The sequence below is a fragment of the Nomascus leucogenys genome, chromosome 22a (genome assembly GCF_006542625.1).
Source record: "Nomascus leucogenys isolate Asia chromosome 22a, Asia_NLE_v1, whole genome shotgun sequence".
NCBI lineage: Eukaryota > Metazoa > Chordata > Mammalia > Primates > Hylobatidae > Nomascus > Nomascus leucogenys.
In genome coordinates this window covers 80,795,656-80,939,834 of record NC_044402.1, presented here as the reverse complement: position 1 = coordinate 80,939,834, position 144,179 = coordinate 80,795,656, and positions in this window count along the sequence as shown.

The following is a 144,179-nucleotide window of genomic DNA, read 5'->3' as shown; positions in this document are numbered from 1 at the left end:
AGTCCAAGGTAGATGTAACTGTTGGGCATCTCACCTCCGCTCAGTAATTCAGGCAATGATCTAGGTTTCTTTCCTTTTGAGGCTCTAGACTTTGCTATCATTTAGATCTAGCTCTCTAAAGAGAAAAGGTAAGCCTGCTTCTCTTAGCACAAAACAGCACGCTTCTCTTCCACACACAGTCCACTATGAGTTAGTCACATCTACCTGCATGGTATGTCAAAGGCATTCTCTATGAAAGGGAAAACATCTTTCAGTGGGCATAGAATTATCTCCACACATAGAAAAAACAATTCTGTATTTTATCAGAGTCAAATAAGCAAAATGTGTTAACTTTTCATTCAACCTCAGAGCTGGTTTACTGAAAATTAAAACCCACTAGTGAGTGATCAGGCAAAACTAAATTTTTTAAAGGATAACTTTAATCAGTATATTTATTCCTCCTGCCACATTCTCTACAAGGAATTGTAATTTAAATAAAAGAAAATATTTGCTGACAACAATTATTAAGTCCTCATTCCAGAAATCAAATCAATATAATTTCACCTTGATTCTAGAAGAAGTAAAGAAGTAAAATGGGGGAACCGAACACCCTCCCACACCAATTTTTTTTAACCTTTTCCATTATTCAACCAAGGACTCACATTAAATCTCTGGCAAGTTTGAGAAGGTGGTAAATATCCTGACTTCATGGTACTCATTAGCAATATTTTGAAAGACTACTTTAAACTTTAATAAGCTAATTCAATTCATGCTCAGGGAGTTGCTGGATTTCAATGTGCTAAACAAATACCCCTGACTCAGGCAGCATCTTTTTCTACATTACTAATGCATGACACATAAGCTTTCCTAATATTGGTGCCACTGTGCAAACAGTACTGTCGCTTAGAGCCACGTTCACCTTTTGTAAACAAATGATTCAATTAATAAACCTCACCAGGGAATAGTACTTTTGACTTAAAGGTTGCCTTTCTAAGATAGCTTTATAAAACAGTCTTCACGTTCCTGGAGCTTATGACCTACGTGCATTTCAGGGTTTGCTAATGAACTGCTCAGCTGCTGAGTTGAGTAAATATAAAAGGCCATTTCTCTTTGCTCTTTTCACACCTTTTAATTGGAACAAGTATGTTTTTGGTCTGATTCATACCACTTTCATGTGCTAGAAACTCGTGTGCATAAAAATTTGGTTGAAATTCTACAGGCAGTAGGGGTCACATTTTTTAAACGTGGTTGCTTTAATTCTACAGGACAAGGATTAATAGATCATGAGTGACATGATGGATTTGTTTGAAAATTACATTCCAACCTAAGTGAGTTTTAGCTCCCATAACGTGTCTGTTCATGTTTCTAAAACGATTATTTCCCAAGTAGAATGCACAAGGCGGCCCAAGGGGGTTAAGAGAGATTGTATTAGTCAAGACTCTTTCTGGTTGCAAGTGATAGAAACACTTCACAAAATGGATTAAACAAAAAATGGAATGTATATGCTCATGTATATGAAATGTCTAAGGTTGAGCCGATTTCAGGCAAGGCTGGTGTATTATTGGGCGTCTCAACAGGAAACAGCTGGCACGCTTATATTAAAATAACCAGAACAGTTTACATACACAAGGAACGTTGTGAAGATATGAGAGTCGTGAATGAAAATGAGCTAGAACAGTAACCCAGGGTTAGCAGAAGAGCTGTTACCACCTATAAGCCCAGTGATATGAGAGAAGTTACCAGAACCTGAAAAGAGCCTGACAGAGCCAGCCTGAGACAACCCTATAGAGAGACCCAGAGGATTAAATCCCTCACCTCACCTCTGCTGTGGCTTCCCAGTATCCAACCCCATCTGAAAACCAGAGAGGCACTCTATGTGGTCTCCACAGGTTAGCCTCCTGGATTGAGCTTATGGGGAGAAAGGTGCAGAGCGGTTCTGTTCCACACAGCTAGATATGATGCCCTCAGGACTGGGCTGCCATCTCCTGGATCTTTTCTGTTCTCTCATGGCATTACTAGTAGACATGCTTTCTTCCCCCTCATGGTGACAAAAAGATCACCAGCAGCTCCATGACTAACTCCTAACAGCCTAGCTACCCTGAGAGGGTTTCTTTGTCCTAAAAGTTGAATGTAAGTCACAAGTCCCCAGATTAGCTCAAAGATCCTTCCCTGAACCAATCACAATAGGCATGAAGTAGAATACACTCACAAGCCAGCTTTCGATTATGTGCCAAACTCTGGAGCTGGGATGGATTCAGCCATAACTGAACCAAATGAATCGGGTTAGAGAAGACTGGGGCCTCAAAAGGAAAGATAGGGTATTATCATCAGAAGAAAGAGAAGCTGATGCTGGACAGGTGGATCCACTGAATACACACCACTTCAGAGATAAAAGCTGGAAGTAGTGTGTGACCAAATCCACTCTTGGCACCAATTAAGCATAATAGTCTCTTTTGTCAAGATCCATCCTGAGAAATGTGACTGTTTTTCCTTGGGATACATCCACTAGAGAATCTGAATACTTAGTTTAAAAAAAAAAAAATCTCTAGTTCTAGATCCCTGAGGAATAGCCACATTGACTTCCACAATGGTTGAACTAGTTTACAGTCCCACCAACAGTGTAAAAGTATTCCTATTTCTCCACATCTTCTCCAGCACCTGTTGTTTCCTGACTTTTTAATGATGGCCATTCTAACTGGTGTGAGATGGTATCTCATTGTGGTTTTGATTTGCATTTCTCTGATGGCCAGTGATGATGAGCATTTTTTCATCTGTTTTTTGGCTGCATAAATGTCTCCTTTTGAGAAGTGTCTGTTCATGTCCTTTGCCCACTTTTTGATGGGGTTGTTTTTTTCTTGTAAATTTGTTTGAGTTCATTGTAGATTCTGGATATTAGCCCTTTGTCAGATGAGTAGGTTGCAAAACTTTTCTCCCATTCTGTAGGTTGCCTGTTCACTCTGATGGTAGTTTCTTTTGCTGTGCAGAAGCTCTTTAGTTTAATTAGATCCCATTTGTCAATTTTGGCTTTTGTTGCCATTGCTTTTGGTGTTTTAGACATGAAGTCCTTGCCCATGCCTATGTCCTGAATGGTAATGCCTAGGTTTTCTTCTAGGGTTTTTATGGTTTTAGGTCTAACATGTAAGTCTTTAATCCATCTTGAATTAATTTTTGTATAAGGTGTAAGGAAGGGATCCAGTTTCAGCTTTCTACATATGGCTAGCCAGTTTTCCCAGCACCATTTATTAAATAGGGAATCCTTTCCCCATTGCTTGTTTTTGTCAGGTTTGTCAAAGATCAGATAGTTGTAGATATGCGGCATTATTTCTGAGGGCTCTGTTCTGTTCCATTGATCTATAGTGAGAACTCATGGACACAGGAAGGGGAACATCACACTCCGGGGACTGTTGTGGGGTGGGGGGAGGGGGGACGGACAGCATTAGGAGATATACCTAATGCTAAATGAGGAGCTAATGGGTGCAGCAAACCAACATGGCACATGGATACATATGTAATAAACCTGCACATTGTGCACATGTACCCTAAAACCTAAAGTATAATAATAATAAAAAAATAAATAAAAAATCTTTCCTGAGATGCTGATTCTATCAGTTCAGTTCTTTGTTACCTGTTCTTTTCATGGATGGAAAACAGCCCTCTTCTCCCCTGAGAAGCATATGAATGAGGATGGATGATATTGTTTTGGAATTATTAACATGGAGCCCTTAGAATTCTAGGGAATTTAGTTTAAAACTTTATGTTTCTTGTGAACACTTGCAATTATATAGAAAATAAACAATTTTCATTTTTAAGGGGGAAGAGTCCGTAGCTTTTCTTAGATTTTCAGAAAGGTGATCCCAAAATAGTTAATACCCTTTGCTGATTCATGCCCTTTCATGAACAAATATTCTTTGTGATGACTCAGTTCCTACGGAGAACAGCTAGGAGAATGATTCCTCAACGTCTGAGTTCAAGAGAATCCAAATCATTGTTGTAAGCAGACAAAACTACTGTGTGAAAAGATAATCATGGTCTATAAACAGGGAATAAAATATTTAATTTTAAAAGTCCATATAAATAAATCATTAAAATGATGCCCCTAAAAGTTACAGTGTTTTTATTAATTAACTTCATAATGAAGTGATCATAAGTGTCTAGGGTTAATGCTGTTTTAAATAGCAAAATATATTTCTCTTCCATATTAATTTCTGTGCCTGTAAATAATAGCTACCATGTACTGCTGCCTACAGCCACAGAAATATTTACTTCTTATCGTAGCCTTATTGTCCTATGTGTTTGTAATATGTTAAACTAGATAATCTGGTCAACTAACAACCCAGAGGCTAAGTGACACAATTATGTGCATGTGGCCAGCTCCATGTTCACTGTTGTAATGCAGGAATAGAACTAAGATTTAAGACCCAAACCGATATAGGAGCACAGCAAATAAACCTTGCCTCTCCGACTTCGTTGAACTTTTGGCAGAAGTAAGAGACAGAAACCCAGGAGAAGGAGGCCAACCAGGATGGTACCAGGGGTAGGACTGGGGTAAGAGAAGTTCATAAGCCAGATAAGTGATGTTATTTCCTCCCAGAAATGTTAGGAGCACGTATTAGCTTGCTAGAGCTGCTGTAACAAAGTACCAAAACTGAGTGGCTTAAACAACAGAAGTGTATTTTCCCAAGGTTCTAGAGGCTAGAGGTCTGAGATCAGGGTGTTAGCAGGGTTGGTTCCTTCTGAGGCTGTGAGGGAGGATCTGCTTCATGCCATTCTCTGAGCTTCTGGTGGCTTGCTGGCAATCTTTGATGTTTCTTGGCTTGTAGAAGCCATCACCTTCATCTCTGTCTTTGTCTGCACATGCATGTTCTCCTTATTCTCATGTCTTCCTCTGTGCTCAAATTTCCCCCTTTTTTAAAGACACCACTAATATTAGACAATGGGGACCATCATACTCTAGTAAAACCTCATCTTAACTGAACTAATTGCTTCTACAATGACTGTATTTCCAAATAAGTGCACATTATGAAGTGTTAGGAGTTAGGACTTCAACAGATGAATTCAACCCATAGCAAGGCATTACCCTTCAAACACCGAAATTCAGATATATAACACTAACTACTAAAATTGTTAATATCATATCAGATTAAATGTGTTTGGGAGAGTGAAGGTAGCCAGGTAGCTGCAGAAATTAGGAAGGATTAAATATAACTGACTTAAAGGGACAGGAAGTTTTATGGATAGTTTGTGGATTGATTAAAACACAGAATCTTCCTCTGCTCATGTTTGCTGCATGCCACCTGTGTTGCTTTTCTCATTTTTTTCTGTCCTTTTGCTTTTGGGGGTTATGATTTTGAAGCACAGTGAAATAAAAATGGATTTGGATTAGATCAGCATTTTACCTGAGAGGTAATCCCCTCTCAGATTTCAAGTGTAAAGAAAAACAAGTAATATGAGGACTATTTACTTTATCCCTTCTCCTTTTAAGAATATTAGCATATTAGAAGTGCTAACAAGTCCTACAACCAAAAAAAAAAAAAAAAAGCCTTTTCAACCTTGCTTGAACAGAGTTTTTTTCAAACTTATTTGATTATGTAAACCACTTTTTTTTCACCAATCCTATGTATCATCCTGTAGAGCTAGTGTTGCTGACACACATTTTGGGGAACAACAAGGAAAATATTTACCAAGATGTGTTATAGATTAAAATTACTGTAACTTACAGAAAGAGGGGAACAGACAGGTTGGAGGTGGGAAATGGTAACTAAGTAATTAAGTTTCTTCTCTAATATGTTTTCCTCTCAGACTCTGAGCCCAGCTTTGTGTTCCTAGGAGGTAAATCACAAATGGAAGAGTTGTGGCTTAGGTAAATTTTAGATGAGAGAATTTGCAAAAAATATTGCATTATTCATGGCTGGGAAGATAAGGGTGTGAGAGACAGAGTACCTGGCACCAGGATGCTAAAAAAATACCCAATGACTCTGATGGAACATGAGACAAGGTCTCACTAGAAAAGTACAACATGAATTGGTTTAGGAGTACAGAGTAAAGACAGAATACATCCAGGCCTCAATTTTATTTGTGCTTAATTCTTAGCATAACTATCTGAAGTCAGTGTTACTGTCTCAGCTTAACACGTGCTGTTCAAAGTCTGCACAATAGTTAGCCATAGAGCTGGGATAGAAATCCAGATCTCTATGCGCATAATTTTTATGTCCTCACCATCACACGCTATTCTGAAGAGATGTTGGAGGATGTCTTGGGGTCTGAGACAGCTCTTAAGAAGGGTGAGGAATGGGGGGCTTGGTCAAAGGGGTCCTGTTCTAGAGTGTTTCATGTGGGAATTTGTTGTCATCATTGTCGATACTGTTATTTCTAAACCTGAAAAAATAGAAACTACAAAAATAACTTCCTCATTCCCAAGATGATCATGAACAGTAGAGAGTCCAAAACTACCACTGAACCTGCAGTCTGCAAGCAGAGTTGTAGAGCTGTGCCAATTTACAGGAAAAAAAAAAGATATTAATTAAAAAAAATCATGTCCTTAGGGACAGAACCAAATGTGGATCTGTACAATGGTGTGTCTGATCTTCAAGGTGCCTGCTAGATCTTTGACATACCCTTGATGCTCTAGTGGGATCCCTAAAGCTCATTAATGTCACCAGCCAGCCATAATTAGCATAAAATGAGGCAGTCTGAGATGGCCAAGAATAATCTGAAGCATTCAGTCTGAAACAGCAGCCAGTTGTGGTTGTATAACTCTGCTCCATGGGAGATACATAATCAACATGCAAAATCAGAAACCCAAATGGCAGCTGAATTGCAGGTTGAACTAAGAAGCTTTCTAGCGACACTGCAACCCATTTCAAGTGGCATGGCAGAGCTGGGAACAAATTGGAAGCATCACTGGTAGACAGAACAATATGGCATGAAGCATCACAGATGGGGTGGCTTTTTGAGTAAAGGTGTCAAACAGACTGCGAGGAAATGAAACAGATTCTTAGATGGTGGCTGCAGAAGAAAATGAAAGGGCAATCTTTGTGTGTCTGCCACGTGGAGAACACTGCTTTGCATTTTCCAGCATCAGCAACACCCATACATCCAGATTGTGAGCACTAACGGGGTAGACTTTTAAAGTTTTCTAAAAATTTGACTCACAAGAAAAATCCTTAAAGAACAGTGAACATTCTATCCTCATAATTTACTATGGCATTTTGTGCTCAGTGCAGTTCAACCTCCAATAATAGTTATTCTGTATCACGCTATTGCACTAATCATTTTCATCTCCAAACCACATGGGCTTTTTCTCCCAACCAGAATAAGACAAATGGAATAAGATGAGGGGAGGGGCAGAAGAATCTCAAAATGTCATTATATTGAGATATTTTAAAAATGAAACTAAAGAGGTTTAGCTGGAAGAGAAGATAAAGGCATTTGTTGAAGTGAATTGTCCAAAATAGGGACAGAAGGGTCTTCAGATACTTAAAAGATTATCCTGAAAAAGAGGGAGTAGATGGTTCTTGATTTAAAAGACCAGAACATAAAATCAATGGAAAGAAATCATTAAGAAACAAATTTTAGTTCAGTGCAATGAAGAATTTTCCAACTACATTTCAATCTTACAGAATAGATTGCACTTAGATAGTAACAGAGCTGGCAGTGGTCAGTGACCAGAGAGCCATTTGCTTGGGATGATATAGAATAATCTTATTACAGAGTCTGAGGTTAAACTAAATATACTGTATTCGCTTGTCTCTTATTCTTCCTACAGAGCTTTAAACTCCTTGAAAATAGGGGTGGGCTGTTCTAAATATTTCTCATCTTCACAGAGACCAATAGGGAAGCTTGGATAGAGCAGGCTGTCAAAAACCTATAATTAAATTAATTTCATAGCTAATTTCATCTTCAGACTTCTATGAAACAGAGAATTCAAAAGTATCCACTCAATTCAATTCAGATAATTTAGTCCGTAAGTAACTAACGTAATAGATTTACTCAAACAACAAAATTTTCAGAGCCAACCATATATACAGCACTCCTCTCAGACAATAAGCTCTTTTGTCAAACTTAAAATATATTCATTGTGAGGGCCAGCATCAGTTGACTGACTATATTTCCCACTCTCAAACCTTAAATAACTATTTACATGAGAAAGTAATTTTGGTAATTGCAAGAGATTCACGACAGTCAAATAAAGTAAAATCAGATCATCTCTATAGTTTCTAAACTTTAGCTGTTTCTGCATATCCTGTTTAAAAATAAAAAATCTATCAAATTATCAAGAGATTTCACTTACATTCTTTCAAAACTTAATATGTGTTTGAATGACCCACTTCCAAATATCAGGTTGACCTTTGGAACTTCTGCACTTGAAACTGTCTTTTAAAATATGGCACTGACATTTTTGTCTTAATACATGCCTTATTAAGGTCAGTGTTACATTTATTATAATAAATAGGGGGAGAATTAAGAGCTCATAGTACAACACTGAATAGATTGAATTATGTGCTTAAGAAGATGAATTGATGACAACTGGCAAACTGGGCTTAAAAAGCTGCTGCCTTGAAAAATATCTCAGAGAAAAAGTGTTTTCATGAATGTATTTCCCTCCTTCAGCATATTTTATTTTGATAAAATACACCCATAAATTGGGGTCCTCTTTTAAAGATTCATATTTCAACTTTATCATTTTTAACAACCATCTAATGAGTTCACAGGGATCCCTGCCATAGCTGTGAGTTTTGAAGTACGGTCTGTGAAAACTCGTTGTTTAGAGTGCTCATTGAAAATATGAGTTGTTCTTCGAACCCAAAGGAGTAATCAAGTTGCTGTCTGTCTTTTTTTAACTGAAGAAATATTGAAATAATGAGGACGTATGCTTCGTGAGTAGTATGGAGGTACACTCAGAGCTACTTAAAATATCCTTTGTGTAAAATGAAACATCAATCTAATTCCAAGATTGGAGAGCCAGCATGGCAAATCCAATGTAGCTGCAAGGCAGTTTACATTGTATCTTACCACTGTTCAATTTAAGAAAAGATTGAAGAACATCAGGCTGCTATAAAAACAATTTACGTAGAATAAATTTGGTACTCGTCAACTGTTTTTCAAAGGAAGCAGCTCTCCAACAGAGCCAGGGTGTCATGCAACATGGCTTACTGGTACTTGAATGGAATGATTATTAGGCATAAAATGAGTTCAAAAATAGATTTACAAAAGTATTAAATGATTGAAACGAGAGCACTAGCTGCCATCTAAATGGTATTTAAATTGTGTTAATTGAGACTAGGTAGTAGGAAAAGTATTGAAACTTCCAGGAATTTACAGACCTTTTTCTGTCAGATTTCTATTACAGCAGCCTACAAAATAATAGGTTAAGGAAAATCAGTCAAAATCTATGAGTTATGCTTGTCTATCCTCTTTGCGATGCATTGCATGATTTTCAGGGCAGTTGTAGTGTCAGGAAGAACAGGGAAGTCTGGGATGGGGGTAGGGGTACAAAAAAGTAAATGAAATTATCCCTAAAGCTAGAATGTATTTTAAGAATTCAAATGGAGTGGAAATTCAAAGATAAATTGATTATGGATAATTAAAAGAGTGGCTTTGTGGAGAATGTGGAACTGAAGATAGGTCTTTGAAGTAGTATAGAGTTCAGTAAAAGTAGTAAACCTAAAGCAGACTTCACTGACAGCAAAACTTAATAGTTTAGAGCAAGCGCTATGGGATTAGCATACCTGGCTACGGTTCTGTCACTTCCTAAATTTATCTCCTTGAGCAAGTTACTTAACCTTCTTGAGCCTCAGTTTTCACATCTGTAAAATGGGATCAGTTTCATTTGATTGAAATGCCTCTTTGAGCTGATTCAAGAATTAAATGAGAGGATACAAGTATATTAGTTCATTTTGCTTTGCTATAAAGGAATACCTGAGGCTGGGTAATTTATCAACAAAACAGGTTTATTTGGCTCAAAGTTCTGTACGTTGTACAAGCGTGGCACCAACATCTGCTCAGCTTCTGGTGAGGTCTCAGGAAACTTCTACTCATGTCAGAAGGCAAAGGCAGAGCTGGTGTATTACATGGCGAGAGAGGGAGCAAGAGAGAGAGAGAGGGGAGGAGGTACCAGACTCTTTCTAAAAATCAGATCTTGCAGTAGCAGACAACTCACTTACTACCACAGGGAGGGCACCAACTCATTCATGAGGGATCTGCCCCTATGACCCAAACACCTCCCACCAGGCCCTATCTCCATCACGGGGGATCACATTTCAACATGAGATTTAGAGGGGACAAATATTCAAGCCATAACAACAGGTACAGCTTTTAGAGCACTGCTTGACATATAATAAATAATAAAGTTAGCTATTGCTATTAATATAATCATCTTTTTCATCAGCATTATCTGGTTTGAAATTCCTATCATTAATTTTCCTTAACTTCATTTTTTACCTCCGTGACTTCATTTTTTTACCTCCAGTATAAAGAAATGTGACTTCATGTGTATTTCTTTTCACAAAAAAAAGTAAAAGAAAGGATCTTGATTTGTTGAGAAATAAAATATAGACTTTAAAAAATGTAGTTGCTTTAAATAAATGATTATATCAAATTCACTCTTTTCTTTTTCTGGACGTGTGAACAGAAGCCAAACATTTCCTGCTCTTTTTAATTAGTAAAAAGTCTAATCCGTTTAAAAATCAAATCTCTCATATACCTCAAAGCTCTCCTCTTCCCCCATCATTGATTAGACTCTTGACTGGAGGGGATTGGAATGGAGAATTGAATGTGGTTGTTCTTACTATGTCTCTCTATGTTTCCTTTCTAGCTTCCCTAGTTTTTGGGGAGATTTGAGGGACAAACATCTCTTTTCTTAACTGAATAAATCCACAGCTACTGCTTATCGGTTGTTGCTACTTTTTTGACTAACACTGACGGAGCATCAATGTTTTGTGTGTGGCTGGTACCAAAATGTTGATTCTCTTGTGGGATGCATGTGTAGGTTCTTTGGAGGGGCCTTGCTATTGCATGATTTACTGTCATGGGAGATCTTGTTCTGGCTAAACCTCTTCTAGTCCCTCCCTTGCCTTAATTCTTGACATCCATGGTTGTTCCCACAGCCTCTTACTGCCTGAATTCTCATGCATGTTGAACAGCCTTATTGGGTAAGCCTTCCATCTGCCCTGGTAGTTTCTTGCTGAAGGGGAAATTTCCACGGCCAAACATGAAAGAGTAGGCTGTTTCTCATGTTTTTTCTAAACCCTGCCATCTCTTTCCAGTTCTCTTTAAGACTACATGGACAGAGGAGCAGATCTGGAAATGTTGTGCCTACACATACATCTAACAGGGAGATAAGAAGCCAATTGTCCCTTCTTGCATATATTCTCAACTCTGAGTGATTTTTCTGTGAAGCTATTTTTTTTACATATCTTGGAGGGAGAACACCCTTCACTTCCTACCCAACACCCTCCCTTTACCTTTGCAGTCCTCTCCCTGTATGTGGCTGTGAAAAGGAAGAAGAGTGGCACAGGATGGTGATCAAGGTAGATGACTGGCTCTGCTGCCTTAGTAAGCTTTTCAGGGAGTGTCTGGTTGGTGGGCTTCTTCAGAATGTCCAGTTCTTTTTCTTACTTTGGGACTTACCTGCAATTCCAGGATAACATGAAAAGACCTCCTGAGCATCCTGTAACACATAGGTAGTACTCACTAATCATCTGAATTGGTAGATACTTTATGTCTGTGTTGCTAAATTCTACTCACTTTTCAAATTTCAGTTCAAATGGCATCTGTTCAAAGAACCCTAACTCCCTGTAGTTGAAAATATAATTTCTGATATCTAAATTGTCATGGTCCTTTATTCATAACACTACAGTAATATTATATATTCCTGTTTTATAATTATAACTTACCTTTATATAATTTATTATTTTAGGTGATAATATTATTAAAAATATTATTTAAGAATAGAATGGGAAAAAAACTTAAAAATAAAGTTTACACAGGAATCATCTTCCTTATTTCTCGTAGTATCACCAAAGCTCTTACAATGAAATTATTATTTTTTAAAAATTTACTTTTTAAATTGACAAATAATAATTATACACATTATGGGGTCCATAGGGATGTTTTGATATATTCGATATATAGTGATAAGACCAAGGTAATTAACATATCCATCATCTCAAACACTTATTCCTTTGTGTTGGGAACATTCAATATCCTTGCTTCTAGCTATCTGAAAATACATGATATGTTGATATTAACTATAGTCATCCTACAATCCTTGAGAACACTAGAATGTATTCTTCCTATTTAGCTGTAAAGTTGTATCCTTCAACAAATATATCCCTATTTCCTATTTTCTGCTTACCATTCCCAGTCTCTAGTAACCTGTTTTACTCTTTACTTCTGTGAGATCAACTTTTTTAGCTATTGCATGTGAATGAGAACGTATGGTCTTTAACTTTCTGTTTCTGACTTATTTCACTTAACATAATGTCCTTCAGGCTCATCCATATTGCCATGAATGACAGGATATCATTTTTATGGCTGAAGAATATTTTGTTGTGTATATACACAACACTTTCTTTATCCATTAATCTCATGTTGGACACTTTGGTTGATTCTATATCTTGGCTTTGGTAAATAGTACTGCAATAAACACGGTGGTTCAGATATCTCTTTGGTATATTGGTTTCTTTGGAATACTGATATCCTTTCCTTTGGATAATATCCAGTGGCATAATTGCTGGATCATATGATAATTCTATTTGAAGTTTTTTGAGGAAACTTCATAATGGCTACACTAGTTTACATTCCCATCAACAGTATATGAGAGTTCCCTTCTCACTGTAATCTTGCCAGCATTTGTTAATTTTTGACTTTTTATAGTAGCCATTCTATCTGGGTGAGATAATATCCCATTTGTGCTAATTCATTTGTGGATTAGCATTTCTCTGATGATTATTGATGTTGAGCACTTTTTAAACATATTTGCTGGCCATTTGTCTGTCTTCTTTTGAGAAATGTTTGTTTTGATCATTTGCTCAATTTTTAATTGATTTTTTTCTGTTGAAATGTTTGAGTTTCTAATATATTCTGGATATTTACCCCTGATGTATAAATAGTTTGGAAATATTTTCTCTTATTCTGTAGATTGTCTTTTCACTTTGTTGACAGTCTCTTCAATAAATGGTACTGGAAAAACTGGATATCTATACGCAGAAGAATGAAATTAGACCCTGATCTCTCATCATATACAAAAATAAAATTAAAACAAATTAAAGACAAATTTAAGACCCCAAACTATGAAGCTACTACAAGAAAACCCTGGGAAAACTCTCCAGGACATCAATCTGGGCAAAGGTTTCTTGAGTAATATCCCACAAGTGCAGGCAATCAAAGCAAAAAGGGACAAATGGGATTACATTAAGTTAAAAAGCTTCTGCAGAGTATTCCATGGTGTATATGTACCACATTTTCTTTACCTAGTCTATCATTGATGGGCATTTAGGTAGATTTCATATCTTTGCTATTGTGAATAGCATTGCAGTGAACATATGTGTACACATGTCTTTATAATAGAATTATTTATATTCCTTTGGGTGTATACCTAGTAATGGAATTGCTGTGTCAAATGCCATTTCTGTCTTTAGGTCTTTGAGGAATCACCACACTGTCTTGTGCAATGATTGAATCAATTTACACTCCCATCAACAGCATATAAGTGTTCCTTTTTCTCTACAACCTCATCAGCATCTGTTTTTTTTTTGACTTTTTAATAATAACCATTCTGACTGGTGTGAGATGGTATCTCACTGTGGTTTTGATTGGCATTTCTCTAATGCTCAGTGATGTTGACCTTTCTTTTCATGATGGTTGGCTGTATGTATGTCTTCTTTTGAAAAGTGTCTGTTCACGTCCTTTGCCCACTTTTTATAAGATTTTTGTGTGTTTTTTTTGTAAATTTAAGTTCCTTATAGATGCCATATATTAGACCTTTGTTGGATAAATAGTTGGCAAGAATTTTCTCCCATTCTGTAGGTTATCTGTATACACCATGGAATACTATGCCCCCATAAAAAAAGGTCATGTCCTTTGCAGGGACATGGATGGAAATGGAGGCCATTATCCTTAGCAAACTAACAAAGTAACAGAAAACCAAACACTGCATGGTTTAGCTTATAAGTGGGAGCTAAATGATGAGAACACACGGACACGTAGAGGGAAACAACACACACTGGGGCCTATCAGATGGTGAAGGGTGAGAGGAGGGAGAGGATCAGGAAAAATGGCTACTAGGCTAAATACAGGGGTGATGAAATAATCTGTACAACAAACCCCTATGACATAAGTTTACCTTTGTAACAAACCTGCACCTGTACCCCTGAACTTAAAAGTTAAATAAATAAATAAATAAATAAGCAAAAAAAAAAAAAAAAAAAAAACCTTCTTCACAGCAAAGGAAACAATCAACACAGTGAAGAAATAACCTACATTTTCCAACTACCATCTGACAAGTCATAAAAAACCAGAATATATAAGAAACTTTAAAAACTCTACAGGAAAAAAAAATCTAATAATCCAATTTTAAAATAGACAAAAGATCTGAATAGACATTTCTCAAAAGAAGTCATGCAAATGGCAAACAGACATATGAAAAGGTGCTCAACATCACTGATCATCAGAGAAATGCAAATCAAAGCTACAATGATACTATTTCACCCCAGTTAAAATGGCTTTTACCCGAAGGTTAGGCAATACCAAATGCTGGCAAGGATGTGGAGTAAAGGAAACGCTCATACACTGTTGGTGGGAATGTAAATTAGTACTGCCACTAAGGAGTGGCAGTTTTTTGCAGATTCCTCAAAAAACTGAAAATAGAGCTACCATAAGATTCTGCAGTCCCACTATTAGGTATATACTCAAATGAAAGGAGGCCAATATATTGAAGAAATAAATGCACTTTCATGTTTATTGAAGCACTTTCATAATAGCCAAGATTTGGAAGCAACCTAAGTGTTCATCAATAGATGAATGAGAAGGAAAACGTGGTACATATACACAACCGGAGTACTATTCAGCCATAAACAGAATGAGATCCTGTCGTTTGCAGAAACATGGATTAACCTGGAGGTCATTTTGTTACATGAAATTAGCCCGGCACAGAAAGACAAACTTCACATGTTCTCACTTATTTGTGGAAGCTAAAAATTAAAATAATTGAACTCAAGGAGATAGAGTAGAAGGATGGTTACCAAAACCTGGGAAATAAAGTGGGATGGGGAGGGGAGAAGAAGGGATAGTTAATATGTACAAGAAAATAGAAAGAATGAATAAGATCTAGTATATGCAAGCACATCAGGCTGACTATAGTAAAAAAAAAAAATTAATTGTACATTTTCTAATAACATAAGAGTATAATTGGATTGTTTGTAACACAAAGGATAAATATTTGAGGTTATGGAGACCCCATTTACCCTGATGTGATTATTACACATTCCATGCCTGTATCAAAATATCTCATGTAACCCATAAATATATATAACTACTATGTATCCACAAAAATAAAAAATAAAATAGAAAAACAGAGATGGAAAATATTTTTGAAATAATAAAGAATAAAAACTCTAATAAATATGATTGAAATTGGTAGTAAGCATAAGCACTTCAACAAAAATTGGAAGGAAAAATGAATTCAATAAGAGCTGTGTTATTTCTGTGCTATTGTAGTTTACTTTCAAACTTAAATGCAGTCATGTGCTGCATAGCGACATTCCGGTCAACAACAGAATGCGGAGACAGCAGTGGCCTCACAAAATTATAAGGGAGCTGAAAAATTCCTGTTGGTTAGTGATATCTTGATGATTCTGACCCTGTATAGGCTTAGGATAATGTGTGTATTTGTGTCTTCATTTTTAACAAAAATATTCAAAAAGTAAAAAAAATTAAAAAACAGGAAAAAAAGCTTCAGAATAAGGATATAAAGAAAAGCAATTTTGTGTAACTGTACAATATGCTTTTGTTTAAAGTATTGTTATGAAAGATTTAAAAAGTTTAAAAATTTAAGTAAAAAGGTTACAGTAAGCCAAGTTTATTACTGAAGAAAGGATTTGTAAATGCATTTAGTGTAGCCTAAGTGCACAGTGTTTATAAAGTCTACAGTAACAGCATTGTCCTCGGCCTTCACATTTACTCATAACTCACTCACTGAGTCACCCAGAGCAACATCCAGTTCTGCAAGCTCCATCCGTGGTAAGTGCTCTATATAGGTGTACCATTTTAAAATTTTTATACCATATTTTTACTGTACCTTTTCCATGTTTAGATATGTTTTGGTACAGAAATGCTAACCATTGTATTGCAATTGCCTACAGCATTCGGCACAATAACGTGCTGTACAGGTTTGTAGCCTAGGAGCGATAGGCTACACTTTATAGCTTATGTATGTAGTAGGCTGTAGCATCCACGTTTATGTAAATACAGTCTATGATGTTTCCACAACAACAAAATCACCTAATGACACATTTCTCAGAATGTATCCCCACCATTAAGTGACACATGACCCTATATTTAAGACACATATTAATGAATAAAATAATCTTTTGCATAACACCAGAGGAGAAAGAAGTTTCTTTCTGTGTGTTAATAATCAGATTATGCCCAGCTTTGTCAGTAGCTAAAAGGTCTCCATATCTTTTCCTCCTGAATTATTGTAATCCCCAGCTCTGTACCTTCTCTTTTAAAGAAGTGTCACTTTTATTTGAATCATATTGGCATTTTTACTTAGATCTCTATTTACCTGTCTACCTAAGCAGAAGTGTCAAGTGACCTTGAGAAGTAATCAATGAGAACTTGTCTAACAGAGAACACTCTAATTCTGTCAATCCATATTAGACACTAACGGCTGTCATAGTATCCATTTGAATTTATTTCTTATGTTTTATCCTCAAGTTTTTTTCCACTTGTCTAAAACTGTGAGTTCTCCCAGAAGATCAGAATTAATAAATTTAAGAGTTGGACTGATGAATCCCTTACCAACTGTTGAATAAATTAAAGCTGCAAAACAAATTAAAAACAAATTGCTGTGTCTAGTCACTTCCACTGCTATCCAGTTTAGTATTTTTTTAACGTACACCTTTGTTTCATTTTCTCTAAAATACTAAAGTCACAATTGTGGAAATGGGGTACATATGTAAACCTTCCCCATAGAACTCATTTTAGTATGCTGACCTGTGGAAAACACAATCCTGCAGTATTTCCAAACCCTCACTGAAACCTCATGCTTTTAGTGATTTGTACAGCTAAGATCAGAATTAAACCTTCTTCTAGACCACTTTGTGATCAAGAGCCTATGTTTCTAAGAATACTCATTTGCAGCTTGATGACAATATGTTGTCATAAATCAGTAATCAATTAAGATGTCTGCCTAAGAATCAAATCTGCATACTTGTCCTTAACTTAGACCAAACTAACTAGCCACAATCACCAAATTTCAATGTCTTTTGTCTTAAATATATCATCAGGTACAGAATCATTTTGAAAAATTACCAATTCTAATTGGAGAAGAATCATCTCAATTGTATTCCTCTTAACTGAAATACTTTACACCACACTAAACCCTTGAGGTCTCATATTACTGTTTTCGGGGGCAGTTTATTATGACAGTGAATTTACTTTTGTAAAACAAATCCCACATTAGAATATTATGTTTTTACAATGCTACCTTCAATTAACCTTCTCCCCAATGGCAAACTAACAAATTAGATAGGATGATATTCCAAGTTAGATGGGCTTACTGTTGAAACTAGTGGTCATCTCATAAAAGCAGTGCCTCTGTTAGGAAAAAGAAAATAATTTTGAATCCATAAATGCACATAAATTTCATTTATCTCTTGGTCCTTATTATATAGTGATATTCATGGAAATCAGTAACTACATAATGTCAGTTTATTCTGCTTCTTTCCCTCTCATAAACTGAAATGCTCTAACATAGCCAAAACAGCATTAGGTCTTCTACTTTACATGCATTAGTCATGTAAGAAGTTAATCATCTGACTATAAATGAAAGCTTGCACCATTTTCAGTAAGGCAATATTTACTTTCTTTTTATCCTAAGAGATAGAAAGTCTAATTGGTGGTGGAAGTTAACATTGACATGCCTTGAGATGGTCTATTTTTAAGCAAAATATTTTCTGTTGTAACTTCTCAGAGCAGAAATGTCCACCTTTTAATGATAAGGTAGTAAATGCACCCCTTACTTAAGACCTGCTGAGCAGGGAGGAGGTTATGATTCATGAGCCAAAGGAGAAGAAATTCACACTTCTCTTTCACACTCACAGTCAGTACCGTAATCTTCTCCCCATATTTCATTGTAATTTAGAAAGTGGTGGAGGGTGGGCCTGACAGTTTCCAGTTTTGATTCCCTTCCTTTCTTGGACCACCAATTTGAAATTCTGGAAAGCCCTGGGCAAAGAAGATTGTCAACCACTCTTAACATGAAAATGACTATCTAGCTTGCTTATTACCTATAGACTGAACCCATGGGGAATACCTATATCCATACTGAAGTTTTACTTGTAAGTCACTGAATAGCAAGAAGTTGATCAAGAGATTCAAACTCTATTAGCAATAAGTTGGAAAACTGCTAGTTATTATGTCTTAAAATTTTTCTTATAGATGTAAGAAATCACTAGAATTTAAGATCATACTTTTCTAGTAGAAAATACTAAAAATGATTCATGACAATAGTAGTGAATAGACTATTTGAAAGATTTTCCATTCTAAAATGTCTAAGCATAAACCATTACCTTTCTTCTTTAGACAAAATCCATTAAAATGACAGAAGCATAAATCTGTGGTAATACAGAAATGCTGCTGTCAAGAAACCTAAAATGGAAAAAGTCCTGGAAAGTAGAAAACAAGTGGTAACAGATCAACCGTGAAACCCAACATAGTTGAAGAGAAAGACAGGCTCTCTGCAAAACTGAATTTTCCAGCAGAACCAAAGAGTACCCTCAAGATCAAGAATCATGGATCTTGAAGTAGCAGTGAGCCATCTACCAGTAGATCATAATTAATTTAAAGACTGCAGAATTTTTTTTAGTCTTCCCAATCTTAGTTTCTGGTTCCAATGTTTGCTGCCAAAAGTAAACCATGACTAGAGCTCTCTAAATAGTAACATTGGCTGAAATACACTCTCAGAATTAAAAGTGAGAATCAGAAGAAAAGCAGGCAATCACCAGGATGAGCAAGGCACCAGCAAGAGGGCAAACTCTCTGGGCATCAAAAAACCAGCAACATTTTTGGTACCCACAAACTGGAGACAGCACTTTCTGTGACATTCCTTATCAGGGGAGTAGAGGTTTTCATTTACGTTAGAAAGATTGTATGCAGTTAAAAGCATTATAAATATGACTATACTAAAGATCACCAAGAATTTGAGGGAAATCAACACCACTCTGAACAAACCAACTACTCACTAGTGAAAATGTTGATGCCATTAGTATAAGAAAACTTTAAAATGAGTAATGTTAATAACCTCAGAAAAATTCAAAGGAATAAAATACCCATAAAATAAAAACATGCAGCTATGAAAAAGGAAATAATTAAGTCCTTGAAATTAAAAGTATGAAGATGAAAAGTTTTTAAAAACTCAGTAGCAGGGCTGAATTACAGGATGTTTCTCGCTATTTTTCTATTGTCTTTCATGTTGAATAAAGTTTCATCTTAAGACTATAAATGGTGGTTCTTCAACCAGTTCCAGGCTCTTTCCTCATAGTCAAAAGACAAGTGCAGGTGTCACAGGTCTCAGATTCTTTCCACAAATATCAAGCAACAATCAGGGATCTCTTCAGGTAGCTGCTGCATAACCACAAGAGTTCATTCTTTCATAAGCCTGAGCCATTCAGGACCCATGTCTTACCATGGTGATAGGAGTAGCATCAAGCTCACCCAAAAAATCTTAAAGGAGAATGGTAGCAAGGTGAATTCCCCCATGGAAAATCAGTTGGTAGGAAAATGGTGAACGGATACAGTAAGCCAATAAACTACACAAATCAGTTAAAAAAATCAGAATATAGATGATCTGAAAATTAACTTAACATGGTTAATTTTAACAGTCATATTTATTTTTTTAAAACAATGTATTTTCAAGTCAAATTATGTTCAAGACCCTGGGTCTTGTGAACTTTATCGAGTTGAGAAACTGACAATAATATTTTGTCACTAATTTATAGTATCAAAAATTATATTTGGTTATAAATTTTTGAAGTATATAATGGGGAATAATGTTGGTATCAGCCCCATGGAAACACAATGTTTTCAAAACCTCAAATCTGTCTGCTAGATACGCCAATAGCCAGTGATTTTTTTTCTTTTTTCAAGATTTAAAAATTTGTGTTAGCCATGTTGCACTAAAATTGGGAATATTACAATGTTAGTGCATAAATCTGGCGAAGGATAATTTCCTCTTATAAGCGAGAATTCTCAGTATGAACCAAAAGTGCTTCATGGCCAGTAATCATATCCATACAAGGAAAAGAAAATGATATAATATTTAACAGATGATTTTAGCCGCGTGTGGTTCCTTCATAATGAGGTTAAGACCATTTCATAGATGGATGAACATAGTTTTGGAGGTCGCTGATCAGAGATGAACAATTCAATGCATCTCTAAATCATAAAACAGAGAGTTGCTTGACCAATATTACATTGCTTCCTCTAATTACTGTCCCTTCCATCCCCTGCTACAGCCACATTTCAGCTTATTCACCGTGAAGAATGTTGATGTAGCTTCAACCTTAGTGAAGAGCTCCAGGTGTTTAAAACACAGAGTATTTTTTTTTCTCTATGATAGTTTTAGGAACAAATTGGCATAAGTAAAAGTTAAGCATAAGTTTCTTTTATGATGACCAGTAGGACATGAGGACAAAAATTTGATCTTTGGAAAACTGAGAATTTAATATTCTCAGTTAAGCTTCTGTTAAGCTTTGACTCTGTATTTGGGTAAGGAAATATTCTTTTTTTTTTTTTTTTTGAGACGGAGTCTCGCTCTGTTGCCCAGGCTGGAGTGCAGTGGCGCGATCTCGGCTCACTGCAAGCTCCGCCTCCCGGGTTCACGCCATTCTCCTGCCTCAGCCTCTCCGAGTAGCTGGGACTACAGGTGCCCACCACCACGCCCGGCTAATTTTTTGTATTTTTAGTAGAGACGGGGTTTCACCATGGTCTCGATCTCCTGACCTCATGATCCACCCGCCTCGGCCTCCCAAAGTGCTGGGATTACAAGCGTGAGCCACCGCGCCCAGCCGGGTAAGGAAATATTCTAAAATATCATTTTAATTTCCTCTCCAAGTAGTATTTTGGCAAAGTACTCAGAATGCAAGGTTTTGTAAGAATTTCTTAAATGGTGTGATTTCTGTCTAACGATTAAGAGAACTATATTAAACAAACTTTGATGGGCTTTAGAGATTGCTGGTATGTCTTATCACCATTTACTCTTACATACTACAATGAATTACACTTAAGGAAAAAATTGTGGTCAGTAAAATAATCAAAAATAAGCTTTGTGATTTTTATTCAAATAATAATGTAACATTCACTTCTCAATGTTTATAAACATAAACATATTGAGAAATTTTGATTCTATCTTTTGTAATATACAGTACAGAAATCTAGATTTGAATTGATCATCTTTTTTTGGCAAACATCTTCAAGAAGCTGTCACTTTCTCACTTGCAGATCAATAAATGTGTATGTTAACTAGTGGATGTGGAAAGTTCTAGACACTTAGGTATGTCTGCAAATCAATACCTGTAATTTGATTTCAACTATACCCATCACTGTATCATAATACCCTATATCAACTTATGGCACTAGAGAATGGCTTCAAATAACCCAGCTTTGACAGTGTCCTCATTTCTATCATGCTGAGGCATGATGTTTGTTAATTCAAGTTACAGATGAAAAATGAGATATAAAAGAGTGCATGTTTTGAGATTCAATATTAATTGTTAGAAAAACCAAAGCTTAATTTTTATATTAAAGGGTGATTTAGATTCAGTGAAAAGCAGGTGTAATTACACAGCTAGATCAGTTTTGACAGATGTATATAAAGGAGCAACCCAAACCTTTATCAAGACATAAAACATTTCCACAATGCCAGAAATTTTCCACAGGTCCTTTCCCAGTCTATTTCATCACTCCCTATCCTGCTTCAAAGATCTATTTATCTACCATTAGCCAATGCCTCACAGTCTAAATTATTTAGATTTATATTGTCTTGGAGTTAGGTGGTGTACCTTCTCCAAATTAGTTCTTACCTTTCAATACTTTCAGGCAATGTTAGGCCATTTGCATTTTCCTTTAAATATTATAATAACCTTGCAAAATGCCATTAAAAAAACTTTCTGAGAATTTGATTGTGATTGTACTGACTCTGCAGCTCAGTTTGGGGAGAATTGACTTTTTAGCAATATTGAATGTTCCAAGCAGAAACATGGCATATCTTTCCATTTATTTAGGCCTTATAAAGTTGCTTTCAGCAATGTCCTATATTTTTCAGCAAAGAGAACTTACACATCTCTTAAATGCATTATTAAATATTTTATATTTTTGTTATTATAAATGCTATTTTAAGAAATTTCAAGTTGTTCAGTAAGAATGTGTAGAAATACAGTTGATTTTTGTGCATCATTTTTGTTTTGTAATATTGTTAAGCCTACTTGTTTAATTATTTATTATTCATTTTATGACAAAATTCTTGGGATTTTCTACATCTACATTCTGTCATCCACCAGAACCTTATGTTTCTTCTTGACTTTCTTTATGTCTTTTAGCTCTTTTTCTTGACTTACATATCCAGTATGATCTCGAATAAAGGTTGTAATGGCAGATATTCTTGTCTTGTTTCTATCTCAGGGGTAAGTTCACTATTCCATACAAGGTTAATTGTAAGTTGTTCTTAAATGTCCTTTATGAGATTTAGAAAGCTTTATTTTATTCCTAGTTGTTGAGAGAGTTTGTCATTTATGGAATAAATTCCTTAATATACTATGTTTTTATATCTTGCTAGATTGTCCTTGCTAATATCTTATTTTTCATGTCTTTAATCATGAGGGACATTAGTCTGTAATTTTCTTTTCTTCCAGTTTCTCTACTTGATTTTGGATTTGGTTATACCAGTGTAATAAAAGGAGTTAATAAGTATTATCTCCTCAGAAATAATTTATATAGGATTGGTATTATTTCTCCCTTAAAATTGATAGAATTCCGTAATAAAGCTATTGGGGTCTAGGGTTTTCTTTTGGAAAAGTTTTAAATTAAGAATTTAATCTATTTAAAGAATATCAGATTTTTTGTTTTTGAGGAATTGCTACACTCTCTTCCACAATAGTTGAAATAATTTATACTCCCACCAACAGCGTATAAGCATTCCTTTCTCTCCACAACCTTGCCAATATCTATTATTTTTTGACATTTTAATAATAGCCATTCTGACTGGTGTGAGATCTGCCCAGCAAATCCATTACTGGGTATATTTCCAAGGGAATATAAATTATTGCATTGTAAAGACACATGCACCCGTATGTTCATTGCAACACTATTCACAATAACAAAGACACAGAATCAACCTAAATGTCCATCAATAAGAGACTGGATAAACAAAATGTGGTACATATACACCATGGAATACTATGCAGCCATAAAAAAGAATGCAATCATGTCCTTTGCAGGGTCATGGATTGAGCTGGAGGCCATTATCCTTAGAAAATTGATACAGGAACACAAAACCAAATACCACAGGTTCTCATTTGTAAGTGGGAGCCAAATGATGAGAACACATGGACACATAGAGCGGAATAACATACACTGGAGACTATTAGAGGTTGGAGGGTGGAAAGAGGGAGAGGATCAGGAAAAATAACTGATGGGCACTAGGCTTAATACTTGGGTGATGAAATAATCCATAACACAAACCCCCAAGACACAAGTTTACCTATGTAACAAATCTGCACATGTCCCCCTGAACTTAAAAGTTAAAACAATCATATTTTTAATTTCTTATTGTATCAATTATGTTAAGATGTGTTTTTAAAGGAATTTGTCAATTTCTTCTAAGTGATCAAATTTATTAAAATAAATTTGTACACAATTAAAACTTATTGTCATTTAAATGTCTGTAGTATCTGTAGTGAAGTCTGCTTTTTTCTTTTTTACATAAGTGATATGTGTTACTCATTTCCTTCACTGTTCTTGCTAGGAATTTATCAAATTTCCCAATTATTTTAAATTTAAATTAACTTTTTCTAATGTATTTCTGGTTTCCATTATATAGATTCCTGTTCTTACTTTTGCTTGTTTGTCATACTTCTTTGGATTTAATTTGTTCTTTTTGTCTCCCTAGCTCCTTAAGGAATAAATACAGTCTTAATTTTGCCCCTCCCCTTTTAACTAATATAATAATGCTATACATTTTCCTCTAAGAGCTACTTTACCTGCATTGCTGAATTTTGATATATTGTGTTTACAACATATTCAGTTCAAGGTGTTTTTTAATTTTTTTATTTCTTTTTAATTTAGTATAATTAAATAATGTTTACCTTTCAAGTATATGAGTATTTTCTATATATCTTATTCACATTGATATATAATTTAATATTGTTTTGATAAGAAAATATACACTTTATAATTAAGATCTTTTGAAATTTGTTGAGACTTGTTTTATGTGCCAGCATATGGTCTATTTTGGTGGATATCTCATATTCATTTCTACTATTGTTTTATGTAATGTTTTCCATATCAATTAGGTGGTATTGCTCAAATATTCTGTATTTTGGTGATTTTTTTTTTTTTTTTTTAGATGGAGTCTTACTATTTCACCCAAGCTGGAGTGCAGTGGTGCGATCTCAGCTCAATGCAACCTCTGCCTCCCGGGTTCAAGCGATTCTCCGGCCTCAGCCTCCCAAGTAACTGGGGTTACAGGCACCCACCACCACACCCAGGTAATTTTTTTTTTTGTATTTTCAGTAGAGATGGGGTTTTACCATGTTGGTCAGGCTGGTCTTGAACTCCTGACCTCAAATGATCTGCCCACCTCGGCCTCCCAAAGTGCTGGGATTACAGGGATGAGCCACCATGCCCGGCTGGTGATTTTTTAATATATAACCTTATTATATACTGAGAAGAAGGTTTAATGTCTCTAGCTATGATTGCAGATTTCCTTCTTTCTTTCTTCATTTCTGTCAGTTTCTGTTTTAGGTATTTGAGTGCTTTGTTATTAGGTACATAGATATTTACTGTTCTTAATGAGTTAATCCCTTTATTACTATAAAATGTCCCTTGCTATTTCTTGTAATACTATTGTTTTGGATATTTACTTCTTTTTATACTAATATACACCTACCAGCTTTTTTAATACTTTCTTATGCTTAGTGTTTGCATGGCGTATCATTTATTCAGCCTTTGCTTTCAACCTATATTTTTCACTAGAATTTTTCATATACTTATCACAGTTATTTTTAAAACACTGCTTAATAATTTCAACATCAGTGTTATCCCTTAGTTTGATTCTAATGACTATTGACTATTTGATATTTTGATAATGGGACACATTTTCTTGCTTCAACATGTTTCTCATAAATTTTAATTGAATATAATACATAGTGGTTTAAATAACAGTGTTGACTGACATAAATTATATTTATGCCCCAAAAGGGTGCATGTCTCCTGTCTGACCACTAGAGTCAATCTAGTCTGTTGAACATCATGTGTCTAGATTCTTGTTGTTGATTTATAGATTCATTTCACTCAGTCTTCAAATGACATGATGGCAGAAACAAATCTGTCCTTTATCAGAGCTTGGAGTCTGAGTGCCTGGAGCATTTGTCTCAGGTTTTCTGCCCTCTTCTTAGCCATTAGCAGGCCCTATGCACCTGCATCTCAGAAGAGTTTTCTTTTCTGCTCTCATGCAAGGTGCAAATAGTCACTACCTGGTGCTCATCATATGGCCTGGAGTGCATGCTGGGTTTCTCTCAGTTCTCCTTCAGACTTAAGCAAGCCTGATGTCACTATAGCTTAGAACGTGTTTTTCTCAATTCTCTACTCTCATGAGCAGTAAGTGAAGGTCCTTGGAAAAGAGTTATGCATATTTTTATTTTCTCCAAGACTTCTGGGTCTTTTAAGTGACTAAACCTGTCCACATTCAGCCTTTAAAAACTCATCTCAAGGTCAATTCTTCTCTTTTCACACCTGTGGCAGCTGCCTTCCCCTCCCATTGCTCTAACAAGGATGGGTGCAATCATGAATCTCTTCTTTCCTAGGAGGAGCTCATTACTTTCTGAATTTCAATCTATTAGTTTCCATCACAACCTCATATCTCTTATAAAAGATAAACTTTAAAAAATACATAATTTTGTAGATTATCCAGTGTATTCTCACTTTTAATTTGGGAATGATGCTTTCTTGAGATTTTCTATATCTGAAGCAGAAGTTTAAGTGGTTTCAATTGTTTTTAAGAAAAACTGTGATCAACCTAAAATATAAGTAATTTATTATATTTATTGCATACAGTGTGAAAAGCAGCTTAAATTTATTTTATATGCTCAATACACATTATAAATATTTAACAAATACATGTTAGACCCTCAACTAAATATAAGTATGAAGCCTGTAATCCCAGCACTTTGAAAGGCCAAGGTGGGCAGATTGCCTGAGGTCAGAAGTTGGAGACCAGCCTGGATAACATGATGAAAACGCTTCTCTACTAAAAATACAAACTATTAGCCAGGTGCGGTGGTGCACAGTTGTAGTCCCAGCTACCCAGGAGGCTGAGGCAGGAGAATTGCTTCAACCCAGGAGGCAGAGGTTGCAGTGAGCCGAGATTGCGCCACTGCACTCCAGTCTGCATGACAGAGTGATACTTTGTCAAAAAAAAAAAAAAAAAAAGCATATAATTTCTTAACTAGATCACTTGAATATTTCTACTTGCCAAGAAGAATTAACAGCCTTTACTCTCCTCTCTCTATTCCATTATGGCAATAATGCAGATGTTTTATTTTCACATAAAAATTACATTATAATATTGACTACAATTTTGAATTATATCAACTCCACCTTCAACCTACCTGAAGATTCTCATATGGCCCACTGAACGTCAAGAGCTCAATGTGCTTTTAAAACCCCATTTGGGAATTAATGAGATACACAAAATATCTCATTATTGTCGGATTTCTTTATTTCTATTGTTTTCTTAATTAAAATTGTTATCTTTAGCTTTTTTAACCCCCAATGTCACCAGCTTTGGTCTTAAATAATTTTTGTATGTGTGTAAAACCAAAACTGTTCTCTACACATTGGAGACAAAGGTACTTCTAGATCAGAAATAGTAGGATTAGTCTTGTGAATGTAGTGTTGCTTTAGCACTGCCTTACCCTAATTCAGTATTATAGAGTTTCAGTCCTTCTGTACCTTATTAAAATGCTAGCTTTTAAACATTCTACTATCTATTAAAAATGGTTGGTGTCACTACTTATTGAAATAACTAAAAAAATACACTACCAGAAAAAAATAGTTTTGAAGAGAGTTTCAAATTTTGAATTTCAAAATTGAGCAATGGAAATCATTCTAGTTAAGTAGTGTGACATAAGGATCCTTCATTAGGTTAAGTGATTTAATAACAAAAAAAAATCAGAAGATGACTGATTAAACACAGGTAGTATATGCCTCTTCCACAGAAAGGAACCATAATAGTAAGTAGATACATTTCAAATAGATTGGCTAGGAGAGAATGCCATGATTCACCAGAGAGGGGACAGGAAACACCAGAAGTAAGGAGAGGGTTCAAGGCAGATCGCCCAGCCGAGGACTGACTGAGAGCCAGGAACACCTCCTGGACACAAGAAAACAGTAAGACAGAAACCCCGAGGGTGTGGCTTTTATGATCTTGGCTACAGGAGAAACCCTTGACCCACTAGGGCCTTGGGTCTTCCAAAAGATTGCACAGAGATGTTGCTCCAGAAAGGGAACCTACATGGAATCTCACAGGCATCCAAGATTAGAGCAGCCTCAGCCAGTCGCCATTTCAAGTCTAGATACTGGGGATCTATAGACCTGGCTGCTGTTGCTGCATTGCTCCAAGGAGAGAGAGGAGAGAGGGGATACTGAGCATTCCTATGCACCCTTGGAAGAGTCCCTACCACGCTGCTGTGAGCTGCTGTTGGGACTGAGACATGAGTGGACTGTACTCTCTGTAGCTTTTTATACTGCTTGCCTAGGACCCCACCCTCTCTGGCTTCAGCCTCAAGGTTCTGTTTTGAGAATTTAAGAGTGGGCTGTGCCCCATCCTCAGGTTGAGTTGGGCTGATATAGCTGCAGCTGCCACCCAGCCAGAGAGGGTCAAGGAAACCAGGCCCCGCTATGGATATTTAGGATGATACCCACAGCAATGGGCTGCTGTGAGACTGAGATGTGAGGACACTGCACATTCCACAGCTTTTTGCTCATGCTGCTTACCTGGGAAGGGCCCTGCTCTCCCTGTTTGGAGGCCCAAGGAGCCATTTTGAGAGTTTAATGCTGAAGCAGCCATCACCTGGTCAAAGAGAGTCAGGAAAACCATGTTCTCTTACACACACATAGGACAATACCCATTACCCACTTTGGGCTGCTGTGAAACCAAGACTAGAGCAGACCACACTCTCTAAAACTTCTCGCCTATGCTGCTCCCTTGAAAGAGATCTTGCACTCTTTGGTCACAAGCCCAAAGCTTGCACCATTTTGTAAGTTTAATGCTGGGCTGTGCCCTGCCCTTGGACCAAGTTTGAGTTGGCGTGTCTGTAGCCACTACCTGGCTAAGGAGGGACAAGGAAACTAAGCTCCTCTATATTTACCTAGGACAGTACCCACCACCCTGCTGTAGGCTGCTGTGATACTGAGACTTGAGTGGGCCACACATTTGACAGCTTCATGTCCATGCTGCTTATCTGACTGTGGGTGTGGGGGTTGCTGGAGGGGTGGGGCATCCTCTAGACACAAGCCCACAGCTGGCACCATTTTGTCAGTTTAACACTGGGCTGTAGTCTGCTCTTGGGCTGAGTTTGACATGTCACAACTGCAGCCACCACCCAGCTGGGGAAGGGAAGGGACGACCAAGCTCTCCTAAACACACTTAGTACAATACCCACCACCCTGCTATAGGTGGCAGTAGGAATGAAGACTAGCCAGCCAGCCCAACTCATTGCAGCTACCGGGAACACCAACACAGAAGGCTTGGGCCCCAGTGGGTTGCTCGATCACTGCTACTGCCATCACCCACATAAGACTAGCTGCTGAGGGGCCTCAGAGCCTGCCCACACCTCGTTCCCTACTCCCTCTATAGCTTCTAAGCAAGCTACCAGCAGGCCCAAGAATCAACCCTCCACAATACACAGAAACCAGAACTAGTGTAAGCTGCTCTGGGGCCTAAAATAAGGCATGTTTGCCCCACTGATGCCACAACTGGAACCCAAAGACTAGCTCAGTTGTTGTCCATAGGCCCCAGCAAAACTTTGACACAACTTCAACTAATAACTGTACTCTAAACCACCAAGAAAATAATAAAGACCACTGACATTGTGTACTGCCAAAGAAACATACAAAGATCACACTATCACGGGCACCCAAAATCAAAAACAAAATATCCTACTTAACCAACAGCACAAATACATTTTTAGGAAAAAATTCTCCCCTACAAAAGTAATTTTGAAACATTGGAACAACCAATTGCTACACCAGATGCACAGATAACAACAGGAAGACATAGGAAACATGAAAAAGCAGGGAAATATGACACTACCAAAGGACTAGAAGAGTTGCCCAGCAACAGATTCCAATGAAAAAGAATCCCTTGAAATGCCAGAAAACTATTCAAAATATTAATTTTAAAGAAGCTCAATGAGATACAAGAGAAATCTGAAAAGCAATGCAAGGAAATCAGAAAAACAATTCAGGATATGAATAAAATTTTTTCCAAGCAGATACATATTTTTTTTTTAAAAAGTAAGCAGAAATTCTGGAACAAAAAATCATTGAAGGAAATACAAAATATGTTCAAAGCTTTAATAATAGACTAGACCAACAGAAGAAAGAATCTCAAAACTTGAAGACAGGTCTTTTAAAATAATTGATTCAGACAAAAATAAGGGAAAAAAAAGAACAAAGGTGAAGGCATCACACTACATGACTTCAAACTATACTACAGGGCTACATTAACAAAAACAGCATGGTACTGGTACCAAAACAGATATATAGACCAATGGAACAGAACAGAGGCCTCAGAGATAATGCCACATATCTACCACCATCTGATCTTTGACAAACCTGACACAAACAAGCAACGGGGAAAGGATTCCCTATTTAATAAATGATGTTGGGAAAACTGGCTGGACATATGCAGAAAGCTGAAACTGGATCCCTTCCTTACATCTTACATAAAAATTAACTCAGGATGGATTAAAGACTTAAATGTAAGACCTAAAACCATAAAAACCCTAGAAGAAAACCTAGGCAATACCATTCAGGACATAGGCATGGGCAAAGACTTCATGACTAAAACACCAAAAGCAATGGCAACAAAAGCCAAAATTGACAAATGGGATCTAATTAAACTAAAGAACTTCTGCACAGCAAAAGAAATTGTCATAAGAGTGAACAGACAATATACAGAATAGGAGAAAATTTTTGCAATCTATCCATCTGACAAAGGGCTAATATCCAAAATCTACAAAGAACTTAAACAAATTTACAAAAACAAAAACCATCAAAAAGTGGGCAAAGGATATGAACAGACACTTCCAAAAAGTTATGCAGCCAACAAACATATGAAAAAAGCTCAACGTCACTGGTCATTAGAAAAATGCAAATTAAAACCACAATGAGATACCATCTCATGCCAGTTAGTATGGTGATCATTAAAACAACAGATGCTGAAGAGGATGTGGAGAAATAAAAACGTTTTTGCACTGTTGGTGGGAGTGTAAACTAGTTCAACAATTGTGGAAGACAGTATGGCAATTCCTCAAGGATCTAGAACCAGAAATACCATTGACCCAGCATTCCCATTACTGGATATATACCCAAAAGATTATAAATCCTGCTACTATAAAGACACATGCACATGTATGTTTATTGCAGCACTATTCACAATAGCAAAGACTTGGAACCAACCCAAATGCCCATCAATTATAGACTGGATAAAGAAAATGTGGCAGGGGTGGAGCCAAGATGGCCGAATAGGAACAGCTCCAGTCTACAGCTCCCAGCCTGAGCGACACAAAAGACAGGTGATTTCTGCATCTCCATTTAAGGTACCGGGTTCATCTCACTAGGGAGTGCCAAACAGTGGGTGCAGGACAGCCGGTGCAGGGCACTGTGCGCAAGCCGAAGCAGGGCGAGGCATTGCCTCACTCGGGAAGCACAAGGGGTCAGGGAGTTCCCTTTCCTAGTCAAAGAAAGGGGTAACAGACGGCACCTGGAAAATCGGGTCAGTCCCACCCTAATACTGTGCTTTTCCAACGGGCCTGGAAAACGGCACACCAGGAGATTGTGTCCCGCACCTGGCTCAGAGGGTCCTATGCCCACGGAGTCTTGCTGATTGCTAGCACAGCAGTCTGACATCAAACTGCAAGGTGGCAGCGAGGCTGGGGGAGGGGTGCCCACCATTGCCCAGGCTTGCTTAGGTAAACAAAGCAGCCAGGAAGCTGGAACTAACTGGGTGGAGCCCACCACAGCTCAAGGAGGCCTGCCTGCCTCTGTAGGCTCCAACTCTAGGGGCAGGGCACAGACAAACAAAAATTCAGCAGGAACCTCTGCAGACTTAAATGTCTCTGTCTGACTGACAGCTTTGAAGAGAGTAGTGGTTCTCCCAGCACGCAGCTGGAGATCTGAGAACGGACAGACTGCCTCCTAAAGTGGGTCCCTGACCCCAGAGCAGCCTAACTGGGAGGCACCCCCCAGTAGGGACAGACTAAAACCTCACTCGGCCGGGTACTCCTCTGAGACAAAATTTCCAGAGGAACTATCAGACAGCTGAATTTGTGGTCTCATGAAAATCCACTGTTCTGCAGCCACCGCTGCTGACACCCAGCCAAACAGGGTCTGGAGTGGACCTCTAGCAAACTCCAACAGACCTGCAGCTGAGGGTCCTGTCTGGTAGAAGGAAAACTAACAAACAGAAAGGACATCCACACCAAAAACCCATCTGTACATCACCATCATCAAAGACCAAAAGTAGATAAAACCACAAAGATGGGGAAAAAACAGAGCAGAAAAACTGGAAACTCTAAAAAGCAGAGCACCTCTCCTCCTCCAGAGGAACACAGTTCCTCACCAGCAACGAAACAAAGCTGGACGGAGAATGACTTTGACGAGTTGAGAGAAGAAGGCTTCAGACGATCAAACTGCTCTGAGCTACGGGAGGAAATTCAAAACAATAGCAAAGAAGTTAAAAACTTTGAAAAAAAATTAGATGAATGGATAACTAGAATAACCAATGGAGAGAAGGGCTTAAAGGAGCTGATGGAGCTGAAAGCCAAGTATTGAGAACTACGCGAAGATTGCAGAAGCCTCGGTAGCCGATGTGATCAACTGGAAGAAAGGGTATCAGCGATGGAAGATGAAATGAATGAAATGAAGTGAGAAGGGAAGTTTAGAGAAAAAAGAATAAAAACGAACGAACAAAGCCTTCAAGAAATTTGGGACTATGTGAAAAGACCAAACCTACGTCCGATTGGTGTACCTGAAAGTGACAGGGAGAATGGAACCAAGTTGGAAAACACTCTGCAAGATATTATCCAGGAGAACTTCCCCAATCTAGCAAGGCAGGCCAACATTCAGATTGAGGAAATACAGAGAAAGCCACAAAGATACTCCTCAAGGAGAGCAAATCCAAGACACATAATTGTCAGATATACCAAAGTTGAAATGAAGGAAAAATGTTAAGGGCAGCCAGAGAGAAAGGTCGGGTTACCCAAAAAGGGAAGCCCATCAGACTAACAGCTCATCTCTCGGCAGAAACTCTACAAGCCAGAAGACAGTGGAGGCCGATATTCAACATTCTTAAAGAAAAGAATTTTCAACCCAGAATTTCATATCCAGCCAAACTAAGCTTCATAAGTGAAGGAGAAATAAAATACTTTACAGACAAGCAAACGCTGAGTGATTTTGTCACCACCAGGCCTGCCCTAAAAGAGCTCCTGAAGGAAGCACTAAACATGGAAAGGAACAACCGGTACCAGCCCCTGCAAAAACATGCCAAATTGCAAAGACCATCGAGGCTAGGAAGAAACTGCATCAACTAACGAGCAAAATAACCAACTAACATCATAATGACAGGATCAGATTCACACATAACAATATTAACTTTAAATGTAAATGGGCTAAATGCTCCAATTAAAAGACACAGACTGGCAAACTGGAAAAGGAGTCAGGACCCATCAGTGTGCTGTATTCAGGAAACCCATCTCACATGCAGAGACACACATAGACTCAAAATAAAGGGATGGAGGAAGATCTATCAAGCAAATGGAAAACAAAAAAAGGCAGGGGTTGCAATCCTTGTCTCTGATAAAATAGACTTTAAACCAACAAAGATCAAAAGAGACAAAGAAGGCCATTACATAATGGTAAAGGGATCAATTCAACAAGAAGAGCTAACTATCCTAAATATATATGCACCCAACACAGGAGCACCCAGATTCATAAAGCAAGTCCTGAGTGACCTACAAAGGGACTTAAACTCCCACACAATAATAATGGGAGATTTTAACACCCCACTGTCAACATTAGACAGATCAACGAGAGAAAGTTAACAAGGATATCCAGGAATTGAACTCAGCTCTGCACAAAGTGGACCTAATAGACATCTACAGAACTCTTCACCCCAAATCAACAGAATATACATTTTTTTCAGCACCACACCACACCTATTCCAAAATTGGCCACATAGTTGGAAGTAAAGCTCTCCTCAGCAAATGTAAAAGAACAGAAATTATAACAAACTGTCTCTCAGACCACAGTGCAATCAAACTAGAACTCAGGATTAAGAAACTCACTCAAAACCGCTCAACTACATGGAAACTGAACAACCTGCTCCTGAATGACTATTGGGTACATAATGAAATGAAGGCAGAAATAAAGATGTTCTTTGAAACCAACGAGAACAAAGACACAACATACCAGAATCTCTGGGACACATTCAAAGCAGTGTGTAGAGGGAAATTTATAGCACTAAATGCCCACAAGAGAAAGCAGGAAAGATCCAAAATTGACACCCTAACATCACAATTAAAAGAACTAGAAAAGCAAGAGCGAACACATTCAAAAGCTAGCAGAAGGCTAGAAATAACTAAAATCAGAGCAGAACTGAAGGAAATAGACACACAAAAAACCCTTCAAAAAATTAATGAATCCAGGAGCTGGTTTTTTGAAAAGATCAACAAAATTGATAGACCACTAGCAAGAATAATAAAGAGGAAAAGAGAGAAGAATCAAATAGATGCAATAGAAAATGAAAAAGGGGATATCACCACCGATCCCACAGAAATACAATCTACCATCAGAGAATACCACAAACGCCTCTATGCAAATAAACTAGAAAATCCAGAAGAAATGGATAAATTCCTCGGCAAATACGCCCTCCCAAGACTAAACCAGGAAGAAGTTGAATCTCTGAATAGACCAATAACAGGTTCTGAAATTGTGGCAATAATCAATAGCTTACCAACCAAAAAGAGTCCAGGACCTGATGGATTCACAGCCGAATTCTACCAGAGGTACAAGGAGGAACTGGTACCATTCCTTCTGAAATTATTCCAATCGATAGAAAAAGAGGGAATCCTCCCTAACACATTTTATGAACACAGCATCATCCTGATACCAAAGCCTGGCAGAGACACAACCAAAAAAGAGAATTTCTGACCAATATCCTTGATGAACATTGATGCAAAAATCCTCAATAAAATACTGGCAAACCGAATCCAGCAGCACATCAAAAAGCTTATACACGATGATCAAGTGGGCTTCATCACTGGGATGCACGGCTGGTTCAACATACGCAAATCAATAAATGTAATCCAGCATATAAACAGAACCGAAGACAAAAACCACATGATTATCTCAATAGATGCAGAAAAGGCCTTTGACAAAATTCAACAACCCTTCATGCTAAAAACTCTCAATAAATTAGGTATTGATGGGACGTATCTTAAAATAATAAGAGCTATCTATGACAAGCCCACAGCCAATATCATACTGAATGGGCAAAAACTGGAAGCATTCCCTTTGAAAACTGGCACAAGACAGGGATGCCCTCTCTCACCACTCCTATTCAACATAGTGCTGGAAGTTCTGGCCAGGGCAATCAGGCAGGAGAAGGAAATAAAGGGTATTCAATTAGGAAAAGAGGAAGTCAAATTGTCCCTGTTTGCAGATGACATGATTGTATATCTAGAAAACCCCATTGTCTCAGCCCAAAATCTCCTTAAGCTGATTAGCAACTTCAGCAAAGTCTCAGGATACAAAATCAATGTACAAAAATCACAAGCATTCTTGTACACCAATCACAGACAAACAGAGAGCCAAATCATGAGTGAACTCCCATTCACAATTGCTTCAAAGAGAATAAAATACCTAGGAATCCAACTTACAAGGGATGTGAAGGACCTCTTCAAGGAGAACTACAAACCACTGCTCAATGAAATAAAAGAGGATACAAACAAATGGAAGAACATTCCATGCTCATGGGTTGGAAGAATCAATATCATGAAAATGGCCATACTGCCCAAGGTAATTTATAGATTCAATGCCATCCCCATCAAGCTACCAATGACTTTCTTCACAGAATTGGAAAAAACTACTTTAAAGTTCATATGGAACCAAAAGAGAGCCTGCATCGCCAAGTCAATCCTAAGCCAAAAGAACAAAGCTGGAGGCATCACGCTACCTGACTTCAAACTATACTACAAGGCTACAGTAACCAAAACAGCATGGTACTGGTACCACAACAGAGACATAGATGAATGGAATAGAACAGAGCCCTCAGAAATGATGCCGCATATCTACAACTATCTGATCTTTGACAAACCTGACAAAAACAACAAATGGGGAAAGGATTCCCTATTTAATAAATGGTGCTGGGAAAACTGGCTAGCCATATGTAGAAAGCTGAAACTGGATCCCTTCCTTACAGCTTATACAAAAATTAATTCAAGATGGATTAAAGATTTAAATGTTAGACCTAAAACCATTAAAATCCTACAAGAAAACCTAGGCAATATCATTCAGGACATAGGCATGGGCAAGGACTTCATGTCTAAAACACCAAAAGCAATGGCAACAAAAGCCAAAACTGACAAATGGGATTTAATTAAACTAAAGAGCTTCTGCACAGCAAAAGAAACTACCATCAGAGTGAACAGACAACCTACAGAATGGGAGAAAATTTTTGCAACCTACTCATCTGACAAAGGGCTAATATCCAGAATCTACAAAGAACTCAAACAAATTTACAAGAAAAAAACAAACAACCCCATCGAAAAGTGGGCGAAGGACATGAACAGACACTTCTCAAAAGAAGACATTTATGCAGCCAAAAAACAGATGAAACAATGCTCATCATCACTGGCCATCAGAGAAATGCAAATCAAAACCACAGTGAGATACCATCTCACACCACTTAGAATGGCCATCATTAAAAAGTCAGGAAACAACAGGTGCTGGAGAGGATGTGGAGAAATAGGAACACTTTTACACTGTTGGTGGGACTGTAAACTAGTTCAACCATTGTGGAAGTCAGTGTGGCGATTCCTCAGGGATCTCGAACTAGAAATACCATTTGACCCAGCCATCCCATTACAGGGTATATACCCAAAGGACTATAAATCATGCTGCTATAAAGACACATGCACACGTATGTTTATTGTGGCACTATTCACAATAGCAAAGATTGGAACCAACCCAAATGTCCAACAACGATAGACTGGATTAAGAAAATGTGGCACATATACACCATGGAATACTATGCAGCCATAAAAAATGATGAGTTCATGTCCTTTGTAGGGACATGGATGAAGCTGGAAACCATCATTCTCAGTAAACTATCGCAAGGACAAAAAACCAAACACGACATGTTCTCACTGATAGGTGGGAACTGAACAATGAGAACTCATGGACACAGGAAGGGGAACATCACACTCCAGGGACTGTTGTGGGGTGGGGGGAGGGGGGAGGGACAGCATTAGGATATATACCTAATGCTAAATGATGAGTTAATGGGTGCAGCAAAACAACATGGCACATGGATACATATGTAACAAACCTTCACATTGTACACATGTATCCTAAAACCTAAAGTATAATAATAATAAAAAAAAAAGAAAATGTAGCACATATACCCCACAGAATACTATGCAGCCATAAAAAGGGATGAGTTCATATCTGTTGCAGGGACATGGATGAAGCTGGAAACCATCATTCTCAGTAAACTAACACTGGAACAGAAAACCAAATGTCACATGTTCTCACTCACAAGTGGGAGTTTACCAATGAGAACACATGGACACAGGGAGGGGAACATCATGCACCAGGGCCTGTTGGCAGGTGGGGGGCTAGGGGATGGATAGCATGAGGAGAAATAGGTAATGTAGATGATGGGTTGATGGGTGCAGCAAACCACCATGGCACGTGTATACCTATGTAACAAACCTGCATGTTTTGCACATGTACCCCAGGACTTAAAGTAAAAAATAAATAAATAAATAAAATTTTAAAAAACCATGATCCAGCTCCACCTATATGCTGTCTGCAAGAAACTCACCTTACCCATAGAGACACATACAGACTGAAAGTAAAAACATCATAAAAGTTATTCCACAAAAACAAATACGAAGCAGATTTTAAATCAAAATGATAATAAAAGGCAAAGAAGGTCATTATGTAATGATAAAGGTATCAATTCAGCAAAGGAACAATCCTAAATATATATGCTGCCAGCATCATAACACACAAATGCATAAAATAAATATTCCTAGTCCTAAAGAAAGAGATAGACAGCAGTACAATAATTCTGAAGAACTTCCACACCTCATTAACAGCAATAGACAGATCATCAAGGCAGAAAATTAACACAGAAACATTGGACTTAAATCAGACTTTATACCAAACGGACTTAATGGACATTTATGGAACAGTCTACCCAAGAACTATAGAATATACATTCTTTCCATCAGCAGATGGAACATTTCCCAAGATAGACCATGTATTAGGTAACAAAACAAGTCTTAACAAATTTTTTAATAATTGAAATCAAGTATCTTCTCAGACAATAGCGGAATAAAGCTAGAGATCAATACCAAAAGAAACTTCAGAAACTATACAAATACATGGAAGTTAAACAGAATGCTTCTGACTGACCACTGGGACGATGAAGAAATTAAGATGAAAATTAAAACTTTTGAAATGAATGAAAATGAAAACACAGTACAATATACCAAAACCTGTGACATACAGCAAAGACAGTGCTAAGAGGGAAGTTTATGGCATTTAATATCTACATTAAAAAAATAGAAAGATCACAAATAAACAACCTAACATCATACCTCAAGAAACTACAAAAACAAGAACAAACCATACCCCAAATTAGCTGAGCAAAGGCAATAACAAAGATCAGAGCAGAACAAAATGAATACGGACCATTAAAAATGATAAACGAAATGAAAAGTTGATTCTTTGAAAAAAGATAAATAAAATTAATAAATCACTAACTAGCCAAAAACATGAGAGAAGATCCTAATAAATACAACCATAAGTGAAAAAGGAGACGGTACAACTAATACTACAGAAATGCAACAGATCATCAGAAACTATTATGAACAACTGTAAGCTCACAAACTAGAAAATCGAGAGGAAAATGATAAATTCCTGGAAACAGAAAACTTCCTGAGATTGAGCCAGAAAAAAATAAAATTCCTGAGTATACCAATCATGAAGAATGAGAGTGAATCTTAAATAAAAATTCTCTCTCTCTCTCTCTCTCAAAAAATAAAAAAAAAAGCCCAGGACCAGGTGGACTTTCTGGCCCAGAACAGTCAAATTCTACCAAACATACAAAGAAGAACTAATACCAATCGTCCTGAAACAATTCCAAAAAATTGAGGAAGGCATTCTCCCTAACACATTTTCTGAGAACAGTATCACCCTAATATCAAAATCAGAAAGGACACAGCAAAGGAACAAAACTACAGAACAATATCCCTGATGAAATTACATGCAAAAAATCCTAAACAAAATACTAGGAAATCAAATCCAGCAGCTCATCAAAAAGATAATACCCCATGATCAGGTGCAATTTATCCCAGGTATGCAAAGATGGTTTAACATATGCAAATCAATAAATGTGATACATCATATAAGCAGAATCAAGGACAAAGTCCATACAATCAAATCAATAGTCACAAAGAAAGCATTTGATAAAATCCAGCATCCTTTCATTATAAAAATTCTCAACAAACAAGCATAGAAGGAACATTCCTCAGCATGATAAAAGCAATATTCAGCAAACCCATAGCCATCATTATACTGGAAACATTCCCTTTAAGAACTGCAGCAAGACAAAGATGCTCACTTTCTTCACTTTTATTCAAACTATTACTGGAAATTCTTGTCAGGGCAATCATACAAGAGAAAAAATAAAAAGCATACAAAATGGAAAAAAGGAAATCAGATTATCCCTGTTTACTGATGATATAATCTTATATCTAGAAAACCCTAAAGACTTCACACACATAAAAACCTCTTAGATTCAATAAATTAATTGAGCAAAAGTTTCAAGATACAAAATTAATGTACAGAAATCAATACCATTTCTACACACCAATCATCAGCTTGCTGAGGATGAAATCAATAAGGCAATACCATTTACAATAGCTACAAAAATATCTGGAAATATATTTAACCAAGAAGATGAAAGTTCTGTCTATAAGGATAACTACAAACACTAATGAAAGAAATCATAGATCACATAAACAAATGGAAATACATTCTATGCTCATGAACTGGAAGAATCAATATTGTTTAAATGACCATACTGCCCAAAACTATCTACAGGTTTAATACAATGCTTATCATATTACCAGCATCATTTTTCACAGAATTAGAAAAAACAATTCTAAAATGTATATGGAACTAAAAGAAGAACTGAAATATCCAAAGCAATCTAAGCAAGAAGAACAAAGTTGGAGGCATCACATGCCCCAACTTCAAATTATACTACAAGGTTAGAGTAACCAAAACCGTATGGTACTGGTATAGAAATAGGCAATAGGTGAATGGAACAGAATAGAGAACCCAGAAATAAAGTCATATATCTACAACCAAATGATCTTTGACAAAGTCAACAAAAATACAAACTGGAGAAAAGATACCCTATTCAATAAATGGTGCTGAGAAAATTAGCCATATGCAGAAGAATGAAACAACTGGACCCATACCTCTCACTATACACAAAAATTAACTCAAAATGGATTAAAGATCTAAACATAACACCTGAAACTGTAAAATTCTTGGAAGAAAACCTAGGGAAAACTCTTCTGGATATTGGCCTGGGCAAAGAATTTATGACCAAGTCTTCAACAGCAAATGTAACAAAAACAAAAATAAGCAAGTGGGACTTAATTAAACCAAAAAGCTTCCACACAGCAAAGGACACTAACAACATAGTAAACAGTAAACCTACAAAATGGGAAAAAATATTTGCAAACTATACATCAGACAAATGACCAATATCCAGAATCTACAAGAAACTCAAGCAGCTCAGCAAGAAAAAAAAAAAATACCCCCATTTAAAAAAAATTGGCAAAGGACATGAACAGACATTTTTCAAAAGAAGACATGCAAGTGTCCAACAAACATGAATAAAAATGTTCAACATCACTAATAATCAGAGAAATGCTAATTAAAACAACAATGAGATAACACTTTATACCACTCAGAATGGCTTTTATTAAAAGGCCAAAAATAACAGATGTTGGCAAGGATGTGGAAAAAAGGGAATACTTATTTGCTGTTGGTGGGAATGTAAATTAGTTCAACCTTTATGGAAAACAGTATGGAAATTTCTCACATAGCTAAAAATAGAACTACCATTCAATCCACCTTTGCCACTACTGGGTATATACCCAAAAGGAAATAAATCATTATATCAAAAAGACACTTGCACTCATATTTTATCACAGTTCTATTCACGATACCAAATATATGGAATAAACCTAAATGTCCACTAACAGAGAACTGTATAAAGAAAATGTTGCATGTGTTTGTGTGTGTGTGTGTGTGTGTGTGTGTGTGTATATATACACACACACCTTGGAATACTACTCAGCCATAACAAAGAACGAAATCATATCCTTTGCAGCAACATGGTTGGAAGTGGAGGTCATTATCTTAATTGAAATAACTTAGGAACAGAAAGTCAAATACCACATTTTCTGGCTTACAAGTGGCAACTAAATAATAGGTACACATGGACATACAGAGTGGTACAATAGGCATTAGACACAATACGTGGGAGTCTGGGAAGGGGATGAGAGTTGAAAAACTATCTGTTGTGTACAGTGTTCACTGTTTGGGTGATAGGTGTGCTAAAAGCCTCAACTTCACCACTACACAATATATGCATGTAAGAAGCCTGTATTTATACTCGTTATATATATAGCATGTTTTTTAAAGGTGAAAAAAAAATCAGCCACATTTCTTTATGGCCACAATTCAGGTACTTCAGTGGTCTCTGTCAGTGAAAAGAGCTTAATATTTTCTAAATAATATAATAGCATCAGGTACTCTATTATTTCATTTATATTTTATCAATAAGTTGTTACATAAAACAATAAAAGAGAAGACAAAACAGTAAGTTACTTATGGGATCGTGTTATGTGCAATCTGATACTCCACATTCACCTTTTTAACAGGAAATTGTCCATCTAAATTGGATATTTCCTTTTTTAGTCAACAAAGTAATCAGAATTCATGTCAGCACACCTGTACAAGACGCACTTTAAATTGAAACAACAAATAAGATAATCTTGAGAAGCTGAAATCCTTTAATTTTTCAGAATTTTTTTCTGTTAACATATTTCACTGTATTATGGTGTATCAATTAGAATCAAAACACCAACCTGTCATATTGCTTTTCTTTTTTATATTTATAATATAATGCATCATCTAATTTTGAATATAATCTTGAATATACTCCAAATGTGAGAAAAAACACTTAGAGATAGCAATAATCATGATTAAAATTTGGCTATGCAAATTCAGAGAACTTATTCTGAAATGATGCAAACATGTATACATTAAGCCACATTGTTTTTACCTCTGAAAAACCTCCTGATAAACACCACTGGCCAAGGGTAGCAATTCATAGCTTCATTTCTATTTGCAAGTCATGATGTATAACACATTAAGCAGACTGTATGCATATATACATATATATATATATATATATATCAAGCAGACTAAGTTAAAAATAATAATCAACATGTCCATTGTTGCTCTTAAGACGTGTTCTCAGATGTAATTTTGACTAAAAAGAATTCTATTCATATTCTATATGCACCCATAGCAAAAAGTGTTGAAGTATATGAGACACACACACAGACACACACACACACACAGAGATATCCTTATTACATACACCTAATTTAAAATGTATATATAATTATTGATGGACTAATAAACAAATATTTCTCTATGCTACAGCTTATAGAATTGGTTATGCCAAAAGTATTTAAGGAAGTAAGAAAACTAAGGTGCAGTGGGGTACAATTTCTTGGTACTTTTTTGGGAAGGAAGGCTGTGGTAGAAGTCTCCTGACTGTCGCATTATATGCCCAGAGAGCTTTGCTATATTCCTGAAGTGTTTAAATTAAGAATGCATTCCTAAAAACTGCATTTTTTCCCTAAAGTCCTTAAAAATTACTAACCATGTGTGAACAACTTTAAGTTACATCTTGAGTTTATATGATAAGCTATCACGTCTTGCTTCTGTGAGTCTTACATTGCCCAAGAATTGTTAGTCCAGTTCACATGGAAAAAGACATATTTTTATTTACTTGGATTCAAAAGATTCTTTAATGTTATAAACAAATAACACACTCAAAAATAAAGCTTAATATTCAGATTTTACAGTCCTAGCCATTTTTCCCTTTAACTTTAATATTAATTGCTTTCTGAATGTATCATTACTTTTAAGATAGAAACATATAATTTCAAATATTTAGACACAGGAGACACATTCATCTCATGTGCTTCCACAGATATAAATTGGATATATGCTTATCATAACAGGTTGTAATTACCATTTTATTTGTCTAACAGCTCAAAAGACTACAAGTTCTATGGAGACAAAGATCATAACTCTTTTAATCACTATTGTAGCTACAGTGCTGGTGTTATATAGCTGGTATATAAGTGATGATCAATACATTTTTGTTGAATTTTTATTCATTCATTAAATACTTATCAGACACCTTCTATGAGCAGTATGATTGGCAGTAAAGATTCTGACATGAACATAACTGAGAAGCTTAAACTCACAGGAAAAATAAAATAAAGTGTAGCAAGTGCAATGATAAAAAGCACATTATTTATCAAAGTAATAAAGAAGAAAGAGGACTTAATTCTTTTTGGCATAATTTGTGAAAGACTCCTGAAAGAGCCAGATTTCAAAGAAGAATGGGATTTTGCCAGGAAGATCAGTGGGGAGATTTGACAAAATTCTAAATAAATGGTGCAGTATTTGAAAAGGCACACTGGATATGATGATAAAAATTGACAAAACCCATATCCCTAAAACATAAAATAAATTAGTTGTTAAAATATGCGGCAGTTCTTACTCCACAAAGAGTGAATTACCACTCCAAAATTTTTATCAACATCGCCTTAATACTGCTGTTGCTTGAAACTGTGTTCCCATAGAATTTTATATTATCACTATTAGACCTCCATTCTAATTTAATCAGTATGTCCCACTTATCAGCATAAGATAAAGAATTAAGTCACTTTCCTTTTATTCAAATTAAATTATTTTGAGGTTCTATTCTCTCTTCAGAACCTTCTCCCTATTGATCGCTTTAAGCCCCTCAGGGACAGTTTGCTTTTCTTTTGTTTAATTTTCTTTCTCTCTCTCTCTCTCTCTCTCTCTCTATATATATATATATATGCATATATCTTATATATGCAAATATACATACATAAATATAAATATATATATATAGAGAGAGAGAGAGAGGTCTCTATCTGTCACCAAAGCTGGAGTGCAGTGGCGTGATCATGGCTCACTGCAGCCTTAAACTCCTGGACTCAAGGATCCTTCCATCTCCGGCTCGCTAGTAGCTGAGACTATAGACATGCATCTCCATGCATGGCTAATTTTAATTCGCTTTTTGTAGTGACAGGGTCTTGCTATGTTGCCCAGGTTGGTCTTGAACTCCTGGCCTCAAGTGATCCTCCCAACTCAGCTTCCCAAAGTGTTGGGATTAGAGGGGTGAGTGACTGTGCCTGGCCCAGAGATAGTTTCTTAGTTCAAAAGGTCTCAGGAAAGCAGCCTGTGTCAGACAAGAATCTTCCACCCTGGCTGTAATACTGTGGTTGCTTCCGTAGGACTGGTGTTGTAACCTGGGCAGTCTTCCCAAGAAAATATAGTGCAGGAAGGTCAGGTGTTTCCTAGGGGACCATGTATAGTAACTTGATACACACTGAGCCCAGTGTGTGGTAAGCCAGCTTCCAGGTACAATTTATGTCCTAGTATAGATGGTGTTTCTTGCCTCCCCACCTGGTCCTGGGTGAAGGAATAAAAAAGATGATTTCATGCTTAATTCTCATGATTCCATGCCACCTTCTTCTTGAGAGCCTAACATGAAAGTTGTTTAATAATACACATCTTTCTATTTATATCCACAAATATCTACATAGCCTTTAAAAAAAAAAAAAACTAAATCAAGCCCAGATCTAGAAGGGTTGCCTGTTTCAGCCACATTAACATGAATTACGTCTTTGTATAGTTTCCAAGAGTGTTAAAGGTTCTCACCTTTTCTAGCCACACCAGTGATTACCGTTTCCTATCCTTGGGTGAGTGATATTTCTATCTATAAAAATCCTAAATTCAATTTGTCCTATACAATGCTTCCCAATTAAATTTCTTTCTTAAAGTGTAACTCTTCTTGTGCCAATTAAAAATTTGTTTTGGTCCTCTACTGCATGTCAAATTGTGGCCATATGTTCTAGTTTTGAGTCTTCCTACTCATATTACAGCATAACACTTCACGTAACCATAGTCTCACATATTCCTATAGTGATAAGGAATTAGATATCTCCTATTGCCAATCCAATCCAATCTAATGATTTTATTTCATTGATGAGGAATCAGACTAGAATTTTAAAGTTCTATTAGCATAGGTACTTTTCACATTCACTACCATATATTTAATGCTGAAATGAGTACCTGGCCTATCAAAAGTGCTTGCTAAATATTTGTTGCATGAGTTAAAAGTTTAGATTCATTTTTCTGTTTATTTCCAAGCTACAAATCAAAGTATGTATACAGGATCTGATTATCTCACCACAGCCAAAGTGAATATTGAAGCAAATTAAAATAAAAATCATACATCTACACTCATTCACCTAATATCAAGGTGCACAATATTATTACTATTTCAAAAATAATAATAAATATTTATTAAACATTTAGCATGTGCTGTATTTTGAATGATTGTCCCTTCCAAACTCGTGTTAAAATTTAAAAATTGCCATGGATAGTATCTGGAGATGGCACCTTTAAGAGGTGGTTAGGTCATAAAGGCTCCACTCTCATGAAGTGACTAACACCATTATCAGGGGAGGAGGATCTCCCACTCTTGCTCTCTCTCTCACCTCTCTTGGCCATTCTTCCATATGATGATGCCTTCAGCCATGTTAAGACGCGGCAAAAAGGCCCTCACCAGATTCTAGCACGTGGATATTGTACTTGCCAGCCTCCAGAAATGTGAGAAATACATTTCTGTTTAATTTATCCAGTTTCAGATATTCTGTTATAGCGGCACAAAATGGTTAGGTGTTGTTCTGATATTTTAAATATATTAATTAATATAATCTACAAAACAATCCCATAGTAGATATTAGTTTATGTCAATTTTACAAACAAGAAAACTGATCACAAAGAAACTAAATAACAAGTACACTGAGAGAAGAATGTAAGAAAATTTTGTCTATAACATGTGTAGGAGCAGAGAGTATTACAGGTAACTAACTACCAGTTATCCAGGCTTAGTATCTGATTTCATGGAAATGCCAGCATGAAGATAGCAAATTTGAAAGAACATTTAGGTTTGGGGGTGTGCATGTGTACTTTATTGTATTTGGTTTGGGTTTTTATGTAGAGAGACCTTTAAGATATCCAAAGAAAAATATTAGGATGGCAGTTGGCTTAGAGGTCAGAAGAGAAGCCTTGAATGAGGATATAAATCTGGGAGTCAACGACTTACAATTTATATAGTATCTAGCTATGACATGCACATGCATATTCCCACATCCTCATACGTACGTACATACATACATACACACACTCAGATACTAATAGATAGAACTATGTCATGCTGAACTATAATTTAGCCCAGCTTCTTAATTCAGAAAATACTGCCTTTTAATATTAAAGCTTGGGGATCTATATTCATTAAGTTTAGCTACTTGTAGCAGAAACCAGAATACAACTATTTCTCAGGTAACAAGTCAGGAAGAAGGTATTTTAGAGCTAGCGCTGGTAAGGGCCTCAAGTTTCTTATAGTTTCCTACTCTCCCATCGTAACTGTGACATTTGTATTTATTCATTGTGGTGTTACAATATTCTGGGCAGGAATAAAGAAGTGCAAAGTAGTGTGTACATCAGGAAAGCAAAGTATTTCATTTTTTCATGGCCACCCCTAGAAACAAAAGTTCCTGGGAAACCAGGTTTTTTATCTGAGCATAATGTAACCCCAAATAAAATTGAGTTTATGTTTTTTTAAGAAAGGGAGCGTGAATATCAGACATTTGACATGTGCTGTGATTTGAATGTGCTCCTTGCAAAATTCAAGCATTAAAGCTTAATGGCCAATATGTTAGTAGTAAGAAGTGGAGGCTTTAAGAGGGGATTAAGTCACGAGGGCTCCAGCCTTCATGAATGGTATTAGGTGGCCTTACAAAAGTACCTGATGGAGAAAGTTTGTCTCTTTTGCCCTCCACCTTCCACCATGCGAGAGCACAGTGTTCCTCCCCTCTGGAGGATGCAGCATCAAGGCACCATCTTGAAAGCAGAGAGCTGCCCTCACCAGACAGTGAACCTGCTGGTACCTTGATAGTGGACTTATGAGCCTCCAGAACTGTGAGAAAATAAATTTCTCTTCTTTACAAATTACAAATTAGTCTGTGGTATTTTGTAATAGCAGCACAAATGGACTAAGATAGCATGTCTGCCAGAGAGTTGTTGGGCTTTAGAGCTTTAACAGAATTTGAAACTGCCTTACCACAATTTTCCAGATAAGATTAAAGTGATTTACTCCAGGCTACATTTTGAGCAGGTAGTACTGGCAAAAAATAAAACTGGTAAAAGCAGAACCTAGGTGTGCTGGCTGGTAGTACATTTATCATATCATACTGCAATATCAATTGCCTAAAATTTTATAATGCTAGTCCACAACCTATCCCAGAGCCCTCTATGTTCCACTTAACTCCCATAGTTCTCTGCATGAATGATCATTATCATATTTATCACACTCTTCTGTAATTATTTGTTAGTGAGTCTACTTGCTCTCTAAATTAAAAACACCCTCTGGAGCAGGAATCATGAGTTATTCATCTTTCTATCCCTTTCCTATCCTCCTCCCACTCTTATTCTCAGAGAACACTCAGCATATTGTAGATGGTTAATAAGTTTTTGTTAAATGAATTAACTTCACATAGAAGAATATAACCTCATGATTATATTTTAGTGTTGCTGATGGAAGGATATTAAACATTTTTACAGTGTTGATTTTTACCCCAACAGCCCCCAAGCCATTGACTAGAATCATCAATACATTATCATCATCATAGTCTCAGGGCTAGTGAAAGTCATCTGATTCAGTTCCTACATTCATGTAGTCATTTTTATCATCAGAGTCAACTAAGGGCCAGAGAAGTTACATTGCCCAAGTTTACAAGATCAGTAGGTGAAAAAGACAAGGCACAGGTTTCCTTCTTCTTGGGGCTATTTAGTGTCATTATTGTTGTTTTCAGTACATCACATTGCCAAAACTTTAATGTAATGATATATTTCACTTTTATATTTTATATGTTCAAAGTCTAAAATGTGCTATGCTATTTTAAAATATTGACCCTTTGATATATCTTTGGGTGAAAATGCAAAGGTTTTCACACGTATGATATTGTATTTGAGCAACAGCAAGTGTGCCAAAATTTATTATCAAGATTGAACTTGAGTTTTTCTATTTCTAGGGATTGATACTCATAATACATCTTTAGTGTCCCTCCAGGGCAACTTAGATAGTCTACTTTTGGTTTATAATGGAAAAAAATAGAGGTTAAAATAAAGGCCAGAGCAACTGTCAGAAAGCATTAGTTTTGCTGCTATATAAACATATCCATTTACTTAAATTATGCTGGCTCTTAGCATCCACACTTTTGCTATATGCAACACAGTTAACACTATTTTCTCAGCACTTTACTCACTTGAAAATGAGAACATGTATTTTATATGATTAAATAAATTAGACAAGGCTAGGCTATGACATATAGTTCTTGTCTCCAAGACCTAAATGAAATCAGAGAAGTCTATTAAGAGGTAGACAGTAAGCATAAAGACCATTAGGTGCAGAGCTAAACATAATCTCATGTACTTCACATAGATATTTCATATCATATATATCAAGTCTGTCTTATATATTTATAGTAATCTTCATCTTTTTGTTACTAGTAGTCATGTAAGCCCTATTTCCCCTGGATATAAGTTCACTCAATATAAATTTGTTGAATAAGAATGATTTTATATTTCTTTTTCTATTCAATGCAACCTACCGTGCGAGTGAAAAATTTGGAAGTTGTCTGAACAATGAGAAATAGTTGGGTAAGTCAAACAGAATCAACTGGAGTTTGCATGTGAGGGTTATGCCCCTAATCTGTTTAAAGAGTTAGAGCCTGGGATTCTGTTTAAAATATATATTCTTACTTCCATACTTGACCCTATTTGATCCTCTCCAAAACCTCGTAAGTTAAAAAAACAAGAGCAGGTTTTCTTATTTCTAGATGATGAAAATTAGGCTCAGGAAAGTTCTACAGCCTATCTAAATTCTCATAACTACCAAGTTACAAAATTGGAAAGTCAGAGGGAATAAAATCCAGAGAATTCTGCTTTGAAATTCTGGGCTCCTTTTACTTCACTACATTTTCCTGTCGTTAGAAGTGAATCAGCCTGGGTTGGGGGGACAGAAACAACATACATCATAAGAGTTAAGCTGATGTTTTATAGATTTGTTTTAAAAATTATTTTTTAAACCAAGTTTGGTTACTAAACAACTATACTCAAGACAGGTAATCACTTAAAACCTCAATCATTTCATAAACGTATGAAATATCTGAATAGTAATTAGTTCTGTTACAGAATTGCTTTGATGTGCTACATTTAATGATTATTATATTTTTAAATTTATAATTGTCTAATAGCTACTTACCTGTTGCTATGGGAAAAAGAGACCTTTTTTGTTACATGTATGCCTTCTAATCCTGCCTTTATATTGCTCTGTGAAAAGCTGATTAGGAGCAAAGTCCATTAAGATATATATTAAAGGAACTGTGGGAAAATCAGTCAGAAAACCAATATAGGAAATTAAATGGGAAATAAATGTTTTAACATCTGTTGATTCTTTTTAAATTGTATACATTTCCTTTGCAAAAAGATTTTACAAGTCAGTTATAAACATGTACCAAGAAGACTTATTGTGAATAATTCAATACCTTCTTGCATACACCACTGCTCTCTCATAACCAACCTGCCCTCCAAATAATATTATGTAGACTACCACTATATTTGTATTTGTTTAGTGCTTTAACAATTTTTTCCCATACATTATCTTTTTTTTTTTTTTTTTTTTTTTTTTTTGAGATGGAGTTTCGCTCTTGTCACCCAGGCTGGAGTCGAATGGCACAATCTCAGCTCACTGCAACCTCCACATCCCGGGCTCAAGTGATTCTTCTGCCTCAGCCTCCCGAATAGCTGAGTTTACAGGTGCCTGCCACCACGCCAGCTAATTTTGGTATTTTCAGTAGAGACTGGGTTTCGCCATGTTGGCCAGGTTGGTCTTGAATTCCTGATCTCAGATGATCCACTCGCCTCGGCCTCCCCAAAGTGCTGGGATTACAGGCATGAGCTACAGCACCTGGCCATCTTTTTGACCTCTTTATATTAGTTGTGTGTCCTTTTATGTCTACATACCTACTACATTTCACAGATCATCTCTGTCTAAAATGTAAGCTCAGGAGTTATTCTTATATCGTAGAACCATGTTCCGTTTTGAGAATATAAAGAGTATAACATCTTAGCTAAGCAAGAAGATAAATGTCCTGAGCATCATGCAATTAATTTCATGACAAATATATCATAAATCATCCAGAATCTCCTCATTTTCTTATACCACAGAGACTTAAGAATTTCAGAAATGTAGTGATGTTATCATCATCCTTTGGTATTCAAAGCTGATTTTTGTTACCAATATCCTTATCTCTATCTCACGTTGCACCTGAAAAATGTTTGAAACTCTTGGCCCCACACAGACCAAGTCCTGTAACTGTTAATGGCTGTCATTTAAGGGTCTGTGCACCTCTATTTTTCATGCCAAGAGCTTTAATTAAACTTTTGAACTCTAAATGCCAGGTTAGTTGATCTGCTGCTATTCTTCCTCCTTTGTAGAGCTCAATTTCTCTGCTCGAAATTATGTAACTTTGTAATGTTTCTTCCATTCATCTTCATCCATCCACACATTCCAGTATTAGTGACTCCCCTGACCACTACTCTAACCAAAATCTGCTTTATGGAATTAGTATATAAATATTACTTAAATTATTTTGTAAATTTAAGGTACCTTACCCCAAGTGTTTTAATAGCATGGTAACTCTAATTCTGGAATGAAAGACTCTTGAAGATATTGAAGGCATCAAATGAAAAGGAAAAATTTATAAGATGGTAGTGATGAAAAAAGTAAAGAGCTGAGAGCTTGGTTCTGGAGTACAAATTTGGCTGATTCCTTATCCAGATTAGAATCTGATCCTAAGAGCATTTTTCTCTATTCTTATCCTCTGACAGACATTCTAGAAAGATTAAGGGTGAGATCTTTGACACTTTAATTTAAAGCCAAAAAGCAATATTTGCGTTAAGAAGAATAATGTCAAACTCAGTAGCAAATGCAAAACATTTCAGCTATTTTATATCACTTAATGCTAGAAATATTCTGAAGAAGGAAATATATTCTTGGAAAAGAAAATATTGGAAATAGAGACATCCCTGGAAAAAAAGGTAATATAATTTTTAAAGTGCCTAATTCAAAGTGATTCAAAAGACACAGAACCTTTTCTCCTTTATCATTTTGCCTACATTCTAAAATGAAATCTTGCCATTTTTATTGTACTTAGAACGAGTATTAGATATGTTATTAAAATGTCAACCTAGAGATAAAAATGGGTCAAAGGCACCACCTTGATTTTTATCATTTTATGCCTTGAAAATTACAACTTAAAATATACAGTTAATAATCTTCCTAATGGACTACAGAAATACCAGTTATGTATATATCCCTTCTGATATACACTCTGTGGCACAGTGTATCTTCCAGATATATACTATCCTACATATGCTTTTTACAATGTAACATCAACACTTCAGTCAAGAGGTGAAGTCTATTAAATATATCTCATTTCTTTCTCTTTCCTTTTCCTCATTCTCTGACTTCTCTCTTTTATCTTCAGCCACTCTTGGAACCCAGCCAGCCACTCTGCTGTCAGCAAGTCCACACTAGCCATGTAGAAAAATAATACGGAAAGTTCCACATGGAGAGAAACTAACTCCCCCATTCAATAGCTAGTCAAAACAACCAAGGATAAGCAATCCTTCAGATGATTCCAGCTTCTAGCTATTGGGTCTTCCAACTGAGGCCCCAGATACTGTGGAAGAGAGGTAGGCTATCCCCTTTGTTCCCTATCCAAACTCTTAACCCACATGATCCATCAGGATAATAAATGGTTGTTTTCCTCAAATACATTTTACATAATTTGTTATAGAGTCAAAGTTAACAGAAACATTATCAAATTAGAACTAAGTACTTGGTGTTTTTGTTTTCTACTCTTGGCTTTTGTCATGAGTGCAATTTTTGATTATTATTTTTTTTTAAATAATGAAGCAGAGTATTATGTCATCTACTTCATTCCTTCCTTGCTTCTGAATCTCCTAGCCAGGTTCAATACACTTCCAGAGGCAGCACATGGCACAACCATATTTCAAGACTAAATGAGCAATTTAGAAACAACATGGGAACATATTTTGCAACCCTATCTGTGTTAGTACCCAGATGTAGAGACATTCAACTTATATCAACATACATTCAGGCCGGGTGTGGTGGCTCATAACTGTAATCCCAGCACTTTGGGAGGCCAAGGCCAGAGGATCACTTGAGGTCAGGGGTTCAAGACCAGCCTGGCCAACATGATGAAACCCCATCTCTACTAAAAATACAAAAATTAGCCATGCATGGTGGTGTGTGCCTGTAATCCCAACTACTCCAGAGGCTGAGGTGAGAGAATTGCTTAAACCTGGGAGGTGGAGGTTGCAGTGAGCCCAGATCATGCCACTGCACTCCAGCTTGGGCAACAGAGTGAGAATCCATCTCAACAACAACAAAAATACATTCATTGAGTATCTGTATGTGCAAAAGAAAAAAAAAATGAGGCGATTTATGTTATTTGTACAAGGCATGCACTATTAGTTTCTTAAAAATGTACAACAATCTTATTACATAGGGCATCACCACAGATGTGACTCCGAGAAGTTAAATAACTTTTAAGATCTAACTACCAGTTGTTGGTAGAGTCAAGATTCAAACTCATATCTGCATTATGACAAATATATGACTTTTGCACCTTACCTTGTTTCTGTAATGGGATAATAATAGTAACAATGTCAGTGTTTGTCACATAAATTCAATGAAATTCATGGAAGTTCTCTAGAACATAGTAAACAATAAATATTAAAAATTAATGGTATTTTTATTATGTCATTTTTTTCTTTTCTACTTGGTGCTAGATATTGTAAAAAACAAAACTTAGTAACACGTAGTCTTTACCTTCACTATATTTGCAATATAGTGTTGGGAGTGTTAAGTTGGATCTATAGTGGGTTAGGCATTGTATAAATACACAAATAACTGTAATGTAAAATAAATTGTAATAAATGACTTAAGACAGGTATAAGAAAATGACTATATTCAGTTGAGATATCAAGAAATATTTTATGAATACTATGGTGCCGAAGATGAATCTTGATGGTTAAGATTTTATTTTAACAGAGAGGAAGAGATACTAATTTCATGTAGAAGGAACTGCATAATGAATGGATATGCAAACATTGGGAAATTTCTCTAAAAATTCTACAAAGTTTAGTATTCCTGGAGAAAAGAGCTCATTAAATTTTTAAGATGGAAAGATTGGATATGTTTATAAGCTAGGGGAAGGAGTCAGTAAAAATTTTAAGAATAGAGACAGAAAAATGGCTATTCTAAAAACAGTAAGAATGGAATGGGTCAAGGAAGGTGGGAATGCAATTGTCCCTGAAAAGCAAGTGAAGCACCTCATTCTCAGAGACTGTAGAAAACTGGGATTATAGATTAGGTGACTGTGTATGAAACAGTAGGGAGTGGAGGAAGAATGTATATGACGACTTCAAATCCTCAGTTTGATAGGAAAGGAGATTGTCTGAGTGGTGGAAGAGAAGAGGGCTTGAAGAGGATGCAGAAGGCTTAGAATGGTTTTGAAACTGAATAAAATAAGCAATTGAATAAGGATACATGCAAGGATTGAAAGTATTGTTCCCATGGTAAGTACTTATTGTTTATCTCCCATGTGTTAGATTTTGAAAGCACAATAATAAACAAGGTAGACACTGACTACACCTTCAAAACAGAGATTAGGTAAGTAAATGAAAAAATTACCATTCAATGTGATTACTGTTCAGGAACTTTGAATGGAAAGGTGTCATCTGAATATCAATAGGCATTAACCAAGCAATGAGAGAAAGAGGAGTAAAGAGTGCTGCAACACACGGCCTACTATATGCAAAGACCCACAATTACAGGAAGTCTGGTATATTCTATTTCACTGAGTATAGTGCCCTCTGGAAGTTCAGAGAGATACAGTTGAGGTGAGGAGAGGAGAGGCTAAAGAATAAGAAGGGAGGACCTGACTATGTTGGTCTTTATATAGTACAGCAAGGAGTTTGGACTAAGCTCCCAAGACATTAGAGAAACGCTGTATGGTTTTATACAGGAAAAAAATCAGCTCAAATCTGCATTTTGAAAGATATCTTGGTTAAAGCTCTCCATGGCAAAAAAAAAAAAAAAAAGGAACAGAATACTGCTAGAGCTGACTTAAGCAAAAAGAAGAAATTTATTAACTATATATTATACTGTTTTTCAACCTTTTCCATATCCTGGCACAGATGGAAAATGATAATATTTATACAGCACCCTGGGGAAAACAGACAAGGCTGCTTGTGGCAGGAGGCAAGCAGCCTGGGGACTCCAGCTGCCCTGAGGCTAGGGGGTCAATATCGCAGCATACATCTGCAACAGACCAGCTGGAGAGCTCAGAGCCACTACATGAAATTATAGACTCAGGGATAAATCATGCAAGCAGAGACTGGCTGAGCCTCATGAGGCTAGCAACTTTAAAGCCATCAGAAGTCAGGTCTCTTTTCTCAGCCTCTCTCTCTGTCTAGGGCAATGTGGTTCTATCTCTGCTCCTTTTGGTATATAGATGCTTCCTTGTGCACATGGCTGAATCTGCCTCATATCTCCCACATATGCAAGTTCTTCCAGTTAAAGTATCCAATAAAAAAAATCTAACAGTCCTTAATGTTAACTCCACATTCCCAAGAAAAAGAATCTGATTGAACCAGTTGTCTATTCTGTCTGCATCTTTTGTTATCAGTAAGAAAGATGTCATATAATAAACATAGAGCCATGGAGGCCCATTGCCATGTGACTGGAGGTAATTGCTGAGAAGAGCTGCAGAAGTGGGCAGACTCTTGAGACCTCAGAAGAGTACTCTGGCTACAATAGGAAGCATGTCTAAAGAAAAGACTATATGGGATTCATGGAGATGCATCGAGAAGCTGTTCCAGCAAGCCAGGAAAAGTTCAGAATGGCCAAGGCAAGAGTAAGAGTATTAGTAATACAAGTACAGAGATTTGAGCAATAGTTTCAAGGCATAATTAATAAGATCTGGGGTTTGGTTATTCGAAGGTATGAAAAAAAAAAGAGCCAGATTTCTGGCTTGAACAACCAGGTGAAGGGGATGGCATCTTTCACTGATCAGGGACATGTGGGAGGAATAACAAGATTGAGAGACAGAAGAGTTTCACCATTGGATTGATATGTCCAATAGGCAGCTGGTTAGGAGATATTGGGGCTCAGAAGGGCCATCTAAGAGGAATATAAATGTGGGAGTTTTTAAAATAATGACTAAAGTTTTGGAGTGAAATTGTGCAGGTACAGAGTTTAGGATGAGAATAAAAGCTGAGAAACAGTGGAAAGGACCCCAGGAAAAAAACATGGTTTGAGAAGTGGTCAGAGTAGGAGAGGCCTCCAAAGGAGATTGGGAAAGAGTACCAAGAGGGGAGAAGAAAGCACAAGAAAGAAAGAGGAAACTGAAAGAAAAAAGGAAGGATTTTTTTCCACAAATAGGAAGAAAACAGTAGTGCCAAATGTTGCTAAGAAGTAAAATAGAGTATAGAATAAAAAGAGCTCCATGGATTTAGCAATAAGTGCCTTGGCAGGGAAGCCATCTAAATAGAGGAGTGAGTACAAAAGCCAAAATAGAAAGTATTTAAGAGTAAATGGGAGATAAAAAAAGTAAAGCTTTAGCAAGAGTCATGGGAAATTTGGCTGTGAAAAGGCAGAGAGATATGCCAATAATCAGAGAGGGTTATAAATTGAGGGAGTGTTTTGTTTTGTTCTTAAATATGTCATATTAATTCCATACAATGGTGTATCTGGCAGGAATCTCCAAGCTAAAGAGTGGAGATGAAATGGTGGCAGTAACAAAAAGCGTGCCAAATCTTTTCTACCTGTGCCTAAAAATGCAGAGGATAATGCTGAACTGCAGGATTTAGAAGTTCATTCTCTGGTCACTGAATGTGTCAGGTCAATGAAGCCTTCAAGGTGCCAACAGAGATCATGGTCAGGTGGACCCATATATGAACTCCACCAACACATTGAGAGGATCCTTGCTGGAAAGGAACAGGCTGTTCCTAAACCAAAATCTGGTGTTTCTCAGAAGAAAAAGATAACCCAAAAGGAACTAAAGAAGAAAAATTTAGGACAGGAAATACAAAGCACACAATTAATGCAAATAAAAACAAAATAAGAGGGAAGGATAGGTGACAATTGATAGGAAGTATGAGATAGAGATGTGTGTGTGTGTGTGTATGTGTCTGTGTGTGTGTCTGTGAGTGTGTGTGCATGTTGTATTGCTTTTATAGAATAGGAGAGAACTAAGAATTTAGGAGAACTAAGAATGGGAGAAAACTAAGAATTTAGGATTATGCCCAGGACATAGTAGATACTCAATACATATAGTAATGAAAAAAAGAAAAAGAAAGGAAGGTAAGGAGGGAGGGAGGGAGGCAAGGAGAACGGGAGGAAGGGAAAGAAGGAGGCAGGGAAGGTGGGAGGAAGAAAAGGAGGAAGGAAGAGAGGAAGGAAGAAAAGGGAGGGAGGGAGGGAGAAAGGAAGGAAGAAAAGGGAGGGAGAGAGGGAGAAAGGAAGGAAGGAAGGAAGGAAGGAAAGAAAGAAGGAAGGAAGGAAGGAAGGAAGGAAGGAAGGAAGGAAGGAAGGAAGGAAGGATGGAAGGAAGGATGGAAGGAAGGAAGGAAGGAAGGAAGGAAGGAAGGAAGGAAGGAAGGATGGAAGGAAGGAAAACTGTCTGCAGGCTCAATACGGGGACTCCCTGAAAGTTGATGTCATTGAAGGTATACCAAAAAGAATAAATACATAATGGACCAAAATCCCAGTGTAGATTGAAAAGTATGATATATAGAACCTATACATTTATTTTTAAAATAACTGAAATGTGGCTTTAATAGGCAAAAGATTTCTAAAGAGAAAAATATACATAAAAACAAGGATGATAATTTCTGAAATAGTAAGACAAGCCCCAGAAAACTAAGGCTGATAACACCAAAGATAATTGTAGTGTCTTTAGAATGGTGCTGCTGGGGTGAGCTGAGCTACTCCTCCTTGGCTTTCATAAACAATAAAGTAAAAGTAAAACATAGTTCCCAGAATCTCTTGGCTATTTAGACAAGAAGCTAAACTATAATCTCTAATGAAATCCAGATGTGACAGAATGTTGAATTGGACTGTTTCACTCCATTTTGGGGCTGAAGCCTCAAAATAATAAAAATCACATTCGAATTTAGGTACAGCTAAAAATGCATGACTTCAAAGGAGTAGTCAAAAACCAGTTTTGTGATTGTTAATCTCTTATCCTCATTTAGTGCATAAAAGATTTGGAAGTTTGAGAGAAAAGTTGGATAAAAAACGATTTGTGTAGCGAGTTAATGTTCTCTGGGATTCCCTCCCCAAGAGGGAGAAGTCAGAGAAGAGGTGTCTCTTTCTCACTTCATTCCTGGGAAATAGGGTTTCTTGAACACCATGAGGAGAGTTTGATGTTTCCCTGGTGCTTCAGGTGACACAGCAAGTGGCTGTCTAAGAAATCAAGGTTCATAACAGTGTAGTGAACTAAGTGCCCTGGGAATGGAGAAAGGGGGACAAGACTGCACTGAGTCTGGCCTGCACTCCATGTTATTATGGCAAAGGGGATGAATATTTCCTATGGACCAAATGTGGGTCTCTTTCAACAGAGAAAACACAAGCATTTTTAAGACTATCCCTTAAGGTATAAAATAACTTAACCAGAAAGAATTTGGAGGTACTCTTCTGGAAGCAGAGGGGACTCTAGGGACAATATAAGAAATCAGTTCAAGAAAAATGTTACTTCTGTCAAGGCTACTACTCATGAGAAATCCTCAAAGACTGTGCTCCTCTGTGGAACTCACCAAAGTGATACATGATGAAAACAATTGCAGTGCTCAGAAAGTGGTGACACCAAACAGCTTAAATTCAAGAATACATCTTGAATGTTTTCTCTGAGTGAAATTTTTATGCCCTTCTTAATTTTACCTCCTTTGATCTCATCCATATGCCAATCGTGCAAGGGTCAGAAACTGTTAGAAAGATAGAAAAGGGGATGGAGTTTCTAGATTGGGAGAGAGAATCCTGCCAAGCTTTTTTCTTCATTTCTCACTTCAGGAGACCAACCTGGGTAGTTCCAAGGAGAAACAAAACTAATCTAATACTAAATTTGAAGTGTTAATTATTATACCTGAAAGAATATATTAATTATGGGAATGAAACTGTGATCTCTGCCTTGAAGTGGCTGGGAGACTTTTCATTATTCTGTGTGTGACTGGGATGTGATGATTTTGGTTTGCCCAAGATTTCGTCAAGGGGCAGGCTAAGTACCAACCCCATGCAATAGGTCTGAACAGTGAACAAAGGGAAAAATCAAGTGGTTTCTCATTGTCCCACAAGAGCCTCTTCTTCATCAAGATGTCTACACGGTATTCATAATCCACCCACTACTTGTTCTCTTTTCCAAGGCAATAGAAAAACAGACATGTCTAGTATCTTAAAAGTTTTACCTGTCTTTAAACTTGAATTTAAAAAAGCAATAAAGGGATGAAAAAAATCAGGTGAAACCTGAAGTAATTTTATTTTATACAATATTGAAACAGGTTGTTTTCATTTATTTTCTAGAAGAAGAGAGTTAGAGAAAGTTTGTAGGAGAACTATATGAAATGATAGTTCTATATGATATAATCTTCTGTGATATAATCTTCTGTGCAGAATATAACCATACATACATGAATCACTTTCCTCCTTTAATGCTATTTTAATGCTTATTCTAAAAACATATTTTATTAATTAAATCAGCTCAGTGAAACACATTTGTTAGGAGAATAGTTATTATGTAAAATATTAATGTTAAGCGCTATCTCTGCTCTGGCTAACTGCGGTTTCACAGACTAAATTATTTGTTCTAGGTAAAGTCCCATGTCGTTCACTTTCTCCTAATACAAGCCTAAATTATAGAATGCTGATATCCATGAGAAATACTTGAGGAAATGAAAGCAAATATCTGGAGGTGAACTAAATTCTCTCCCTATGCAAGGCAACCAACAAAATACTAAAGTTGAATATTAGAATTTGAGGAGTCTTCCCTATCAAAATCAAGCACTGACATTCATGCAGTGACTGCTGTGGGCATTTGAAAATCAAGCAGGTTGGCATTGACTGAGCCATTCTTGCAGTAGAATGTTTCTGCCATGTATTTTTCACCAACATTTTTTGTAGAGGTCATTTAAGGCTTTAAATCTTAGAGAAGTAAAAAGTAAGTTTAATTTTTTTTCCTGTGACAGATACACTAGTTCAATTTTTCACCTGAGGCACAATGCTCTCTTTTATTTCTCTTTTCTTATTGTGGTAAAAACATTTAACATGAAATCTACCCTCTTAACAAAACTTTTTTAGTGTACAATGCAGTAGTGTTAATTTTAGGCATTAAGTTGTACCTCAGATCATTGGAACTTATTCATCTTGCATAACTGGAACTTTGTATCTTTTAAATAGCAACTTCTCATTTCTCCCTACCCCTAGCCCCTGAAAATCATCATTCTACTCTCTGCTTCTATGAGTTTGACTACACAAGATACCTCATATAAGGGGAATCATGTGGTATTTGTCCTTCTTTTACTGGCTTATTTCACTTAGCACAGTGTCAAGGTTCAACCTTGTCATCTCATATGGCAGGATTTCCTTCTAAGGTTGAATAATATTTTATTGTATGCTATATTTTCCTTATTGATTCATCTGGTCAGCGGGCTTTTAGGTTATTTTTGCATCTTGCCTATTTTGAATAATACTGCAATGAACATGGCAGTGCAGGTATCTCTTTAAGATAATGGTTTAAATTCTTTTGGATATACACCCAAAACTGGGATTGCTATATCTTATGGTAGTTCTATTTTAAATTTTTTGAGAAATCTCCACACTGCTTTCCATAATGGCTGTATCCTTCTGTATTACCACCAATGGTGTATAAAGGTTTGAATTTCCCCACATCCTCACCAATGCTTGTATTTGTTTTTGAATTGCTATCCTGACAGTGTGAGGTGAAATGTCATTGTGGTTTTGATTTGCATTTCCTTGATTATTAGTGATGCTGAGCATTTTTTCATATGCCTGTTGGCCATTTGTATGTCTCCTTTGGAGAAATGTCTATTCAAATCCTTAGCCCATTTTTCAAATGGGTTATTATTTTTTTATTATGTGTTTTGTTTTTTTTTTTTTTTTGCTACTGGGTTGTAGGAATTCCTTGTATATTTTGGATGTTAATTCCTTATAAGATATATGGTTTGAATATTTTCTCCCATTCTATATGTTCTCTTTTCACTTTATTGTTTCCTTTGCTGTGCAGATGCTTTTTAGTTTGATGTAGTTCCCCTTGTCTAATTTTGCTTTTTTGCCTGTGCTTTTAATGTCATATCTAATTAATCATTTCCAAGGCTAATGTCATGAGGCTTTTCCCCCGTGTTTTCTTCTGGGAGTTTTATAGTTTCAGGCCTTACATTTGAGTCTTTAATGTATTGTGAGTGGAGTTTTATTAATGAGTAAGATTAAAGTATATTTTCATTTTTTCTTCTTGTGGATATCCAGTTTTCCCAACACCATTTTTTTTTAAGAGACTAGTCTTTTCCCATCATGTATTCTTGGAACCCTTGTCAAAGATCAATTGCCTGTATATGCATGGATTTATTTCTGGGCTTTCTATTTTATTCCATTGTTTTAAATGTCTGTCTTTATGCTAGTACCATACTTTTTAAATTACTGTAGCTTTGTAATATATTTTGAAATCAGAACATGTGGTACCTACAGCTTTGTTCTTTCTTGAGATTGTGTTGGCTACTTAAGGTCCTTAATGGCTCTAAATGAATTTTAGGATAGATTTTTCTCTTTCTGTAAATAATGCCATTGGTATTTAAATAGTGATTGCATTAAATCTGGAGATTATTCTGTGTAGTATGGCCATTTTAATAATATTAAGGCTTTGAATTTTAATAATATTAAGGCTTTCAGTCCAAGAACACAGGATTTTTTTCTATTTATTTGTGTCTTCTTTAACTTCTTTTATCAATATTTTATAGCTTTTAGTGTAAAAGTCTTTCACTGTCTCTGCTAAGTCTATTTCTGTTTTAGGGTTTACTACATGTAAGATTATGTCATCTGAAAACAGAGATAATTTTCTTCTTTTCTAATTTGGATGCCTTTTATTTATCCTTCTTGCATCATTGCTCTGGCTAGGACTTCTATGACTATGTTGAATAGAAGCAAGAGTGGATAGTTTATCTTGTTCCTGATCTTAGAGGAAAAGCTTTCAGTTTTTCACCATTGAGTATGATGCTAGCAGTGAGCTTTTGATGTATGGCCTTTATACTTTCCCTTTGCTGAGCCTGTGGGGGATGGGTTATGGTGACTGTGTGCTAGTCCAAACATCATTTTTATTCTCATTCTCCCCCCAGGCATTTAGAATAGGCTATATCCTATAAGTGCTTTGACATGAGAGAGATAAGAGCAAGTACCTTCGGAAACCCCTGAAAATTTTGAGGCATTGCATATGCAGTCCAATTATTTCCCTCCCCAGGGAGAAGCTGGGAACTAGGGGTTTTCTTCTGATCTTCTGGTCTTCTGCCAATAGTAGAGGTAATGGTGAGATGGTATCTTGAACTTTCCTACTGGTTTCAATGTGGCGGATTTTGCCCTGTACAAAAGGGCAGTGGAAGAGTGCAAGAGCCTCTCAACTAGTCTATGGACTTCTCACAAAGGAAATTTGTACATGTATTGTTGAATTGGTGTATTCTTTGGGTGAACGAGAGTCCAACTTCATTTTCTGCTATCTTACTGATGTCATTCCTTCCATAATGCTTTCTTAATTCATTCCATAATATTTGTGTTTCTATGATGCTGAATTTTTTCCTGAGTTTGAATAACAGAGTAAAAGGGAAAGCTACAGTAATAATGTTTCTTATAATAATTTTCTTACTTGAAAAATTAACTACAAATATTATATATTATGCCTACTTAAACAAAGTCTTACCTGTCTTATTAGAAATTTCTTTTAATATGTTTTCTTTCAATTTTAGTTGTTCTTTAATGCTATAAAGTAGAAAGGACAAATATTATGGTCAAGGGACCAACTGGGAACAGAATTTAAACTGACCTGAATTCAAAAGCCTGATCTAAACTCCAAACAAGTATTCTTTTTTATGTTCTACTAAATGGAAACACTTCTTATTCATCATAAATCTAGAAGTCACATGTTCAGTCTCTACTTCTAAAATCCATTCCTTAACTTGACATGGGGTAGGAAAAGTACAGAGGCAGTGTTTCTTATTACCACTTAGCAGTGTCTATGGGAAGAAGTTAATAGCTGCTTAGCTTGGAGTTTTTATCTTCTTCCAGAGAATGCCTTTGCATGGAAGCAATAAAGTAACTTCCCTCTGTAATCATAAGAAATAAAATATACACACAGCACTGGAACTAGGAGCCCATTTATTTCCTCTTTCTTGTTTTCTCAATTCATACTCCCCAGAAAAGGAATATATAACATCCACAACCACAGAATGCATCTCTTATTCAAAATAGAACCAAGGTCCTCCTTTAAGTACCAATGTCCTTGCAATGGCAGTTACCTCCCTACTCAGTAAGTCATTTTATTGCTAGGATGTTGAGAAAAAAATTCACCTTAAAAGCTCTGCTCCACACCAAAAACATTAGAAATTTCATGCCAGAAACTTGAGTACTTTGTGGCCCATGAAGTTGGAACTCTATGTTTCCAAAATTGTATTGTAATTTATGCCCTCAAAGACTTAGTTTTTAAAACAAAAATTTGATATGGTTCTACAGGAATTCCTTTGGGCCTCTTCCCTTTATTCTTAGCTTTCCTACTGCATAATGCATGTCAGATTGTTCACAGAAACTCTTGGACGAGCTGTGCTATTTACCGTGTTGCCTTATTTTTCATGCCTACCACCTGTTAAAGCCCTGTGATTTCAGATTGTTCATTCATTTCATATGTTACCTCTGTTAATTATAAGCAACAAAAATAAAGGCAAGCATCATTTCTGAAGGCGTTGATTATAGTATGAAGTGGGAATTTAGTAGTTAACACAAGAGACATGGGCCTTGTCATTTATGTCCGAGTAGAAGAAAAAGATGTTAAACCACCATTGATATTAATTATTTGAGTACAATTGAGGGAAGTGCTATGAATGGTGATATGCGGGACTGTGAAAAGGGCATAATGGTGAATCTGTGCTAATTTGGAGTGCTGGGTGTCAGGGAGTCAATGGGACAGGGGCATTCCAAGAAGAAGAGATGACAATGTGAGGAGCATGAATGGAAAGTACTGATGCACTTCAGGAAATGAAATAAATCATGGTAACTAAAGTGGGTGTGAAGCTCTAGGATTCCACAAGATGTTACTAGACTGGGGAAAAAACAAACAGGAGGGGGCATTTGTTTTAAACTTTACATACCCAACAATGTTTGCACTTGCAGTGATGGATTATTACTGAATGGCCCCAGCAGCAGTTTCATCAACAGTCTTGTAGCTTTGTGTGACTGTGCTCATTTAGACAAGTGCATTCTCAGTTTTTCTGTGAGATAGGGGAGGTCAATGATAAAAGGTGAACAGTGTATCACACAAAAGGGAGGACAGTAGACTGATGACATAAACATCTCCCTCTCAAACTGCCTACCGCAACCTCTTCTTATTGTCAATGATTGGCCATTAAAGGTGACTAAGCTCTATTTGTGCAATACAAAATTGTGGGGAAATTTTTATTCTAAAGAAGGTATTTTTGTGTGTCATGACTCGGTTTCTTTCATGCTGATTTGCTGTTGCTATAAATGTTGCTGAATAAGGATTATGTAGATTAGAATTGAATTACATTGTGAATTTTTCATATTTTTGTGATTTTTTCCTTCATGTGTTATTACTATGAATTGTATGCTTGTATTCTCCCAAAAATGTATATATTGAAACCTTAATCCCCAGTGGGATGGTATTAAAAAGTGAGGCCTTTGGGAAATAATTAGGTCGTGATAGTGAAAGAGTCCTGATGGGATTAGTGCCCTTATAACAAGAGAAATGAGAGAGCTTTCTTCTTCTGCTCTCTGCCATGTGAGAGTGGATACAAGAAGATAGTCTTCTGCAAACCAGGAAGCAGGCCTTCAACAGACACTTGCTATGCCAGTACCTTGATGTTGGATTTCCCAGTCTCTATAACTGTGAGTAATAAATGTTTCTTGTTTAAGCCACCCAGTCTATGATAATTTGTCATAACAGCCCAAATGGACTAAGAGGGTTATTTATTATGTCATTTGTTTTAAGCTTCATCAATGTTTACATTGTCCAAAATGTCAGATATTCCAGTAAGGTAATTTTTGAAGACAAAGTTGAGATGGTAGAGGAGGATTTTAGGCCTAGGCTTATGGATAATAAGAATTATAAACTTCTAAGTCATTTCACTGTACTAGTGCAAAAAGGAACACAAAACAATTTCATTACAAGAAAAACTAGTTATCAATGGGTTTTACATGGATTGTTTATCCGAGTTGTATTCTATGGTGCAGGTGCATCATTTGCACATCATTTCCTGCATCATTTGCTGCAGGAAAATTAAAAAGACATGAGTACAAATCATAGCCATTTTATAGGTAAAGTTGTTGATTATTTCAAATTGCTATTGGAATCTCAGAATAAAAGTGAAATTTTGTTTAAAAAAGTCACATTTAGTGAAAAGGCTCAGGAAGCAAGTTATTTAGTAATTAAATATGTTGCCTAAAAATATGAAAAAATTGATGTACTTGATGAGAACCTAATAATACTAGCATAGACATTTATAGTGAGGAAAATGATAGGAAGAGTTGCAATATGAGAATTTGAAAAGGTTCTATATTACATGGTATGCTAAGTTATCATATTGTTGACATGCCACAGGATGCTAAAGAACTTTGGGGTAATAAACAGCACATCTTCCCAATGCAGGTTGACGACTCAACAGATTTCATCAATAAGTGTCTTGTTGTAGCATTTGTATCATTTCTAAACGGTGGTGAAATCCAAGAAAACTTTTTTCTACTGTACCTAGCTTACCCAAACAGCAAATGCCAAGATCTATTTAATGTTGTGCCATCATATATGGAAACAAAAGGCCTGTCCAAGAGGACCATGTTGGCATCTATGCTGATAGCACCATGCACCTATTGTGAAAAAAATGAAAATCCTAATGTTGTCATATTCATTGCCTTCTTTACTGAAAGATGCTTCCTCAAAAACTCAACATGAAATAAAAAAGTCCTGTGTGATGCTATTAAAATGGTTAACTTTATTAAACAAGACCAGTTCACTCAATAATTTTTAGAAACCTGATCAAAGACATCATAAGTCTGCTCCCTACGGAAATCCATATACTTAATAGAGAAGGAGTTCTCTGTAGGGAGTTTGAACTGAAAGCTAAATTGCAGGAACACTTGCAGAAAGAACACAGAGGCCAGATTTTATTAAGGGCTTGTATGATGAAGAATAGCTGCAGACACTAACCTGCTTAGCAAACATTTTTCATCTCATGAATCAGTTGGACAAGTCTCTGCAAGGTCCTGAAGAAAATGTTTTGATGTCAAGTGACAAGATGTTTGGCTTTAAAAGAAACAGAATCATTAGAAACAATCATGTTGAAACAGGAAACCTTGAAATGTTTCCCATGCTGCTTGGATTTGAGAGTGAGAAAGGTTATCAGTCAGTCTCTAGTCTTACTGAAATCCACCTGGAATAAACACAGAAAAAAATTGCCCTTTTTTTCCATCCCATTCAACACAAGAACCTGGCCAGGTGAGGGCCCTTTCTCTGCCACTCGTGCTCAGTCTCAGACCTTCATTTTTTAATATTTCTGAAATGAAAAGCAAGCACGTGTTTTCCATTATTTTAGTCTATGCATGTGTAGGCCTATAACAGAGATCAAGAAACTAATGTACATATATAAAAGTTTTATTAACTGTCTAGGCCTACATTTGTGCCTGATATGTGGCTCAGTAAGAAAATGTTTTCAAAGTCTTATATAAAATGATGCGTAAGCTATATTTTTATTCCTAGTTCTTTCTCTTACGGTTTTGATAGCCTTACTATTCAACATTGCCAGTAAATTTTCATGTTGAAGTAACATTAATTAAAATCAGTTTATAATATTTAATTAAGTGAAATTTACAAGGCCAATTCTCAGAAAAATTAAATCTCATTTTGGCCCAAACCAATTATTTAAAAGAAACTTATTATGGTTTGTCTTATAATTTTTTTTTTAATTTATGAAAATGAGTGAATGATAATTTCAAACAGTAAGATAAACTTAACTGTTTTTTTTTTTAAGGAAAATTTGGATAAAAGGTCACTTTTATCTTTTAATAAAGAAAAATGTACAATTATTCTTGTATGTTCACTATAGCACATAATAAATCTCATTAGCATTTTAAATAGGAAAAATTATAGTACAGCATTTAGGCATACTTGGATATATTTTTTTAAATCAACCATAAAATTATTAAATAAAGAAAAAGCTAGTTTCCTTTACCTACAGGCTGGCTTGCATTAGAGTTAGAGCACTTGTAGAGAGGTAGAACAACATGACAGTAGGAGAATATACTGGCCAAAATAAGCAGATCCACAAAAAAAAATCATTCTTCACTCAAAAAGCACTGACAATTTTAATGCATTATTTTATGTACAATTTATGTCCACACTAACATGCTATGAGCTGTAGATATAATATCTTTATATAGGATTTTCTGAAATATAAGAAGTATTTCAAGGCATCTCAGAGATAAAAACATTAAGAAAGGCTGGGCTAGTACAGAGCAAGTAGAAGGTTGACATATACTAGATGAGGCTCGGGCTATAGGTAATGACAAGGTGTGATGTGGAGCTAAAGAAAAGTACATATATTAGAAACTCATTAAAACCAAGAGAACTTGGCCTTATATTGTACATAGAGGAGAGGTTAGGGTTAAAAGGTGTAAAAAATGAGTTCTATGTTTGTGGTTTACAAGACTGAATGGATAATTGTACAATATGAGGTTCTAGTGAATGTTAGAAAAAGTCCAAGCTTGGGAGATAAGATCAATTGTTCAGTTTAGGCATATTCATTGTGAGGCACCTATAAGACATGAGAAGGAAATGTGATAAAGGTGTTTGGATAGATAGACCTAGAGCTCAGAGTAAAGGTTTGAACTAGAGAGATCATGTTGGGATTCTTTTTGATACAAGGGTCAGTCAGTTACAGCTCTGATGAAATGACATGGAGAGAAGGCATTGAATTAGAAAAGATGGGAGCCTCAGAATGACCACTGAGGATTGAATAAGGGACAGACAGAAGGAATGGCCAGAGAAGTATTGGGGGAAGTAAGATGACCATGGTGCCCTAGAAACCAAGAACGAAGAAGGTTTCAAGCAAGAGAAAGTGGTTAGCAATGTTGCACACTGCTAAGGGAACAAGACTAGTCAGGACTGAGCATCTTGCCCACTAGACTTTTCTAACAAGGAAGTAAAAGTCAGCATAAATATGTAGAGGTGTGTTGAAGTTGTAGGTGCCCAAGCAAAATCAGGTGAGGAACGAAGTAGGGAATGAGAAATGGGATGCAGCAACATAAGAAAACCACGAGAAGTCAGGTCGTGGAGAGTAGAGAGATAGAGGCTAGCTGGTAAGCCTTTCCTTAACACTGGAAGGCCTGAAATGAGGGTGCGAATGGAGGCCTATATGCTGTATTTCTAAATATTTAAATGTTATAAATCAAGTGAACACAGTGTTAAATAAAAGGTCTATCATCCTACCTTTTAAAATGTGTCTTTATAGGAATCTGGAAGGCCAGGTAGCACCAAACAGCCATTCACACTTAGAAATTTTTGGTCTCTTCAGATCTGTGCAGTAGAATGTCCAGCATGAGGAGTGATAGCCCCAAGCCTCTATCGCTGGCCAGTGATTGGTTCTTTCTCTCTGGTCCCATGAGGTACCTCACAGTCCTGCATGAGGACACACTGCTGCCTGAATGTCCAAGCTGTCTCCAAGCTCTCCTGAAAATTGCCTCCACTTGACCACATCTCACACCCAGGCATAGTATGGCCTATGCTTGGGAAGGGGAGACAGAAGCCTGTGCAGGTCTTAAAGGTGGAGTTGGGGTCTCAAGTACTTGAAGCATGGCCTAGAAAGAGGGAAGATGAGCTCTGGGTGGACATATCTGCTTGAGCCTGTGGACACCTGACTCTGTAAAGAGCTGCCCCAGTAGCTCAAGTCAGGTCTAGATCCTCTAAACCACAGGGTTTATGTCAGAGATCTCTCTTCCTTAGTTCTGAGGGCAGTATTGCTAGCTAGAGAGAGGGGTATGTTAAAACCATGGTCACATTTTTCCCCTTTTGAAAACAGACTGTCCTTCTTGGCAGGTAAGTAGAATGGCCTGCTTTTACTCCAACATTTTCTGTTCAACGTAATCCAGAGGAGGAAATTGACAAGCTGTAGCACGGCTTCAAATGAAATGGGCTGGTTAAGAAATTCTTGTAAGACATCAGTTTATGAGCTATTTATTCAAGTTCACTGAATAAGCAATTTACAAATCACTTTTCATTGAGCTTGATGCAGCACTCTGAAGTAAATGAATATGGAATCTCTACCAGGCTTTCAGTGCAATATCAGCCCGGCCTAAACAGAGGATGCTGAATTTATGCTATAAATCTAACTCTATTTTGCTATATTTTGACTCTGCTTTGTTGTTGTTGTTCCTGAGATTTCTATAAAGGCTAGATCTACATTAGCAGAATAAATGTAAACAAAACCAAAAACCACTGCAACAATTACTTGCCACAACAATATATTTCAAGCAAGATGATTTAGGCTTAATTATCCACACAATTAGCTTATTTTTCTGCTTCATTTTAGTTGCATAAAACTGTCCAAACATAGAGATTTTTTTCGGTCTTGTTCTTTTTAAAATTTGACAGTAATAGTAGATAAAAATGTAAATGTCTTATACTGTCCCGCTAAATGTGAAATTGATAGATTTTCACCCAAAAAGATTGTCAATATGACTTATATTTTTCTTTATATAAATATAATTAATTTACTACATACAATGTTTTGATATAATATTATATCTCATACAGATTTGGGAAATATCTCATTTATCACATTAAAAGAGATAATACTTATGTCCTACTACTCTTTATTTACTTAAAGATACAAAGAGGGAGATAAATCATGTAGGCAATCTGTATATTCAAGTGTTGTTCTACTGTTAGAGAACAAGACAACTGGAAGAAATTATCTGGCATTTATCAAATAATTAGCTATTTTGAAAATTAATAAACTGGAAGAATCAGGGGTTAAAGATATGAAACAAAGCTGTGGCCGGTTATTTAACAATAATGAATTGACCTAAAGGTTAATCAATGAAAATTATTCCCAGAAAGTCTCCTGTTACAGAGAGGGGTATTTTAAAATATGGTTTTATATAACTAGATTATATGGTATATACATGCCTTAGGAATTATTCCCAAGTTTCTATTTTTCTCACATTTAAAGTAGAGTAAAATAAGAGGCCCCAAAATACCATTTAGAACTCTCATAAGCTATTTGATAATTTAAATGATTTCAACAATTTTGATCACATTAGTAATTGCTTTTCATAGTTGGGATAAATCCAGCTTTTGAAAAGTATTGACAATAAGGCCACAGACAAAGGCAGACTCATTTAGTAACGATTAAAAGTAAAGGGAGCAGAGATCTGCAGCCAAGAATCAGGTTTTACTGAGGTTTTCTCCAGGTTCATGGGTACAAATATGTCCATCTTCTTTTCGACATGAAGTTAAAAAACAGAAAGTAAGTAAATAGAAAGGTGGCAGGAGAATGTTAAATTTTATTAACCCAGTAGTGTCTTTATGCTAAATAATGGGGAATATATATGTGTGTGTGTATATATATATTTTATCTTGGGCCATACACATAAAATGGCTCTTGCCCACAAAAGACATTTAAAATATCCTTGCCATTCCCCTCATTGCAGAGCACTGATAGTGCATTCAGAATGCCGAGCAGGCAGCAGGCACACATTGGTCTATAAGAAGAAAAAGACGCTCAAATTCAAGGGGCAGAGTGGTAGCACCAGGCAGCCATTCACATTGAGAATGCACACAAAGCATTTTGGGGAAAGTAAAGTCTTTTGCAAAAATCTATCAAGAATAGTTCTGTGCTTAAAGTCATCCTTTGTGTGATTGTGTAAACCAACGGGGGTACGTAAGGGGGAAAGGCACAGGCATAAGAGCCTTGAAACAAAATGCAGACATCGTGGCACAAGAGAAACATGGAACTCAAGGGGATTCTCTCTGAATCAGAATTTTTGTGAGAAGATCTGAGGTTATTATCTATTTTTAATCCGAAGAGGAAGTGGAAAGTAGACACTGATAACCAAACTAATACATAGATTTTGCGTATAAATATACAAACTAGACCCAACAGAGTTATTATTGTAGTGTATTGACTCAATAATATCAAAAAATCTTTTTTGTCATTTTTGTAAAATACTGAGCTGAAAAATCCTGATAATTAGAGAACTGAACCGCAGTATACCAGGCCATTGATTTAGGCTTCTAGTGAAGAGAATGGGGGTTCTGTACCTCATTCAGATGTGGAACAGATGGGGTACATAAACACTGCCTTTAACAAAGTCAAAAGTAGAAAAAAAATTATAAAAGTTTTATAGTAGTGTCTAACTCTTTTCTAGAATAAATGAAAATATAAATAGTGTAGTCAATATAAATCTCAGCACACATGCTTGAGTGAACTACAAATATAATTTAATTATTCAACAACCTGAATCAATTGCAAATATCTCAAGATAAATGTACTTAGTGAATTTAGTTTTCTATTATTCCTTCTCAAGGTTGTATCAAAATTCCAGGCTGCTTTCATGTGACCAAGCAATCAAGGATAAGAGAGAGGAGCATGGGTTCTTGGGATCTTTAATCATCTAGGTACACGATAAGGGCTAATGCTGAAATAACCCTCAGCTCAGTTAACCTGGAGGTGTGGGCATCTCTGCAAAGGTTTCTATGACTCCCAGTTACCCGCAGGAAGCTCATAGTCATTTTTTCTTTGAGGCCATGTACCATTTCTGGGCTTTGCCCAAGATATGGACACAGGAATGCTCCTGCTAAAGCCCAGTAACACATCCCTATCTCATTTTTTTCTTCTCCATCTCTTCCTTATGGAACCTAAGGGAATTATTTTCTAAACTGGAAAATGAGCAGAGGAGACTCTACACTCTTTCCTGTGTTTATCCCGAATTTATGGCCTAATCTTTGAAAACTCTTTCATTTTCTAAAGGTTTAGATTTTTGGAAACCAAAGTTAGGATGACTCATGGGATTTCTTTTCTCTCTGGATTGTCACACCTATCCCCTGAGGGATTGCACATAGAATTAACTAGCTACTCCAATGAGGAAATTGGAGAAACTGAAGAGAAATAATATTGGTTAATAAAAAAGGTGTTTTTTTTCCCCACAATAGCTTTACGATGAGATAACCAAAAGATGGCCATTTACTTTAAATCCTAACACAGACATACACATACGTCTCATAAAATATTATCATGTGTATACTACTACAGCATGGCTTTTGGCTTCATATAGCCGACTTTCATGGCCCATACAAGTAATGAATAAATAGTACCTGGAAGAATACCCTAGACTTGAAAAATTGGTATTTAAGATCTTCTCCACCTTACTCTACTCCATCACAAGAAAGAGCACTTAAAAAAAATTAAACTAGACCTCAAGAATCAAAATATTATGGTTTCCACTTTTTAAATGTCATGTTGTTCTGAGACTTTTGCTTTTAATGATGAACAGAAATTTCTGAAGATGTACAGCAGTCGTCATGACATCGGACAGGAAGAGAGAGCCTTCTGTATAACACACACCCAGGAGAGATGTCCTGCAGAGGAAATGTCACGAACAATGTTCTGTTGGGGATTTCTCTAAACCCATCATTGCCAGGCACCTGTGCTCCAGGGCATCCATCCAATTAACTGGAGAGCAGGCACCTTGCCATTTCAGCAGATGGGTATTAATGTTGAAGGCAAAGGAACCATGTACAATATATATTTCAATTATGAGTGTGGAGACTTGGAGTCCCAGTAGGAATCATGTCCATTCCTTTCTGAGCCTGTAACAAACTAGAGATTGTATGATCCAGAATGTAGCTTTACACAGAATTAGCTTTCAGGAAAAATACATATTTACAAGGGAAAAAACATATTTTGTATGACAAGTCAAGAGTTGAAGGAAAAAAAGCTGAATATTTTAAATAAATTTCCCAGGCTTTGTATTTCTACTGAAGCAGCATTGAAAAGGCAGAGAGGAGGGAATATTTCTGCCTCACAGGTATATAATGTCAGGATTGACAGAATTGTGAAAGCCTGTGGATTCTTAAATGTCAGTGTGTATTTCAGTTTTTCAAAGTGTTCTAGTCAAACAAACCTGAGAGGTGAAGTGACTTCTGGGATAGGATCTTTTTCCATCTTGGGACTGCATATCTAAGACATAGCTATCCTTTCTGGTCATACTGACTTCAACATTGTTACATTTTAAAAAGGTTGTAAGTAAAAATATCTAAGTTTTACATTGATTAATATTATTCACTGGCCAATTATTATTTCAGGATGTGATAACTTAGCATACTATGTCACTCTGCCTTGGACTACCTAATTTCATTGTTGTTATTATCATCAAAAAATATTGAGATGCTTATTTTATGTTTTACACATTATCCTGGCCAGTCAGCATTACAAGCAAGTGGCAATACCTGCATGAGTTACAATTATCTAAAGAAATGTCAATTAATTTGTTTACTTCTTTTCATATAATCCTTAAAGAAGGGGTTTAACCTATTCTTTCATCTAGCTGGGGTATATATAGATTTTTTTTAGGATGACCTAAAACATATCTATTATTGCACATGATACATCATCAGTTCCTATGAAATTATTTTATAGTACCTAGGATTAGCACATGGGATAAATGCCAGCATATTTTGAGATGCCATCTATTCCATGGAATCTTTCTAAATTTTTGTTTAGGGAGTCAATTATTTATTTTATTGACTATAGCACTACTGATATCCCAGTCATGAGAAGCAGTCACAACTCAGGAGCAGAGTGGAAATTAAAAATAGTGGTAGAATTCTTACTGAACCACTCCAGTGTGATACACTCATGTATTGGTTATGATGGTATAGACTTCAGGCTGCCATAGTCACCTCAAAACCTGAAACTCAGCTTGTAGTCTAAAAAGTGACTTGAGGCTCTCTACTTTAATAATTCATTCTGGTAATATAGGGACCTTAAAAGTAACACCTGCAACACTCCAGGGAATTTTACAGGCAACCAGATGGCCAAACCAGTGGCCAGAGAACAAGACTAATAGAGGCAACAAAGCCCTTCTGCGTACTGTCTGTTCAATGAGGATGGGGAAGCTATGTGTTGAATGTAATTCCCATCATTTCCAGCTCAGATTGAATCCTGTCTCCCCCTTCTCTTGGAGTCCTAGGGTTGAGTTTGAAACTCCCAGAATGCTGTCACCGTCACCCTGAAAAAGAGGTTGCCGTGGACACATGACAGGCCTCAGGCTGGCCAGGACCTGCATTTTCAGGCAAGAAACAGACTTCCTGGCCTGTGAGTAACCACTCACATGGATTTACACTGGCATCCAGTGTCACCAGTGCCACTGCCTCCTAGTTGTGATAATATTAAAACCATGCAACAATACCTATGCTTAGGTAAAACACAGATTCTAGGCTTAGGTAGTTATAAAGAGGATTTTCACCCAGGGAATGTCTTGGAGTCATTGGAAAGGAGGGCAGGGAAGAGTAATGCAGGGCATAGTTCTTCATGGTGGTGTGCCGAGCACCCCTGCTCCCTGCCCACTAAAGTGCCACGGGCTCATCCAATCCTGTTTACCAAAAACTCCCTCTAAGGGAAGTTATGCTCCATCCCCATCTTTGGGAACCACCACCCTAAAATGTAAGCATCATTAGCCGTATTTTACAGATTACAAACCTGATTCTTAAGTAATTGGCCTAAATATCAAATATCTAGTTAAGTGAGATTTAAACCCAGACCTGTTTTATTTCTAAAGCATAGGTTCTTCTCACTGCACTACATGGTGTCTTTGGGTCAATTAATTGCTCCATATAAAAGGCACAAATAATTTAATTGGGTAGGGCTGAAATTAGGACTAAACAGCACCTAGACTCCAGACCATGTTTAAGGAATTTCTATTTGATTCAGTTTCGAGGAAGGAAAAAGTGTCTACAAATTTTTTTAGCACTTCCACCATCCATTCATTTCCTCATCCGGTTTTCCTCACTACCGTGCTCATTTTCATTCTGATTTCAAAACACTTTAAAGTGAACACAATCCTGTAAATGTTAAATCAAAGAAAATGCAGAACGGGAGCTATAAAACCAACTACTTTAATTCCATTTTATGTACCGTGAGTGTTGCCTTAACTACTCGGACATAATTCCAGCGGTAGCCTACAACAGCAAGGATTCTTCAATCACAGAGCCCTGCTTTTTGTTGTAATCATTACCTTACTTTCTCCTAACCTATCTCTAGGTTCTCCACTTTATCTTGCTCCATAGCCAAATACTCCCTTGCTGAATTTGTCCTCTGAACCTGGGATTATAAAGTAGGAATTATCTTCACCAGTTAAAAGGATCTTTTCTCATCTCATTCCTACATAATAACCATTAGTATTTTCAGCTTCCTGCTGCAGGGAACACTAAAGTAGTGGTTCCCGGCCAGGCCGGTGGCTCACGCCTATAATCCCAGCACTTTGGGAGGCTGAGGCAGGCAGATCACCTGAGGTCAGGAGTTGGAGACCAGCCTGGCCAACATGGCAAATCCCCATCTCTACAAATAATACAAAAATGAGCTGGGTGTGGTGGCGGGCACCTGTAATCCCAGCTACTTGGGAGGCTGAGACAGGAGAATCACTTGAACTCGGGAGGTGGTGGTTGCAGTGAGCTGAGATTGTGCCATTGCACTCCAGCCTGGGCCACAAGAGCGATACTCCATCTCAAAAATATATAAATAAAAATTTTAAAACAATAAAGTAGTGGTTCCCAAACTTTAGTGAGCATCAGAATCATCAGAAGGGCTTGTCCAAACACAGTTTGCTGAGTCCCACCCCAGAGCTTCTGATTCAAGAGGTCTGGGGTGGGGGCCAAGTTCTAATAGATTCCTAGGCATTGTTGATGCTACTGATCTGGAAACCACATTGAAAATCGTTGAAGAAACTTCTCCACTGCTTCCGATGGAGGAAATACTGAATAGAGTTCGTGTAATGACTAAGCTATATATATATATATATATATATTCTTATGTATGTTCCAACAAAATATCAAACAAGATGATGGTGCTTCGGCATGAAGCATGGCAATGAAAGTTGAAACTTTCATTGCAGTTAATTTTATTTCTTTTTAAAATTTTGTTTTTTTAATTGACAATAATTGTGTACATTCATAAAGTACAAAGTGATGTTTTGATACATATAATGTATAATGATCAGATCCAAGTTCTTAGCATTTTTTTTTTTTTTAATCCTTGAACTTCCTGTGAGTTGATAAGAGAGTATAAGTATCTAAACCTAACTTCCATACCTGGAACATGGCCATTTTAACTCAGCTTTGTATTACCCAGGGAAAATCATGCTATAATAAAGGTAGTAACACCTAAAACTACAACAATACAATATTAGTAATAATAGCAGGTAATATATATATTGAATATTTATTATAGGCAAGGCATTGTATTAAGCACTTTCCTTGAACTGTCTCATTTAAGTTAGCCTTGTGAGGTGCAGTTATTATTACATTTCTATTTTACAGTTGAGCAACCCAAGATGCAAGGAGGTTACATAACATGCTCAAGGTCTCAGAGCCAGAGAGCGTGTTCTCTCCGCTCTAAACCTACCCTGCTAAAGAGTCCACCTCAACAGCTCCCCCTCCTTTGCCTCCCTTCATTATGCAGTGACGTTGACAAGATCCCTTCAGCCACGAGATACAGGTGTTCATAAACATGACAAATATGTATAATATATAGACAACTTTGTAGTGCCCAATGATCCCATTGCCAAATAGTTAGTTGCCAGATTGGTGTGATTTTAGGATCCAGAAGTTTGAAAGATCATGGATTCTTTAATCAGCCTCCTTCGCTTTTATCATATGCAAATCTGACCTTTCAGGCATAATGCTATAGGAAAAAATACGTTAATGATTGGTGAGCATGTCTCACATTTTTATGAATTGTGACAGGTTTAAAACAACATTAGGATACTTTATATTAATTTTTGCCATGATTACACAAGCTTGGCTTAACTTAAAACTTTCAATGACCTCATACAAAATATGGTTTGAACATGTAGTAACAGGCAGTTGAGGTGGGAGTTTTCAAAGAATCTGAAAATTACATTAAGGGAACCTGGCTTTATCTGGCTTCCTCAGCCAAACCATTACCTGAAGTGAGAGAATCCAAGTGAAAAAAAATAATGTCAAAATGAATCTTTTTTTATAGTTGAAAAAGAAATGCAACAAACAAAACCTGTTTTTTTAATAAATGATTGTAAATGTTTAATAAAATGTCAGTAGGGTAAGTGATAAACTGTTGTGACTTTAAGAGTAAGAATTAAGTAATACATATTCTAAAAGGTTAGCCCTCACTGGAGTATCATTTCACTTCATTCACAGTATGGTCTATAAATACTATTTATAAACACAGTCTATAAACACACCATAATAAATAAAACTATCAGTCCTTGAAGCAAAATATTTTTCAAACAAAACCATCACCTTTTATAGAAAAAGAAACCTATAGTGTGACTTCTTAACATTTTTATGGCAACATTGATAATTTGTTTCGTAATTAACTGTACCTTCTTTGATTTGTAATATCACTTACAGCTTATCTCTGCATATCGAGGTTTCTAAATAACTCTCATAATAACTTTGGAAAGTGATCTCTTACTATCACCTTTTGAGGAATTTACCTTTAAGTAACGGGGAAAAAAATGGAATTGCTTCTCTATGTCTTTCTCATGAGAAAGAAGGTTTCTACCTGAGGTAGAGTTAAAAATACTTTTTTCAATTCATTCGTAATAGAGCACTACACTAATACATTGTAAGAAATCAAAAAAAAAAATATTTGCAGTTAATGGCCTGTCCACAATATGAGGATCACAAAATGCTCACTTCTAAAAAAGAAAAGTAATCTTAAGATTATGCTATCATTTCAACAGAAACTCACCTAACTTGAATTTACAAATTTAACAAGTGCAAAATTTGAAATAGTGTTTTCTGCTTCCTTTTCTAAAAGCAGTGCTAATTTTCTGCTGCATATGAACAAGGTTCATAAAAGATTTTGTGGAACAAGTTTCCATAAAAATGGAAAAAATGGCATGTACATTGGCAAAAACAAATGCTTTTAAAAATTTTCCCCAAGTTAAGCTGGTTTGATTTTAAAGGCAGGCTGTAGTAGATGCGCTGAACCCTATTTCCTCAGCATTTCTGATGCCTATTTAATTGGAAAAATATTTGAACAGGGCTGAGGCCGGGAAGGGTAGAAGGCATAGAAGAGCAAACATTGGGAATAGAGTAGGGGTCAAGGTAGAGGCCAAAGGGAAAGGAAAAGAAAACAGTGGTAGGGAGAGAAATGAAAACAAATTGGGGCAGAAGCCAGAGAGAGACAGAAGACTTTGTCTAATGGAATAAGCTGAAGGCGAATTAAAAGTGGAAACAGAAAAATGATACCATGAATTATCTTAAGGATTCCAGGGCATTCAATACCTTGATTACTCTTCTTCCAAGATCATCCAGATAACAGAGGTTCCATCACGTTATTTTTAAAGCTAATATTTTAAAGTTCTAGCCAGCTATATACAAATAACAAAAGAAGTTCATAACGTTTTCTAATGATTAATTGGAATGGAAAACACTGGAATACATTTGGTAGTCCTTATTAATATTCTTTCCAATAAACCAGAAAGGCATGTAAAGTATATTTATCTGACAACTTCCCATGTATCTACTTACTAAATATTTAGTAGACATGATCATTTAAAAGTTATGAAAGTTAAGTGTAAATTTTCATCCTTCAACTTTTTCAAATGTTATTTTCTCTCAAAATAATATTTATAATATTATAGTTTTTAAACAAGTTGCCTATCCCAGGAAAAGTATAGCAGTTTTTCTCAAAGGAAAATTATCTGCAAAAATGTTAAGGCACTTTCACATTCAGTAAATCATTTTTACCCCAAACAGGCAAACCAGGTAATCAGATGAAGAGGCAAAAAGTCATACTTAAGAACTATGTATCTTGTAATTAATGAAAATGTTGATTCTTAGGTAAACCTCAAAGTAGCAGAAAAGATGATTTCATAAAGTGTGTCTCCAATATGTTGTGATTATATTTTGAATTGTATATGCTCCAATACCCATCATTAACTCCTATCTGAAAATAATAATCACAACAAAAATACAGTTACTGTTGTAGGATTTTTGTGAATTCAAATAAGGGCGAGATGTAATTCCAGTTCTGCCCACCGACTTTAGGCAGCAGACCAACCAGACTATTTCCCAAATCTTCAAACAGAACATAATATTTTTCCTTTAAAAACTTTGATAACTATGATAATTAACATTAATTTCTGAAGTGATGTATGTGGTTGTTAACCAAAGTTTTCTTCTATCTAAACTATGTGCCCATTAAACTTTTATAATAAATAATAACTTTTGGCCACATATCCTAGCTTTGACCTATTGGTATGCCCAAGAAAACCCTGGCATATCATTCTCGGTATGCTGAACCCCCAAGTAGAAATAGCCTTCGGGGTGGGGGGGGGTCAGACTGGTGTGCAGCAGCCCATACACAACAAGCAACCTGATTACAGTGCTTTACTAAGGTGCATTATTTATGGCCCTTGGCAGCTACAAGCTACATTACACTGTATTATGCAAATATTGCATCTGTGGTTCAGAAATGCAGGAGAAATAGATTTTATTAAATATAGGTCATATTTGATAAGAAAAAAATAATATATGCAATCCAACAAGATGAGTATTTTAACAATCTATCTAAAAAGCTATTAATAATTATTACTTTAGTGTTGAAGCAGTTGATGCTATTTTTATGCAAAGTTTTAGATCACAAATCATATTGGAATGGGAATTAGGTATTTCTGGTGCTGGCAGATCTGAGTCATTTTCCACAATCCTTAATAAGAAAATCTTCCACTGTGGGCACTGACCATCTGCTGCTATGTCGACCTAGATATGTGGGATACAAGAGCAGCGCTATACAAGGGTGTGAGTGGTCAGTGTGCTGTACATAGGATAGAGGCCTCACTTTTCCTGAAACCCTCACGTGGCTCATATCCTGTGTTCTCATGCATCACATATTTGAACTCCTCTGCCTCTATTAGGAACAGGTGTTTCCTAGAATAAAAATTACAGTAGGTTTATGCATTTTCTTCCCATTCTGACACGTTTAATCCTCAATACCTCCAGACACATTGCTCAGACGCTAAATCAGATTTTCCCCCAGAACCCTTACAACTAATTCCCCACTAAATGTATTGAGATCTCATTAGGTGTCAGGTTCTTGCTGAAGCTTCTGTCACACATATTCTCCTAAAGATCACAATAATCCAATTAGTTAATTAGAAGCAGTTCCCAGCATAAGATCCCAGTCTCTCCTTTGGTTACTGGGTCTGGTGTTTCCATGATAATGTATACCTAGGTCAGTATATTTTTCTATAAGCAGGTTTTGTGATTCTTAAGTAGACCTAGAAGAGCCCAGAAGGCAACTGGAAGGGAAAAGTGAGAGAAAGGAAAAGAAGAGGTAATTGCTGTCATGAAACCATTCGAGTTTTATAAGACAAATACAATTTTTGTAAGCATAATTTTTACTGCAAGTGATTTAAAGAAAAGAGCAAAAGGACTTTAGTCTTTTCTGCCCCCACAAGCACTCTCTTCATGCATCTGTTATAAAATACAGCAAAATACACTATACTTTAAATTCCTATATCTTTCCCTCTATCATGGCAGAGACTTCCCAATAAATTCTATACTCATAGTAGCCAGCTGAACACCTGACATTTAGTAGACTCCTCAAAAATGATTTTTGAATGAATGATGACTGACCAGCTGAATGAATGACCAATCTTAAAGCACCAGTGAATGTTTTTACCGTCTTCACAGAGCTCAGAATAGATCCTTGGAAGCCATTCTGGAAAAGGGCAACTTTCCAAGGACGTTTTCAAAAAGACCAACATATAAGCAAGTGTATTTGGTTGACCCTCTTTGCCACCCTAGGATACAAATTAAATCACATCCATTTTAATACTTAAAGTAATTTCTGGAAAACTTTGTATGCCAAAAACAACAACAACAACCACAACAACAACAACAGGACCTCTAGTATCTGCCCCCTTCCCCCCTCCATTCACCTCTACCTTAACTGGGAGGCTTAATTCGTGTGAAACAACCAGCTTTCCTCTGAAACAGATGTCAGATGATTATCTGAGGCTATAAAAAGTTTCCTAGAAGGCCAGATTGGGGATGATTTGCCTTTTTTGGCTGTTAAGAAATGACGGGTTGAAAATTACTTCTAAAAATTGTTTAACAATCTTATTGAGATGTAATTAACTTATACTACAATTCATCCATTTCAAGAGTGCGATCCAAAAGTTTTCAGTATATTCACAGAGTGTTGCTCTGCATGTTGTAATGCTTTCCTGTCATTGGCTCCAGTAGTAACCTTACTGGCTCATATATCTGCTCAGACCACAGTTATTCCTTCAGGAAGGAGAATGCAACTCCTTCTGGTAGTATTCAAGGTCAAGGGTACTCCACGCTTAAGCAACATAGATTAAACCTTCATGCTTTAAGCTTACAAGTCCAATCATTGTTACCACAATACAACATTTGCCCCAGTGCCAAGTTTCCTGAATAGAAGTAAATTCAGGGTTTAAAACAACCATCCCTTAAGACCTGACTATTGAGCTCTGGTTAACAGTCCAGCCTACCTGTGGTATACATGGAAATGTGCTACGCAGAGCTCACTTCAGAGAAAGACTGCCCAACTGCAAGAAGTATAGTCAACAGATAGCCTTCATCTGGTAGCTTTTTTAGGATATGCTTTAGCTGCAGAGTTGCCTGGCCCAAGGGTCAACCTTTTTGGGGTCAGCTGATATCCAGTCACTAGGCGAAGCAGGGATATAAAGGCCTGGCCATTTTGGCCTGACACAGGAAATTCTGATGTGGACAATACTCACTCTAGACTTTCTGCAGGGTTGGTGGAGACTTCATCAAGCTGCTTTGCAACTTGGCCCCTTCCTCTTTTCAAAAGTGCTCCTTTCCCATCCTTGTCATAAGTGTTGATCTCTAATAAACATCTGGCATCTCAGACTCCATCTCAGTGGCTCAGGAGTAACAGCTGCCCTCAGGAGTGGTCTGAAAAAGCAGGCAATAAGATTGTTTTGAAGTTAGATCACTCATACCCACATGGAAGAAGACCCCATCACTGTTTGGGGTTTAGCACCAATAGCCTGTGGCATAAAGTGGCAGACCCGTTGTTAAAACTTCCACTGGAGGCTACTTAGGAGGTTTTGCCAGTAGAAAGGAGTACACTGGGCTCGGCCTATCTGGTATTTGATAAATATGGAAGAAATAGTAGCTATAAAGATAATCGAATTGTGTGACTATTTCTAAGTGCCATGGATGCTCTTCAGAAAGAAACTATACAGCAAAGGGTAAATGACAGCCAACTGAAATTCTGGCATGAAAGCCAGTGAACCTCTTTGGTTATATAAATACAATGAATTTCTCTTCACACACAGCAGAGGGAAGAGAAAGTTGAGAACCATGCCCAGTACCTAATAGTATGAGTGACTTTATTTTGAAGAAAGTTAAATGTAAAACCACAGCAAGCCTGTTATGTGTGGATGGGGGGAATGTGTGAGTTTGCTGGGAAAACCCCAAAGTTGTTGTGACACCTAGCCAATGTGGACTTATAGAAGCCAGGAGAATTTGCATAGAAGTGAATTCTGGGCCGGGCATGATAGCTCACGCCTGTAATCCCAGCACTTTGGGAGGCCAAGGTGAGCAGATCACGAGATCAGGAGATCAAGACCATCCTGGCCAATGTGGTGAAACCCCATCTCTAATAAAAATATAAAAATTAGCTGGGCATGGTGGCACATGCCTGTAATCCCAGCTACTTGGGAGGCTGAGGCAGGAGAATGGCTTGAACTAGGGAGTTGGAGGTTGCAGTGAGCCAAGATCATGCCACTGCACTCCAGCCTGGGTGACAGAGCAGGACGCTGTCTCAAAAAAAGAAAAAGAAAAAGAAAAAGAAAAAGAAGTGGATTCTGAGGATGTTTGATCAAGAAGACCAGAACATTAAATTACATAGGCAAGCACTTATTGAGTTTGGAACTCTTTCTCCAGATGCACCCTAGCAAAGATTCCACTACAGTGTGAATTCACTACTAGGATAGCTCCTAGAAGCATGGAAAAATGATGATCCATTCTGAGATCAGTTGAAATGTCAGAATTGTCATGGCAGACAGTGGAGAAAAGAAATCAAGGGCTCAGGGAAGTGGGCAACCTGGAATGAATATATCACATAAGGTTGGAAAACCACCACATGATTACATTCCACAGGAAGGCCAAGAAAACACACTATTTGCCAAGGACACAGAAATGCAGCGATAAGAGGTGTACCAGAGTCACCAAAAAGTTTAATGGTGGCTTTCCTTTTCAAGTCAACGTTGACAATAGGAAAGCTTGTTACATAAATTGGCTTATTGACAGCAACAGGGATAACAGGACCCCAAAAAACATAAAATTAGGTAGCAGCATTTAACTTCCAGAAACCAAAGGATTGTAATCATTATAACAATTAGGCAGGTCAGGGTTGCACCCAAGAGAACCTGAGCTGAAAAGAGTTATGGAGGTAGTTAATGCAATACAATATCCCAAGTGTCATAGAAATGCATAACCAAAAATGGTACTATCCTAGTTCTCTGGCCCTGTGTCATGTGTATAGGAGAATTTAGATATCATGTAGAATACCAACTGACCCATTTCACTGGTAACTTTTTATTGGTTGGGCCAGATGAGCAAGAGGTGGCTGGCATATGTGAGGCCTCAATAAGTCATGTGTGCTCCAAAGGGAAGGAAATAAATTTTATGGACTACCACAACCATAAAATGTTTAGGGGTTCAATGGTTAGGGGTGTAGCAAGAAATCCTCTCCAAAGTAACATACAAATTATCACAACTTGCACATCCACCACGGATAAAGAACCACACTGGTAGGCTTTTTCCATGTCTGAAATTGGTGCATTCCACATCTATATTCAGGATGATATAAAAGACTGTCAGCCTTAAACGGGGTACAGAGAAGTAAAGAGCTCCACAACAGGTCCAAACTGCTGTGCAGGCAGCCCTCGCACTTGGACCATGTGATCTGGCTCCCTCTGTGGTGCAGGCAGTATCAGTGGTGTGAAAAGTTGTCGTATGGTAAGTCCAAGTGGAAGAACCACAAAGTAGATCCCCTGAAATTTTAGGCCAAAGTCTTGCCATCTGCAGTGCACAATTATACATCTTTTGAAAAATAATTCCAGGCAGGCTAGTGAGCTGTGGTAAAAATGAAATGCCGGACCATAGTTCACCAAGTGAACATGTGGCCAGAACTGTCCATCATTAGTTGACTCCTGTGAGACCCACCAATTTATAAGTTAGTGTAGACCCAGGAGCAACCCATCATAATGTGAAAGTGACTAAGCACAAACAGGGTTGGAATCAGCCACTGCACCCTTCCCTCAGCTGATTTTTATAGCTGTATGGGGGATCTTGTATGACCCATTGAAGAAGAAGGAAAATACTTCTAATAAACATATGAGGTATAGTGTACCTGTTCATTAATTTTGGATAAAATTAGTGAAGTTATAATGAATTCAGACTCTTGGGCAATGGTAAAAGGCCTATCTGACTTTTCGGGATTATGGAAGGAAAACAAAGTTTGCAGATGAGGAGGCTGTTTCAGAGCCTGTGCAGCCCACAAAACCATGAGCTGATTAACATCTATTAGATGGATATATATGGGATGTCTATGAGATAGGCATATGGGAATGGGCATGAAATGGGAATATATATGTCATATGTCAATGCTCACAAAGGAATATCAATCACAGAAGACTCTAATCAACTAAGTACACAAATTAACTCAAGCAGTTAGTGTCAGCCAATCTCTGTATTTAAACTCCCCAGTGTTGACTAAGAGAAAAAATGGATTAAGAGACCACAGTGGCAGAAAAGGAGATTATGCATGTGCCAATGCATGGACTCTCACCTTTGAAGTCCAATTTAGCTGCTGAATTTCCACCCTACCAACACCAGATATCAATGTGGAGCCCTTGATGCAACACCATTCTTCAAGGAGTCCAACCAGTCATATAAGCTACCTCCATTACGGAAGTGCCATTCATTTATGCTCACAAGACTAGATTTAACATGTATTCCAGACATGAGTTTGCTTTTTCTGCCCAAAAGCCTCAGTCATTATTCTAGCTGAGGGATTATGAAATTCCTGATCCACCAATATGTAATCTAACATAACATTTCCTCAGACCAGAAGACCATTCACAACATAGGAAGTGCCATTGTGTGCCCATACCATGACATTCACTGGCTATATTACAAACTCCAGATGCTGCTAGTCTAATAGAGCCTTGGAATGGCTTGCTAAATGAGTAGCTAAAGCCCAAATCAGAGGCAGTGCTCTATGAGGATGGGGTGCCATTCTCTGGATATGCAGTATTCACACTGAATCAAAGGATTTTGTGCAGCTTTGTGTGTCTGATAAAAACGCAAGGGCCCCAGAACCAAGAAGTAGAAGCAGGAATGGCTCCTGTACTACAGTAAATAAAGATCCTTGAACTTGGTGCTTCCTGTCCCTGCAACGGTGCTTTGTCGAGTTAAAGGCCCTGATCTATAAAAAGGTCACAGTTTCACCAGAGGACACAACAAAAGCTCTGTAGAATTATTAGTGTGACTGTTGTCTGGAGATTTGGGGGCAAAAAGGAGTCACCATCTCAGCATGAGTAACTGAGTTAAATCATTAAGGGTTAGGACTGCTGCTATACAGTGGAGACAGTGAGAAATACATGTGAGACTCAGATGATTTGGTTGAGTGCCTCACAGTAATCCCTTGCCCAACTGTAAGTGTAAATGGACAGATCCAGCAGTGCAAGCATGAGGAGGACATGGTAACCATAGATCAGACTTCTTGGGGAGGACAGTCTGAGTAATGCTACCAGATACATGACCAAGGACAGCAGACATAATGCCTGATGGTGCAGGACCTAAAATGAATAGTATAGGAGAAATAAAATAAATAGCAATATTGGTCCTGAGATCAACTACAGCAGAGCAACTGTAGTTAGTTCTGCTAATCTCCTTCTTTTCTATTTCCCCTAAGGAAAAGTGGCCCAACAGAATCCTGGAGGAGCTGTTACTCAAACATATGTGTAGAAATACATACAAATGACAAAACAGGTAGACTATGACAGATAGAGAGATGTGCCACCCAAATCCTCCTTCAGGTAAGGACTTGCTGCCTTGGGGTTGCCTCAACTGATTAGTTATCTACTGCTGCTAATAAGCTATCCCCAGAATTTAGCAGCTTAAAACAAGAATTTTATCTCAAATTTATGTGGATCATGAATTAGCACATGGCTTTGCTGGGTGCCTCTCACTCAAGTCCTGTCTGGGATTGTAGTCAAGCTATCACCTGGGGGCTGCAAGTGTATCTGAAGGGTCTATTGTGTGTGTGGGTGTAGAGGGGCCACTTCCAAGTTTACTGATGTGGTCCCTCATGTTCTTCACAACGTGAGCCTCTCCAGTGGGCTACCTCGCAACATGGCAATTGGCTTCCCCAAACTGAGTGATCCAAGAGCAGGTGTGAGAGGAAGCCTCACCCATGATCATGGCCTTTTTAGGACATTCTGTGACTGAGCCACATTCTGTGACTGAGTAAGCCATGGCTAGAAAGGCCCAGACACTTCACTCTGGCATGGGTCACTCTGACCAATAATACTCACCTCGAAGCTCCATGACAGGTTGGCCCAAGCATTGTCAGGCATACATCACACTCAAATTCTTCCTCTGGCCAATCCTGCTTCCTCTTTTTTTTGTCTCACAAGAATTGAGCCCTAATTTTGTATTTCAAAGTCTATCTCTGTGTCTGCCCATGGAAAACCCAATCCTTTTCCTTCCCGTGTAGTAAAATTCAGTGGGGAGGGGAGTATTTTATTACTTTCCTACCCTGGCTGATTGTTTTCCTGCTGGGAATCTCCAAGTCCTCTCATATGGTTTGACTCTGTGTCCCCACTCAAATCCCATGTCAAATTGTAATCTTCAGTGTTGGAAAAAGGCCTGGTGGGAGGTGATTGAATCCTTTGGAGTTCCCCCTTTAGAAGGGACATCCCCTTTGTTGTTTTCATAATAGATTTCCAACCAGATCTGGTTGTTTGAAAGTGTGTAACACCTCCCCCTTCACTCTCTCTCTCTTTCCTGCTAGCCGTGTGAAGATGTACCTGCTTTCCCTTCACCTTCCACCATGATTTCAAGTTTCCCGAGGCCTCCCCAGAAGCAAAAGGCCTGTACAGCCCACAAAACCATGAGCTGATTAGACCTTTTCTAATACACTACTTCGTCGTCACTGGCCAGATCTAGAAACTAAAGGACAGGAAGGGCCGTTCTTTCCCATACCACAAATGGTCTTGTTCTATTTTTTTCAAGTTGAAGGGTACCTCCTGGCCTTACATTCAATTTGTGTGTGTGTGTGTATGGAGGTGATAGAGAAATTGGGGAGAAGTTCTCAGAGACTTTTCTGGAATTAAGGAGTCCATGTTACTCTTACTAATTTAACCTAAAGTCACAAACAACTTATAGTTTTCTTTTCTTTTAATTTTACCAAACTGATGTACCAAACAAATAATATTATCATATGAGAGGTTTTCTCATAAAAGTGCATGGAAATTGTTAGGAGGCATATCAAGTGAAACAAATAACTCGGTTTTATTTTTGTTTTTGTTAATAATCTAGTGACTAAAAATTTTTAAATTTGGAATGCACATACTACTTATGTTCCATCTAAAAATATATATTCTTCAATAAAATAAGAATTCTCCAATTCTTTGAAAAGTACACAAATGATCAAACACAGTACATACAATTTAGAAGCAGAAGCATAATAAAAATGCAAATTAATTCAAAGGTCCATAATGAGATCATTTGGCCGTATGGCCACTAATGAAGTTTCTAATTACTAGAACATCAACACCCAAGTCAGAAGGCAAAGAGGAAAAATTCTACTGTATTTTAATTTCCTTAAGAGATTTTGAATTTTAAGAAATATTTTCCATCTCTGAAACATTTTTACACCAAAGTGTATTGAAAACCTTGCACTACATGAAGTTTAAAAAAAGTTTGAATTATAAATAATTATCCATGCTGTAGGATGAATAAAAAAATAAAATGTTATATCCATAATTTAGCATACAAAATGTATGCCCACAGGGATTCTATAATGAATAAAATTAATTTATTCATTCATCCAAGAGATTAATTAGCATCTATAATGTGCCAGGAACTGTTCTAGGCACTGGAGAGATACAGCAGCAACCAAAACACATATAAACCCCTGTCTTCATAGAGTCTTCATTCTACTCAGGGAATCAGAAAGTGAAATAATAAATTTAACAATAATAAAACTAGTACATTAAATAGCAAAAAGTTCTAAAAATAAAAATAAAAGCAGAGGAGTGATATGAAGAGTAGGTATGGAGATGTGTAAATGGAGATGTTTAAATTCTGTGTTGAGAAAAGACCTCACTGAGAAGACGACTTGAGTTATTTGGGCTTCCTCCTGGGGACGAGCCCTCAAGGGTGGAGGCAAAAATTGCAAAGTGCCTGAGGCAGGATTCAACCTGGCACATGTAAGAAATAGCAAGGTAGCCAGTGTGGCCATTGAGGAGTGAAGGAGGGTAAAGTACAATGAATAGGTTCTGAAAAGCAATGGGGAGGAGGGGAAGGTCATATATACCTTTAGGCCACACTGGCTTTACTCTAAGGGAGCAGAGAAGATTAGAAGGGTTTCATGCATAGATGACATGGCAGGATCTGATTCAGGCTTCAGCAGAGTCATTCCGGTTGATGTTATGAGTAGTAAAAAGAGGCAAAATTAGAACCAGGGAGGCAAGTTCAGAGCTATGGCAATGATAAAGGTGAGAGATGATGGGGACTTGTCCAGGATGATGGCAGCAGGGCTGGGGACAAGTGGTCAGATTCTGTAATACATAGGATTTCCCAAAGGTCCAGATTAAACGGTGTGGTTTTTAGTGGTAAAAACCGTAATACTAAAATATCTGTACTTGCATTTTATAAAACATGATTTATAAAAAATCATGGTTCTAAATTTATCTGTGACCTTTACTATCTGTTGGCTTGTTTTGCTCATTTTAGCAGAGACATATTTCTGAAGTTTAGCACTTAACACTGGCCTGTAGATGATGTCTTATTGATGAAGCTTTTGATTATGTCCTAGTGTGATATTGAATAATAAGAATAAAATGTTCAAGAATCTATACACTTTTGATCTATTATCATGTTAAAGATGGTCCTTGGAGGAAAGTACTATTGAATACATTCTTTACCTGAGTCAATTCCAGGTAAGTAGAAATTAACTGTTAGCTGCCAGTTAAGGAGCAGAAAAGGGGCAGGGCCAAGAGCTGACTGTATTTACAAGGGGCATTTGCACTTTTTTACTAACACAACTACCCTCACCCCTCAAAGGTGGAATCTTTGACTCAACGATTGTTCAAATACCCAGCGAAGTTTTGCTTTACATTAAAATCCTCATCATATTTGCAGAATGATCAAACATTGTTTTTCTGATTGAAAAGAACCAATACATGTGACAATCTATGACAACTCTTTGTGAAGTAACCTAAGGACCCTTAAAGAGCCTTAAATATCCAGCATTTTTCTCTAGTATTCTTCTGCTAGTTTTCTGCATGTTTTCCCTTCCCTTTCCTCTTACTCTCTCCTATCCCTGGACTCTACCCATGTGCCAAGCCTCAGTGCTCAAGTGACGCTTCCTCCATGAAAAATTCACCATTATTTTTCCAATCAAAAAGGAATCTTTTCCCCTCCTCTCCTACCAGTGTCTATTTCTTTTGTTTCTCTCTTTGCCTTTTAAAATGGTTAGTATCTTCCTTCCCTTTTCAATTCCTACCACAGCCATTATAATATAATCTTTCTACTCTCCAGTTTCCAGAACAGTGCCTTGTGAATGTTTCTTGATTTTATTTCATATCTAGTGGGCCTGTGTTTATAATTAGATCTAGCCAAAAATGAATGCCAATTCTTCAGACACTTAGCATTGTGGTCGATATTAGGAATATTAATGCCAATTGTATTGAGTTAGCTCACTGATGATTCTGGAGGAGAGCCTAAGTAAAGAAAGCCAAATTATTAGCATTTTAAAATGGCAAGAAAAGAGACAAAAACTAATGAGATAAGAATAAAGTGAGGTAGTCATTGGACATGAACTAGAAAAAGTAGATTCCCCATATAAGAACAGGAAGCAAGATCTGGACTATTCTAAACATGGAAGGAAAAAATATAAAAATAAAACTTTGTGTACAGGATTTAATATCAGGAACATCAAATAAAATTTAAATATCAGAGAGGGAAAATGAAAAATGTTAAAATTAAAATGATTCTAGAGATATAAGATGACAGAAACAAAAATAATGAATAAATTAAGAAACTAAAGGCAGTTCATTCATTGTCCAAATAACATCCATGAATGTAACAGATCAATTATGTGTTTGAAACATTTGTAATCAGTTCACTGTGGAATTTCATCTATTGATATCTTTCCCAAAATAGAAATATAATCCTGATCATGAAAAGTTGAAGTCAAAGTCAAAAACATATCAGTATGCCATATTTTGGAAGTAGGCACAAAATTCCTGGAAAGAGTTCATTGCTGTTAATGTGGGGTAATCTAAGATGAACCTCTTTAAAAATAAGTTGAAGAAATGAGCTAACATACAGCATCAGATTATCAGATCAGATTCACATGACTCAGAGGTCTTAATAACAATTTTACTGTAAATAATTACTAAAATACAAGAGATTCAAGAATCCCAAGTGAAGCAGAACAAGGTCTAGGACATCAAGGGTGGTGAGATGTACCTCTAAATAGATCAGGTCTGGAAAGGAGGCTTTTGAGTTCCTTAAACAGCGGGACCTGTTTAAGCTATGATATGTCTCCATTTCATATCTAGTAGGGTTTTATAGCTTATGTGACATTCTCCAAGGAGCCATGTATCATAGATCCTGAGTTTCACCTATTATAGGTACAGTAATTCTAAATCAGGGACATACTGCTAACGGTATTTCAGAGATTAGGTACCTTTCTCCTAGCAAATAGCATTAGTCTATTTATCCAAATGTCCATTCAACAAGATTAGACTGGGTCACCTGCCTCCTTTTCTTTCCTTAGGGAACATCCCCTGATGAAAGGAGAGAATGTATTCCACGGATCCCTGTCCACTGCTTTAATACCTTCCTGCCAAGAAGTCTAAGATGTTATTTCTCATGACGATACAATACTTAAATAAGCAGATATAAGTTGATTGTAGGACAGTGGGGAAAAAGGAATTTTAAAAGAGTTAAGATAAACCAGTGATTATGAAATCCCTGAGTCTACAATTTGAAGATAAGTAAGTGAGGATGGCATTTGAAGAAAGGATAAAATAAATAAGTCTATTGAGGACACTTTTGGTAGCCTAAAGGGAAACACAAGCTGATGCGTTCAAACCTGCAAATAATTTAGGATGTTGTGTTGTGATTGGTAGCAACAGTGATTCCTAAGCTAGCCACTCTGCCATTAGCTGTTAGCTCCCCTCTCTTCATAATCAACTTACACAGCCTTAGAAAATATAAACTATATGTAATAGAATATTAAAATGAAACCCCTACTGTTCCCTGCAGGTGAACAAGAAAACATTAGATGCTCCATCCCTAAGTGGGTGGTAATACAGACCATTTTGCCTAGAACCCCATAGAGGATGTGAGCTGCTGGAACCTCAACAGCAAAGACTTTGAGGAGTGGACGGATGTTGTAGGGAAACATTTGCAGTGAGAATATCTGAGGAAACCAAGAATATCTTTCCTAGAAAGAGTCAGCTTAAAATAATTGCCAGGTTCAGAAAGCACCAAGTGTCTTAGGAGAGAACAAGTCAGGTAATAACTTTCCTGTTCCCTGCCTCTTGCCTCTCTGCTGCTTCTACCCTCCAGACTTCTCTCTTTAGCAACCTGAAGGAAAAAATGAAAACAGCACAGCAATAAGGAAAGAGGTAAGATCAGGCCTTCCTTTTTTCAAGTTCTGCTGCTGCCAGTCTCAATTAGGGGAAGGAAAAAATTTCATTTTAAATCAAAGTTTGATTCTTATCTGGGACTGGACATTTTTTGTTACTGAATTGAGAATGTGAGGTGTGTGTGATTTCAGTTACCTGAGAGTAATCAGAAAAACTTTTATCCAGTTGTCAAGGTGGGGCCAACACCATTGATTAGATTTAAAGAGACTTGAGGGGACAAAATAAAATTGCTTTTGCAATTATACTTTGTGAAAACTGCTTGTTCAATGTATTAGTCATATTTATTTGCTAACTTTAATCTTAATATCCTGTCAGAAAATATAATTAGCATAGCTGAAAGTTTTTTAACTGAAAAGCAAAAAAAAAAAAAAATCAAACTGATGCTAAAGGAAAAAGCATATGATTTAAACTGTTGTTTCCATTCATTAAAATAATGAATTAAAATTGGCATGTAATCAAAAAGTACATATTTGTCATTTAACAACCTGAGAAAATGCATATAGGCAAAAAAAGAAAGAAAAATCATTGTGCTGTATCTTGCAGATAATGGGCACTATTAACACTGGATTACATCTTTTTCAATGTTTCATAGAGGGAATCATCTGCAAATTTTTTTCACCAAATAATGTGTTAAAATTTTATTCCAATAAATGTAAATATTTTTAATTTTGAGTGGTTTTGTAGACAATTGAATTTAACCATGCTAATGCTAATGTTAGATAGTCTTCAATTTTACATTATTATAAGCAACACTCTTCATACCCTTTCATTGTGTATTTTTCCCACGTTTCCACTCATTTTTAGGATGAATTCTTGGAAATAGAATAGGAGGGTCAATATATATAAACTTTATGCCAAATTGATCCAGATAAATATTAGACTAATTTCTACTTCATCCTTAGCCATGTATGAAAATAACTTAATCTTAATTTATTTAAGAATTGAAAAGTGGTACCTTATTACTACATTTATTAGTTTCCTAGGACTGCCATAACAAAGTACAACAAACAGTGTGCCTTAGCAAACTAATGCAGGAACAGAAAACCAAATACCGCATGTTCTTACTTGTAAGCGGGGGCTAAATGATAAGAATGCAGGGACACATAAAGGGGAATAACACACACTGGGACCAATCGGAGGGTGAAGGGTGGGAGAAGGGAGAGTATCAGGAAAAATAACTAATGGGTAGTAAGCTTGATACCTGGGTGATGCAAATAATCTATACAACAAACCCCCGTGACACGTTTACCTATGTAACAAACCTGCAGATGTACCACTGAACTTAAAATAAAAGTTACGAAAAATTAAAAATAAATATGTGATTTTTACTCTCAAAAAATAAAAACAATGAAAATGTATTATATCACAGTTATGGAAGCTAGAAGTACATAACCAAGATGTCAACAGGGTCATGGTCCCTTTGAAATTTCTAAGAGAGCATCCACCTTCACCTCTTCGGGGCTCAGGTGGTGGTCAGCAATTCTTAGTGTTCCTTGGCCGGCAGCTGCGTCACTACAATTTCTGTCTCTGTCATTTTGTGGCATTCTCCCTGTGTGTCTTTGTGTCCAAAATTTACTCCTCCTAAAAGAACAGCCACATTGGATTAGGGCCCACCCTAGTGATTACTTGATTACACTTGAAAAAACCCTATTTTAAAACAATGTCACATTTACAGGTTCTAGGAATTAAGTCTTCAACATATCTTTTGGGAGAACCATTACACTACTCTAATCTACATCTCTTTGATTATAAGTGTAGTTGAGAATTGTCCATATTTTATTTGAATCATATTTTTCATTCTTGATCCTTTGTCTATTTTTCTAGTAAAGATAGAGATTTTCAAAAAACTTCACTGGTAAAGCCTTTTAATACATTAGGCATGTTAGTTTTTTATAGAATATATGCTGTAAATATTTTCCTATTTGTAAATGGCCCTTTAATTTCCCTTATTCTGTTTTCCTCCCACCGTATAAAAGTTTAAAATATTTATTTAATCAAATCTAGTAACATTTTCCTTTGTGGTTTCAGATATCAGTGTCCTGATTTTTCTTAAAAAATCTATCCTGACAAAAATATTACATTTACACTTATAATCATGTCTATTTTTTTCTAATGGTTCATTGAATATTTAGGTTTTAATCTATCTGGAATTTTTTTAACGAAAGATGTGACAAAAAGTTGAAAAATAGTTTCAACTTTATATATATATAAACTATAAGATATGTAGTATATTGTTAAAATCTAATCAGCCAGGACTATGAAGAAGCCTATAGTTTGACAAAATCAGATTTATTGAGTCAGAGTGAGAGAAGGCATTCCTTAGGACTGTATGTTGTTCTCCACAGGAGGGAGGAGACTAACATCTGGAAACTTTGGAGGATGTAAAGGAATCAAGTATCAGTTTTGGAGTGGTGACTGTTTGTGAGGTGAGTTTGGAGAAGCTGGATTAACTAGAGATTGAGGGCAAGGATGGCTTAGCAATCGGGTATCCCAGTAACGGACAAGCATAGCAGCTGTCTGGGGACATCATCAGTAAGAAAGCAGTAGCTACCAAGAAAGGATGTTGCTTTGGCATTTTACAGATGCTGCATCAATTTAGAAGTAACAGTGGCTCCTGTCAACTGTGGAGCTGACTCTATCTGCATCTGTATTGTTGGCCTTATAAATGGCAGAACTGTTTTTCCTTTTCTTATCTAAGTTGATTTTCAGTCTCACAGTTCCAGAAAAGGTTTTACTCTTTCAATATAATTTATTAAATATAATAAATATGATACATAAATATTTATGTATTATAGATTCATATTTTATGATAGCCTATTATTTATACTTTTAATGAGTAATCTGAAATATAACTCAAATCATAGTTTTGTATCTGTTTGACCATTTCTAAGCTTTTTCTTTTGTTCTAATAGCTTTCTGATTCTACCAACTCCAGAATTACATTGCTTTGATTGTTATCCTTTATATTAGTTTTTTAGTTTCTTTCTTAGTATGTCTTGATTGATTATTGATTTCATTTTTTTATCTTAAATAACAAGTTTAATGATATTAGCATTACAAAATTAGCTTCAACTATGAATATCAGAAAAACCAATATAACTTGTATTTTAGAAGATAAGTCATCTAGGGCAGATAGAGTGTCCCCCTGTGTCAAGAAGCAGGCTCTTTCTGTTTTCATTTCTCAATTGTGCATAGTCTTAACTTTGTGGTGCATGAGAGTAGCAATCATGTTCCCCGCTGCAGGATGGAGAGAAGAATGAAGATTAAGGAGGGAGTGAAGATGAAGAAAATGCAAAGATACATGCACCCTACTTCTTTAGGAAGGCTTCAAGAAACTGCCATTGGATACTGCTGCTTACATCTCACTGGCAAGTGATGTCACATGGCTATACCTACGTGCGTGGAAGGCTGACGTACATGATCTTTATTCTGGGCTACTATGATCTCAGCTAAAATTTCCATTATCATGGAAGAACGGGTTAACACATATATAGGACTAACTAACTGTCTTAATCATGATGATTAAATTAGAACCAGGGAGGCAAGTTCAGAGCTATTGCAATGATAAAGATGAGAGATGATGGGGACTTGTCCAGGATGATGGCAGCAGGGCTGGGGACAAAACAAGTTCCTCAGCTCTTGTTTTTCTGGGAAAATTTTTATTTCTCCTTCATGATTGAAGGGTATTTTCACTGGTTAAACTATTGTAGGATAAAAGTTTTCTTTTTTTTCCGCAAGCACTTTAAACATGTTATGCCACTCTCTCCTAGCCTGTAAGGTTTCCACTGAGAAGTCTGCTTCAGTGGAAGATTAGAAATATCAAAGCTCGGTTGTATATTTGTTTCTTTTCTCTTGCTGACTTTAGGATCCTTTCTTTATCCTTGACATTTAGAAGTTTGATTATTAAATATATTGAAGTAATCTTCTTTGAGTTAAATCTCCTTAGTAGTCCAAAAACCTTCCTGTACTCGACTATTAATATTTTTCTACAGGTTTTGAAATTTCTCTGTTATGCTTTTGCATAAACTTTCTAATATATATATATATATATATTATGTATATATATACACTATATATATTATGTTTATATATACTATATATATACACACTATACATATATACACTATATATATATACACACTATATATATATACACACATATATATATACCTCCTCTTTCAGGCCAATAATACTTAGATTTGCCTTTTTGAGGCTACTTTCTGGATCTTGTAGGCAGGCTTCATTTTTTTAATCCTTTCTTTGGTCTCCTCTGATTCTGTCTTTTCAAATAGCCTGTTCTCAAGCTCACTAATTCTTTCTTCTACTTGATCAATTCTGCCATTGGCATGTCTGCAGCATTCTTCAATATGTCAATTGAATTTTCAGCTCTAGAATTTCTGCTTGATTTTTGAAAAACCATTTCAATCTCTTTGTTAAATTTATCTAATAGGGTTCTAAATTATAAATTCCTTATCTGTGGTGTGTTTTGTTTTGTTTTGTTTTTTGACAGAGTCTCACTCTGTCACCCAGGCTGGAGTGCAGTGGCACAATCTCGGCTCACTGCAAACTCCACCACTCAGGTTCAAGTGATTCTCCTGCCTCAGCCTCCTGAGCAGCTGGGATTACAGGGTGTGTGCCACCACACCCAGCTAATTTTTGTATATATATATATTTCTTTTTTAGTAGCAATAGGGTTTCACCATTTTTTTCCCGGTTTTATGTTTTCAGCTTTTCCTTTAAATTCCACATGTAAATAAAATCATGTGGGGTTTTATTTTTTCTCTCTGGCTTATTTCACTTAGCATAATGTCCTCCATGTTTCTGAAAATGCCAACATCTCCTTTGCTAAGGTTGAATGATATTCCATTATGTATATATAGCACGATTTCTTTATCCATTTACCCATTGATGGACAGTTAAGTTGTTTCTATATTTTGGCTATTGTGAATAATATTGCAATGAAAATGGGGGTACAGATAGAGCTATACAATGTTTATATCATTTCCTTTGGGTATATACACAACAGAGGTATTGGTGGGTCATTTTTTGCTTAATTTTAAAATTCTTCCCTGTAGTATCTACAATTAGCTGTTCTTTCTATTTTATCTTCCTGGCCCTCCGTATCACTCAGCTCCAAACTTTAGTGGTTTATCCCTAGTACACATGGTTGCCCTTCTTTTCACTATCATTCTAAAAATTCTGTTTGCTTCTCTCCTGTGCAGGAACCTCTGATTTCTGACCCCTAGATCCTCTTTATTGCTTTAATCTGACTTTTTGATGATGTAACTCTTTAAATCATTAACCAAGATTGTTATCTGAAAATAGAAGTTCCTCAGAATTTTCCATTTTGAAAGTATAGTAGAAACTTAATTTCATGGTTGAAATATATGTTTAAGATCTTGCTATATAAAAGATAGAAATAATTTCTGGATGTATTATATGCTGTGAACCCTTTATATATGTTTTAATTTGGGGCCAATACATTCAAGAGGAAATAAAAGATTTGTTGTTTTTAAAATTTCTGAATATAGATTTTTAAATATCTTGACCTGAATCTACTTTATAAACTTCTAGTCTTTATGTCTGATTGGATCTCATGTGTGTTTCAGCATTTCTGTGTCTAAGGCAGAGAAGACACCATCTGTTTGTAGTGGTATCCTTTAGGTTCAGGAGAGCACTTTCCCGTGTCCAGATGAAATCATCAGTCAAAGAAAAATTGGGTCAGAGGAAAGCCCACCACTGATACAATTTCTGTTTGGGTTAGCCATAATCTTGGTCTTTTGTTGATGCAGAGCACAGTGAGTTCTGTTGTAAATTCTTGGCAGCATGAGGGGCTATAAGGAGGGCTCTTGTACCTCCCATGGGCTGTACATGTCTTTCTATCTTTTATCTTCTCACTACTGTTAGTACTGAATGCACAATAGCACACAGCTTCATCTGTTTCATTGAAGCTAAGCCAGTTCCACCTATACTCTGAAGAAATAAACACTTAAAGTTTATGGCACATTATTACTATTTTTATCTTGCTTCAGCAAGTTGTTTTTTGGCCCTCCCTCAACCTTTTGATAGTTACGGTAATTTATTTGTAAATATTTGCTCCTCTTGGACTTCCCTACCTCCTCAGTATTCCTATACTTTCAATAAAGAGAAGACATAATGATATCTGGGCAATAAATTATATTTCCATCATTTTGATTGGAAATGGTGGAAATAAAAGACAGCACTACTTTTAAAAATGAATAAATTAGTGATAGTTTTTTCTCTATATCACAAGAATTAGTTATTGAATTCATAATCAAGACAAATGTTGTCAAGTACTCACATATTCTGAAAAGAGCAAAATTAAAGAGAAGGGAAAAGCCACTTTAGAATTTATTAGAAGACAACCAAACTGGCTCCGCTACTTTCAACTGTTACATCAGAGCTCCCAAACCCTAGACTAAATGCAATGAAAATTAAGTAGAAAGTAAGGAGAGAGATGTGAGATGGAGGGTGCCATAGGATTCCTGAGACATTGACTGTATTCAGAAGGAGGCTCTACAGAGAATCATGGTGGAAGAGACCAGGAGAATCATTCAGAGTGTTTGGAGATGCTGGTAAACATGGACAATTCATTTCTCAGTAGAATATTTTGCAGCATCCAACTCGTGGATCTTCTCCTTGCTTCTATTTGAGCTGGAAAGAAAAGAATTGGAAACAGATAGCAGGACAGAGAAGAGCTCAAGTGTGGAGCAGCCTTTACTTGCATCGTTCGGCATGGCAAGTTTCCTGTGGCTCAAGTAGATGTAGCAAAAAATTAGCCAGACTTGGTACTCCCTAGGACCCCTATTTAAAATGAACACATGCTGGAAGAATAACTTCAGTGGCAAAAAGCTATGGGGTACCCTGCTGGGGTATATATGAAAAAAAGGAAAGTGGAAAAGTCTTAGCAGTAACAAAGATGTCCCCATAAGTTACCTGAAGAACTCAACTATGCCTGCAAAGAAAGTTAAAGCATTTTTTTTTTTTTTTTTTGCCATAACACAAAAAAATCAATGGCCAGTCAGGGTTCACTAGAGGAGCAGCAACATCCAAGAGAGGATCACAATGAAAAAGCAAGAAATGCCTATCCCTTTTATCTCTTATTACCTTCTTTCTCCTAAAAGAGATAATGGGTGAGAAATGAGAGGGAAGAGAGCAATGGAAAATGGACTGTGTTCTCTCCCTTACTCAAGAGGAAATTCAGCTCTTCCTAGGAAAAAGAAAAGAGAGGATAATTAAATTAGACATGAACTAGATGTCTTAAACTGGGCTCAACCAAAAATAGCATTTTAATAATTGAAAATGATCAAGGAGTTATGCGATCTATCTGACATAGCCTTAGGGGACAACAAAAGGAAATTTTGCATAGCCTGGTTGGATCAGCAACTGGAGGAAAAGAATAGACAAATATTCCTATACTTCTATCCTGCTGGGTTTATACTATTGATAGGAATAAATATAGAAGAAAATAGATACAAAGCAATGAGCAAAGTGCATAAACAAGTCCTAAGAATGCATGCAGTTAAATTTGAGTTTTATTTGGATTAGTGAGGGGAGTGAGAATGTCAAAGAGATGCTGAAAAATTTTAAGAATTTTAAATTGCCAATGAAAAAAATGTTACATCATACGATTTTTAGAAATCATCTTTTGGTGGGCACAAAGTGAAAAAAAGCTCAGACATTTTTTCACACATTCTTCTTTTTCATTAACTGATTGAGCATCTTTACAAGTCAAACATGGGATAAATTCTTGGACATAACAGGCCTGCTCCTGCGCTCCTGGAACTTGTGTTCTTTTTTCCCTAGATGCTCAGAAGAAAAATAAAACCCTGTAGGACCAATTAGCATAAGGCACAGAAATTCCAATGACCCATGGTCTTTCATAATGGGAAAAATTAGCATTAGTTGAACACCTGCTATGTGCCTTCAGATTCATTATATAATTTCATCTTCAGCATAAATATAATGTAAGTACTTATTCCTATAGGGAGAATAAACAAATCAAGGCCCAGTATCATTATATAACATTCCCAATCTCAGCCAGCTACGTAAATGGCAGAGCAATAATAAGACACCAGTTTTGTCTGGAACCAAACCCTGTGGTTTTTTTCTACTACATCAGGCTACCTCTTTATGACATGGCCACACAGAGGCAAACAAAACATTTGGAAGAGATATCTACATTTTGTAATTTGGAGATCAAAGCAATATGGTATTATTTTAATTGGGAGCATTATTGAGTAAATCCCATACAATAAGGGTAACTTTGGATTTATCCTTAAGCTATAATTCCTTAATAAAGATTCATAATTTCATGAATCAGTGTATAAATTTACCCAAATAAAATCATATAAGATAGATAAAAGCATTTTGGGTTAGCTAAGGGCAAAGCATTATATAATTTTAATAAGAATTTCAGTTTACTGTAGAATTCCATAATGTAATTATGTAACTTCATGATTTCCAAAAATTTACAGAAATTAATTTTATTCGTTGCATTACTACATTATGTACAAAGTTTTCAGCTGTTCTCCAATCATAAAAAGAAAATGAAATAACAACAATCTCCCCGGGGTAAATAATATTGTAGCCCCTGTCATGAAATAAAATATGCCAGTCGCTTCCTATGTATAAACAAAGAAGAAGTATCATGATGACAAAGTGGTTCAAAATGCTACATTCTGACTTCTGGTATATACTGATGTGCTCAATTATTAAATGATGCCAACAAAGATGCCTATACACATAATTGTTATTTCTATCTATACATATTCTATCATTTATAATTTTAACTAGGATGTGTTTATTTTCATACATTTATTCAGAAAGCATTTATAAGGAAGCTACTCTGTCCTGGATGCTATGAGAGATAAGAAATTAATACAACAAAATCACTACTATTTGGAGATAATAGCTAAGTAAAATAGATGATAGTATATACACAAATACTTACAATATAACATATAGCATAAATGGTTTTATACACAAAAAAAATAAATTTAGTGACATGATTGTTCAAAGTAGAGCTTACTTTCACCCAAAGAAATCAAAGAAGTCTTCTTAAAGGAGGAAGTAATTGAGCTGGGCTTAAAAATTGACATTGAAATATATCAAATGCATTTAGTATTTAACTATTAATAGATTTTCTCTTTCAATCAATTTAGGCAGCTTATTTTAATAATTTTTTAATTGTAAGACATACTTTTACTTCATCAAGAAAAAATGCTCATGGATAGGAAGAATCAATATCGTGAAAATGGCCATACTGCCCAAAGTAATTATAGATTCAATGCTATCCCCATCAAGCTACCACCGACTTTCTTCACAGAATTGGAAAAAACTACCTTAAAGTTCATATGGAACCAAAAAAGAGCCCACACAGCCAATACAATCGTGGGCAAGAAGAACAAACCTGGAGGCATCATGATATCTGACTTCAAACTATACTACAAGGCTACAGTAACCAAAACAGCATGATACTTGTACCAAAACAGATACATAGACCAATGGAACAGAACAGAGGCCTCAGAAATAACACCACACATCTGCAACCATCTGATCTTTGACAAACCTGACACAAACACATTTAATAAATGTTGGGAAAACTGGCTAGCCATATGCAGAAAACTGAAACTGGACCCTTTCCTTACACCTTATACAAAAATCAATTCAAGACAGATTAAAGACTTAAACATAAGACCTATGACTATAAAAATCCCAGAAGAAAACCTAGGCAATACAGTTCAGGACATAGGCACGGGCAAAGACTTCATGTCTAAAACACCAAAAGCAATGACGACAAAAACCAAAATTGACAAATGGTATCTAATTAAACTAAAGAGCTTCTGCACAGCAAAATAAACTATCATCAGAATGAACAGGCAACCTACAGATGGGAGAAAATTTTTGCAATCTATCCATTTGACAAAGGGATAATATCCAAAATCTACAAATAACTTAAACAAATTTACAAGAAAAAAAACCATCAAAAAGTGGGCAAATGATATGAACAGACACTTCTCAAAAGAAGACATTTATGCAGCCAACAGACATATGAAAAAATGCTCATCTTCACTGGTCATTAGAGAAATGCAAATCAAAACCATAATGAGATGCCATCTCACATCAGTTAGAAGGACAATCATTAAAAAGTCAGGAAGCAACAGATGCTGGAGAGGATGTGGAGAAACAGGAACACTTTTACACTATTGGTGGGAGTGTAAACTAGTTCAACCATTGTGGAAGACAGTCTGGCTATTCCTCAAGGACCTAGAACAAGAAATACCATTTGACCCAGCAATCCCATTACTGGGTATATATCCAAAGTATTATAAATCACTCTATTACAAAGACACATGCACCCATATGTTGTTCATTGTGACACTATTCACAATAGCAAAGACTTGGAACCAACCCAAATGTCCAACAATAATAGATTGGATAAAGAAAATGTGGCACATATACAGCATGGAATACTATGCAGCCATAAAAAAGGATGAGTTCATGTCCTTTGCAGGGACATGTATGAAGCTGGAAACCATCATTCTCAGCAAACTATCAAAAGAACAGAAACACAAACACCACATGTTCTCACTCATAAGTGGGAGTTGAACAACGAGAACACACGCACATAGGGAGGGGAACATCACATACCGGGGCCTGTCAGGAGGTGGGGGCCTTGGCGAGGGATAACATTAGGAGAAATACCTAATGTAGGTGACAGTTTGATGGGCTTGATGGGTGCAGGAAACCACCATGGCATGTGTATACCTATGTAACAAAACTGCAGGTTCTGCACATGTACCCCAGAACTTAAAGTATAATTTAAAAAAATAAAAAATAAAATGTCATACCCTACCCCAGCAAAAAAGCAAAATAAATAAATGAGTTGATATAAAAAAATCTTTATGTTCTGTTTCACTCAAATTTATAATTCTGAGATTGATAAAATTATAGCTATGTTATTTTCGTTGGTTGGTTGTAAATAAAAGAAAAAATATAAAAAAGAAAAAGGGGAAAATGCATTTAAAAATATGCTACTATATTCAATTCACTTGTATTTTATTTTGGACTTTGCATACTTATTCGTATATATCCAGGAAACTAGTGTATTGTAACATTTTCTTTCTGTGTACCATCTCTGCCAAATTTTACTATTAACATAAAATAAATGATATAATATGCTATCCTTTTCAATATGCTGGGAAAATTTACCAAGGAGATCTTCAGTCACTTGAAAAATATGAAATGATTGCTTGGTAAAACTACTATGCTTTGGATCAATTTCTTATTGTATTTATTTATTTACTTGCTTATGTTTAACTTTTACTTTAGGTTTAAGGGTTGCGTGTGCAGGTTTTTTACATGGGTAAATTGTGTCACTGAGATTTGTTGTATGAAAAATCTTATCACCGAGGTAGTGAGCATAGCACCCAATAAGTAGTTTTGTAAACCTCTCCACCCCTACCACCTTCTTTCTTCTAATAGTCCCTGGTGTCTATTGCTCCTGTCTTTCTGTCTGTATGTACTCAATGTTTAACTCTCACTTATAAGTGAGAACATGTGGTATTTGGTTTTTATAGTTCCTGTGTTAATTTGCATAGTATAATGGCCTCCAGCTACAACTATTTTGCTGCAGAAGATATGATGTCATCCTTATATGCGGCTGAGTAGTATTGCATGGTGCATATTTACCACATTTTTTTTTTCCAGTCCGCTGTTGATGGGCACCTAGGTTGATTCTATTTCTTTGCTAATGTGAATGGTGCTGTGATGAACATATGAGTGCATGTGTCTTTTTGGTAGAATGATTTATTTTCCTTTGAATATATACCTAGTAGTGGGATTGCTGGGTCAAATGGTAGCTCGTTTTAAGTCTTTGAGAGATCTCCAAACTGTTTTCCACAGTGGCTAAACTAATTTATATTCCCACCAACAGGGTATAAATGATTCTTTTTCTCTGCAACCTCACCAACATCTGTTATTTTTTGTCTCTTTAATAATAGCCATTCTGAGTGGTGTGAGATGGTATCCCATCATGGTTTAGATTTGCATTTCTCCAATGATTAATGATGTTGAACTTTTTTTTCTTTTTTTCGAGTTGGAGTCTCGCTCTGTCACCCAGGCTGGAGTGCAGTGGCGCTATCTCGGCTCACTGCAAGCTCCGCCTCCTGGGTTCACACCATTCTCCTGCCTCAGCCTCTCCGAGTAGCTGGGACTACAGGCACCCGCCACCACGCCCGGCTAATTTTTTGTATTTTTAGTAGAGACGGGGTTTCACCATGTTAGCCAGGATGGTCTCCATCTCCTGACCTTGTGATCCACCCACCTCGGCCTCCCAAAATGCTGGGTTTACAGGTGTGAGCCACCGCGCCTCGCCGAACATTTTTTCATGTATTTGTTGGCCACATGTGTGTCTTGAGAAGTGTCTGTTCATTGGGTCTGCTTCCTAAAGGTAATTCTCTGATGGTATTTTCAGTTTTCTCCAAAATTATGAATGCACCAGTAGCTCTGTTCAAGTTTATGACTTCTTCCTGAGTTAATTATATTTTTAATATTTTATATTAATAAAATTATATAAATAAAATATAATAATTACTATTTTCTAGAAAATTGTTCATTTCATCTTACTTAGATTTTAAAATTCATTTGCAAATAGACTACTGCCACTATATTACCGCTCTCTCTCATTCTGTTTATTTATAGATTTTTTCTTAATTGGGTCCTTTTAGAGTTCTTGGTTTATTTATTTATTTTCAGCAGAAGGTCTGGTCCTTAAAACAAATAATGTTGGGAGGCACAAAGACAGGCAGGAAAGGACATAAGAATTGACTAGAATAAAGGAATAGAAAAGATAAGAGGATAAGATTTCCATTAAATGAAATATTTATTTTGATAGAAGTGAGAAGAAATGGAAGATCAGGTCCTCTGTAATACAAAAAATATTGCATTTCTTGATAACACAATAATGCTTTCTAAAGTACCATTTTATTATCTGTGCTTCAATATTATATCTTAATAGACAATGCATTTATAAAAATAAATGTCTTTAAATACAGGTGGTGTGTGCTGAGGCTTATATTTATCCAGAAAAAAGCACTGTACATTGAAAATTGAGAAATGTGTTTGCTAACTATAGTACAGGCACTGGGGCAAGCTAGTTTTAAGCATCTGTTTGACTTCTTTTTCCTTTTCCTGAATCAACAGGGAATGACACTTGTCCCATCTTTGTCATCCAAGGGTATTTCAATAATAAATGAAAATATATAAAATGTATCTTTAGTCTTTTAAAAATGAATGGTAAACAAAAAACTTCAGTTTTCTTTTAAATATAATTAAAGAAAGTTTTCCTCACTGTATTAGTCCATTTTCATATTGCTAAAAAGAACTGCCTGAGACTGGGTAATTTGTAAAGGAAAGAGGATTAATTGACTTAGAGATGGCTGGGGAGGCCTCCGGAAACTTATAATCATGGTGGAAGGCAAAGGGGAAGCAAGGCACCTTCTTCACAAGGTGGTAGGGAAGAGAAGTGCTGAGCAAAGGACTAAGATCCCCTTATAAAACCATCAGATCTCATAAGAACTCACTCACTATCATGAGAACAGCATGGGGGAAACCACTCCCGTGATTCAATTATCTCCACCGGGTCTCTCCCTTGACATGTGGGAATTATGGGGATTTTGGGGATTACAATGCAAGATGAGATTTCGGTGGAGACACAAAGCCTGAGTACATCACTTACTAATATTAGTAATATTGTATATAATAACATACTATATAATTATATTATATTATATTATATTACATCTCCACCAGAACATTTACTGCATGCTTTAATTTCAGTGTTTGTGGCAAATTGATTGAAGTTAAAGTTGTTAAAGAACTGGACCCTCCATTATGAAACGTCTCAAAGTAGCACTGTAATTCCTCTCTTACGTATGGCAAATGGCAATGTTAAACATCAGGACTGTCTCCATATTGCAGTAAGTACAGCCATTTCACAAGGAATCCTCCTTTATTTATATTGTTGGCCCTCTCCTTTTCTATCAACAAGCACAAGTACAATGAGATCCTGGAACAAATGAGCTTATTAAGATCATGGTTAGACATATCGTTTTTCAAATCACACTCTACAAGACAGATATGCTGGCAAAGCTGTAATAAATGTCAAGGCTCAAGGCATTCACTATTCTTTTTAGCAGCCTGATGGCTTGGCTAGAAAAGCTTTTCATAAATTTTAGTGCACACCTGTCAAGTGGCAGGCGTGGTAGTCTGCTATCGTGCAGGAGCCTGAGCTGTGATTTCTGGGCTGGCACCACTGTCATCGTTTTCAGTGCAATCATGAGCTTTTCTCTGTTTGTGACCAATGAAATCTATGTGATCACACTGAGAATCTGTGCATCTTGGCAGATCTGCCAGTGGTACTCATCACATAGAGATTATTTTAGATTGGCTGCCATGAAGTGTTATTTCCCATTTGTTAACACAATGGGGTTTCATGACTATGAGAACTGAAACACATTCATTTGTATATGGTTTTGTCCTTCTTGCAATACAAAAACCTGTCCCATCTTTCCTACGACTCCTTTAACCTTTCTTTTTCCATCAGTTCTCTACCTGAAACAACTGCAGTGTTAATTGTGTCACATTTTTCCTAAGTGGAAAACAGAGGGGGGAAAACCTTGTGCTGTTTTAACAAGCTAAATTTGTGAGTTAGAAATACACTTTGTGATCCCAATTATATGAAATAAAATTATGTTTCATATTCTTGCATATATATATGCTTAGAACATTTCTGAAAGAAAACTCATTAAATTGTTTATAGAGATACCACTAAAGAGGAAGGAAGATCTGGAGACAGGCCAGTCAGGGGTCTTCCATTTTCTTTTATGTATGTTATGGTAATGCTTGGATTTCTCTGATGATAATATATTCATTTATCCCTGATACAATAAAAAGACCATTTTAAAACAGAGAAAATGAAATATTTGTATCAAGAAGAGAATAGGGCACCATAAGACCATACTTTGATGAATATTGCCATATATTTACATAGTGTGTTCACACACATCATATCACAAGATCCTCACAGAAACTTACTAGGATGATAGGATCAGATATTAGCATTCCATTTACATAGGGGAAATCTGAAGCTTAATGAGGTTCAGCAATGTGCTTCAGTTTCCAGTGAAGTTTCTAAATCAGGAGTGAAACCTGAGTGTTCTGACATTTAATTGAACCTTCTAGCCCATCAAGCACCCACCCTCACTACTTCATTGTTTCCTGCTCTGAAGGCAAGAACAACATATTATTTTTGCCATTTTGTAACTTTTCTGACATGTATGTACAGTGTACATATTTCAAGTTACCCATACAGTCAATTTTATATTAATAAAATAGACCAATTACTTCATAGAATTACTCAGATGGAAACAGAAATTTAGAGTCCAGAACATAACCAAATTTCAGTACTAAGCTTTTCGTTGAAGAAAAAATAACCATAATTATGTTTAGCACAATAATTTTCTTTTGCAAAGTTATGGCAAATGCCAGACCTCTGGGTTGTCAACTAATGGATGTTTGCCATAAATATCATTTAAAAATATATCACTACGTGGAAATATTCTTTTCTATTAATGGCGTAGTCTTGTTTAGTGGAATTAATAGCAATCCGCCAGTTGAACACTGGCACTGTTTATTTATTTATTTATTTATTTAGGAGACAGAGTCTCCCTCTTTTGCTCTCCCAAGCTGGAGTTAAGTGGTGCTATCTCAGCTCACTGCAACCTCTGCTCCCAGGTTCAAGTGATTTTCCTGCCTCAACCTCCTGAGTAGCTGGGATTACAGGCATGTGCCACCATGCTAGGCAAATTTCTTGATTTTTAGTAGAGATGGGGTTTTGCCATGTTACACAGGCTGGTCTCAAACTCCTGAGCTCAGGCAATCCACAAGTCTCAGCCTCCCAAAGTGCTAGGATTACAGGCATGAGCCACCGCACCCAGCCAGTGGCACATTTTGTAAAACCTTTAATCTCCTAACAAATAGTTATTCAAGGCAAAAGCCAGGAAATTTAGGAAACCCCTTACCTTCCCACCACTTCTTTATCCCAAAATCTTTGCCCTTTTAGGGTAATACAATGATCTATGATTGTTTTCCTTTTCTCAATCATTTTTGTAAGTATTTCAAAAGAGAAAATAGATACTGAAAAAAGACTTTACCTCATGTTTACATTGACAATTTTAAAAATAAAATAATAATACATATTTGCATAGCAATGCAAAAAGACTACATTTACATATCAAAAATTTATTGGTGACACAAGCCTATGGAAAAATGCTTAACATCACTAATTATCAGGGAAATGCAAATCAAAACCACAAAAAAAGTAGATCTACCATTTGTTTCAGCAATCCCACTACTAGGCTTCTACCCAGAAGGAAAGAAGTCATTATACTAAAAAGATACTTATACATGCATGTTTATAGCAGCGTAATTTGCAGTTGCAAAAATATAGAACCAGCCCAAATGCTCATTAATCAACAAGTGGATAAAGAAAATGTGTTATATATATATATATCATATATATATCATATATATATCATATATATCATGTATCATATATATCATATATATCATATATATCATATGATATATATATATATATCATTTCATTTGGTTTCCACAATAATTTCAACTATATATGTTGAAATTATATATATATAATTTCACTATATATATATGTTATATATTGTTTAGTGGAATTAACAGCAATTCTCCAGTTGAGCACTGGCATCGTTTATACTATAAACACTGTTTATACATATATACATATATATATATGTGTACATACATATAGGTATATATATATGTATACATACATATATACCTATATATGTATAGGTATGTATATGTACCTATACATACCTATATATATGTATACATACATATATACCTATATATATGTATACATATATATACCTATATATATGTATACATACATATATATACCTATATATATATATATATATATATATGCACACAAACGCAATGGAATACTAGTCAGCCATAAAAAGGAATGAAATAATGGCATTCACAGCAACCTGGGTGGAACTGGAGACCATTATTCCAAGTGAAGTAACCCAGTAATGGAAAACCAACCATCGTATGTTCTCACTCATAAGTGAGAGCTAAGCTATGAGGACCCAAAGTCATAAGAATGATACATTGGACTTTGGGGACCTGGGGGGAAGGGCAGGAGGAGGGTGAAGGATAAAAGACTACACATCAGGTACAACGTATACTTCTTGGTGATGCGTGCACCAAAATCTCAGAAATCAACACTAAATAACTTATCCATTTAACCAGATACCACCTGCTTCCTAAAAACCTACTGAAATAAAAAATCATTTAAAAAATAATTCTTGATGACCTTGAAGCCATTAGCACTCATTCTAGTGATTCTCAACTCTGGGTTCCTGGTACTCTTTGAAAGTATGTGGGAACAAGAGAGAAATACTTGAGGGAATTAAAAATCTTCAGATAATATTGAGTAGTCAATGATAACCAAATAATCATAACTGTCAGATAACAGAGTCTCACAGGTCTTTGCCTTACAAAGCACCAGGCTGCCCTTCAGCCCTGACACCGTTTGTACCTGTCCCCTCTGAGCTCCTCTCATAAGGCAAAGTGCAAACAACCTTTACCTTCCCAAAGAGCTGGTCACTGCTTTTTGACTAGAAACTGATTCTCAGCCAACACATAGGGTGTGCTCAGTTAAACCTTTACTCTGGCAGATGTTAAGCAAACCCATTACTGATTGAAGAAGAAAACATAATGTTATGCTTTGCAACTTTGGAAGCACACATGTGACAGGGTCATGATGAGCAAACATCACAAAACACAGGTTAAGAACCACTTCATTTTCTCTTTCTTTCTTTCCTTCCTTCCTTTCTCTTTCTTTCTTTCCTTCCTTCCCTCTTTCTTTCTTTCTTTTTCTTTTTCATTCGTTCTGACAGAGTTTTGCTCTTATTGCCCAGGCTGGAGTGCAACAGCATGGTCTCAGCTCACTGTAACCTCCACCTTCCAGGTTTGAGCAATCCTCCTGCCTCAGCCTCCCAAGTAGCTGGGATTACACATTCCTGCTACCACGCCCAGCTAACGTTTGTATTTTTAGTAGAGACGGTTTCACCATGTTGTTCAGGCTGGTCTGGAACTCCTGACCTCAGGTGATCCGACCACCTCAGCCTCCCAAAGTGCTGGGATTACAGGTGTGAGCCACCTTGTCCGGCCCACCTCATTCCTTTTCCAAGTGAGCCCACAGTTGCTATTGGCACAATGACTCCGGGAGATGGACAGCCATTTGTGGAACTGGAATATCCATCTCTTGGACACAGCTGTGATTTCTGCATTCTGTACTTTCTCTTAAAGTCCCTGAATCTGTACTAGCAATTGGCCATCTGCACATTTTTGGACTCACTGAATGGAAGAGCTACAAGAATTCTGTCTTTTGTTTCTGGGAGCTTGGAGGCAAGCGATATAAGCCTGTCACATTTAACAAATAATTACTATTTTGATATTTATCTTTATTTCCAACATATTTCTGTCTTTTTATAATGGCAAAGGCTCATTTAATGCATGTTAGATACATTTTTGACAGCTTTATATAAATTAAATCATCTAATCATCAAAACAACCTTGAGAGAAAGTTACTACAATTATGTACATTTTATGAATGAGAAAATCGAGCCACAGAGAGGTGAAGGGATTTGTCTGAGAACAGAAATACAGTAAGTGTTGGCTTGCTCTCGAGGCTGTGGTCTTAACTGCTATGTCATGCCATCTCATTTATTGACTTCTCTGCCCACTGGTTCTTCCTCTGCCTGTCTTTCCATCTGGAAAAGAGCATTTAATATTTCTAGGTCCCCCAGGCCTCTTAAACAGCCTCATGTATTAAAAAATAAACTATTTCAATTATGTTTTTTATTTTGAAATTAAAAGCTTTGAGATTTTATTTTATAGTGCTCAAAAATCTTTAAAAAGTGACTAAAAGCTGGCTTTTATTGATGATGATTAGATGATTTAATTTAATGCTTAAATAGTATCCTCTCCAAACCAAACACACTTTATGGAAAAGGAATGCATTTCATAAATCGTCTTTCTCCTCAGAGTCCTAAGAAAATAGAAGGCAAAAATGACCTTGAAATCTCTGCTGACCTTCTTAACACCGTGTAAGAAATGTTTTAACTCTCTGCACATGTGCCTTTCCTTTCAATAGCTATTGAAGTTGTCGTTTGATAAGGGATTGAGAGGGATAAGACAGAAGGGGCATTCACCATGATTCTATTCCCGGAAACTGACATTTCATCTTAGAGGAAATAAAGCATCATGTGTATGTTGACTTTAGAAAATGTTTAATAGAAGCTCTGACACCTAAATGAAACCACAGCTTCTTTCTAGCATGAAGTGAGTATTTTAACTAATGTCTCGCTTTGCTGCATTTTGGTCAAGTGTTTTCCTCCTCCCTTTTCTTCCCCTGGGGCTGGGTGCCAGGTGTTGCTCTAGGTCCTAGAAATATAGAGACAGTGTCTGTAGCATAGTCCTTGCTCTGTAGGATTTCATTTGGTTTCCACAATAATGTCAACACCCTGAGACATGGAGCGTCCAGATTCCAGCATCTTTATGTTCATATTTTAGCATGCCAACTTTCCAGATTCCACTTTTAAGTTACATTAATAGTTCCATTATCTTCTACAACTTGAAAACAAATACATCTTACTTAAACTGATGATTAAAAATTGTACATATGTGAATGAACAAAGCACCGGAGACTATCAATCCAAAGGAAGTGCTTATTAAATGCTGACAAGGAAACCATTAATACTTGTGTAGTTTCAGGGAGAGTAATCAGACTTTTGATTAATTCAAAACCATGGTTTGATGGCAGCCTATGCAACCCTGAACAAAATTAGGGCTTTTCTCCAATCTAGCTAGATCCCTACAAGGTAAGAATTTAAAGGAGAAATGAGAGTTATAAATAGGTCCTTCACTGAAGCACTCCATAGTTGAGAAATTTAAGAAAATGACAAGTAGCTCAGCTAGTTTATTATCTCTGATGTTATTGAAATAAAAACTTGGACAACAGCCTTTTTACATTTTTTTAGGGATTTCTTGCACTCGATTTGACAGGAAACTGTAGTTTTTACTTAAGGAAGGTGTGGGATAATTATTTTTTCATTTGTAAAATATAACAATGGTTTCAGATGATAACTTGTAAACATGCTAATGATACTTCAGCTATATTACTAAAGGTTTTCTTCATACGTATTAAGCCATCTAATGGTCGTAGTTCTAATCTTCACTGAAGATAAGCAACACTAACAATGTGCACACTTCTGCTTTCTGGGCACCTCAAGGCCTTTGTTCAATTGTTATTTGATGAGCTTGTATAGAAAAATAGTAAGAAAATCTGAGGTATTATCATTTCTGTAGGCAGCTAAGTGAGCAATCTACTATTTTAAAAAGACAAGAAGAGAATCACATAAGATATCCACTTTAAGTGGTAAATTTCATTACCAACACCATCATTGACTCTATGACAGAAATGTAAGTTAAAAATATGTGAGGTAGACACTATTGTTATTTCCATTTTAACAGATAATAAACAGGGGCTCAGAAAGACCAAATGACTTGCCCAGGTTCATTCAGCCAGTCAGCTGCCCAATCCAGATAGGAATTCCGGTCTGATTCCAAAGGCTAACTGCATCTTTGACTAAGCTGCTATTGAGATTGAGATGCTAGCTCAGTGTAAGTTATTAATCTTTTTCACAGCACCAGAGGAAAGTCAATTTGCAGTTACCTTTGGATTAAATAATATATTCAATCCTTACTTGCCCATTGTGACAGGTTACAATAAAGTTACACATACACACATGTATGTACTATGTTCATTCTTTTTCAAAAGAAGAATAAAATCACTTCTTATATTACACTTGTAATTTTTTAACTTAATAATTCATGGGCATCCTTTCAAGTTAATACATAGTGATCTAATATTTTCTTTCTCATAATTGCATCCCATTTCAGACAAGGATAAGCTACCTATATCTAAAGATTCCACATACATACATACATACATACACACACATATAAATGTGTATACATAGAGAGAGAGACAGAGAGAGAGAGAGTGACAGAGAGAGAGACAGAGAGAGTCACTGGGGTTTTATTCCCTTTCATAGATTTCAAAAGTGGGACGGCTGGCCAAGAAGATATAAACACACAACTTTTCTAAACTGTTTTATTACTTTTCACATCCACCAGCAATACATGAAAGTATCTGTTTGTCTATCTCTTCTCTGCATCTGGTTCCTATTGCTATTTTTTTTTAGTTTTTGTCAATTGATGAGTGCAAAATGACATCTTAATATTATTTTATAACTCCTGATGGGTAAAGATGTAAAGGTATTAAAGTATAGATGTTTACACTTTTATGTTCTACTAAATATTTATCTTACTAGTTTGCTTTTCTATTTGTTTTTATTAAGTTGCATAAGCTCACTGTATATGTGTCAAAATCTGTGAAGATTTGAAATTTTACTCTACTTGAAAACTAACAGTCATTCTGCTATAGTTTTATGGATTCAGGCAGAAGACACAAGACTCCTGGGTCAGAGACAAAGGACATTATTTCTCAGGGCACAGGAAGCATCATGAGCATCAGTATGTTTGGGTCAGTTCTCTTCACCTACAGGTCCTACAGGGATGTTGCAGATGGGGCTAGATGACACCTGCACATTCAGTAAGTGGTGCTAAAGGGAAGAAACCCAAAGTTTTTATAATGGACCGTCAGCATTCCTGCCTTTTGCTCCAGAGATAGACACTGTCTATATCTTCTAATGTTGTTTGCTATCCATACATTCTTGAAGACATAGTCCAGAACAAAGGACAGTTAATGCCTTATTTATAAGGTGTGCAGAAACACAAATGATCCAGTGAGCTGTCTCTCAGCTATTAGAGACATTCTCCTTTTATCTAGTATATTGCATATGTTTTCTCACAATCACTACTTATAATAGCTCTTATGTTTTCTCCTTGTCTGTCTTCCTATGGTCTTTGCTCTGATATGTATGTTATTCTCATGTTAAATTCAATGTAATATGGAAATAATTTCTCTCATTTTGGATACAACTTATTGCTCTACTCTTGGTTGAAATAAAAACAGACATTGTCTAATTGCTATTTTATGAAAATATGTGTCCTTTATTATTTGTTGTTTTATACTGACAAATGATGAATAAAAGGCATAGAAAGAGAAGTGAATGGGACTTTTTTCCCAATCAAAAAAAAGGACTGTAAGTTTATAACTCCTTTCTATCAATGTAACTGCTGTTCATTCAGAAGATTAGCAATGTCAGGACCCTGCTTGGAGGAAGTCAAAACGCGGGAGCAAGTCTATGTTTTGTGAGGCTTGAAGCTTCTACAACTTGACAGGGGTTGGAAAAGGTAATGCTGAAAATGGTAAAATACAAAATTACAAACACAAAATTGCTATGGCCTGTCCTGGGGCCCATACAAATATGGGACCCTGAAACATCAACGAAACATTTTTAGCTTCACAGTAAATCTTCTCTGTCTGGTACAGGATGTGAAAGAAAAGATTCAGGCCAATCACAATATAAAGGTTTTGCTTCTTTAGGCCAAACTGCTTCTTTATTAGCTCAGCTAAATATGTAGCATTAGTTCCTCAGAGAAAACATTCCATAGTGCCTGCCCTTTTTGAACTTGGATAATGCTGTACTTTAGTCCAAAACGAATGACATTTTGTTGAGTATGTCATTAGTTGCAAAAGTTATTACACCAGATCCAGCAGAATTCCATCAGTGCTGGGGGCAGGAAATGAGGGTGGGATGAATACTAACACAATTTTTTTCATGGGCCCTCTTGGGACCCTTCAAGCGTTAATATGGGTGAAATCTCTGCTAAATGAATTTGGAAGGTAAAGAAGGGAGGCAAAGAGTTGTAGAAGTGTCAGAATATAGAGAACGACACTTAGGGATGTGCATGAAACAAATAGAGATAAAGTGTTTTCAGAAAGTCCCAGTTCCTCCTGTTTTGTATTTCTTGTTTACATGTATATTATAAATATGTGTGTATATGTATATATTTGGGTATACACATACATATATAGCATATATGTGTGTATATAGAATATATGTATGTGTATATACATACATACATATGTATAAATGTGTGTATATATTTGTGTGTGTATCAGATATATGTATTTGTGTGTGTGTGTGTTTTAACAGCATTTCACAAAATTGACTTAGTTTCTCTGAATTGCTCCTGTCATTTGGCTCATGTTTCAGTTAGCTTAAAAAATTAATATTATTGAGTGTCTAATATTCACATGGTATTATGTAAATCATTGACTACTAACAAGTAAAAATTGTTACAATACTCTTGCTCTTACAGAGTTTATAGTCCTCTTACAGAAATAAAAACAAGTACAGAGATATCTCCAATACCAGATAGAATATGCTTAGTGGCATGAGAAGCAACAGAAGGTTATCTGAATTTAAAGGATTAATACTTTGTAGAGAGCGTAGCATTTAGAATGATGCCTGAAAGATGAGATTTGTCTATAAAATAGATACAATAAAGAGTTCCAGGCAGATAGGGGGGCAAAGCCCTGGGAACAGAGCATTGCAAGGAACAGGAAACAGTCCAGTTTTAGTTGGAAGGTATATTGGAATTGAAGCATTTAAGTTTAAAATGGTAGAGTTACATCACTGATATCTTTGTATTCCCATCCCAGTGTAGGTTCTAAGGTGGTTGTCAATGGGTAGAAATCTTTAGCAGGGGAATGGACTGAACAGGAAAGTGATTTTGAAAAGTTAATCTGAAAGAAGTGCATAGAGTAGAGTAAAGAGGCCAAAGCGTACTGGGAGATCAGTTTAGAGGTTAACAGATTTAAAAAAAAATGTTTTTTGTAGTAACTATGAAAGCAAAAAGGCTGTACATAGGTCTTATTGAAAAAACCTAAATCACATGATGAGAATAGGAAGATGCAGAGAGAAAAACAATAACAAAGTTCTCTGGGTATCCTGCAATCTTGGGGTCTTGAAAAGCAACTTATTTTATTTTTGTGCATCATTAGGTTAAGTTTTGCATCCACTCTTCCCCCCCGCTTTTTTTTTTTTTTACCATTTCATATATAGCACTTCCCTAATGTCCTCCTTCTGTCCCCTTCTCTAAGAAGAATAGAGAAGCATCAGGAGCATCTGCCATCTTATTCAGCTACTCAGCTTTGCTAGTAGCACTGTGGATTAAAGACCCCCTGCTAACATTGTAGATGTTGTACAATGTACCAGAGAAAAAGAAAGTTCAATGACTCTTCTTTAAGGGGTAGATGAGTTCCCTGAGATTTCTAGACACATAAGTACAATTGACAAAAACATGGACAAATAATTAACTCCAGTGTACAAAAAAAGAGCATCAAGAAGAGATACTTCCCTTTGGAGGAGGGAAAGAAAAACACAGAAATGTGGAGAAAGAAATGAGGTGACTGATGTCAGTTGGCAAAGCTGTGAAAATCTTAACCAAGGAGAGTCAAAATGCTGCAGCAGATTTACAAAATTGTTTGGAAAAGTAAGAAGATAGTAGAGGAGGAGGCACTGGTCAGGGACATAACTTACTAGCAGGTTTGAACGTCAGCCATGAATTTCCTGTTCCTGCATTTTATTTCTTTACTACCATCTTATTCTCATCATCTCAGCCATACCCAGGATGCAAGCAATGAATTCAGGAAGAAAGATGATCTAATGTTATAAAACATTACAAAGCATCATCTTATTCCTGTGAAATTCTTCTTTCTAGGTATTTTTGCACTTCTCAGTCCTGTAAGGCAGAATCATACAACTTTCATTTTGCCTAGGAAATAGTAACAGATTCCTGACAGTTAGAATTCTTCCTGTCAGAGACAGAATGTGATTCAAAGGTTCAAAGTGACTGATTTCTATGCCAGAAATGTGTATGGTACTCTACCTGAGAAGCAGATCTACTTGGTATCATTTGTAAAGGATGGAAAATTTTGCCAATGAAAATGGCAGATCTGTTCAAAGCTGCAGGGTGTCCCTTTTGTGTGTTATGATGGGAATAACCACTACAGTCTACAAGGCACGATTCTAGGCGTGCTCCATACCTTACTGATTTTGTGGTATTTTGCAGGCTCATTTAAAATATCTAGTCAAGAAAAGTATATAACAATATCCAAAAATAAACTGAAAACCTTATATGAATAAAAGCATGTACACAATTCTTACTGCAGATTTATTTATAATTTCCGGTGGCACTCAAATCCTGGAGCAGGTGGATGTTGGGAGAATATGTTAGAAATGGCTGTTTCAGAAGCTTCCCAAGGCCCGCATATCTGCTCTATGACCTGGCTATTATTTACCAGGAGGACAACCACAATTCAGGGGTTAGGAAAACAGTTTTCACTTCTCTAAAAACTAAGACAGAAACTTGTTAGAAAATATAACTGAAGGTCGGATCTAGGTTTTGTCAGACCTAAAGCTACAGTTTGGAGGCCTCTTATAGAAAAAGAACATAAAATCACAAATATATAACTTGGCACAAAAAGGAACATTTATTTAGAATAAGAAAAGAAATACAACAAATTATAAATGGAAAAAGGCTGTAAAAAAGCACAAACATACAAACTAAAGAAAATTAACATTAAAAAATTAATAAATGTGAACTTGAAAGTTGCAGAAAAATACTACTATACTCCTTTGGTTCCACTTCATCTCTGGAAAAGGGCTGCCAGTAGTGAAGATTAGATTATTTAGTAGAGGTCTGATTTTTAGCATGCTATTCTCTCGAAATATCTTTTTTTTTTTTTGGAAAAACTACAAAATTCACAGGGCTCAGGTAGGAGCCAGATAGCAAACTAAATGCTGCCCAAAGAGTGATCTTAGGTCCCCTACATTGGAATTCCCAGGTGTTTAAAATGCAGAATCACCAGCTCACAGAGAGAGTTAAGAACCTGGAATCTGGCCCGGGCGCGGTGGCTCATGCCTGTAATCCCAGCACTTTCGAAGGCCAAGGCGAGTGGATCACAAGGTCAGGAGATCGACACCACCCTGGCTAACATGGTGAAACCCCATCTCTACTAAAAACATAAAAAATTAGCCCGGCGTGGTGGCGAGTGCCTGTAGTCCCAGCTACTCGGGAGGCTGAGGCAGGAGAATGGCGTGAACCCGGGAGGCGGAGCTTGCAGTGAGCCCAGATAGCGCCACTGCACTCCAGCCTGGGTGAAAGAGCAAGACTCCGTCTCAAAAAAAAAAAAAAAAAAAAAAAAAGAACCTGGAATCTGCATGGTGATCCCACAAATCTGTGTGGTTGACAAGCACCCAAGAAGATTCTAATGACCATTGCATTAACTCCTGAAAATGACATAAACTCCCATAAAGAAGTAGGGATGGATTTAGAGCAGAGTTCTTAGGTACCACCAACGCAGCTTGAGGAATTCCCTCACATCACAAGTTTAGAGTTGCTGAGAATCTTAAAGTGAAGATGATCACACATTTGAATTCTTTCTTTCCTTCTCCCGAGAAGTATAAATATGAGGAAGGACTTTTAAAAATTCATGAAGAAATGTGATTTTAAGACATAAATAAAAACATAAACTTTATTTCTCAACATGAGCTACCTCAAGGTCAAGACAATTTTGTAAGTGATGATACCAGCCATTTAGTCCATCCTTAAAGAACTGAGGATCCTAGGAATTTAACCAGGTCAATGCAGTCTTTTTTACATTACTAACTGAAGAGGAATGCATGCCCTTTAAAAGTAATTTTTAAGATTAACAGTCAAAAAAAAAAATTCAGAGGAGCCAAATCAGGACTATAAGGTGCATTACTAATGATTTGCCACCAAAACTTTTACAAATTTGCCCTTTTTTGATGAGAGGAAATGGCAGAAGCATTGTTGTGGTAAAGGACTCTGGTGAATCTTTCCTGGGGGTGTTTCTGCTGAAGCTTTGCCTAACTTTCTCAAAACACTCTCATAATAAGCAGATGTTATCATTCTTAGGCCCTCCAAAAAGTCAACAAGCAAAATGCTTTGAGGATCCTAAAAAACCTTCGCAATGACCTTTGCGTTTTCTTTTTTTTTTTTGAGATACAGTCTCGCTCGGTCGCCCAGGCTGGAGTGTAGTGGCGCGATCTCGGCTCACTGCAAGCACCGCCTGCCGGAGTCACGCCATTCTCCTGCCTCAGCCTGCCGAGTAGCTGGGACTACAGGCGCCCGCCACCACGCCCGGCTAATTTTTTGTATTTTTAGTAGAGATGGGGTTTCACCGTGTTAGCCAGGATGGTCTCCATCTCCTGACCTCGTGATCCTCCCACCTCGGCCTCCTAAAGTGCTGGGATTACAGGCGTGAGCCACCATATTGGGCTGACCTTTGCTCTTGACCAGTCCACTTTTGCTTTGACTGGACAACTTTCATATTTTGGTAGCCAGTCCTCTGATTGTGCCTTGTCTTCAAGATCATACTGGTAAAGCTGTGTTTTATATCCTCTATAATTCATTAAAGAAAGGCTTCAGGATATTGATCCCACTGGTTTAAAATTTCCATTGAAAGCTCTGCTCTTGTCTGCAGCTAATCAGGGCACAAGGGTTTTGGCAGCCCTCCAATGGAAAGTTTCCTCACTTTTACTTTTCAGCCTGAATTGTGTAAGCTGAACCAATTGAACTGTCAATGTTGTTAGCTGTTGCTTATGCTATTAATTTTATTAGTCTTCCTCAATCAGGGCACAAACAAAATAATTTTTTTCCTCACAAACTGATGTGGATGGTCTGTTGCTGTGGGCTTCACCTTCGACATTTTCTAGTCTGTTCCCTAACTTGTTCCCGGAAAACAAGTTATTCACCTGTAAACTGATGATTTATTTGAGGCATCATTCCCATGAACTTTTCATAAAGTATGAATGATTTCAGCATTCTTCAACCTGAGCTTTATCATAAATTTGATGTTTGTTCTTGCTTTAATGCTCCGATAGGGGCTATTTTCAAATTGGTTCTTCTTAGTGCCTCAATCTAGATCTTGTTCAGACATGTTATAACCACATTATCACAAGTTTATTTTGGTGCAAGAAAATTTTGAATTCCATATATAGTTTTTTCATAATATACATTTCCATGAACTTTTTGAAGATGCCCTCATACTTTCTGAAGATGAGGAATTCCTTACTCTCACATTAATCCAATTTTTTTGCTTCCCATTATTGTTTCCTTGCCTTTTATTACATATTTTTTATCTGATGTCACTTAATTGTGGGTGGTTCTATGGCCTCCTCTTTCATTCTGGACTCTGAGGACTGAAGGAGATTTCAAATCCAACCAATGCTTTCTTTTTCCTTATCAATATTCCTGAAATGTAACCATATAACTTTGGCTTGATTGAGTCTATCGAAGAGGAACCCTGGGGCTGCTGGCTCCATTTTTAGTCACTACTAATCATTAGAACCATCTTTCTTATCACAAATCAAACTTTAAAATCAAATCTCTCTTTAAAATTAGCACCATTGGTCATAGTTCTGTCTCTGAGAAATATTCTTCTGGCAGCTGCGTTCCCCTTGCATATGGCAGCTTTGGCTACATTCTAACTAATGACTATTTAGCTTTGAATGTTTTGTAATGTAACCAAGACAAAGGTATTCTATGAATGTAAAATAGGAATTGATCATCTCAGTGATCATTCCTGGGACAATACCTTCAGAGCCATGCCCTAATTAGATTAAAAACTCCAAAATTTTACTCCAAATAATAACCTGTTTCTGGAATGAATCACCCAAAAGCCTGGGGAGACTTGTCTTTTGTTGTTTATTTGTTTGTTTCAGTAGTGATTCGCAAACCAGAGTGATTCTCCCTCATTCCACCTGCAGGGATTTAGCAATGTCTAGAGACATTGATGATTGTCACATGGGAGGGGTGTGTTATTGTCATTTAGTGGACAGATGCCAAGAATACTATTAAAGATCCTTAAATGTCCAGAGCAGTTCGCTCCCACCCCCAATCCCCAGAGCAAATGATTATCCAGACCAAAATGTCAACTGTTGAGGTTAAGAAACCTTTGTTTGAGAAACCTCAAAGTAGTCAACATAGAAAAAGATATACAGTGATTATTTGCTACTTTTTATCTTTCGGTATTTCGTTCAAAACAGCTCAAATTTTCACATTCCATGTCATCTTTCACCTGACTTTTTAAAAGTCAAGACCATCACTGACAATGTTATTAGTCACTTGGAAATTTATCTCAGTGAGAAAGGTAGGCTCTTTGAACATCTTTGAATGTTTTTGTGTATGTGTAGCACCCAGGTGGCCTGAGAAAATCAATCCCCTCTACTTCTAGAAAGAAAAACCAAGTGTCAGTGGATGAGAGCCTCACTTTAAGGTAAGATATTCAAAATCAACTCCCTATAAATAAATACTTTATCTTTAATTCTACCTAAATAAAATAAATGGTCATGTAAATGTGCTTAACATATTAACTGAAGGTGAAGCCAAGAGTAATTTTTAAACATTATTATTCATTTGAGTTTTACAGTCATTCATGTGGTATTTAATATGTGCCATGCATTGGGTCAGAGCTAGTGATATAAAGATGGAGAAGACTTGATCTCTGACCTTAGCAAAAAGTCTGGTGAGGGAAACAGAAGTACAAAATGTTTATTCGGAGCTCATAACCTTCTTTCTTATTCCACTGCAAATGAATCAGAAGAGGCCTTCAATCTCCTGCCACCAAAACTTCTAATCCACCAGTATCTGTACCCATGTGGGCTCTGCTTTCTCTGATGACTCAATGAGCCCGCTGTCCCTATTCTACATGGGCCAGCTTCTCACACATCATCCCATTTCTGCCTACTCAGGGACATTTCTTATGCAATTACCTCTTATGTCTTCTACCTCACTATGTCATCATTTCTCCTCTCTTCTGCATCATTTATTCAGCACACAAATATGCCATACTATATATCAAAACTAGCCTCCAGCCCTGTGTCTATCCCCACCCCTTTCCACATTCCCTTCGCCCCCTTAGTTCAAACTCTTAGTATCATTTGATACACCTCATCACTCCCTCTTCCTTTACATCTTTTTCTCTAACTTGAGATTTGATACAACATATTCTCCTGATTTATATCCTTACCCATCTGGCTGCTCGTTCTCGGTGCCCTGGATCCTATACCTATACTGTTTATAGTTAACTGAAAAAAGAGCATTTATTTACATTTCCTAGTTTGGGGTATATCTCACCCTGAGGTGGGGTCAGACCACATATGACACAGTAAATACAATACCACATCAATTAAGTACAAATAAACAATTAAAATAATTGCCAGCACATCACATTATTTAAAATAGTCTAGTGTAATTCTAACATCTCCTCAATCTTGAAGTGCTATAGTGTCCCTTATTCTTAGGTGGTTCTGTCCACCCCAATGATTCAACATATTCCACATGTTGATGACTCCTGAATTTAGATCTTCAGCATGAACATCTCCTCAAAATCTTTTTACCTGTACCAGGATGTCTAATGGCCATTTCAATCTTTGCAAATATAAAACTGAGCTCTTGATTCTCTCTCCTACCCCTTGTCAAATATACTCTTCCTCTAGAGGACCCCATCACAGCAGTTATCAGCATAAAACATCTAATTTATTAAGGAAAACTTTGGAGTCACCCTTATTCCTCTCTATTTCTCATAGCTTTACTTTTAATTCATCAAATCCATCCTGTTAGATCTCAATTCAAGTGATGTCCAGAATGTATTCTCTTCTTTCTACACCAGCTTAATCCAAGCCATCACCATCTTTCTCCTAGGTTCACTACCTGGGCCCCCAAGAAATCTTCTGTTGTGGTGAATCAGTAGTCAGCTCTGCCCACAGTAGCCAAAGTGTCTCTTACAATGGAAATTATGTCATGTCACTCTGCCGCTAGACACCCTGCATTAGTTTTCCAATACTCAGAATAAAATCCTAAATCTTTGCTGTGGCCTATTAGATCCTACCTGATTTGACGCTGAATATCTTTCTACTCCCATTTCCTGCCATTTTTCTCCTTGCTTATGACAATTTGTTGGCTTCTTTGCAAGTCTCAAACACTCTCTCAACTTGGCGCCATTGTATTCATTTTAACCACTTCCTGAAACAATCTTCACTTGAGTAGTCACCCAGCTCAACTCCACACTTCATTCATTTCATTCAGGTACTCGCTCACATGTCAATTCCTCAGAGACAACCCTTTCATAATAACACTCCTTCTCTATCCCTGCTATAAATTTCTTCTTAGCATTTATCACTACCTGATATTATATTATATTTGTCTGTGTATTTTTTCTTTTTATTTTTTTGAGACGGAGTCTCACTCTGTCGCCCAGACTGTAGTGCAGTGGTGCAATCTCGGCTCACTGCAAGCTCTGCCTCCTGGGTTCACACCATTCTCCTGCCTCCCTCCCGAATAGCTGGGACTACAGGTGCCTGCCAACATGCCTGACTAATTTTTTGTATTTTTAGTAGAGATGGGGTTTCACCATGTTAGCCAAGATGGTCTTGATCTCCTGACCTCGTGATCTGCCTTCCTCGGCCTCCCAAAGTGCTAGGATTACAGGTGTGAGCCACCTTGCCCAGCCCTTGCCTATTTTTTCATTACTCCACTGTCAAATAATCTCCACAACCACTGGGTTTGTTTTTGTTTTCCCTTCTATTTCCAGCATCAAGAACTATTCTTGGAACATAATAAATACTCAATAGATATTTGGTGAAATACAGAATAAACTAGTCTCTGTATTTAGCCTGACATCACCTAGAATATGTATTCTTAACTTTTATAAACATTTTTCATTTTGCCTATCTATTAAACTTGTACTTTTAAAAGCAATATACCTATACTGTTTATAGTTAACTGAAAAAAGAACATTTATTTACATTTCCTACTTTGGGGTATATCTCACCCTGTGGTGGGGTCAGACCACATATGACACAGTAAATGCAATACCACAACACACCAATTAAGTACAAATAAACAATTAAAATAATTGCCAGCACATCACATTATTTAAAATAGTCTAATATAATTCTAACATTTTTTAAATAAACCAAAATATATTTACAAGAGTTTGCATGCTTTTCAGCTAAAATAGCATGACCTCTGGATGTTGTCTTAGAAATGGGAGAAACTTGAACTCTTCAAAGAGAATTGCAGTATAACTAATCACTCTAAATGATGTTTTGATGCAAGAAGCAATATATCTGTCTTTTCTATAATAGGTTTTGATGCATTCCCTGACATCTATGATTTGAAGTTCAACAAATTGACTAAACTGGAAATGTACTCTGTCAATAGCAAATGGAATCATATATTTCAGAATCATCCTAAAAACAGTGCAACTTAAAAGAGATCTGAATAATGTTAGTGAGTCATAACACTCAGACTAGAGACTGATGTTCTCACTGTTCCTATGTGGACGTTGATACATTATAAACCTTCCAGAAGCACTAAAAATGAGGAGCGAAAAACTCTTCACTTCAGTCTTGTTGAGATTAAAGTTGCTAATACCTCTTATTTGGCATTAGAAAGTTAATTGTCTGCTAATATGGTACTGAAGCACTAGATTTGGAAGGAAGAGGCCTGGCTTCTAGTTATTGTTCATCCACTTACATGCCCTTAAGCCTCAATTTCTTCATTTTTCTCATTAATTAAGAAAAGAGGGAGTGATACAAAAATATATTCTGTGTATTCTACTTGGGATCAATTTGCAAAATAAGTCACAAAGCTGCTTATTGGATGAGCTGAAATTTGAATTTTTATTAGTCAAAATAGATGAGGTTATGTTGGAATAATAAACAACCTCTCTATCCCAGTGGCTTAAAATAATAAAAGTCCATTTCCGATTCATGTTACATGTCAGCAAGCATATTATGCTACTGATGGTAATTCAGAGACCTGGTTAATGAAAATTCCATCTTGACACATTTTCTACAATCACTGAGGCAGAAATAAAGAAACATGGCAGTTAACGTTCCTGACCATAAGTAACACACTTCTCCTCACATTTTACTGATCAAAGTCACATGAATTCGCTTAACCTCAAGTGGAGAGGGAAAATATGTCCCTCTGTAGGTATGGAAGGAAAACCAGAATGTTTTTGAGTAGTTTCAGTGTCTGCCACAGAAAGCAATCTGGATCAAGAGACTGTTTACTTGTGTGTCAGAGGCAAACTTGTTGGTAGTTCCTGACATATACAGGAACTACTAACTTTCTAACTGCCAAATAGTCACTGCTATCTATTTCTCTAGAAAGTTTACTAGGGAAAAACAGGGGTAAAAAAAAACCCTTAAACAGATTATGCTGAATAGAAGGACATTTTTTGTGTCTTCTACTTGGAAACATGATATAAAATATATTTGTGACATAAAAATATATGTATGACATGATCTTATAATGAAATATTGATTTTTAATTGAGTAGATTTATAGTAACAAATTTAAGCCTATAAGTAATCATGTCATGTGCAAAATAACTTTTTTTTTTTTTTTTTTTGAGATGGAGTCTCACACTGTTGTCCAGGCTGGAGTGCAGTGGTGCAATCTGAGCTCACTACAAGCTCTGCCTCCCGGGTTTACGGCATTCTCCTGCCTCAGCCTCCCGAGTAGCTGGGACTACCGGCACCGGCCATCACACCCAGCTAATTTTTTGTACTTTTAGTAGAGACGGGGTTTCACGGTGTTAGCCAGGATGGTCTCAATCTCCTGACCTCGTGATCCGCCCGCCTCGGCCTCCCAAAGTGCTGGGATTACAGTCATGAGCCACCACACCCGGCCCGAAATAACTCTTTAAATTTTGCTATTACTGATAATAATCAAGTAACAGAAAAAAAGGTAAACTGAAAAATAACTTTAAAAAACAAAATTTAATTTTTCAAAAATAAGTGATAATATATTTTACATAACATTCAAAAGCACAAAGTATCTCTAGTGAAAAACATGCCATTCCCATCTTTCTTGCCCTAGTCATCCAGTTTTCTTATAGCACAAAGAAAAACATTGTTTTCAGTAAGTTGTCCTTAGAATTTATGATAATTTTTATCTTACAGAATTGTGTGTGTATAGCTGAATTTATTAAACTTTGATGGGTCCTGTTCTTTATTTTATCATTCATAAAAATGTATTCTAAATACCAAGATCATAAAAAATTAAATAAAATCCCATGTTTCTTTCAGTACATTTGTAGTTTTTTAATTTCATAATTTTAATTTTTGTGAGTACATAGTAGGTATATATACATATATTTATGACTACATGAGATATTTTGGTACAGGCCTACAATGAGTAATAATCACATTATGCAAAATGGGGTACCCATCCCCTCAATAATTTACCCTCTGTGTTACAAACAATTATACTCCTTTAGTTATTTTTAAATGTCCAATTGAATTATTATTGACTATAATCACCCTGTTGTGCTATCAAATACTAGGTCTTACTTATTCTTTCTAAGTATTTTTTGGAACTCATTAACCATTCCCACCTCCCCTCACAACCCTTCCAGTACCTTTCCCAGCCTCTGGTAACCATCCTTCTATTCTCTGCATGAGTTTAATTATTTTGATTTATGGTTTTATTTTTCATTCTTACATATATAAAGCATTCAGAATTTATTCTTGATGAAAGATGTGAGACCATAATACTAGCTTATATTCTTATAATTAGGTATGTGATTGCTCCAATATTATTTATGGAAAAATGAATTTCTTTCCACAAATTGCAAATGTCAGTTTTGTTATATTCTAAATTCCCACATATGCTTAGGTCCATTTTTGAGTTTATAACTATATCTCATGAGAAATATTTTAAATTCAGCATTTACTACATTGTGACATGATTTCAAAAAAATGTAAATACTTTTTTACATAAAATGTCTATGAAGGGAAGGCTTTCAGAATCATGGAATAAGGATCTCCCAAAAACCTATTCTTCATAAAATCAATGAGAATAACAGAGAAAAAATCAAAACCAACTTTTCAAAACTAGAAATTAACCAATAGTTTTCAACTATCTAAGGATCATTTATTTTAGAAAATTGGTTGAATCTTTATAAGTCTAGTAAGCTTTCTGGTGTTTTAACTTGCCCTAATTCCATCCTACACTTACCACCTTTATTATAACCTTGAAAACCAAGCGTCTTGCATCCTACTGGCAAAACCTTTAAAGTAGTGACCACTGAGTTGAGAGAATAGATTTGGAGCTCCCCAAGAAGTCCCATTTCCAAAGAATTGTTGTCAGTTGACCAGTTTGGTAGCTCATTACAAACCACTTCTCACAGGACTTGTCTTTATTTCACCTATCTCAGAACATGCTCTTTCTTCAGGGATATTTGTCTACAACAGTCAAAGGCAATTTTCAACATTGCTGCTGCCTGAGGCAGTGATAACCATTGGGGCAAACAAGAGGCTGGCCAAGAAACTAAAAAGAAAGGCTAGGGAGTAGGTATTTACCAGGGGCTATGAAAAGCTCTGACAGATTCCTGGAAATCTAGAAGGTCACAAACTTGTGCAAAGCTGTGTACATGCCCAGGGTCATGAGCATGCTCATGAAAGTCTTGAAAAGATCCAAAATCCTCACTTCTGGCTCTACATAATCAGGAGGTGTAGGCTAAGGCATAATTGTAAACTGCCAGAACATCAATGCTATGCCCTAACATACATGCAAAGCCACTTGGCAAAGACAGAGAGACTTATTGATTTAATACCTTTAGGAAATCTCTGTTCAGTCATTAGCCAACCACTGAGCAGCTGAACAGAAGCTTCAGGGACTACACGAGACAAAGGGTACAGACTTTACCGAATTAGTTTAGAAAAGTCACTGAACAAACAAACAGCAAAACAACAAACCCTAGTGAAGAGACCTGATTTCTAAAGCTGCTATATGTATTATTTAAGATGTTCAGTTTTCAACAAAATATCATGAGACATACAATGAAATAGTAAAACATAGCCCATAAACAGAAAAAAACAGTTACTGGAAACTATCTGTAAGAAAGCTCAGATGTTGAACTTCAGATACAAAGATTTTAAATCAACTATTATAAATATGTTCAAAGAACCAAAAAAAAAAAAAATCACGTCTAAAGAAACAAAGGAAACATCAGAAAGATGTTTCACCATATATAAAATAATAATAAAGACTTAATAGGGAGGATCAACAGCATATTCAGGCTGACAGAAAAAAGAATCATCAAACTTGAAAATTGATTAATTAAGACTACTTTATTGGATATACAGAAAGAAAAAAGAATGAAAAAAATGAAGAGACTCAAGGACTTTTGGGACAACATGTGCAAAATGAGAGTCCCACAAAAGAAGATAAAAGAGGACAAAATTTGTATGGGAATAATTGTCATAAATCTTTCCACACTTGATGAAAAAAATTAATATTCATATCCAAGAAGTTCAACAAAGTTCAAGTAGGATAAATTTAAATATATTCACACCTAAACACATCATAATTAAACTTTTAAAACCCAAGGACAAAGAGAAAATCTTCAATGTAGCAAGAGAAAAGTGGCTAATCATGTACAAGGAATCTTCAGTAAGATTAACAGCTGATTTCTTATCTTAAACTATGAAGTCCAGAAGACAATGGGATGACATTTTCAAAGTGCCAAACCCAGGAATTCTATATCAAGCAAAACTATTACAAGGAACTTAAACAAATTTGAAAGAAAAACATCAAACAACCCCATCAAAAAGTGGGCAAAGGATATGAACAGACATTTCCTTTGTCTGGATCAAATAAGATCCAGACATCAAATAAGAACAGACATTCTTATTATCAGAATAAGACATTTGTGTGGCCAATAAACATTTAAAAAGCTCAACATCACTGATCATTAGAGAAATGCAAATCAAAACCACAATGAGTTACCATCTCATGCCAGTCAGAATTGTGATTAAAAAGTCAAGAAACAATAGATGCTGGTGAGGCTGTGGAGAAATACAAAGGCTTTTACATTGTTGGTGGGAGTGTAAATTAGTTCAGCCAGTGTGGAAGACAGTATGGCAATTCCTCAAGGATCTAGAACCAGAAATACCATTTGACCAGCACTCCCATTACTGGGTATACACCCAAAGGAGTATAAATCATTCTACTATAAAGACACGCACACATGCACACATATGTTTATTGTAGCATTATTTACAATAGCAAAGACTTGGAACCAATCCAAATGCCCATCAATGATAGACTGATAAAAATTGTGGTATATATACACTATGGAATACTATACAGACATAAAAAGGAATGAGATCATATCCTTTGCAGGGACATGGATGAAGATGGAAGCCATCATCCTCAGCAAACTAATACAGGAATAGAAAACCAAACACAGCATGCTTTCACTTATAAGTGGGAGTTTAAAAATGAGAATACATGGACACAGGGAGAGGAACAACACACACCAGGGCCTGTTGGGGGTGGGGGTTGAAGGGAGGAAACTTAGAGAATGGGTCAATAGGTGCAACAAACCACCATGGCACACATATACCTATATAACAAACCTGCACGTTCTACACATGTATCCAAGAACTTAAAGTAAAATTAAAAACATAAACAAAAGCAAAAACAGCTATTCCTCAAAAAGGAAGAAGTTAAAATAATTGTAGGTAAACAAAAATCGAGACAATTCATTGCTATTAAACCTGACTTACATGAAATAGTATAGGAAGTCCTTCAGGTTGAAATAAAATGACATTAGAGAGAAACTCAAACCTACATGAAGAAATAAAAAACACATTAAAATGTAACTACATAGGTACAGAAAAATATAAAGTAAATATATTTTTGTTTGTTACTCTTTTATTTTTTAAAAGAATAAAATTGCAAGAAACAATAATTACAAAACTGTGTTCACGCTTGTACAAAGATGTAATGTAAAGAAAAATTGTAATGTATAAAGCTTACAATAATAGCACAAAAGAGGAAGAAGATAATAAAAATACACTGGAACAAAGTTTCTGGATAAAATTGAAATTTAGCTGGTGTTAATTTAAACTAGATTATTATAGGTGATCATGGTAATTATAATCCCCAGGCAACTTCTAAGAAAACAAATCCAAAACAAGAAAACTAAAGTGATATAAAAATATTTCTTTAATACAAGAGAAAAAAGTAAAAATAAATAAAGAAAAGTCATATAGAAAGCAAAGAGCAAATCAGTAGACAACTCTTGTTAGTAGTTGCATTAAATGTAAATGGATAAGCACTCAAAAAAAATCTATTACCAAAATGGATAAAAGACTTTATTCAAACTATATGCTGTCTACAAGAGACACACCTTAAAACATGCAAATTAATGGAAAGTAAAAGAGTGGAAGAAGATACATCATGTGAGAGCAATAAAGTGGCTATATTAATATTAAAAACAGACAAAATAAAGTGTATGGTGAAAAATTGTTACTATGCACAAAGAAGAAGCTTTTGTAATAATAAAAGGACCAATATATTAGAAAGATATAATAACAAAATATGCACCTAACAACAAAGAAAAATATGTGAAGCAAAAATTGATGAAATTTAAAGGAGAAATAGAAAATTCAACAGTAATAGAGTCTTCAATACACCAGTTTCAATAAGTCTTCTGCTATGTGATTGCAATGGAAGGACAAAAAACATAGAAGACTTGAGTAACACTGTAAACCAAGGAAACCTAATAGACATCTATGCAACACTCCACTCAACAAGAGAATTCACATTTTTCTCTAGCAGACATCAAAGCTTTCCCCAAGACAGATCATTTATAAGACCATGAAACAAGCCTCAATTAATTTTAACTGTTTGAAATAACTTAAGGTGTTTTCTAAGATGCTTAACATCATTGATCATCAGAGAAATGCAAATCAAAACTACAATAAGATATTATCTCACCTCAGTTAAAATGGCTTTTATCAAAAAGACGGGCAATAACAAATGCTGACAAGGATGTGGAGAAAAGGAAATCCTCATACACTGTTGGTGGGAATGTAAATTAGTACAACGATTATAGAAAACAGTTTAGAGGTTCTTCAGAAAATCTACAAATAGAGCTACCATACAATCTAGCAATCCCACTGCAGAGTATATACTCAAGAGAAAGGAAATCAGTATATCAGAGATATCTGCACTCCCATGTTTGTTGCAACACCATTCACAATAGCAAAGATTTGGAAGCAACCTAAATGTCCATCAACAAATAATTGGACAAAGAAAATGTGGTACATATACAAAATGGAGTACTATTCAGCCATTAAAAATAATGAGATCCTGTCATTTGAAACAACATGGATAAAACTGGACGTCATTATGTTAAGTGAAATAAGTCAGACACAGATAGACAAACTTTGCATGTTCTCACTTATTTGTGGGTGCTAAAAATCAAAGCAGTTGAACTCATGCAAACAGGGAATAGAAGAATGGTTACCAAAGTCTAGGAAGAGTAGTAGGAGGAGTGAGAGGGAGAAGGAAGTGGGAATGGTTAATAGGCAAAAATATGTAGTTATAAAGAACAAATAAGATATAGTATTTTATAGCACAACAGGGTGACTATAATCAATAATTAATTGTACATACAAAAATAACTAAAAGAGTACAATTGGATTTTTTGTAACACAAAGGATAAATGCTTGAGGGTAGGGATACCCCATTGCCTAGGATGTGATTATTGCTTATTGCATGCCAGTATCAAAGTATCTCATGTGCCCCATAAATGTATATACTTACTATATACCCACAAAAATAAAACAAAGCAAAGTATGTTTTTTGACCACAACAGAATGAAGTTAGCAATCAAAAAACAAAGGAAATTTGGAGGATTCACAAATATTTGAAAATTAAGCAAACACTTCTAAATAATCAATGCATTGAAAAAGAAATCACAAGGAAAATGAGAAAATACTAAAGATAAATGTAAACAAAAACACAGCAAAAATTTATTGGATGCAGCTAAAGCAGTGCTTAGTGGAAAACTTATAGCTGTAGATGCCTATATAAAACAAGAAAAGACCAGGTGTGGTGGTTAATGCCTGTTATTCCAGCAATTTGAGAGGCCAAGGCAAGTGGACCAGCCTAACCAACATGGTGAAACCCTGTCTCTACTAAAATTACAAAAATTAGCCAGGTGTAGTGGCAGGCACCTGTTATCCCAGCTACTCGGGAGGCTGAGGCAGGATAATTGCTTGAACCAGGAGGCAGAGGTTGCAGTGAGCCAAAATCATGCCACTGCCCTCCAGCCTGGGCAATAGAGCCAGACCCAGTCACAAAAAAAAAAAAAAAAAAAAGAAGAAGAAGAAGAAGAAAGATGTGAACTAAAGTATATACATTATGTGATCTTCCTATTTCTGTAGTTTCTTGAGAATTTATACATCATGTTCAGTGTTTTATACAAATCTGCATTCCTTTTCATTTGTTAACTCTCCTTCATTTGAGAGTACTAGCAATCATAATGAACCCCATGTTAACTCTTGTATTGGTTATTGAATTAAGCACAGATTCATCAGTGCAATTTTTTTATCAAAAATGTGTGCGATTTTGCAATTCTTCAACAGGTTAGCAAGAAAATGTTAGCTTTGCTGCCTAGAAAAAAAATACAACTATTAGATGGTACATCTCTTAATTGTCAAAGCAGATGCACCTATGAGGCCATATTTTGCCACTGTACATTTGAAACCACTAAATACCCACATCAAAAAGTTAGAAAGATCTCAGATAGACAACCTAACATCACAACTGAAAAAACTAGATAATCAAGAGCAACCAACCCCAATGCTAGCAGAAGACAAGAAATAAACAAAGTCAGACCTGAAATGAAAGCTGTTGAGACACAAAAAATAACATTCAAAAGATTATCAAATCAAAGAGTTTGGTTTTTGAAAAAATTAGTAAGATAGGCCGGCCACTAGCTGGAATAATAAAGAAGAAAAGAGAGAAGATTCAAATAAACACAATTAGAAATGACAAAGTGGATGTTACCACTGACCCCACAGAAATACAAATAACCACTAGAGACTACTAATAAACACCTTTATACAAACAAACTAGAAAACCTAGAATAGGTTGATAAATTCCTGACACATACATCCTCCCAGAACTGAACGAGGAAGAAATTGATTCCCTGAAGAGACCGATAACAAGGTCCAAAATCAAATTAGTAATAAATCATCTACCAACCAAAAAACAAACAAACAAACAAAAAAACAGGACCAGACAGATTCATAGCTTTGACTTCTACCAGATGTACAAAGAAGAGCTGGTGCCATTCCTACTAAAACTATTCCCAAAAATTGAGGTGGAGGAAGGACTTCTTCTTAATTCATTCAATGAGACCAGCATCATTCTGATATGAAAAGATGGCAGAGACAATTCAAAAAAGATAACTTCAGACCAAAATCCTTGATGAACATTGATGCAAAAATCCTCAACAAAATACTTGCAAACTGAAACCAGTAGCACATCAAGAAGCTAATCCACCACAATCAAGTAGGATTTATCCCCAGGATGAAAGGCTGTTTCAATATATGCAAATAAATAAATGTGATTCATCACATAAACAGAACTAAAGACAAAAAACACATGATTATCTCAATAGATGCAGAAAAGGCTTTCAATAAAATTCAACATCCCTTCATGTAAAAAAAAAAAAACCTCTCAACGAACTAGGTATTGAAGTAATATACATCAAAATAATAAGAGCCATCTATGACAAATCCACAGCCAACATCATTCTAAATGGGCAAAACTCAGAAGCATTCCCCTTGACAACTGGCATAAGACAAGTATGCCCTCTCTCACCACTCCTATTTAACATAGGATTGGAAGTCCTGGCCAGAACAATCAGGCAAGAGAAAGAAATAAAGGGCATCCAAATAGGAAAAGAAGTCAAACTATCTCTCTTCACTGAATAAGATTCTATACCTAGAAAACACTAAAGACTTCACCAAAAGGCTCTCAGACTGATCAATGAATTCAGTAAGGTGTCAGGATACAAAATCAATGTACAAAAATTACTGGCACTCCTATACACTCACAAGAGCCAAGCCAAGAATGGAATCAGGAACACAATCCCATTCACAACTGCCACAAAAAGAATAAAATACTTAAGAATACAGCTAACCAGGGAGGTGAAAGATCTTTACAATGAGAATTACAAAACACTGCTCAAAGAAATCAGGTATGACACAAACAAATGGAAAAACATTCCATGCTCATGGATGGAAAATATTAATATCATTAAAATGGCCATACTGACCAAAGAAATTTACAGATTTAATGCTGTTTCTATCAAACTACAAATGACATTCTTCACAGAACTAGAAGAAACTATTTTTAAATTCATATGGAACCAAAAATGAAGCCTGAATTGCCAAGGTGATCCCAAGGAAAAAGAGCAAAGCTGGAGACCTCATGTTACCCAAATTCACACTATACTATAAGGCTACATTAACCAAAACAGCATAGTACTGGTACAAAAACAAACACATAGACCAAAGAAACAGATTAGAAAGGCCAGAAATAAGCCTGCACACCTACAACCATCTGATCTTCAACAAAACTAACAAAAACAAGCAATGGAGAAAAGACTCCCTATTAAATAAATGGTGCTGTGATAACTGGCTATCCATAGGCAGAAGATTGAAACTAGACTCCTTCCTTACACCATATACAAAAATAAACTCAGGATAGATTAAAGATTCAAATATAAAACCAAAACTACACAAACCCTGGAAGACAACCTAGGCAATACCATTCTAGACAGAGCTCCTGCACAGCAATACCTAATAAATAAATAAATAAATACATCAACAGAGTAAACAACCTACAGAATGGGAGAAAATATTTGCAAACTATGCATCTGACAAATGTATAATATTCAGCATCTATATGAAACTTAAACCAATTTACAAGAAAAAACAAATGACCTCATTAAAAAGTGGGCAAAGGACATGAACAGACACTTTTCAAAAGGAGGCATATAAGTAGTCAACAAGCATATGAAAAAAAGCTCAATATCTCTGATCATTAGAGAAATGGAAATCAAAACCACAATGAGATACCAGACTTACACCAGTAGGAATAGCTAATTATTAAAAAGTCAAAAATTGACAGATGTTGGTGAGGTTGCAGAGAAAAAGGAATGCTTATACACTGTTGATGGGAGTGTAAATTTGTTCAGCCATTGTGGAAAGCAGTGTGGCAATTCATCAAAGAGCCAAAAAGAGAAATACCATTCGACCCAGGAAGTCCATTACTTGGCATATACCCAGAGGAATATAAATTATTCTACCATAAAGACACATGCATGTGTATGTTCAGTGCAGCACTATTCACAATATCAAAGGCATAGAATCAGCTTAAATGCCTATTAATGACAGATTGGATAAAAAATGTGGTACATATACACAATGGAATACTATACAGTCATAAAACAGAATGAGATCATTTTCTTTGCAGGAACATGGATGGAGCTAGCGGCCATTATCCTTAGCAAACTAATGCAAGAACAGAAAACCAAATACTGTATGTTCTCACTTATAAATGGGAGTGAAATGATGAGAACACATGGACACAAAGAGATAAACAATAGACACTGGAGTCTACTTGAGGATGGAGGGTGACAGGAGGGAGAGAATTAGAAAAAAATAACTATTGGGTACTAGCTTTAGTACTTGGGTGACAAAATAATCTGTACAACAAACCCCTGTGACACAAGGTTACCTCTAAAACAAACTTGCACATGTACATTTGTACCTAAAAGTTTTTTAAAGAATCAATAATAATAAACCATATTCATAAAGGACAAAATTGGATGATTATCTCAATAGCAGCAGATAAAATATTTGATAAGGATTAAAAAGCCTACAAAAATGGAAAGACATTTCATTTTCATGAATCAGTAGAATGAAGATGGCAATACTCCACAAATGTATCTACAGATTCAGCATAATCTTCATCAAAATTCCATCTGGCTTATTTGTAAAAGTTGATAACCTGATTGCAACACTTATACAGAACTTCAAGGGACAAGGATAGCCAAAAATCTTGAAGTAAAGAATGAAGTTGGAGGACTCACCCTGTCTAATTTAAAATCTTATTACAAAAGCTACAGTAATCAAGACAGCATGGTATTGGCATAAAGCTAGACATATAGATCAATGGAAGATAGTCGAGAGCCCAGAAACAAACCCTTACATTATGATCAACTGATTTTTGAAAAAGGTGGGGGAAAGAATCAACTTTTCAACAAATGGTGCTGGGACAACTAGATATCCACATGCACACACACACACACGCACACACACACACAGTAGACTTCTACCTCATACCACATACAAAAATTAACTCAGAATAAATCACTCTAAATGTAAGAGTTAAAATTACAAAAATCTCAGAGGAAAACATAAAAGTAAATTTTTGTGATCCTAAGTTAGGCATTTTTTCTTACATAATTCAAAAAGCTCAGGCCACTAAAAAAGGATAAATTACTCTCCATCAAAGGTAAAAATTTGTGTGCTTCAAATGACCCATTAGGAAAGCGAGGAGACAACCCACATAATGGAAAACAAATTATAAATCATATGTCTGATAAGGCACTTGTATCCATAAATGTAAATACCTCTTTAAAACAACAATTTTAGAAACCCAATAAAAAGGTGGGCAAATGATTTGAATAGACATTTCTCCAAAGATATATAAACAGCCAATGAACATATAAAAATGTTCAACATCATTATTCATTTGGAAAATGCAAAAAGAAGCACAATGATATACAACTTCACCCTCACTAGGATGACTAATACACAAAAGATAGAGAACACCAATTGTTGGCAAGGATGTGAGAACTTGGAAGCCTCATGCATTACTGTAAACATTGTGACATAGTGCAGTTACTTCGTAAAAGTAACGGATGAACCTTGAAAACATGCTAAATGAAAGAAGCCAGAGAGAATTGTGCACATATTGTATGACTTCATTTATGTAAAATTCACATAATGGCAATTCCACAAAAACAAAGCACATGAATGATTTCCAGGGTCTGGCAGGAAAACGTTTGGGCAATGATTGTTAATGTGTCAGAAGATTTTTCAGGGGGTGATGAAGTGTTCTGAAATTATGTAATGGCAGCAGTTGTATTGAATTGTATACTTCAATAGGACTTTTTTTTTTTTTTGCTATGTGAAATACATTGCAATAAAGCTGTTATTATGAGAAATAGTCTGTGAGTCATCTTTAGTTTCAAATCTGCTCTGCAAAACAATGGTATTTTCTCTCCTATCCATCTACACATGTACAGTTTCTGGGTATTTCAAAATGTATATATTTGACTGTTTACTAATTGATGAAAAATCAACTTCCTGTTGTCATGAATCAGCAATTCACTTCTATGCAGATGTATTGATCCCTGGACTGTTATAAAATTTATTTGAGTATTTCCAGTATTTATCTAAGATAGTATCATACACATGGATCATTTCTGGAAAGGTTCATTGTACCTTCCTAACTAGGAAGACATTAACAAGTTGTACTGATTTTTATCAGACCAATACAATTACATTACAACTTTAAGTATTTAAAATTTGTCAACCAAAGATACTTCCTTATATCATTTAGCATGTGTCACCAGTTAGCAATGAGAATTAAACGAAAATCAAATTAACATATTTACATTGCCATTCTGTTATTCAACATAATCCAATTTGGAAGACAGTATTATCACTTCTGCAGAGGAGTAAATTATCAATTTTTATAGGTCATTCTTATTTTGCTCCTCCATGAATTCCTTATCTATTTCACACAGGAATTCTTTGGGAAAACACTAGTATGACAGAGCAACAGAAGTGTAAATTTTCTAACACGTTTCTGTCAATATTTTCTTTTGAATTCTCCCTTGTTCCATTACAAGTTTGGAGCTCAATCATTTTGTAGTCAATAGCACTTTGTATCTTTTGACTGAACCAGCAAATAAGAAGAGGTACTAAGGAATATCAGAATTGTGATTGGTCATTACAAAAAAATCAATTTTAGTCAGAAATACACTAGTTTGTTTCACATGACAATTGACTAGTGCAAGAAAACTGGATTATACTCTGATCAATATAGTACACATGGAAGACAACAAATTAGATTAACTACACATGAGTAGTAAGTAACTACTTAATATTTAGGCTTTTATTATCCATATCATATGATAGGCATTGCATAGCATAACATAAGTAATTAAAAGTTACTTTCATATTGACTCTAAGAAAATATTTTCAATTTTATCCTAATTATTTCTTTAAAAGCCATAATGAATATTAAGATTCCTAGTTGTAATATGAATGGCAAAGCCATAGACCTTACTGTGTTTTAGATCACTTTCTGAAAGTTTTTATGTAGAAAGAATTTGTACACAGGATAATTATCATAAATGTCATGTATTTAGCAGAGTATGATTAGCTGGAATTTTAAAATTTAAAATACTAAAATTATGACGTTATTTTTGTATACAATCAGCAATTTAAATCAAATGCCCTAAATACATTCCATCAAAATTTTTCTTTGCAAATAAAATAAATTGTTGTATTATTTGCAATATCTTGATTTCTTCTGTGTCTTAAATGACTAACCTAGATGCCTATCTTCTTCAATAGGTTAAATTGGGTGCTTTTATGTGCAAGAGTAAAATTCTCCATTTGATTTGTTGAAATGATTGAAAGACAAAAGAATTGCTTAATTGCCAAAAAAGGGATTTAAGTTGACTTACAATTTTACGGTTGACCAGCTATTGTTCATATATTTGGAAAGTATATCACAATATTCATAATATTAATATCTTGGGGTTTTTCCTCCATGCTAAGTTCCCTTGGGTTAGTTAAGGGTAAGGGGTGGCAAATTGAGATGCTGTCTACCAAAAAACTATATCTACAACAGTAAACTTAGCAGAAACAAAAACACTCTAATAAATGTAAGTCAAAATTTAGACCAAAAGTCAAAGCCTGATCTTGTGAAGGAAAGTATTCTCTACAAATGTGTTATTCTGAGCCTACAAAATCTTCCTTTCCGTTAATTTTAAATAATTTTAATTTGTTTTCTATGTTTAAAAATTGGAATATTTTACACCAAAAACTAGATATCTGGCTTTTCTTTAAACAAAACAAAACACCACCATACAATCTGGCAAACCCAGGCCCATTTTTCGCACATATCAAAAAAATCTGTAGAAATGAAAAAAGCATTTTTTTTAAGATGGAGGGGCATACCAAGAACATTGTTTTCAGTCCATTGTTTCTAGGATTTGTGGTTCTTTTTACTTCTCAGCTTTGCTCATTTATATTAGCTTCCCCTTTAAGCATCTAAGTTTATGGCTTCCACCAACATAAATGCTTCTATTAGGAAAGCAACCAACACGCAATTTTAGTTTTAAAAAGTTTCAATTTTCCCAGAGACTGTCTTCCACAATATGTTTATTTTTAAACATAAGTAATGATTTTGATCAATTTTTAGAATTATTGGCACACATATCTAGTTAAGTCTAGTTTTCTAATCAGAATGGAAAGGAAGCCTTAAAACCTTAGGTACATCATGCTCTCTACCTACTAATAACTGTTCCCCTCAATCTCTTTAGATACTTCCTTTATGGCAATGAAGACAAAATACAATATGTAAAAATGAATGGGGCTAGAGAAGATTAAAGAGAAGCAGGACTTCCCATCAGTCATATTCAATATTTGCCTAAAAAACAAAATTGCCTTATTTCAAGATCTAACCTGGAATATAACTTACCCATAGCATTCATATAATATTAAATACAAATACATACGTGATATGCTAAGAGTTTAATAAGATTTCTTCTAGAACTAAATTGATCCATTTCAAAGAGGCATAAATATACTCAGTCTACTTACCTGCCATGCAACATATAAAATGGCATAAAGTGAATACACTGTATACTAAAAATCTTGACAAAATAGAACCCTTAGATCAAGCATTTCTAGCAAAGGATTTTACATTATGAAAACAAACATTGATATATCCAAAGATTCATATACAATGAAGCCTTATTACAGTAGCAAAACGGAGGGGGAACAACAGCAATATATGTATCAATAGAGTTCTGGTCGAATTAATTTAGTACACTAATAATAAAAAGGGTAGGAAATTAATTATTGCAACAGAAAAATATTCACAATATAAAATGAAGTAAGCAGGTTCAAAATAGCATGTTCATCAACTGGCACACTCATGTGCATCATCCCAACTTCATAACAGGTATGAACAAAATAAAAATAGAAAAGATGTATATTAAAATATGAACAGATATTTGTATATCTGTGTTCATAGTAGTATTAGTCACAATAACTAAAACATGGCAACAACTCAAGTGTCCATCAACAGATGAATAAAAAAGAAAATGTGGTACAGTCTTCTCTCGATATTCACAAGGGATTGGTTCTAAGAACCCCCACATATACCAAAATCTGTGAATGCTCAAGTCCCTCTTATAAAATGGCACTGTTTGCATTTTACCTATGCATATCTTCCTGTATATTTTAAATAATCTCTAGACGACTTATGATACCTAATAAATGTAAATGCTATACAGTTGTTATACTGTATTTTATATGTATTATTTTTATTGTAGTATTGCTATTTTAAAAATATTTTTCATTAATGATGGCTTCAATCTGTGGATGCAGAACCCATGGAAATGGAGGGCTGACTGTATATACCTAAAATGGAATATTTATCAGCCTTAACAAGCAAGGAAAGTCTGACATATTCTACAACATGAGTGAGCCTTGAGGACATTATGCTAAGTGAAATAATCTGGTCACCAAAAGACCAATAATGTGTAATTCTGTGTATATGAAATTTCCACAGTAGTCAAAATTACAGACAGAAAGTAGAATGGCTTCCATGGGCTGAGAGGAAGGGGAAATGGAGAGCTATTGTTTAATGAGTATAAATTTTTAGTTTTGTGAAATGAAAATAGTTCTGGAGATGGATGGTGGTGATATTACACAATAATATAAGTGTTCTTAATACCACTAAACTGCACAGTTAAAAATGGTTAAGATGGCAAAAGTAAATGTTATGTATATTTTACTACGAAAAAAATGAAAAGAAAAGCTATATTAACAGAAACAAGATTTTAGGTGTAGTGGGTTGAATAGTGTCCCCTGTCTTATAGCTTGAGATGCTATAACAGAATATCCATGGACCTGGTGGCTCAAACAATAAATATTTATTTCTCATAATTCTAGAAACTGGGAAGTCAAAAATCAAGGTGCCAGCAGATTTTGGTCTGATGAGGGTCCTTACTGGCTTAAAGATGGCCACCTTCTTATTGTATCCTCACATGACAGAAAGTGAGTGAGAGTTGTGGTTTCTTCATTCACTTACAAGGACACCAATCCCATCATGGGGGCTCCACCCCCATGACCTCATTCAAGCCCAATTTCCTCCACAAGCCTCAACTCCAAATGCCATCACATTTGAGATTAGGGCTTCAGTCAACGAATTCCGGGGAAACACAAACTTTCAGTTTATAGCACTCTGCCATGGCCTCCCAAAACTCATGTCCTTCTTACAGGCAAATTACATTCATTCCATCCCAACAACCCCAAAACTCTAAACTCATTCTAACATCAACTCTAAAGTCTGAAGTCCAAAATTTTATTTAAATATTATATAAATCAGATATAAATAAGACTCAAGGTACAATTCATCGTGAAGCAAAATTTCTCTCTAGCTGTGAACTTATGAAACCAGAAGATAAATTATGTGTATCCAAAATACAATCGTGGAAGAGGCATAGGATAGACGTTCCCATTCCAAAAGGAAGGAACATGAAGGAAGAAAGAGATGACAGGTCCCAAGCAAGTCCAACACCTAGCAAGGCAAAAAAAAATTCAGATACTAAGTCTAAAAATAATTTTTGTTTGCTTGCTGCTCTGCCTTCCAGACCCACTGTCCCAGAATCTGATGGAATGGCAATCATCACCTGGACTGTTGGAACCAAGGTAGAGGCTCTATCCACATAGCTCTGAGGGGCAATAGTGTCATCCTTTGAAACTGAAGTAGGTATCCTTGACCCCTAGGGCTATGCAGTCTGGGGTGGGGGTGGGAGTGGAACCCCTGATGATCTCTGAATTACCTTTGAAATCATTCTTTTCTTGCCTTGAAAAACATCTCATGCTTACAGCAGAATAGCTATATGGTCAGGTCCTGTAGGGTGTAAGAAGTTTGACAGCCTACCTTTATTTCATCCTGATTTGTCTTTTTCCTTTGATCCCAGCTGGCAGTGCTTCTGCTAGCATAGTCTCATCTCTATTTCTAGCTTCCACTGAGATACTGATTAGGTCCAAGCTTCATACTCACAATAATATCCTTATCAAATGGTAAGTCAGTCCCATCCCTAATGTTCTCTAAAATATGAATAGGCTGAAAATTTTCGAAATATTTAAGTTCTATCTTCTTTTGACTGACAATTCCTTCTTTAATTCGTTTCTCTCTTCTCACATTTTACTATGAGCAGAAATGAGGAACCAATCTGTTCTTTCAACACTTACTTAGAAATCTCCTCAGCTAAATATCCAATTTTATTGCTCACAAGTTCTAACTTCCAAAAAACGCTAGAATGTGAATGCAATTTGCCAAGTTATTTGCCACTTTAGAACAATAATAATCTTTTCTCCACTGTCCAATAGCTTATTATTTCCATCTGAAACTTCATGAGAATGACCTGTCCCACTCATATTTCTCCTAATATTTATACATGACTATGTATTCTCTAAGAAGATGGAAGCTTCTTCTACAGCACTCCATTTCTGTTTCTGAGCCCTCACCAGAATAACCTTTATCAGTGCCTTCATGGCAATATTGACTTTTTCTAGCATGCACCTCAAAATTCTTCTAGCCTCTACACCTTACCCAGTTCCAAAGCCACTTCCACATTTTTAGGTATTTGTTACAGTAGCACCCCACTTCTATTACCAATTTATGTCTTAGTTCCAGCTGCTATAACTGAGTACCATATACTAGGTAGCTTAAACAACAAACACTTACTGATCAGAGTTCTAGAGTTTAAGAAACCCAAAGGTCAAGGTGGCAGCAGATTAGCTCTGGTGAGGGCCTTTTTACTGGCTTCTATTTATTTTTATTTTTATTTTGATTTATTTATTTTTTGAGACAGGGTCTCACTCTGTCACCCAGGCTGGAGTGCAGTAGCACAATCATGGTTCACTGCAGCCTCAACCTCCTGGGCTCAAGCAACCCTCCTGCCTCAGCCTCTTGAGTCTCTGGGACTGTAAGCATGAACCACTATACCCAGCTAATTTTTGTATATTTTTGTAGAGATGAGCTCCTGCCATGTTGTCCAGGTTGCTCGCAAACTCCTGGGATCAAGTGATTCACTCACCTTGGCCTCCCAAAATGCTGGGATTACACATGTGATTAATGTGCCTAGCCCTTCCTGGTTTTTAAATGGCTACTTTTCTGTTGAATTCTCACATGGTAGAGAGAAAAGGAGAGTTCTGTTTTTATTTATTTATTCATTTATTTTGAGACCGTATTTCACTCTTTTGGCCCAGGCTCGAGTGCAATGGCATGATTTCGGCTCACCACAACCTCTGCCTCCCGAGTTCAAGCGATTCTCCTGCCTCAGCCTCCCCAGTAGCTGGGATTACAGGCATGTGCCACCACACCTGGCTAATTTTTTGTGTTTTTAGTAGAGATGGGGTTTCTCCATGTTGGTCAGGCTGGTCTCCAACTCCCGACCTCAGGTGATCTGCCCGCCTCAGACTCCCAAAGTGCTGGGATTACAGGCGTAAGCCACTGCACCGGGCAGGAGAGTTCTGTTTTTTTCATCCCCTGAAAAGGGTAATAATTTCATCATCAGAACTCTATACCCATAATCTCATTCAGCTCTAATTATTTCCTAAAGACCTTAATGCCAAATAAAGTCAGATTGGGGATTATGTCTTCAACATACAAAATATTAGAATATTTCATATTTCAAC